The sequence below is a fragment of the Daucus carota genome, chromosome 5 (genome assembly GCF_001625215.2).
Source record: "Daucus carota subsp. sativus chromosome 5, DH1 v3.0, whole genome shotgun sequence".
Taxonomy (NCBI): domain Eukaryota; kingdom Viridiplantae; phylum Streptophyta; class Magnoliopsida; order Apiales; family Apiaceae; genus Daucus; species Daucus carota.
In genome coordinates, this window is record NC_030385.2 from 45209029 (window position 1) to 45330924 (window position 121896).

Here is a 121896-nt window from a genome sequence, read left to right on the forward strand (position 1 = left end):
CTCTCTGAAGGGAGAAATACTCATGTGAAGAAGTGGAAGGACACTTTCCTCTACACCTACAACACGACTCGTGTCACCACCCAATTCAACCCTAACCCAGGTACAACCTTCAATCATACCACAGTAAGGGCGCGCCCTCCTCCTTTGTAGGGGGCGCGACCTCGCTCCTTTTTTGTACTTAGGTATTTTTCTTCACACTTCTCCTCTTCCTTCTCTAGTTTATCACGATAAGATCTCCCTTACTGCAACGGAGGCCGCCCGCGTCGCCAAAGTGTTCGAGCTCCCGCCATTGGAACGCAACATCCCATCAGTTGTGACAGAGGAGAACCTAATAAAGGTTAAACTGTTGCCTGAAGAAGTAGGCACGAAGGTGGGATGGAAGAGATTCATCGATGGGCGCGCCGTTGGTGACAAAACCAAAGGCGTTAAAAGGAAAAGGGCTGAGTCTAGTGACTCAGACAATGGTGATGAAGAAGGTAAGCCGTGGTCGCGCCCTCAAAGACGGGTGCGGCCTCCTTTAAGTGGTGTTTATATATACTGCAGTCATGTTGTCTTTTACTCTGCATTCCCTTTATGTCTAGTACTTGCATTATCTTTATTGCTTCGCATCTAATGCATTTGTTACAAGTACTTGCTCCATTTCCCAAGTCAAGGGAGGGCGCGTCCTTTCTTACAAGGGCGCGTCTTCCCATGTCTTATCCAGTCCTAACCCTTTGCATTGGTTTCTCTTATGCAGATATGCCTCGTCCTAGCTTTCTAGGCAAGAAGGGTTCTGCTGTCCAACCGGCAGACAAGGCCGCGGCCTCGGGTCCCAAGCAGCCTCAGGAGAAGGGCGCGCCTTCGGCCCTAACCCGCACTGTTCCCGAGGTCCTCGAGATCCCTTCCTCCGACCAACAACCTGCCAAGAGGAAAAGGCATTTGGTTAAGGGCGCGTCCTCTATGAGCAAGTCGGCGCGCCACTTTGCTGACATGGGTGACACCTATGTCGAGGATGGGGAGTTGGAAAAATGGAGGGCCAAGCCTCAAGAAGAGAAGGACTCCTTCCTTCTTAATGGCGCGACCGAATTTTTGGTCCATCTTCATGACCGAGAGGAGCGCAGGCTGGAGGACGCGTCCTCACTGAAAAAGGCTGAGGAGAATCTGGCTAAGCTGAAAGAGGATCTTCAGTCCCAAAGGGAGCTTCTGAGAAAAGCTCAAGAAGGCTGGAAAAGCTCCCAGAAATTGCTCAAGGAGGAGAGGGCGCGCCTTGAACCTCTCCAGAGGGAAGTGGAGGCCCTGAAGAAGTCCAACGAGGACTTAACCTCTGCCAACCAGGCCCTGAAGGAGAATCAGACTTCCCTTACTGCCGCAGAGAGGAAGGAGATCGAGGGCGCGGCCTTCGATGATGGGGTTAACAGCTACGTGGCCACATTCGTGGCAGGCGCGCCCTCCTTCGACTGGGCCAAGCACTTTGGCTCCGGGATGGCGCAGTGGGTGGAGGAGTTCAAGGTTGAGCAGCCCAACCTCATTGCTACAAAAAAGGCTGAAATTGAGGAGGCTTTGGCTGCAGAGGCATCCACTCATCAGACCGCTGAAGAACAGGCGCGCCCTCAAGAAAACGTCACAGAGGACGCGACCAACAACCAAGCTTCTTGATTTATTTACCCTCTATTTGAACAGAATGTGAGGTGCGGGCCCTCTTTTAATGCCTCGCCAGTTGTACCTAAACATATTTTTGTCTGTGATTTTTAAACTTAACTGCGCCGGGGGGCGCGCCCTCCGGTTTTAATTGCTAATATATCATGCTTTCTTATTTATGAATGACAATCGCCCCTCATAATTATACCAATTGCCAAGTTATCCTGGTCGTACCAAAGTTAACGAGGGCGCGGCCTCTCTGTAGTTAGTACCTACTCATGTTATGATTGTCTAAAGGGTGCGGAGATTCAGTTATGTAACCTTCACCACTTTGCCCCCGAGGGCGCGCCCTTATGCCGTGTTATCTTTATAGATGCTGTTACTTTAAATCATAACACGCTTTTGCAGTTGTCAGATTTTGAGAGGGCACATCCTCCTTGTTATGAGGAGTATTTTACCTGTGACATACTTAATCTTATCCGGGGGGGGGGGGCCTTGGATGAAGGGCGCGGCCTTTGTTTGCCTTAGCATATGGTTTCAGGGTTCATCCCCTTTTATGGAAGGCGCGACCTTAACTTGCCTTAAGATATTTTTAGGGCTTGTATTTTTGTGTTATCAGCAAGGGCGCGGCTCTTGAGCCAATTCAATCAAACAGTTTAACAGCACACTGCCAACACATCTTTTTTGTGGAAAATAGACTGGCTCTAGGCCTTTATTAAGATGGCTGAAACATAACATGGCCTCTGGCCCATACCTAAATATTTCTAAGAATAATGCGCTCGAGTACGAAACCGCACCCGTCCCAGGGGGCTGTTAACCCCAAGGGGACATAAAAGACCTAGCAAAAAACCTTAGTTAGGAGAGAGCGTATACGCATCGCCACTCCCCTAGACTAGGGGTGACATTAGTGTCATGGCTAGTCTATGCAGCCGTAAGCTACTGATAGTATTTCTTTAAGTGTTCCGCGTTCCAAGGGCGCGGAACAGGCTTTCCATCTAGGTCTTCCAACCTATAGGTTCCCTTCCATAGTATCACCTTTACTCTGTAGGGGCCTTCCCAGTTAGCCCCGAAGACTCCATGCAAGGGGTTCCTGTTGTTGAGCACAACTTTTCTGAGAACGAGGTCCCCCACTTGGAATGGGTGAGCCTTTACTTTGCTGTTGTAATACCTCGCTGTTCTTTGCTGATACGCAGCTAGCCGCATCTGCGAGGTAGCTCTGATTTCTTCTATCATATCCAAGTAAAGTCTTTGGTTGACATCGTTGTCTCGCTTTTCAAAGTAATCTCGCCTGAACGATCCGGCTCCAACCTCTATTGGAACCATGGCTTCGCATCCGTAGGTCAACACAAATGGCGACTCCCCTGTCGTAGTCCTAGGAGTCGTGTTGTAAGACCATAGCACCATGGGGAGTTCCTCTGGCCAGTTTCCCTTGCTATCCTCCAGCTTTGTCTTCAAGGTGTGTTTAATGATTTTGTTTACTGCCTCCGTTTGCCCGTTGCTCTGAGGGTGGTACACCGCTGCAAAGTCCTTCTTTATTCCTAGGTCATCACAGAGGCCTCTTAGTTCCTTGCTGTCGAATTGCTTTCCGTTGTCCGAGATCAGCTTGTAAGGGATTCCAAACCTGCAAACAATAGAGTTAAAAACAAAATCCTTAATCTTTTTGGCTGTGATGGTGGCTAAGGGCGCGGCCTCCGCCCACTTGGTAAAGTAATCCACAGCTACCACTGCGTACTTCACACCTCCCTTGGCTTTAGGGAGTTCCCCAATCAAGTCTATTCCCCACATGGCAAAGGGCCAAGGACTAGTCATGCTGGTCAAGGATGTTGCTGGGTTATGGGTGAAGTTGGCAAACCGTTGGCACTTATCACATGCTCTGGCAAAATCGAAGTGTAAAGCATAATGTAATGTAACTGTAATTACGATAACTCAACACAACAAAAGACAGGAAACAATACGTAAGTATCATACAGGAATCTACAGGTTGGAGATTCGATACGAACAGACAAAGACAATCAAGATATCTGAGACGAGCATCCGTCCACTGGAAGAAGTTCATTAACATGTTCAAGCCTCAGTGAAGAATAAAGATACAATATGTTTCTGCTATCAAGATTGCCTGAAGATCAAGTATCAAAGACCAGAAGATTCCAGTATATTTGATTTGATTATTTATAATCAAATTTATCGAAGCAACATCTAACCCGGAATGACTGATCAAGTATATTATCAAGCAAAGGATTCAAAGAATTATTTCAGTTCGAGTCGTTCGTGAACCAGACCAGTGCACAGGACGTCAGGACATACGAAAGTATTCAATGGATTCGATCAACGAATTAATTGATCAAGTCAATCGAGCTGCTCCAGAATATATTGCCAAAGAATTTTGATTAGATATATATATATATATATATTAATTGTTAATTATTTGAATATATAATTCAAATAATTAATTTACCACAATTAATTATATATATATATATATATGTATATTTAATCATTATGCAAGATGAGGAGACTTGTGAAATCTGTCTAAGTAATAGACAGTATGCATCCACTGTGTGGCGCAAGGTTTGACCATAAGTCAAAACCTGCGCTCACATTGCTCTCTACACTGTGGAAGGAGTGAGGCGCCAGGTTTGACTAAAGTCAAAACCTGCGCTTCCCTTCATCACAGTGTAAATGTTGAAGAATTGCCTAAGTACCTCATACAGTGAGGTTTCCACTGCATAGGAGCGCAACCTTTGACTAAGTCAAAGGTTGCGCCTCTCATTTCTTCACTAAGCGCAAGTATGTGAGAATACATAATTTCTCTAAGTCAAAAACCAGTAGCATCAGTTGGGGCGCCAAGTTTGACTCCCCTAGCGCAACCTTTGACCACAGTGGAGAATATGTGTATGTAGAGCGCAACTTTCATATATATATACTTATATACATATATGTGTATATGAAAGTGGCGCCATCTACTATACTCACTGGAGTTAGTTTTATTTCTATAAAACGAATTCGTCCAGGACGAACTCAAGTCGTCCAGGACGAACTCGTTAACCATGGTTAGTTGTTGGAAAGCCTATAAATAGAGGTTGATGTTTTCATTTGAAAACAACTACACACTTTGTAAGTGCACACACTATACACATTCTCGAGAGTTCAATTAGAAGATCATATTTATCGAGAATTTGTAATAGAGTGATTGTAGTCTCTGCAGCCGACACTTGTGTTGGAATTTGTAGCACCCGAGGATTATTTCTAATACAAGAATATTCCCCGACTTGCTGGAGTTATTTATTTACGATTGATTTAACATGGACTGAAACAAAGATTATCCGCAATTAAATTAAATCTAAGAAAATTGGTAAGACGTATTCAACCCCCCCCCCCTTCTACGTCTGATTGGACCTAACAATTGGTATCAGAGCTTAGCTGATCGATATACAGATCTGAGATCCGTAACCAATCTGAAAAGCTAGCTGTCCGTACAATCGTAATTTTATCTGATAACAATGTCGACGCACAAGTTAGGAATCAAAGTACCTCCATTTGACAAGGATGACTACAACAACTGGAAGATGAAGATGTTGCTGTACATCAGAGTTGCTAATCCCATGTTCATTGGGATTCTGGAAAATGGTCCATTTGTGCCTATGAAGATTATTCCTGAATCTGTTGAAAATGGTGTTCGTATTCCACAGAAGTCTGTTCCCAAAGAGAAAAGTGAATACACTGACACTGATAAGGAATATGTTGCACAAGATCATAATCTGCAACTCATAATTGTTGAATCAATGACCAAGACAATGACACATCTGATACTAAGTCTGAAAACTTCAAAGCAGATGTGGGACACTATTGAGGCATTGATGGAGGGATCTGAAGAAGTCAGGGAAAACAGATACGATATGCTAATTGCCAGATATGAAGCATTTCAGGCAATACCTGGAGAGAACATTTCTCAAATCTACGAGAGGTTCATGTTGTTACTGAATGAACTCACCCTGCATGGAAAGACTTATCCACAGAAAGAGATTAACAGAAAGTTCTCATTTGTGATGCCACCCCATCTAGTTGTAAAGACAGAGACCATCCGGGAAAGAAGCGACTTCAGGACTATGACTTTGGAAAAGCTGTTTGGAAAACTGAAGACGTTTGAGATGGAACTTGAACAGAGAAAGATCATATATGGTGGTGGATCAACAGAATCCAAGAGTATGGCCTTACAGAAGACCACTGCACTGATTGCTGATCAACCATACTTTGGTTATCAACAATTAGTTGAATATGGTATCAATGATCACACTGTTGCTCAGAGTGATTGTTCATCCATCAAAGCTGACTATCCTTCTACCATTACTGAGATTGTAGAAGCTGAAGTTGATGAAGTTTCTGAAGAACCGGAGGATGAGTTCTACACTCAAGAAGAGCTGGAGCAGCTGGAAGATAAGTCAATGGCTTATATGGCTGCAAGGTTCAAGCATATCAAGTTCAGGAAGAACCCCCGGTACAAGAAAACTTCAGGGAACAAGTTTCAGGGTAAAGGAGGATACTCAGGCTCAGGGTCAAAGACTACTGGCAGTTTCAAACCAAACATGTATGACAAGAGCAAGGTCAGATGCTACAACTGCAATGACTTAGGGCACTTTGCAACGGAGTGCAGGAAACCCAAAGCAGCTCCTGTCAGAAGCAACTCATATGATAAGAAGAATTCTTATGAGGATCTGAAGAAAGAGAATGAGAAGCTAAAAGCTAAGTTGGAAGCAATGGTGGCCAAGCACAAAGGAAAGGCTTACATTGCTGAGGGAAAAAGCTGGGATGACACAGATTCTGATGATGAACCTGTCCAGAGCAATTATGCATTTGCATTAATGGCTGACACTGTCGAGGAATCTCCATCTCAGGTAACTCCTGAAATTTCTGTTGATGATATGACTACTGCTGATTATAAAAAGACTATAAATGAACTAGGTCAAGAGATGTACAACTTGCACACTAGTTTATTAGCTTCAGAATCAGATAACAGTAGTCTTTCTCTAAAGATAGCTAAACTTGAAGAAAGAGTAGATGAATTAGCTTTAGAGAAACTCATAAACACTAACCTTAAAGATAGAATTGAATATCTAGAGAATAAGGAGAAGTGTAGTGCAGAAATTGAGGAGTCCCTTAGGTCTCAGATTGCTGACCTAGAAACTAAGCTTAGGGCCTATCAGAATTCTGCCTTTCTACAGAAAGAGATCTTGGATAGTCAAAGGGTTGATAAGAAGGTTGCTATTGGCCTTGACTATAGTTCTTTGGAAAGAGCTAAAAGAAAGAAGAGAAAAGAGAATGAAGGCATATTTGTTTCAGCAGGAACTGAGAATGCTCCTGAAGGAACAAATATACCTAAAATTCTGAAGAACACCAAGACCCCTATCTTTAGAATGGCACAAACAGAACCTCTGATAGAAGAAGATCTTGTAATCAAGGAAGAGTTGAAAAATGAGGAAGTTGTTAAGCCTCAAGTAAAACAGGAATCACAAGATGTTCCTTCTACTTCCCAAGTCAGAGATGACTCAGATAAAACTGGATTAGGAAGTACTAGTTCCAACAAAAAGAAGAACAACAGGAATGGCAAGTTAGATCCTAAGAACACCAACTCTAGGAATTCTAATGCTAGAAAGGTTTGTAATAACTGCAATTCTACTAATCATCTTACTTATGCATGTAAAGTGATTAAAGTAGATAATTCTGTTTCTAGCATGCCAAACTTTGTTAACATGAATGCTGTTCATTTGCCATGTGGTAAAGTAGGTTGCATGCAATGTGCCATGAATATGATGTCTGCATGTTTTACCATGTTGAATGCATCTTTTTCTGCACCATCTACCATGAATATGAATATGCCTGCACCTTCTGTTGCCCCTGTGGCAAAGACTGCTAGTCCTTCTAAGAAGAAGGAAACTCCCAACTCCAAGTCTAAAAGCACTTCTGCTAAGACTAAAAAGGAGAAGAGTCCAGTCATTCCTGAACAAGCACATGATAAACAAGTTCCTGTTGATAATCCTGTTTCTACTAAATCACCTGGACCCAAGAACGTCTGGGTACCAAAGAAAGTTTAATCCATTTGTGAATGCAGGGCACAGGAAAGAAAAGAAAAGTTGTGTGGGTTCTTGATAGTGGTTGTTCAAGACACATGACTGGTGAAAAGTCCCTGCTCACAGATGTGGTGATGAGAACCGGCCCAATTGTAATCTTTGGAGATGACAGCAAAGGTTTTACAACGGGATATGGTAAGCTGAAAGTTGGAAATGTCATAATTGAAGACATCTCTCTGGTGGAAGGACTCAAGCATAATTTACTAAGTATCAGTCAGTTCTGTGACAAAGGATACGACGTAATCTTTCAGAAGGAAGTTTGCTTAATTCAGAACCGGAAGAACAAGGATCTTACACTCCGTGGTGTAAGAAAATCAAGTTTGTTTATAGCCGACATAGACTCAGCAAGTAAGGGGGAGGTCAAGTGTTTCTACACCAAGGCCTCTGCTGATGATAGTTGGTTATGGCATCGGAAGCTCTCACACTTGAACTTTAAGACTATGAACTCTTTAGTCAAAAGGGAACTTGTGAGAGGATTGCCACAGAAAGAATTCTGTCAAGAAGGACTCTGTGATGCATGTGAAAAAGGGAAGTCAAAGAAAGCATCACACAGGAGCAAAGGCATGACTGATATTGGTTCACCCCTTCAACTGATTCATATGGATCTGTTTGGACCAGTCAACATTCCTTCTATATCAAGGAAAAGATATGCTCTTGTGATCGTCGATGACTACTCAAAATACACATGGGTATTATTCTTACATTCAAAGGATGAAGCAGCACTCGTCATCATTGATCATATCAAGAAGATTGAAAAGGAAGCAGATCTGCCAGTAAGGGCAATCAGATCAGATAATGGAACAGAATTTCGTAATGCTGTTCTTAATGACTTCTGTACTGATAAGGGCATTTCTCGTCAGTATTCAGCTCCAAGGACTCCACAACAAAATGGTGTCGTAGAAAGGAAGAACAGAACCTTGATTGAAGCAGCAAGGACTATGATTAGTCAATCAAGACTTCCAATCTATTTCTGGGCTGAAGCTGTAAGCACTGCTTGCTACACTCAAAATCGTACCCTGATTAACAAAGATTTGGATAAGACTCCTTATGAAGTAATGGCCAACAGAAAACCATCACTGAGTTACTTTCATGTGTTTGGTGCAAAATGCTTTGTGTTAAAAGAAGAGCATTTGGGAAAGTTTGATGCCAAAGCTGAAGAAGGCATTTTTCTGGGCTATTCTTTGGAGTCTAAGGCCTACAGGGTTTATCTGATCAATGACGACAAGCTGATTGAAAGCATCAATGTAAGATTTGATGATACCAGACTCCCAAGTCTTCAAAAGGAAAATGAATCTGATTCTCTGGAATTTGAGAATTTAGAAGACATCTACTTAGGAGAAGATGAACCTGAAGCTGATATAAGAGATCCTAATGCAAATGAAGAGAATGCTGATCCTGAACCATCTGGAGGAAGTATTGGCAACAATACAAATGATCATCATGGTCACAGTGGTCAAAGTGGAGGATCATCAAATAGAATCTACATCAGCTCAGGGGGAGTAAGTCAAAGTGGATCCACTAGTCATCACACTCAACACAACTATGATTTTGGTGAATCATCAAGATTGAATCTGCCAAGACAAAGGGTATGGAGTAGAGACCATCCTGTTGAACAAATCATTGGTGATCCAGACACAGGAGTGCAGACTAGAAGAGCAACTCAGAATGAATGCAACTTTGCTGGATTCTTGTCTCAGACAGAACCAAAGAAAGTTGAAGAGGCTCTAAGTGATCCAGATTGGGTATCTGCAATGCAGGAAGAACTCAATCAATTCGAAAGGCAGAAAGTTTGGAAGCTGGTGCCAAGACCTAAAGGAAAATCTATAGTTGGCACCAGATGGGTTTTTAGAAACAAACTGGATGAAGATGGTATTGTTACGAGGAATAAGGCAAGACTGGTTGCAAAGGGTTATTCACAAGAAGAAGGAATTGATTATGATGAAACCTACGCTCCAGTTGCTAGGCTTGAAGCAATCAGGATGTTCTTAGCATTTGCTGCACACTCCAACTTCAAAGTATATCAGATGGATGTGAAAAGTGCATTCCTGAATGGTGATCTGGAAGAGGAAGTCTATGTTGAACAACCCCCTGGGTTTGAAGACAAAGAATTTGAAGACTTCGTTTACTTTCTCTTCAAAGCACTCTATGGCCTGAAGCAAGCCCCTCGAACCTGGTATGACACTCTTTCCAAGTTCTTACTTGAAAATGGTTTCACCAGAGGTATCATCGATAAAACTCTTTTCCATAAAAAGCATAAGGATGATATAATTCTTGTACAAGTATATGTCGATGACATCATATTTGGTTCTACTAATGATCTTTTGTGTGAAAGATTTGCTAAGTTAATGCAGAGCAAGTATGAGATGAGCATGATGGGAGAATTGTCCTTCTTCCTAGGACTTCAAGTCATTCAGAAGCCTGACGGTATTTTTATCTGCCAATCTAAATACATCAAGGATCTTCTGAAGAAATATGGAATGGAAGAAGCATCTACTGCCAAAACCCCTATGCCAACTGCTGTCAAACTTGATCAGGACAAATCTGGTAAGTCAGTTGACATCACGAAGTATCGAGGTATGATTGGCTCTCTCTTATACTTAACTGCTAGTAGACCAGATATCATGTTCGCAACTTGTTTATGTGCTAGATTCCAGGCTGATCCTAAAGAGTCACATCTTATAGCTGTTAAGCGTATTTTTAGGTATCTTAAGGGAACCCCCAATCTAGGGATTTGGTACCCTAAAGATACAGGGTTTAATCTAGTTGGCTATACAGATTCTGACTTTGCAGGATGTAAGATTGATAGGAAAAGTACTTCAGGAAGCTGTCAGTTTCTTGGACGAAGATTGGTGTCATGGTATAGCAAGAAGCAACACTCCGTGTCTACGTCTACAGCAGAAGCTGAATACATAGCTGCCGGGAGTTGCTGTGCTCAAATCTTGTGGATGAGGAATCAACTACAAGATTATGGACTCATGTTGGATAAAATTCCGATTCTGTGTGATAACACGAGTGCCATTGCCATTGCCAACAATCCTGTTCAACACTCCAGGACAAAGCATATTGATATCAGGTATCATTTCCTTCGCGAGCATGTCATGAATGGGACAGTAGAGTTACACTTCGTACCTACTGATCAACAAATTGCAAACATCTTCACTAAACCACTAGACGAATCCACTTTCTCTAGACTGGTTGGTGAACTTGGGATGTTAAATATGTCTAATTAATTAGACAAGAAATAACTGCAATTTGTTCGTAAGTTCACAAGTTTTAAAATGTACATATTTTCAGGACTTGTGAATTTACAAAGTGCATCCAGTATTTTACATAATCATCTGATAATTAGTTTTGATTATTTGCCATGATTTATATGATTTGCATATTTTTTATGTGATTATGTGGTTAATTGCTAAGTGGTAGATATTTAGAATTAATTTTCTTGAAATTATTTAAGTGCTTATATTCAATTAATGAATATTAGTGTTTATTTAATTCATATTTTAATTATATTTGATTAATGGATTTGAAGCAATTCAAATTATTTTAAGTTGTCCATTAATTAAACTTTAATTAAAATACTTGCAGCATAATTAATTAGATATTGTTGACTAAAATTAATTTAGTTAAACTTTATTTGATTTAATTGTGTTTTTCTTCTTATTAAATTATTAGATAATTTTGTCTTAAACAAATTTATTTAATAAAATAATAAGTGGGGTGTTTGCCGTTGAGTTTCTTTGTTAAACTCTCCAAGGCAACACTGTGAAGCGCAACGTTTGACTCAGTCAAACATTGCGCCTCAGTCGTTCTCTCCAAGGCTACACTGAGGAGCGCAACGTTTGACCCAGTCAAACATTGCGCCTCAGGCGTTTACAAGTTTTGAGTCTACTTAGAATTTTTTTTCTAAGTCCCCAAAGTTGCGCCTCCACAGTATTCACTATGGAGGGCAACATGGTCTTTCTACTTATTGCGCCCTGCGCTTTCCCTGTGTCGTCTATGGAGGGCAAGTTGGTCTTTAACCAACTTGCGCCTCGAGTTATACTCTGTGTATATATACAAAACACTTAGCTGTTTTCTTCTCATTATTCACCCATATACACACGTCTATACACACACGAACTCAAACTCTCCCACTGCCATTTAAATTTCACCGAGTCGAGTTCTTTGTTCGAACAAAACACCACCAAGTTCTTGTCCATTTGATTTTCTGAAACCAGTTTTAGAATCCCCTTGACGAGAGCTTTCATTTCATATAAATCTTTTAACGATCCGTCGTTGTTTTTCGTTAGGGCTTTTTCGAAACTTTTCACCTTCAAGGACTGTTTTGTACGTGTTTTTGGCATCGATAATTTACGAAACCGATACCATTATTCTTAGAATTTCAAGGAGTATAACATACATTAATTTCATCGAATTCTGAAATTCTTGAATTTAGGGCTTTTCGGAGCGTTATTAATTAATTATTTTCGTGACATAAAGTGAATATTTGTTCGTATTTATTCGTGAAACGAAATTTATAATCATTTTTAATTTTAATTAAAAATGGCTGCAAATTTTGATATTCCGAAAACAAATTTCACTATTGTTGAAAATAATAATTTAATTACGCAAGCGAATTATCGACGCTGGGTTAGATATATGTCAGAATATTCATTTGCTAGATTTGCTATGACAGAGTCAGTATATCTTAACAAATCTCTTCTACGAGATTTCTTGTCTTCTATTTCTGTTGTGAATGCAGGACAGGTACTTGGTATTACTTGTCAAATTCAGGGACGAACACTATCAATTACTGAAAATACCCTGAACACTGCTCTGCAACTTCCAACAGAGGACTTTGAAGCTGTTCCAGATAGGGCTGAAAGAACAAACTTTTTCTTTGCTATTCACTGCCAGAGGGAGAATGGTGATCTTCCAGGAAAGATGTACGTCAAGCATTTACCCAGAGAATGGAATTTCTTCTTTAATTCCATTTCTCATGTATTTGCACCAAAGACTGGAGGGTTCCATGGAATTACTATCTTCAACCAGGAGATAGGAATTGCAATAGCACAGAACACAAGGATAAATCTGGGACACTTAATCATGGGAGCTTTTCAGGATTCTCTAAGAAAGAACAGGAATGTACTTCTCTACCCTCGGTTCTTTCAGATTGTTCTGAATCAAATGCTGACTCCTGCTGAGAGAGCTGTCTATCCAAATATAGACAATGTCATATGCTCCTTCATGACCACAAGGGTGATATCTATGCTGGAGAGTCACCAGAACTACACTAACAATGAGGATGTGGTTCTTCCGGAGGCAATGCAAGAATTCTTAAACAACCAGAACTTGCCTCCACCACACATTCAAAATGTTGCTGATCCTGTGGTTCAGGAAGAGGAGGCCCCTGAAACACAAACTGAAGAAGTCACTGAGTCATCTCATCAAGCTGATATTCCTGAGACTCAAACTTCTCAAGTTCAAGAAGAGGTGATAGTGGAAGATGCACAGACATCCTCAGATGACAATGCTCAATCTGAAGGAGAGGATTCACTGCAAGACAACTCCACTGATTCAGAAGATGAAGTGAATACTCCTATTCAATCCACTGCAGCTGATGTAATGGTGGATGTTGATGAACTTTTCTCTAACACCTACAATCCACTGCTACAGTCAGGTATTCCTTCTGACTCTGACAACTTGTCATTTGATGCACCTGATTGGGTTCAGAATCTTTTGGATTCCAATCAGCTTTCACCACCTCTCACAAGTGCCAATGAATTTGAAATCCCCCAAGTTCATAACCAAGGCACCACTTCACAAACAATTGAAGCAGAAACTACTCTACTCCTCAGCCAACCAAGTCTTATTTCTGAGAGAGAGGGAGAAAGTGCCTTAAGTGCACCACACAAGGAGTCTGTTTCTGAAACTGCAGCTCTGTCTCCTAGTCAGGAAAGGAGAATAGAACCTGAGACAACTGCAGATATGTCTATTTCTTCACCACCTCAGCCAAATACTATTCCAATGCACAGTGAGGTTGCACACACAGTTGAAGAATTGACGGTTGCGAACACTTTGTCGTCCATGTCAGGGATAGACACTGTTGTTTCTGATCCTTTTCAGGGTCAAGTGCCTTCACAGGCTTCTGGGGGAAACTTGGATGAAATGCCACTTTCTACATCCTTGTCTACCCCCCTGGGAGGAACATTCCCAGATCCTTCAAAGGACTCTTCACCTCTCGAAGGTGAACGGCAATCTGTTTCTGAGCCCTTCGTATCAGGAAGTGTGCCAGTTATAGAGGACTTGTCACAAAGTCTTTCGCCATCAAAGGCAGTTGTGGGAAACCAGGGTGCTTCGCCAATTCAAGGATCACATCCTTCGAGCCCTGTGTCTACCCACCCTGAGATTCCAACTCAGGATCCATCAAAGGACTCACCACTTTCAAGTGGTCGGCAACTTGTCTCTTATGACTCAGATTCATCTGACGAGGAAACCGAGGACGAAGGCTTACGAACCTTCATTGCACCTTCTGTGACCTCTCTAGAAGAGGCTAAGAAGATTTCTATTGCAGGTACATCCACAGAAGCTGGAGATTCTTTGAGTGAGAGGGAAACACTTACAGAACCAGTTATACAGAAACCCTCTGCCCCACTGAGTGCTCTAGTGTTGAGTGAAATGAGAGAAACACCTGCAGAACGAACAAGTGAGAACCCATCAGCCCCACCTTCAATTGAAACTGCTATTCCAACTGTATCTGTGACAGAATTTGAAGCTCTGAAATTCAAAGTTCAACATCTTGAAGCTGAGAATCTTGTTCTACGGGAGGAGTTAGTGGAAATCAAATCAACAATGGACCAAAGGTTGGCTGCACTTGAAGCTAAATTGCTGGCATCTCAACCTTCCAGAGAGGATTACTCAACTGAGGGGGAGAGAGCAGCAGAAAAAGCAAAAGGGAAAAGGGTGATCACAGGGGTGTCTGAAGAACTGATTGATTCTGCTCTTAAACATCAATTCAGTTATAGTCATGATGAATACATCCCTGAGTTTGTTGATGACAGGGTGATTAGGATGGTTGGTGCTGAGAATGAAGATCTTGAAGAAGGAGAAATCCCAGATGCTGAAGTCTTTGCTGATGAACTTGCATATCACAATGACATCTTTCCTGCTGAAGAGTTTGAAATTGCAAATCCACAAGACATTGCTAATGTTGCTAGGGATTATGCTGAGCAAAAGAGAGCAAGGGAGAAGTTAGAAAACCAAAGACGGATTCGACGGGAAAGGAGACTTGCCAACTTACATAAAGATGGAGCTGAATGGGATGCTGCTAGATCTGTGTTTGACTTTCCAGAGGTCACTCAAGATAATGATGATGACGAAGTAAAAGATATCTTTGACTCCTTCAGGAACAACTACAAAGATTTACATGATTATCACGAGGTGTTGAATGATATCATTTCTACTGTGTCTGTTGCTGTTCTTCCCAGAAGAGGATGGATGGTTAACATATCATTTGAGCTACAAAGAGAAGGCCATGGACTCAAGCATGTGTCAAGTCAGTTTCTCAGAGATCTATCTTTAACTGAGCTGTTTGTGGTAAGAAACAAGATCATCTCTACCGGCAGAAAGCATAATGAAGTATTCAGAGATATGGTGGAAGAATGGATCACTGATATTGGAGTTGAAATTCATGACAAGCCCTCAGTTATTAAGTACTTCAAGGATGGTATGATTCAGAGTATAGGACTCACTGATGAAGCACTATCAACATACAATCCTCGTATACTGAAATATCTGGAAGCTCAAGTCAGGGAGAAGTGCTCAAGGACTAGCAAGGGAAGACTAACTGCTGAACTGCTATATGCCTATCGTCTGAACTTTGCTGCTCTGAGAGAATTAGACTTATCAGCCATCAATCGTCAACCACCATATCCACTGCCTCCACTAGACCCTGAAGTTCCTGAAAATCCAAATGCACCTGTTGTCACTTACAATCCTACATCTGTAATATTCAAGAAGAAGAAAGACTCTGAAGTCACTGCTATACCACTCACAGAAATTGGAAAACTCAATTCCAAAAGAATCACTCGTGCAGTTGCAGCTGTTAAGTGGTCAGTGGTAAAAGAAGACAAGAGTGTGCTCAAAGATTTGGTTGATCTTCTGGAGATAAGAAAAGCTGTAGAGACTGTCCACAACACTTCTAGAGTTCGTGCTCATCCATCAAGGATCATTATGAAAATTGAAGGAATGGAGATGAATGTCACTTTCAAGAAGTTGAAAAAGATGGTTCACCTGCAAACATTAGAGAAGATGAAGAAAAACCTAGAGCAACCTCCTCCTGAGAATACACTGGAGCAAGTGGCACTGAGTACCATTACAGCAAGGATTGAAGAAATTGAAAACAAGCTTACTCAGAAGAAAGTAGAGGAAGCTGCAAAGAGGAAAGCTGAGCAGAAGCTGATTAATGCAAGAGCCAAGAAACCAAGGAAAGATTAGTTCAGGCTAGAGGAACAATGGCTGCTTGTATTTATTTTTGATTTCTGGAAAATGTAAGATATAATCCAGACTGTACTTAGTATTATTTCCTGTTTAAAATAGTATGCTTTTTCATTGTGTCAGTTGAGTTATCCTCTTAAAGGATTTGCTTGTCGAACTCTAAAAATCAAATAGGGGGAGATTGTAAAGCATAATGTAATGTAACTGTAATTACGATAACTCAACACAACAAAAGACAGGAAACAATACGTAAGTATCATACAGGAATCTACAGGTTGGAGATTCGATACGAACAGACAAAGACAATCAAGATATCTGAGACGAGCATCCGTCCACTGGAAGAAGTTCATTAACATGTTCAAGCCTCAGTGAAGAATAAAGATACAATATGTTTCTGCTATCAAGATTGCCTGAAGATCAAGTATCAAAGACCAGAAGATTCCAGTATATTTGATTTGATTATTTATAATCAAATTTATCGAAGCAACATCTAACCCGGAATGACTGATCAAGTATATTATCAAGCAAAGGATTCAAAGAATTATTTCAGTTCGAGTCGTTCGTGAACCAGACCAGTGCACAGGACGTCAGGACATACGAAAGTATTCAATGGATTCGATCAACGAATTAATTGATCAAGTCAATCGAGCTGCTCCAGAATATATTGCCAAAGAATTTTGATTAGATATATATATATATATATATATATATTAATTGTTAATTATTTGAATATATAATTCAAATAATTAATTTACCACAATTAATTATATATATATATATATGTATATTTAATCATTATGCAAGATGAGGAGACTTGTGAAATCTGTCTAAGTAATAGACAGTATGCATCCACTGTGTGGCGCAAGGTTTGACCATAAGTCAAAACCTGCGCTCACATTGCTCTCTACACTGTGGAAGGAGTGAGGCGCCAGGTTTGACTAAAGTCAAAACCTGCGCTTCCCTTCATCACAGTGTAAATGTTGAAGAATTGCCTAAGTACCTCATACAGTGAGGTTTCCACTGCATAGGAGCGCAACCTTTGACTAAGTCAAAGGTTGCGCCTCTCATTTCTTCACTAAGCGCAAGTATGTGAGAATACATAATTTCTCTAAGTCAAAAACCAGTAGCATCAGTTGGGGCGCCAAGTTTGACTCCCCTAGCGCAACCTTTGACCACAGTGGAGAATATGTGTATGTAGAGCGCAACTTTCATATATATATACTTATATACATATATGTGTATATGAAAGTGGCGCCATCTACTATACTCACTGGAGTTAGTTTTATTTCTATAAAACGAATTCGTCCAGGACGAACTCAAGTCGTCCAGGACGAACTCGTTAACCATGGTTAGTTGTTGGAAAGCCTATAAATAGAGGTTGATGTTTTCATTTGAAAACAACTACACACTTTGTAAGTGCACACACTATACACATTCTCGAGAGTTCAATTAGAAGATCATATTTATCGAGAATTTGTAATAGAGTGATTGTAGTCTCTGCAGCCGACACTTGTGTTGGAATTTGTAGCACCCGAGGATTATTTCTAATACAAGAATATTCCCCGACTTGCTGGAGTTATTTATTTACGATTGATTTAACATGGACTGAAACAAAGATTATCCGCAATTAAATTAAATCTAAGAAAATTGGTAAGACGTATTCAACCCCCCCCCTTCTACGTCTGATTGGACCTAACACGAAGGCGTCACTCCTTAGGGTAGGCCAGTAGTATCCTTGCCTCAGGACCTTCATAGCTAATGAGTTGCCTCCCGAGTGGTTTCCACATATGCCTTCATGGACCTCCCTCAGTACATAGGTGCACTCATCACCGTCTATACACTTCAACAATGGCTGGTTGAAGCCCCTCTTATATAGTTTGCCATCATACTCGACATACCTGGCTGCCTTATATCTTAGCCTCCGTGCTTCAGCTTTATCTTCGGGTAGCTTTCCTTCCTTAATAAAATCCCATATCGGTGTCATCCATGTTTGATGTTCGACGCCGTCTCCTACCTTCATGACATCTAGTTCTGGGATGCTAGGCACTTCTTGAACTTCCAATCGAATTACCCCCAATAAGGAAGCTTCTTTCTGAGACCCCAATTTTGCCAAGGCGTCGGCGTCTCCGTTGAACTCCCTAGGTACCTTGTTTACTTGTACCTCCTCAAATTGATCTAGCAACCTCTGGACGCATCTGAGGTACATAGCTGTCTTAGGTCCCTTGGCTTGGTATCCCCCTTTTATATGCTCTACCACCAGCATTGAGTCCAGCTTCACCACGAGCCTTCTGACTTTCATCTCGAGGGCTAGCTTTAAGCCTCCCACTAACGCTTCATATTCTGCGTCGTTATTAGATAGTTGGAAGGTGAAGTGGATGGCGTTTAAGAGCCTGTGTCCCTCGGGACTTATCAACACTATGCCGGCACCTGCTCCATCACTATTCACTGCTCCGTCGGTGTGCACCGTCCACCATAGTTCGGGGATGTCTTCTTTCGGGGCGTCCGGTTGTGGTGGTAGGTCTGGGTCATATTTGATTAGTAGGCCAGAGTTCTCTCCATCTTCTGGGAATTCTAAAATGAAATCTGCCAGGGCCTGACCTTTGATGGCGGTTCGTGGTCTGTAGTCTATGTCGAATTGTCCCAACTCAATCGCCCACTTCATCATCCTACCTGTTACCTCTGGTTTATGCATGATTTGACGAAGGGGGTACGCGGTCCTTACCTCCACCTTATGTGCCTGGAAGTAGGGTCGTAGCTTTCGGGATGCATGTACCAAAGCGTACACCAACTTCTCCATACTTGTGTAGCGAGTCTCCGCGTCCAACAACCTTTTACTTACATAATAGACTGGGGACTGACCCTCCGCGTCCTCCTTTACCAAAACGGCACTGATGGAGTAGTCTGAGACGGCTAGGTAGAGTACGAGCGTCTCACCTTCATCTGGTTTGGCTAAGAGGGGTGGCTCGCCCAAGTGTTTTTTGATTTTTACGAAAGCGCTTTCACATTCTACCGTCCATTCGAAATCCTTGGATGCGCCCTTCACGGCTTTGAAGAACTCTTTGCATTTTTCGGAAGACTTTGACACAAACCTGTTCAAAGCGGCGATCCTCCCGGTTAAGCTTTGGACCTGTTTGATATTGGTTGGAGACTTCATTTCTAACAAAGCTTTGATTTTCGCGGGATTGGCCTCGATACCTCTGTGATTTACCATGAACCCAAGAAACTTCCCTGACTCTACTCCGAAGACACACTTTTGAGGGTTGAGCTTCATCCTGTACTTCCTTAAAATTTCGAACATGTCAGATAAGTGAGACACATGATCATTGGCTTTCTTGGATTTGACCAACATGTCATCAACGTACACCTCCATGGTCTTCCCGATTTGATCTTTGAACATCATGTTTACGAGCCTTTGGTAAGTCGCGCCTGCGTTGATGAGTCCAAATGGCATGCCAATATAACAATATAGACCTCTGTCCGTAATGAATGAGGTGTGTTCCTGGTCAGGCTCGTACATGGGGATCTGGTTGTAACCCGAGTACGCATCCATGAAACTAAGGAGAGCGTGGCCGGCCGTTGAATCTACCAGCTGATCGATCCTAGGTAGTGGGAAGCTATCTTTAGGACACGCCTTGTTAAGGTCTGTGAAGTCTATGCAGGTACGCCACTTCCCGTTGGGTTTTTTCACCAGCACAGGGTTTGCTAGCCATGTTGGGTAGAACGACTCTTTTACTAGTCCCGCTTTCATGAGACGGTCTACCTCTTCCTGGAGGGCCTCAGCTCTTTCCCCACTTATTGGTCTGCGCTTCTGTCTAATACCTTTTTTGGTGGGGTCGATGTTGAGATGGTGACACATAACAGCCGGATCAATCCCGATCATGTCTTCATGACTCCAAGCAAACACATCAAGGTTGGCCTTTAGGAACTCTGTCAGTTTGGTCCTTACCTCAGAACTTAGTTTCGACCCTATTTTGAGGACCTTGTCGTCACTCCCCGGTGTAACCTGTATCTCGACTGTGTCCTCAGCTGGTCCCGTGTTCTGCACGAGCATAGGCAACCTAGGGTCTAGATCAAAATCAAATTGTTGGGGGGTTGCCTTGTGTTCTGGGGATGCATCCTCGGGTGTTCCTTCAACTGGTACGGGATCATCCAGTTCCATCACTACCTCTGCCTTGTCTATCTTCCGGATTTTGGCGGGGGGTGTGACCTCTACCTCCGCGACTTGCTCTCCACATTCTCCCACCTTTGGCTCATGTGTGGGGGGTAGTTTATCCTCGAAGTGGATGTGTTCTTCTGATGGTAGGGGTGAGGGCGCGCCCTCCGTATCACTTTCCGGGTATTGGATGAAGTAGATAGCGTTGACTGAATGGAGTTCCTCGTGGGGTCTCACTCCTCTCTTTTCTTGGAAATTTTTGAGCGATCGGCCATAGCAGTCGCGAGACTCGTACTGAGATCCCTTTACGCACCCAACCCCTCCAGGAGTAGGAAACTTCAAAGTGAGATGATAGATGGAGGTGACTATCCTCATGTTTTTCAAGAGAGGGCGCCCCATTAGTGCATTATGAGCTGACGGGTGGTCGATGATTACGAACTCAGATATCTGTGTGGCCGCCCGTGGGGCTTCTCCCAATGTCACAGGTAGGCGGATGGTTCCTTTAGCCTTGATGGCCTCTCCTCCGAAGCCATAGATGTAGAGGTTTTCTACTGTCATGTCTTTATCTGGTAGTCCCATCTTCTTGTAGGTGTCGTAGTAGAGGATGTTAACCGAACTTCCATTATCCACGAATACCCGGTGAACGTTCATAGTGGCGATGCGCATGGCGACCACCAGGGCGTCGTTGTGGGGATGGTGTACCCATCTAGCGTCGTCCTCTGTGAAAGTGATGTCCATAGTTTCTCCGTTGAAGACTCTCGGGGCCCTGGCTGACAAATGGTTTACGTTGGTAAGAGGGTAGTCCCTTGCCTCCTTGGCGTACCTCTCCATTGCCTTTCGACTACCTCCACCTATGTACGGGCCTCCGAATATGCTTCTAATGCTACCTTCCCTCACAAACTGGGTGTCGTTCTGCTTCTCATCATCTTTATTTTCGGGTGATCTTCCGCGGGCGCGCCTTTCCGGTGGGTGATCCATTCTATATTTCTTCACCCATTCTGTTAGATAACCTGCCCTGAGCAACTCCTCAATCTCCTCCTTAAGGTGTCTACAGTCCGCGGTGTTGTGTCCAGCCGATTCGTGGAAGTCACAGTACTTCTTCTTGTCTTTGGCAACGTTATAGGGAATAGGCTGCGGCTTCCGAAAAGGGGCCTTATCTTTGCTTACCGCATAGATGTGCTCGGCTGACGCCACGAGAGGGGTGTACGTGCCTGGTTGTCTCGGGGGACTCCAATTCCTTCTATCACTAGCCATGTGTACCCTTGCTGGGGAACGTCCACGTCCTTTTGGTTCCGGACTAGGTGTGTGTTCCTTTCTCTTACCCCGCGACTTAACGATTTCTTTCTGATTCTCGGCGAGTGACTGCTCTACCTTCTTGAAGGACTCGGCTGCTGCGTACAGCTCTGACAGGTTAGACGGGTCTTTCCCCTGTAGGTGCTTCCAGAAATCGGTACCAACCTTTAAACCGGCGATGAGGAAATTTTTCAAGGTCTCATCCGACGCTCCCGTAACCCCCATAGACTCCTGGTTGAACCTTTTGAAGTATGCGGTTAAAGATTCGTTATCGCGTTGCTTGACGTTGGCTAAGGTGGTGACTGGCGGGGCATATTTGGTTGCGGCTTGAAACTGCATCATGAACATTCGCTGCATGTCTACCCAAGAAGAGATCACACCCTCCCCTAATTTCTGAAACCATTGTTGAGCGCTTTCCCTCAGACTTGCCGCGAGGAACCTACACCTGACGAGGTCTGGGATTTGATACAAGTCCATCTCAATGTTGAACCTGATTAGGAATTCCCGGGGGTCCGAATTGCCATGGTATCGAAGGTCTGCATTCACATGTCTGAATCCCGTTGGAAGTTGGGCGTCACGAACTGCAGCGGTAAATGGTGAAGGGATGTTTGGTACTGCGGTGGAGTGTCCAGCTTGCAGGAGGGCAAGCAGTTTCTTAAGGTCTTCTCCATTGATGGCTCCGAGTCCAGGGATAGTTTGCGTAGTCGTTTGGGTAGTAATGGGTGTAACCGTTGTGCCGGTATTATTAGCTAGGGTCGTGATAGGTGTGGTCACAGTATTGGTGTTGCCGCCTGGGGTTTGAATGACTGTCGTAGCAAGGGTCGTCTGCGTACCCATAGGTGTTTGTTGTTGGGTTGCAGTGGCCTGTTGGTTGGTCGTGATGGGAGTGGTTTGCTGAGTATTGCCTTGAGGGTTCGTGCCCGTATGACCGTGAGGGGTGGTTTGAGTGGTCACGCCCGTCTGGCCATTAGGTGTAGTTTGTTGAGGATTGGTTTGATGGGTTGCGCCCGTGTTACCATTGAGGGGGCGCGACCTTCTTCGACCTAACTGATTTGGCGTGTGCTGGCTAGACTCACTCTGCGAAGGGAGGTATTCAATTATGGGAGGTCCGCGACCTCTTCCTCCGACCGATGTATGGTCTCTGCCTCTACCTCTTACTCCCCGGTAGGTTCTGCCAACGCCAGTGTCGCGCCTTTGCTCCGAGGGCGCGCCTTGGGTCCCCTGGCGTTCTCGCTGTTCCTCTCCCGCCAAATGCACAATCATGGCTAAGCTGTCTTGTGTGATCCCAAGTCTTTCGGCCAAGGGTCGGGCGTTTGTGATCTGATTCCCTCTTCCTTGCCCCGACCCTCCTGTCTGAGTTGGCGGTATGGAGACGATCAGGGGCGCGCCCTGGGTGCCATGAGCCCCGTGGTTGCCGGCTGTTCCTTGGGGATGGTTAGCGCCAGGAGTTGCATCTCCATATTCCAACATCCGAGGTGTAGGGCGCCTGAATCGTCTGCGTCCCCTCCTATCATGGCTCCTAGACTGATGAGGACGTCGGGGTGCGAGTTCTTCTAGGACGGACTCCAGGGTATTCAACCTTGTGTTGTATCTTGCTTGATTTTGTTCCATTCGGTGAAGGGCACTAAGAAGCTCCGTATTACTGACCACAACCGGAGGTGGGTTGTTAGGCAAGGTGCGGGGGTCTTCAATGTGCACCGGTGAGTACGGCTCTACTGGTTCGTCTTCAACGTAGTACTCTCCTTCATACAAATCATCGTCGTGGTTGGCCATCTCTTCCTCTTTGAGATTTCACCCGGTTCCCCTCCTTCTAGCGCCAATTTGTTGATAGAGGAATTTGGTGAATCAACAAACGTGAGGTTCGTTGACGGATTTAGGTGTTTTTACGGTGATTATATGACGGAGATCCGCTGTGGGCGGTGGTTTTAGGTGTTTGAGGGTGGCTGAGATCAAGGGAATATATTTCTGCTCTCGTTCTCACAACTCTCGATATATCCCCTTGATGTGCCTACGTACCCCTTTATATAGGGGATCAAGCCGTACGTAGTTCTATAGAACCAGGAGTCCTAGTTTGATCAGGACTAGGCCTCTTGGGGATAAGACCAACCGTGGGTCGGTGACTTATCACTTAGAGTTCTACTCCAGTTAGAAGTATGCCTTGAGGCGACTACCTTAGACTCCTAGTCCAAGTACATCACGGATACGGCATCACCCCCACTACGAGAGATGACACTAACCGCTACTCTTTCGTAGCATGGAGGAGACATCGGATAGAGCCGTGACCACTTCCTTGAGGTGTAGTGACGCGTCCTTACCCCCTAGCGAAGGTTCTCACTAAGAGGTAAGACCAATGAGGAGCCAAGTTACACGATCGTCCCAGTCCCCCAATGAGGGCTAACTCACCAGAATACAGGACCCGGACATATGATCGGCCTTCGTGTCACCCCTGAGGGCCTTCTACAACCATGATCACCCCAGGCCCCCGCACGAGGACAACCCGGCAGATAGCAGGACTGGGGATTATAGATCACGCCCGGACGTAACCCGGGAACTACCAGATGAGCCTGATAACTACCAGATGAGCCCGGCACTAGTCTTCATATCCCTCGGAAGGGTAAGTCTTCGTATCCCTCGGAAGGGTCGTCATCGAGACTCACTCAACCTCACACACACATTACCTTTCTGTGGGCGCGACAATGAAGGGCGCGCCCTTGATCTTTACCTCTCTCACATTTCAGACAGGTGACACCTGTTCTTGAACAAAGGGCCGCGCCTCCCGGGATTACCCTACGGAGGGCGCGCCCTCCTCTCTCTCTCATAGCCAAAATCGGTTATAACATACATTATTCACACGTTCTTCATATATACATACAATTATAACTCTTCTCAAACTACTTTGGGGCCGTTTGGGTGAACTTAAATAAGTGCTTATTGCTTAAAGTAAAAAAGTAAAGTAGAAGTTAGAAGCAAGTTAAGACTTATAAGTGATAAAAGTGTTTGGGAAGTAAGTAGAAGCCGTGAGACAAAAGCTAGTAATCGTAGCTTTTTTTAAGTACTTCTTGACTTCTTACACAAACGTTACAAACAAGTGCTTCTAACTTATAATTCAGAAGCCGGGCTTATAAGCCCTTGCCAAACACCTGCTTTCTCTCTCAACCAAATAAGCATAACTCATTAGTTTTCAATGGAATCACAACATGGTATTAGTGGTACTGGATATGGACATGATGAAAGTGGAAGTGGATCTGACAATCAACCTCCCTTGTGAGCCTTAAATGGAGAATGAGTTGATCTCCGGTGATATTAATATTTGAGAATGTTGCATCTGTCCCATATATATTAAATTTTTAATTTTTTATTAATATATTATGTGCCGTCTCTGTACCTTTTAATTTTGAAATTATCGTTTCATGTCTCCGTCCCCGTACTTGTATTCGTGCAACTTACGGGGGTGTATTCGATTGGGATTTTGATGCATTGTTTTTAGTCTATGGATTTTAATGGATTGTATGGGATTTTGATTTTGTGCGGATTCTTGACGAAATGTCGCAGAGTTGATAGGATTTAAGTACAATGCTTCAAAATCCCATTGAATTTGGTGGGATTTCAAAAAACTTAAAATACACTGAAGAATGCCACAAAATCCATCATTTTATGAAATGAAAAAAAATTCATCAGCATTTGAATACCATCAGATTTTAATGGATTTCAAACAATCCCAATCGAATACCCTCAGATTTTAAAGCATAATTTAAAATCCCAATTGAATACCACCAGATTTTGTAGCATAATTTAAAATCCCAATTGAATACCTCAAGATTTTAATGGATTTCAAACAATCTCAATCGAATACCCTCGGATTTCATGAATGCAAAAAAATGCTTTAAAATCTCAATCCAATACACCCCTCTTAGAGACAGAGTATCGGATTTGTTACGACAATAACATATTTTATCAGGTCTACAAAGTCTTGGTGAAGAATCCAGTCCTCGTAATAAAAGCCCAAACTTGTTCTGGAAAATCCAAAGTTTTAACTTTTAAACAAACAAGTCCAAAATGTGTTGTGCACAACCAGACATAACCTGGGCTTCTCAGCCTGGCTCCCCGTTTTGGACTTTTGGTCGAGCACGTCTAGTCTCTTGTCATGATTTTTCGTCAGGAGCACCAGTAGCGATCCGAATATATGTCAAATTTTGACAAATAAATTATTTTATTGACATAAAATGTTCAACAAACAAGCATCAAAATACAGTTTACTAATTTCAGAATAAAAATTGCAGTTTACTAAAGTACAGTTGAGACAAATCTCCGAACGATGAACTATAACGCTATTGTGAAATAAAGAATCTAACATCCCAAAAATTTCAAAACTTAACATCGGATCACTGATAACTTTTATGGAAAGTACTCAAGATCTCACTGAAAAAAGATTAGATCTTGATTTTTTGTAAAAGTTGAGACATAGAAGAGAGGATGTGAGTTCAAAGATGGTTTAACGTTTAATCGGTAGAATTATGAAGTTCTAGAAGATGAAAAAGTTACGGACTAATTTTTTAAAAATATTTTTACTTCTTTTAATAAATATGTCAATAAAAACAGAAGTCGATTATGCAAAACAAACTGGCCCTGAATATTTGTCAATTGAAAATGTTATCTTTTAAGTATCTCACTGTGCGGTCAAAAGACTCAAAATATATGTACCCATAAAGCATTACTTGCAAGAGAACTATACCTTTCTCCTAAAGAAGATAATCCTTTGTGCGCGCCTAAATAAAGTAGGCTGCTTCTTTTACATTTAGAAGAATTATTCTTAAATGACATAGTGATTTAGTCAAGATTCAGTCATATTATTACTCCCCGTCTCCTTTTACATGTCTATTTTGCATTTCGAGAAGTTAAATTGATCAATTTTTGACCAAACATTATAAATCATCTACTCATTATTTTATTTTTTTGATAAAAATCTACTCATTATTTTTAAAATCTGAAGGTTGCATATTAAAATACATTAAATATACTTTCTATTGATATAATTTTTATTATTTTTCTCAATTATTTGATACATGTAAAGTTCAATCAAAATAAAGTCAATTTGACTGGTCAAAAGTCAAAATGAACATGTAAAAGGGACGGAGGGAGTAATAAATAAAATCACATGAGAAATACACTACAAGACAGTAGCGCAAGAAATTTCATGTTAAGAGTTAAACAACCATAACAACTCATTCAAGAACCATCCATCAAAAAAAAAAAAAAAAACTCATTCAAGAACTTGGTTTAAATAATCATAATAACTTATTCGAGAATATGAATTTCATTTGAAATACGGTAAATACTCTCTCTGAACCATAATTGTTGTCTTTATTTAATTCTTCAAATTCAAATTTATCTAGTTTTGACTACCAATTTAATTATATACGCATATGATTATACAAATTCGTAAATTGAACGTTAAAACAGGATATCCAAATTTAATTATGATATTTTTTAAAATTAATTATGCGATAGACTTAATTTGTCGGTTGAAATTGGTCGATTTGAGTTTCAAAAACCAACGCAATTGAAAACGAAATCCAAAGCTATTTAATGGACACGACAATAGTATATCACAAAATTTCCTAAGTTCAAATAATCTGCCTCCACCGGGAAAGCAAAAGCAGGGTTCACTTTATACTTCACTTGTGCACAATCATAGATGAAAATGTCTTTTTCTTAACATGGAAGGAACATAAGCCATTATATATTCAAGAAAACATTATTTTATGTTGCAATGTACAAAACAGAGCAACAATTTGCAGTAGTTATGTTGAATCTTCACTACAGTTTGTATTTGATGGTCTTCTTCATTCACCTCACAGCTCATCTTGCTAGTAAGTCTCATTTCATTCTTGATGCTTGATATGCACTTTGTAAACTAATGGTTTTCGATGATATTTTGAGCATAGTTCTCGTTTGAGTGAAACCTTGAGATATTTATAAAAATGTTATGTATGGTTCTCGATTCTTGATTTTCGTTTTGCAAAACTAATAAATTTTGTACTATGTTTTTGGTTTCGTAACAATTTGAATATAGTTCTCGTTTGAGTCAGACCTAGGTGTCTATTAATTAAAGTGCTCCAGAGGGTTCTCAATTCTTGATTTTCGTTTTGTAACTAACAAATCAGTCATGTGTTTTTGGTTTTCCATAACATTTTGAGTATAGTTCTTGTTTGAGTCAGACATTCGTGTTTGTTTATAAAAGTCTGCTCTGTACATGCAGAATCAGAACCGTTTATTGGAATAAACTACGGCCAAGTTGCCGATAATCTGCCGCCACCTGCTGCAGCAGCAAAGCTGTTGCAGTCCACCGCGATCGAGAAGGTGCGTTTGTACGGTGCTGATCCTGCCATAATCAGTGCATTTGCCAACACTGGAATAGGCCTCACAATCGGGTCAGCAAATGGAGACATACCAGCCATGGCAACCGATCCAAATTACGCGAAAAGTTGGCTTGATAATAATGTGCTTCCCTACTATCCAGCAAGCAACATTATTTTGATTAATGTTGGCAATGAAGTGATGATCTCTGGGGACAAGAATTTGATGACTCTGCTGCTCCCTGCCATGCAAAATGTGCAAAATGCCCTTAATTCGGCTTCTTTAGGTGGAAAAATTAAGGTCTCTACGGTCCATTCTATGAATGTGTTGAAGCAATCTGAGCCGCCCTCGTCTGGGAGATTTGATCCGGGCTTGGAGGATTTTTTGAAGGGTTTGTTGAAGTTTAACAGTGAAAATGGATCCCCGTTTATTGTTAATCCATATCCTTTTTTCGCGTATCAGAGTGATCCTAGGCCTGAGACACTGGCGTTTTGCTTGTTTCAACCTAACTCAGGGCGGTTTGATTCGGGCACCAATATAAAGTATACCAACATGTTTGATGCTCAGGTGCAAATTTCTTATGAATTTTTTTTTTTTTTTTATGAATATAGCCCTTTTAATAAAATTGGATAGGAATATATGAACCTGAGTTATTTCATTGTTGATGATACGTTTTTATCATCAAGGCGTCTCTTAATCCTTTAAGTTCAATTTACTAATAGAGTATTTCTAGTGTGTGGCTGTGTGCCCATGCAATCACTTTTTATACAGGTGGAAATTTTTATTGGTAGAGTTTTTGTGCATGCAGAAGGTCCATCATTATTAATGAGATTGTGGCCGATAGAAATCAACCAGGCACGCACTAGAAAATCCGTTTACTAATATAATGAAGTATGTGTAGGTGGATGCTGTCCGGTCTGCACTGAACGCGATGTCATTTAAAGACGTCGAGATTGTGATTGCAGAGACGGGGTGGCCTTACAAAGGAGACGTTAACGAGGTAGGTCCAAGCATTGAGAATGCCAAGGCTTACAATGGAAACTTAATAGCTCACCTGCGGTCTATGGTTGGAACTCCATTGATGCCAGGGAAATCAGTTGATACATATTTGTTTGCATTGTTCGACGAAGACTTGAAACCGGGACCTTCCTCTGAACGATCATTCGGAATTTATAAACCCGATCTTTCCATGGTCTATGACATTGAACTCTCTAAGAGTAACCAGGTCAGAATTCACTGTAAATAAAAACTGCTTTCTTTGTTTAATTGTTGCTTTGAGATCCTGGAAAACAATTTTCTTTGAAACAGATTTTCTATTAGACAGACTAACAACCACTTTTTAGTGAGGCATGATGACACGGGAGTCTTATGTACTCGTACGTGTCTGCATACTGATTTCATTTGTAATGTCTTTAGGCTCCATCCGTGCCCAAAAACCCGGCCACCCCATCTCCAACAAGAAAGCCAACAACTCCAACTCCAACTCCGACTCCGACTCTGACTCCGACTCCGATTCCGTCAGGAGGCACGAAACATGGTCCATGGTGTGTACCTAAGACAGGGGTATCACTTGCACAGCTACAAAGTAATCTGGATTATGCTTGCGCATTTGCAATAGACTGCAGTCCTATTCAACCGGGAGGATCTTGTTTCGAACCGAACATCGTGTCCTGTCACGCAGCCTATGCGATGAATCTCCTTTACCAAAATTCAGGAAGGAATCCATGGAACTGTGATTTCTCACAAACAGCCATGCTCACATCAACTAATCCTAGTAAGTGGTTTAAAAGTTTTAGGAACATAACATCTACTCTGTGGCGGTCTGGTGGACTGATGATACCTTTTTTGTTAAGTGTTTTATTTTAATAAATTTTTATTCGTTTGTAAAAAAAAATATTGTCAACTTTTTTATATCGACTAAGGCTGTCTTGATTTCGTTACTTTGTGCCTCCAATCTACTTTTTTAAGAGTGCCTTAAATTGAAATTTGTAGGTTACGGTGGATGCACTTATCCTGGTGGGAGTACATGAACTAGTCGAGAACTATATGCATAATTTTTCGGTGCTATTTTTTTCTGAAATACTGTAATTCGGCTGAGAAAAACTATATGTTACTGTTTGCAAGATCAAAGTATGTGAATTTTCATCATTTCCGCTGTTGTACTTTGTTTACATGAATATAAAAATTATGCATATTTATGCTTGCAAATGAATTTCTACAACATAAAGCGATTTTGGACCTAAAAAAGCCTCGTTTGCTCCGCTTCTAATTGCACTTACTCACAAGTCTATTTTAAGCGGTTTAGATTATTGTTTGATATTAATATTGTTTTAGACAATAATAATAGTGTTTTACTCAAAAATGGTAAAAACTGTTTATTAAATTTAAAAATAGTCATTATAAACAATAGTTTTGACTCAAAACCAATATTGTTTTTATAAAAAACAGCTCGCCTCAAATTTTATTAAAATCTCTAATCTAAAAAAACTCCTAAAAATATTTTTTTTGATTAGTTTTTTGAATTAAAACCTTTTTTTCAACTAAAAAACACATTTTGTTCATTATACATTTGAATAACATTTACTTACGATCCATTAATACTATACTATATTTTTAATATTAATTATGTAAAATTTTGATCAATATTGTTCAATTGAATTTTTAAATTTCAGGCAAAAAAAGATACTATTAGCTAAAATCCTATGGTTCAAATCTCTGTCAATAAACTATATAGGAAAATGTGATATGTCTCGTGATCATAATGTATGTGTTAGATACTACTCCCTCCGTTTCAAAATACATGTCCATTTTAGAAAAAAAAATTGTCTCAAAATACTTGTCCACTTCAACTTTGAATGTAAAGTTATACTATTTCCAAAATCAACTCTCCTCCACATATTTCAAATTTATATTTCCATGATCAACCATACACCACACATTAAATTATGTGATTTCTTTAAAATGGACATGTAATTTGAAATGGAAGGAGTAGTATACTGCCTTGTACAAAAATCAACGATTGGAAATAAAAGTTGCTGAAAGTGGCAATGAACAAAGCCCGATGATGAAAAGAGTCGACAAAAAGGGTCAGACTGAGACACTGCAATTTGTGTTGTACAGTTGCGCACTATCCTATCTTGGACCATATATCTCGATCTACTTTTAGAATTAATTTTATATGTTTACAATTCTGATCCCCATTATTTTCTATTTACTGGTTGAAAATGGATCTATGTATTATTGTTAGTTGTTAAGGTTCATGTATAAAATAATGATCATAAATTACTGAAATTCTATATTCTAATATATTTATAAAAAATGCACTGCATTACAGACTTCCCTATCACATACATTATATACTTATATATAATAAGCGTAAGGGAGATAATTTGGTCGCATGGTCCTATGATCCAAAAGCTTATCATCCGTTAGATCGTATATTGAACAAATAAACACCGTTAGAGTAGAACAAAATTAAATTCTGTTCTATAAGGAAACTGATATCTATTTGCATGTTTATAATTTTTTTTTCTGAATCCAAAACAAATTCTGTCTTTCACGTATTTTTGGTTTTTTTTAATCCTGTATAATCTAATAGGAGGAGTTGGCATCACATATTCTACTTAAAATAATTTAAAATTTTATAGAAGGAATTTAATATTTTGGCATGATATATACAATTTTAATTTATTATTGATAAATTAAATTTTTTCACACCATTTAAAATATATTTAAAAAGTTTATAAATAATTAAAAAGCTCTCGTGACTTGCACGGGCTATAAGCTAGTATTATATATACTAATATAAAATTATAGATGTAAATGTAAGACAAAAATATAAAACTAAGTGTGTGTTTGGGAAGGGAGCTTCTGGGCTTAAAAGCTCAGAAGCCCGCTTCTTTCTTTTTGTGGTGCGTTTGGCAATCAGTCTTAAAGCACTTAATCACACCAAAAGGAGCTGAAGATTAAAGCTTCAAAATACAGTTTTTTTTGATACGCAGCTTCTGCTTCTTTTCAGACGAACTCAGCGGCGCTAGTCTAAAAGTAATCCAGGCAAACAAGAAGGTAGTAATTGGCTGCATTGCATGTTTCTTTCATACTTCTTGCTAAACTATTTCATATATTAATTAATAAAAAATACCTTTGTATTTATATTAAATAAATATAAGTATTAAATAAATGATGTACCTTTTTACTTGTATTATCAGCAGTTATTAATTTTTTTTTGTTGCAGAGTTTAAAATATTGAATTTGTAAAATATTTCATGTATTAATAATAAAAGGTCTTATATTATTATAATTTATTTTTTAAAAGAAAATAAATTATTATATTATAAAATTACTAAACTATGTCAACTTATAAGTTAAGTTATCTAAACACTTAAAAAACTTATAAGTCACGGTATCCAAACACTTCTGATAACTTATAAGTCCAGACCAACTTCTGACTTCTAATCCACTTCTTTATTTTAAGCAATAAGTCACTTCTTTTAAGCACAGCCGAACGGCCCCTAAGTAATCAAGTTTTGTGTTGCTACAGCCTACATTATAGAAAATGGACTGCTTGTGTGACCATCTGATTTACAGTATTATTAAGTGTCTAAAAATCTCCATTTTATTAAAATCTCCCATTGATTTTTAAAACTTTTAATATTAATTTATCGATTATATTTCAATTTGACTAAATATTTATTTATCAAAAAATTTCTAACAAATTTCTAATAAATCCTGAATTAATAGGTTAGTCGATTAATTTTGATTTCTAATTTTATTTTTTTTAGCATAGTGTTCTAGTGAACAATTGCACATGTTTGGGTCATGTAGTCAAAATTTAGCTGGGCTTCTCCTTTGTACGCTCGGTCTTAGTTTATTAATACCAGTTTCCATGTTTGGTTTAAGTAGGTAAAAAGAGCTGCAATAAACCTTTTTGCAAATTTAGCTCAACAATAACACCGGTACTACTAGCTAGCTTACTTGCAAGTTAATTGCAAGTTCTAGCTAATATTGAGCTAGAGCTATATGTTTGTGTTGGATGGGGAAAAAGAAAGTGATTGCCAAGAGAAAAGAACTCTCAGTAGCCATTTCAGAATCATCAATGGCTGAACAAGAAGAAGGGCCACAGATTATCACCAGTCCGAGGAAACGAGGAAGACCTCGCAAAGTCGTTGAGCAAGAAACATCAGCTGAGGAGCAAGAAGATGAAACTGAAACTGATGATGACCACAAGAAACCTAAGACAAGTGACCTCGGTGCACTGAGGATTGAAGAAGAGCAAAAACAGCAGCAGCAGCCTCGGAGTAGCAGAGCTAAGCGAAAAGGCAAACCTAGAAAAAGCAGCACATGATTGTTATGTGTAATATTTGTAGTACTGGTTTTATGTTTGTGTTGTAGTGTAGATTAGTTGCTTGGCTGCATGTGAGATTACTAAAATTTTGTTCAAGAACAGATTCAAGAATCATGCCATTGTCAACTGATGAATGATTTATATCCATATTTGAGGTTTCTGGTGATGAATATGAATGGTCTTGTATGCTGTACTATTGCAGTTTCTGTTTTCAGAGAAAGCTGATTTACTTTTTTTGATAATAAAGCCCTGCATCATATCTGTTGCTTTTGTCTTTGACTAGCTGAATTTAGCTTCCTCTCGCTCATTAATCGGTTCTCCTCTCAAGTCCTGGTTCCTCACCCAAAATTTGTTTGACTGAAGTAAATTTTTTAAAAAAATTATATAACTGCGTCGTGAATAGATTTTAAATTTGTCCAAAACTAACGAATTTGTTTAATTTGAAATAAAGAGAGTATTTAGGAGTACAATTGGGTGCCCCGGGATGTTTTGCTCGACTTATTTCATAAATCTAAGGAGCTTGAGTATTAATTTCATATTTAAATATTATTTTTAAAATTAAGTATTTAAAAAATATTTAATATTTTTTAATATACTCATAAAAATAAGTATTTATCTAGAAAAAGGTAAACATTTACGTACACATTTATTTTCGAAAAATAAGGGAGCTTAAGCATCGAGCACGGTTGGTGTCAACTTTGGTTTTTCAATTTTTCTTGCCAATTGTGATTTGAGAGTTTGTTTGAATGTATTGTTGCTGACAATGCCAGCCTTTATGCCCCTACGGATGCCAACTTGGTGCTTCACGATCACGGGTACTGCCAAGTGCGAACTCATCATCTATTGTTACCAGACTTCTTTCAACTTGGGGGTTGCATGGGATGGGAGCTAATAATTTATTAATTTTGAAGGATGTTTTTAGATTTTAAATTTAACAACTGGACAAATTCATTTTTATAAAATTTTCTAGAAAAATCGAAAATTCAAAGATCACACAAACAAATATCACTAAATTAAGATAAAAAAATAAAATCGGACCTAGGCCGTCTAAAAGAAAATCAATTTACACTATGAAGAAGAATCGAAATATAAAGGTATAAAACAACTGAGTTGTATAAAATTATAAAATCCTTCAAGAATGATGTCAAAAAAAAAGAGGTAACAAATTTGTAATATTCAAAATGAAAACTGCAGGAACAAAATCAAGTATTGATATTATGACATTTGAGTCTTTGAAATAACAGAATGTGAACAAGTAATGCATAGCGGAAAAAGATCTTCCTGAAATGATATTATTTGTAAAGTTTTAATACAAACTCCATCTACTATGAATTTTTAAAATATAAAATAACAACTGAAATTTACGTACAAAATTATACAAATGATAGATTTTAGTATACTTATAAACAAAATTTTGAAAAACTCAAAAAACAAAAATTGTAAATAACTAAAAGACCTCTCCGTTGACTAAAATCATAATATTGTGATTACAAATGAATCATATATGAATTTCATAAGAATTATGAATTTAGATTAAGAGAGAAAATAAAAAAAGAAATTTTTTGTTATAATTTTCTTGTTGGGCAATTTTTTAGCATTTGTTTTTCTAAATCCCCTCTTCTTACCCAAAACTAAAAATACACATAAAAAATTGCTATAAAATTTTGTCAAAATTTGTTATTTCTTCATCCACCGTTTTTTCTCCGGCTTTCTTTAACTAAAAAAATTTAAGAACGGAATATTAACATTGAGATTGATTATTGAAGTAGAAAACGCTTTTCATATTAAAGAAATTATTCCCTCACTCATCCTCTATAAATATAGCTTCCTCCCATATTTTACAAAAAATATATTTATGGTGACAAGTATAATTTGAAATTTATGTAATGCAATAGTGTTTTTATATTTGTAAGTCACTTTTTTTGTGTGACTAAACAAGAAATGCCACCTGCATAATTCGAATTCTCGTTCATTCAAAAGCAATGCCCGTCTCTGTCTTTTGCGACAGAAATTTCAAAACCCGTTCATAAAAAAAAACTTATATGTAAAATTTAAATGAATGTCTATAGTAGGGTCATATATTATTATTAATAATGTAAATTGAATTTAAATACCATTTATATTTAGAAACATATTCAAAAATGACATATCATCCACAAATTAAGATTTGTGGATAACATTCATCTTATAAATTTTGTGCTCTCTTTGTACTGTTAAGACGGGTGATTCATCTGATAGACTGATACATTTAATGAAATCCATTTTCAAAATGAAGTACTCCCTCCGTTTCAAAATACATGTGTATTTTTGAAATAAAATTTGTTTCAAAATATTTGTCAATTTCAACTTTTAATGTAAATTTATATTTCCAAAATCGACTCTCCATCACATATTTCAAATTGGGTTTGTCCAGTGTGTGCCCATGGGCACACATTATACACTAAAATTGATGGTTTTGGTGGATTTTGATTGGTGGACTTATGTAAATGCAGGGAGACCATCTTTATTTATGATTAGGTGACCAATAAATGCACCAAACTCATAGGAGTTAGTGCTTATTGTGTACTCATGGACAAACCATAGAAAAACCGTTTCAAATTTTATATTTCCAAAATCAACCATATACCACATATTAGGTTTAATTAATGAATTAATACACCCTCTTTTTTCTCAAAATCCACTTTTGTTAAATTATGTGATTTTTTGAAAGTAGACATGTAATTTGAAACGGAGGTAGAAACAACAAAAATCTGTTCGATTTGTTGTAATCAAAATCGAAATCTGCACTCCCCAGATTGACACGCTACCTGATGTCGAATACAGGACATTTGCGATTTTAATAAGAAAGCTGCAAAAATAAAGCAAATATATTTTTTTATAATAAGTAACCTTTGCATCATTGAGGGAATTTTTATGTGCCAAATCATATAATGCTCATACAATGCAGTGTATTCTCTGCAATCTAACAACAACAAAATTTCAATATACAAAAAACTAAGATAGCTAGTATTGTTCATGTCAAGAATGATGAAAAAAATGACTTGTATGCCTCAAAAAAGACAAAACTAAGCTGTCTCCTTCTAAATACTCTAATTCTTTAAGGTGGAGAGAATATACCGTAATTTGAAGATCAGGAGATGCAAACGAACTCAACAACATGATTTCAAGGACGCCACAAGGTTTTTTGGGCGCAGAGTAAACCTTCCTTTCCCTGCGCGAAAGTCATACGGATTTCATAGTGCATACTTCTGAATATACCCTCTAGTGGTTCTAGTATTTCCATCTTGTCACGTATAATTGCCCAACCGTCGGGTCTAAGAATCCGATCCATCTCGACTACTATTCCCACAGGCTGCTTACACCTGCAAAATCGTATGGCTGTGCTTAGAAATCAGATATTTTGATTCTTGGCTCCTCCGTCAAAATATGGTTTATATTTTAACACATGAATAACAAGCATTCTAATTTTGTAGGAAATGAGATGGAAATGATATAAATTAGGAAGGCGTAATAATGAAGATGGTCCGACCTACCTATCCTTAAGTCGAGAAAAGAGATGATCTGCATGCAAAAGGTCATATGATCTTGGATATGTAGTGAACGACTCACACCAATCATGATAGACACCAACCAGCCCCCGTTCAAAGATTATTGGAAGTGTATCTGGTGCATTTACAGGGACCACGTTCATTACCCAAACCTTCTGCTGTGAAAGAGCCGCTGCAAATCTATATAAAATATAGAAGGCATCAGTCCTCTTTTGTTTTTTTGCGGCAGTTGCAAAAACTATTTATAGCAAATAAGGATGGTAAAGAACAGAAGAAGTAAGAAGTGAAGTTGCAGTGAAGCATTACGTAATTTATTTTTCTTTTTTAAACATTTCCACCAAATTTTTATCAAGTACAATGAGAGCTTATCTGCAATTAGAAATTTAGTTGGCATACCCTCCATAAATGGCCTTCATGTCCATTACATTTCTGATTTTTGACCAGTCAATACCCATTCCGATTAAATAGGACTTGGTAACAATAGATCTCCAGTGATCACTGTCAGCAATTAATTTCTCCTTGTTGTTTATCCACTCAGGAAAAGTCATAAGCCTTCTAGGCCATTCATCAGGCCACTCAGTCCCGCGTTGTTCAATTGCAGTTGGAATGGCATGTAAACAGTTCTTCATTGGGACATACCTGTAGAGCAATTAGCTATAGTTAACAACAGTGCTGTGGAATGATTTTTTTCGAACTCCGTGTACGACGGATCTTTTCGTGAAACTAATTGGTACATGAACTAAAGATGGATTATACTGCTGTAAGAATCCTGAATATAAGATCTTGGCAGACAAAGACAGGGGATATATTTCATACAAGCCCCACCACCAGTATTCAGCTTGACCCGATCACTAGTCACTACATACTGTAATATAAAGAAAGTTTTGTCAAGTCTGGTAAAGTTGAGTTTAATACTGGAATGCCTGAAGAAGACTTTGTGTTTTATAATTACCAGAGTATGCAATTTACTAATGCTAATTTGGACTGAGCTTGTAGGTTGACAGACAATATTAACGTGTACAATTAACCGTTCATTCTTCATATAGTTTTCCTCACTTCTTAGACCAAAAAAATATTAAGTAGAGATTCACTATAGGAATTGATAAATGAGCTCCATATATTACTAATAAATTGCAAATGACATGTACAGTACATAATTACCCATGATAAGAATAAAATCAATTAACCTTATTATAGAAAATTCATCGGTAGTTCACATAATTAAAATGTCTAAAATAAAATTTGGAGCTTAAATAGTGAAAACACGAGTTTATTTATACGAGGCCAATCACTTGCTGTATTCACTGATGACTTATGTAGCTTCCGATGAGGAGATAGGCCCTCAGCCCAGGAAGGTAGAGTGGCTGAGTGACAAAAAAGTCGCATGCCTGTCACAGAGGATTTTTTCTATATCTCTAGATCAACTTTCACTTGATGATTTATCCAATTATGTGTTCTTTACTTGTTTAACTTAACGAACACAAAGGGTAGTAGAGGTATCTGACTATATCCAATAACCAACAAATAAAGAATCCACAAAGGATATGATGCTAAAAAGAAAGGCAGGCAGATGTCTACTTACCAGGCAGCATCAGGGTTTTCATTTTCTTTGCACATCGGAGGAACTTTCTTCCTTCTCAGTTCATAAATATCATTCGATTCAGGCTTCTGATATATTTTAACACCAATATCGCTGACTTCATCGCTCCTATGTGCCAAGATATTCCAGCAAATACTTGCAGTAAGCTTGGACATAGCTGGACGAGTTAAAAATGTGTGTTATAATAAGAAAACTAGGTGTGTGGATAATGATGCACTGCTAAACTTAAATGGGAAGTTTCCTGCCAAAAGTTAAGGTTAACTGATGTTAAACAGGACATAATGCCAAAATTGAACAGCTTGCTCTTCTAATTTGTCTCTAACAATATACCCATGATGTCCTTTTAGAACCAGGCGTGTGTTCGTTCTGTGTAACAAAGTGTATGATAAAGTTCTAAATAATAGTATTTGATTTAACAAAATAGCTCCGAGATATGAGAGTTGAATATGATTCAGATTGATTAAAGATTAAAAGTTGATGAATATTATACACAGAAATGCATAATAACTATGAAAGCCAATTAAATATGCAAATATAATGACACGATATCTACTCTTTTAAAGCAGGCTGTTGGCCAGATATTGCTGATTTAAACTAGGGTCACTGTATAGTTGATGGGAAATATATTACATTGTTACTTATATAGAAATGTGCACTGCCAACCTTCTTCGGCTTCGATACTGTCCTGTTTACTCGACAAAATGAAGTACCCCCCTGGTCTCAAAATTCTGTTCATTTCCAGAAGGTGTCTTCCACCTGAAAGTTTATAAAATTATGAGCCTCCTAACAAATAGATGACAATGTAGAAAACGATGAATAATAAAAATTAAGGTATCCTCCGCAGCACAAACCATTAGAATGCCATGGTATAAGGCATTCCCCGCAATGAATCACATCAAAAACACCACTGGAGAATGGAAGCCTCCGAGATCCGAAGGAACTAATTACAGCAGGAAAACCACGCTCAAGAGCAACTTGTGCCAGGTCAACTAGATCATCTTTCACACCTAGTGCAAGTGCAAGCACATCCTTGTCAAGTAGAGAACTCGCCAAGCCTGAATCAGTACATCCAATGTCCAAAACTGTACGAATGTTTTTCCCCCATTCAATATCCGGTACCATCTAATAAGATTTAAGAAGCAGTCAAATAAACCAATACCAGTCTTTCTTTTCTTTTTAGTAGGTACAAACAAATTTTGATTAATTTTATTTGGAATAGCATCAACTGATTTGACTGCCAATTTATTGTTCAATTTTTTTACATATTGCTCAAGTTTTTGGAGTATGAAGTCTGATACAACAAGTTTAGCCGCCCCATGAGAAAATGGCTAAAGACTATGTCCCATAGTCCCATACATACAAAGTGACAAACCTTAAATGGAAATAAGTACATGAATAGATAAAAATTTTACCTCTTCAATGAATTCAAGATAGTGCGAGATTCCACCTTTGAGTTGAGACTCATTCTGCGGAAAAGTGAGATATTCACCAGATTCTACCACCCAGCTTTGCTTCTTAACAAATGCAGCTAGTTTCGGATGTGCCACATTCTTATACAGGATCTGGAAATATTATGGCACTACCATAAGAAACAATCTATTAATGCTCACCTATTTGACTATACCTAAAGCTAATGTCAAAACCTTTAACAAATATATACACATACCTTCAGTTTGCTTTCAGGCCAGCTAACCGGAATCCCATACCCCTCATGAGGAAGAGGAACTAAACACGTTGGAGGCAGTTTGGGACAACTCCTCTCATGATGCCGATAACTCTTTAACCTTCCTGTAGCCTTCTCAATGTCAATGCAAGGAATGTAATTATGCTTACTCCTACTACTACATAATTTCCAATTATATTTTTCCTTTGGATCAAACAACGGACCCAATTTCTTCTTAACCTTCTTTTCACCCTCCAATTCACTGCTCTCATCTTCTTCATTCACAACAACTTTTGCTTCTCCCTCTGAATCCAAAACAGCATTCACATCATCATCCCCCTGAACTTCCCCATTCACTTTCCCCTCTTCCTCCTCACTTTCTTTCCTCACCTCCTCATTCTCGGGTTCATCCGAAACCTTATGTTCCTCTTCTTCCTCGTTACCATTTTCACTTTCCTTACTACTATCTTTTTCAACTTTCACATCCCCTTCCTTCACTTCTTTACTATCTACCTTAACCAATGGCTCAGACCCATTAATTCTTTTCCTAACATCCTTCTCTAAATCAGATTCAGTGTTATCTTTTTTAAATTCATGAATCTGGGGTTTACCACGATTCTGATTTGAAGAAATGGGCTGAGAAATTTCACCAAAAGTACTTCTTTGATCAGTCACTGAAGTATAAGAAGATGAAAAAGCAGACCATACTAAAATAAAACACAAGCCCAATACAGCTACTGCACTAGTCTTTATACAAACCCCATTAAACCTCTTTGCTTGCCTACCAAATCTTGCAACTATAGCCATTCCCAACAAAAAAAAATCCAATCTTGATTTTAAAAAGAAATAAAAATTCAATCTTGATTTCAAAATAAGATAAAAATTCAATCTTTTTATACCATAGTTAAGCATCAACTTCAGAGATCTATAAGCACATACAAGACAAATAACAAAGAAACAACAACATAAATGTCTGTGTGTGTTAAGTGAAGTTATGTTGAAGTAAAATGATGTAAGAAAATAAGAGCAAGAATCATAAGCATTCACCTAGTTGGAGAAGTCATTATTAGCTTACTGAAGAATGTAAGAAAATGGCAGGGAGAATAAAAGGGTAGAATGGGATTTATGATATTCCACTTGGGTTTTTGGTAATTTTAAATGGCATGATGGCATCTTACATGTCCGACATTTTTTTTATATGAGACGAAGTTTGTTCTCTCCGTTTATGGAAAAAATTTATATTAATTTTTTAAAAATATTTTAGTAATTTATTGGTTATATTTTAATCTGACTAAAATATTTGATTTATCAAAAAAATTCATGATAGATTCTTCACGATCAACCTACTAATTTTGATTCCTGACATCTGCGGCCATGATGAGCATCAAGGAAATTGTTATATTATTATTTCAATAATTTTTTAAAATAAAATTAATAATATTTCAATTTGATTTTATATAAATATGAACACATGTGATATATTTTCTTTTTCTAAATATGCGAGATGTTCTGTATTTCAGTTAAAAGAATTATGAAAAATTGAGTGTCCTGTCAAGGACCATTCCTTCTGTCAATTTTTTTTGTTAGTTTCTATTTTAAGTAATAATAAAGAAGGTAAGAAAAAACAAACAGCATGTGTATATCATATTTATGATATAACGTGAACAGAAAAGAGAAAACTGGTGGGACTGTGACTCATGAGACCAACCAAACTTTATTGGGCCTCGTATAAGCTTACTTTCTATATTACTAATTACTTTATGGGTAAACTATTTTCTCTTTTACAGGCCCAACAAAGATTTGAGTCTTTTCAGAAAGCGGTAGTATTTACTTTGGTAAAGTAATGTATTTATTAATTTCAATCACTTTATAAAGGCTTATTTTGAACATATAGATCATCATGCTTATAACTTGCAGAGTTGTGGCAAGTTAGAGGGTATGATAATTTCATAGTTTATAATGTCTGCCCGAATAATTATACTATAAATTTCTTAAAATATAATAATAAAAATAAATTTGATGAACTATTTACTTGAATGGATGAAATTGAATTCTACTTGAGAAAATCAAAAAATTAAAATAACTCATTCACTTTTTTAGCTTCTGACAAACATGGGCTAGCAAATTAGCAAAGCATATTAGCATATATGGTTATTGACTTGTATCAAGAACCCAAATACTCTTTTTATATGATCTTTAACTAATCGATGTGAGATGTTACACATTAGCTACCTAAAATTGAATACAAGAACACAAGAGGCAAATTAAATTCTGCAACCACGGCAAAGAGTTTCAGGAGTCTGTTGTTTTAGTACATCAATATACATATAGCATATATCCGCAGTAATAAGTTTATATAGACACTAGTATTAGGCACAACATCTAGTTAAGGCTATATCGTTTTTTCCTTACTCTACGCGTAACTGAATCTTTTTCCCGAAAACTACAGTAGCAATGAAAGACTAGTAAAGTGGATGAACAATTTTCCTTTGGAGATTGAACTGTGTTTTTTTCTTCTTGTTGTGCTTTACTGGTGAGTGGAAGTTGGGGAATCCCGCTCCAGGTTTTCAGAATCTTGTTCTTGTGTAGCATGCATGTTCACTTTTATCCTGCACCCAAAGTATAAACATTTACGTTCACATGTATTTTATGTCCTGCTATGTAATTTTCGTGCATTAATCCTGGTTTAACAGATCTAGACCCTAAATGAATTTATGTTGACCGAAAGTTTGCAAAGTTTACACTTTGATCATCCTATTTTGCACAAGACAAAACCATGATGCAGTATGGAGTGGCCATTTCACTGATAATTGAAGAATACCCAATATTTTTAGGGATATTCTCCGTGGTACCACTGTACAATTGGCTTTTATTAATGCTACCATCACATTTTTGACTTTTATATGTGGTAACCCTATACGTTTGGTTTTTTCACATATAATACCCTCACGTTATGTAAAACATAAAAGAATTGATTTTAGATTGTAAAACAAATTGTATATTTAAAATCTTTACAAAATAAAATTACATGAAATACACCTTTGAATCATGTTAAGCAGAGTTAAAATAAGTGAGATATAATCAAACTTTGATAATTTATATCTCACTCAGTTTGACTCTGGTTTCGATTTATGAGAGTCTATTTCATGTATATTTTTTAAAAAGATTTCAGATTTACATATTTTTTACAATCAAAAATCAAATCTGTTACATTTTACCTAACATAAGTGTATTATATGTGAAAAACCAAATGTACAGTGTTATCATGGATAGAAACAAAAAATGTGAAGCCAATTGTACGGTGGTAGCATAGAGAATATCCCTATTTTTTAAGTCTGCAAAAAAGAAATATATCTACCGGTCCTACAAAAATTTAGATCCATATAAATTTGCTCAAAGCCACACAAAATTGCATGTAAAAAGTTACTACCTGTTATGAATGTTTACGTATTCATCCGTTTCATCAAGTATCTCCTCCTGTCAAACAAAAAAATAAGATGTTATATCAAGAGGTAAAAATTAGTATTAGTGTAGAGAAGAGTTCTGATATTAAGGATTGAAGGAGTATATTAGTGTACACAACCAACTCAATTTCCACATATCTTCATTGTTAGTGCATTTCCATATTCTCAATTTTTGTTGAATTAATCTGTGGGTGAAAGCTAGAAGCCAACAATTTGGAAAATATTTTTATGCTTAACCAGTTAAGTAATTACCTGAAGAAGCTCCTCAATGACATCCTCCATGCTTATTACACCAACTACAACTTCATTGGGCGGAAACTCTGGAATGGGAGTATTTTCTATATCAAGAATACAAAACGAGCAACCTCTATGTCTTTTTTTAAAGGCAGGAGCAGCAACAGGACTCTTCTTATTCTCATTGCCATCGGTCCTGTCAGCGACATGAGAGCGTGTTTTGCTAGTCATATTTTGTGTAGCTGCGTTATAACCACAAATCCAGAACGAGAACACAAAGATTACATAACTAGAATATCCAGAAAAACTTAACATTAGTGGATAGTTATCCAATCAGCAGCAGTCAACATAAATGTATAGACATAATTAAGCACTCATCTCTTTGAACTCTAATGGCTACTTCTATAAGAAAATAATATAATGAAAAACAGTTGATGTAATACCCTTTCCCATAAAAAGGATACTTACAAGTAAAAAAGATAATTTAAGTAATATGAACGGATTTTGTTATGTGTGTATTCATTATTCATATAAAAGAAGTGATGAAGCCAGAGAGTGTAGATGAAGGTGTGAAATACCTCATACCAGGGGACAAAGTGCTTATAATTGAAGAGATTTATCTCTGAAGTTAAAGTTTTTCCAACCAAAGAGAGTTCTCTCAGCAAGCACTGTCCCCAGGTATGAGTTCTGTTACACCTCACTTACACTCTCTAGCTTCAGGACTTCTATTTTTTGTAGTGGCTCATCATCAACTTCATCTACTGCCAATGAGACACCATGCTTCTCATGCCATAGCGGCTTTACAAAGAATGTTCTGACCAGCCACACTAGACATCGTCCCAAGTGTTAGTGTATAATGGCTAAAATTCATTTTTGAGTCTCTTTGTAAATGGAGGATGATAGTACAAGTATATCACATGCATCTACATAATGCATGTATATATCTATATAAGAACCAAATTTTTCGCCAAATGCACGCGGAAACCACTAGAACAGTTGCACACTTAAAACGTAGGTGAATATATATGCGTGTTACTTTCCTCTGTTTCCAAATACGTTACTTTCCTATATGCGTTACTTTCCTGCGTTTCCACATACGTTACTTTTCTATATGTGTTACTTTCCTACGTTTTTACATACGTTACTTTTCTCTATGCGTTACTTTCCTACGTTTTTACATACGTTACTTTTCTATATGCGTTACTTTCTTATGTTTCCACTTTCCACATATGTTACTTTTCTATATGCGTTACTTTCCTCTGTTTCCGTTACTTTTCTATATCCTCTACTTTTCTATATGTGTCATGAACACACAGAAAGTTTCATGTGTTATTTTCTATATACGTAATACACCCATAATTTTATTTATTCTATACTATAATATTATTATTACACTTGCAGGAAGTTGTGGAGTTAGAGAGGGACTGATGAATAACTTGGTGGAAAATTGGATGTTAGACAAGTTTTGTAACAAGACTTGGCCAAAGCAGAACATTATTTACCGTCATTCGTTTTCTTTGTAAACTCTTTCGTCGCATTTAAAGATTTATATACAACAGCAATGTGGCTGTGACCTTTCTGGAATTCGTTGAGAATATCATATAGAGGCATGTCTTCTGAAACCCTGGGCGAACACAAAATAAAAATTATTAGCTTGCTAATGGCACAAAAAATTACTTAGAAATCCTAACGAGAATCAACTCAGAGAAAAAAGAGAGGATAAAGGATAATTTAAAAAGGTAAACCACCATCACAGTATAACACTGATTCTTCAAGTTAACCCTTATTTATCTCTCCACTAAAATGATTATAGTTACGCAACTGTAAGTGGGGAAGAAATGAGTCACTAAACCCCAATATAAGGAACAAAATAAATGTACCCAACTTCATGGTATTTAGTTGATTGGAATGTACTGATGTATTTCTTTCAAAGAAAATACGTACATACCTAGGGTTCTTTAAAACTGACTCCAGTGACCCGCTTTTCATAGACAAACTTGGGATTTAAGATGGCTCAATAATAAGAAGAAAGTTTGTCACGAAATTGATAGATATAGAATCCATCAGAGTAATGATGTCTGATAATGCAGATAAACAAGACAGAGGTTTATCACTTTATCCTAATCATGGGAAAGCTTCTTTTGAATTTATAACCACCTCGATTCAATAAATAATAGCAAAGCCATCTTATCCATACCTAGGAACTTTTCTAATCATCATTTTTCTGAGAGGAACTGCATCAACTGGGTCAACTGTTAAGAGATTTTTTACCTGCAGAATGGTTATATAGGTGAGAACTATTGCTTCAGAAGATCAAGAATGAGTGGCTGGAAAACAAAGTACAATAATTTAGTTGACATGACAAAGGAAGGCTAAGAATTTGTTGAGAAGTGAAAAAAGAACAACAGATAATGCAAAGTAATAAGTCTTTAGAGCTTTTTGCCCCATAACCTTGTACAAAGCAAATATGAAAGACTATGGAATTTCTCATCAAGGCAAAAAGAACAGTCTCTTCCTCATTGAAAGAACAACACAGTCAACCAATAAGGCTCCATACTCCCCATAGAAAAGCAAAAACACGAATTTACCAAAGAGAATCATTGTTGCTACATTTTGAAATGATTGATATCGATGATAGCAAAAATAAAGACTTACTATTGACTGCAGACTCTTATCTGAAGGTCACAGTTTTCATGAAGAAAGAATCACTTCAAGCACAAAATCAAACATTTACATTTCTACTGCAGCTAAACACTGCGGCACACACTGACAAATTGACCCCAGTTTGATTGGTAGATCAATGGCAATGGATAAGAATGAAGCTAATCAAAATACACAGTACAGATTTTAGAACACCATTACTAACACAAATGACTTGTCAACATTAAACACTTGACAAAAATGAATCATATTGAACATGATGAAGCAAAGAGATTGCCTGAAATTAACCCAAGGCAGAAGTGATAGGATTAACTTTAATATCAGCTACTTAAATTATGGGTGCTGATTAATGAAAGACACATGTAACCTACTCAATAATAAATTCCACATGCCCAGAGCATACACCAAAATCCAAAAGACTCAACTGTCTGGTATAGTGTTACCATAAATTTCAATTTACAGGAAAACTGTATATTGCTTGTGCCTGTAGCCAAAGTATTTAACGCCATTCAGTGTCATTTTATCAAGCATACTTCTAACACGCTTCCACTTAGATATGACAAACATGCGGATCATGTCCCGCATAAGCAATGGCAGACACATCATTCATCGGTTTTGAGCTTTAGGTTTTGTGTAAATAAGATATAGGTACACTTCAGAAATTACCAGAATAATTCCGACAATATTCGTAGGCTTCCCACAATAAACAGGAACTCGACTGTGACCCATTGTCATTATGGCATTCAAGGTCTCCCTGTAAGAGAGGGAAATGGAGAAAAGAGTCAAGCATAACACAGGTGCAAGCAGTATAGAGAGTTAGAAGTGAGACATGACCCTACAAAGAAAGAGTTCCATCCAGATCAATGGAAAATGCCTTTGAAATAGGCGTCATGGCATCTTTGGCCGTCTTTTCAGTTAACTCAAGTGCTCCAGCAATTATAGTTGTCTCGTCATGTGTCAAGTCCCCTCCTTTACCAGCCTATAAAGATAGTACAAAAAGATTTTAAATAGGTAGCGTGAGATAGAGAGAGATAGATCTTGCAATCTTGCTTGTACAAAAGGTTGAAGGCTCAAATAGAATTTCTGGTATTTGGCAGATTCAACTTAAGAATTTTGACTATATAATAGAGATGGGTTACACCTAAAGTGGATTTGGACAAAGTACCTCATTTCCGTGGAAGTCCACAAATGTCTTTAGCTCTGCTCTACGCAGAAGCGCAGCATGTCCTTTACCCAACATCCAATCCAAAACCTAGACATAATTCAATGCTAAAGATGTATATCAAACACAGTAAAAGAACTAAACACAGTATAGAACAATTTTGGCATTCAATTCATCACCAGTATAAGGGGAAAAGAAAGGCAGAAATTTTGTTCAGGGAAGTTGTGTCTAGTCATCATGTACTATGATTTTTGCAGGCACAAAAATTTATATAGTTCCAGTAAAAAATGTTATTTAACAATTTACAATAATATAAACAAAAAGAATAACTCACTCTATATTTTCACATTAATTAGGTGCAGTTGGAAATTGGAATGAAGACTGGTAGGAGACATATATGTTAAGATTATTAACTACACCTTACTGATTGGGTAGGCAATTGGGAAGAACAACCATAGAAGGAGCTGGACCAAAGGTGCCACTGCTGCTCCAACAGTTAATCCATAACGGGTACAGATTGCTTGAGGCATAATCTGTTAGTGAATATTGAATACCACAAATCAAAAGATCTAAAAGGAAATGAAAACAATGTGTATCTAAACAGACTCGTAAAAAATGGCTTCTTGATGTATTATAGAGATATTCACCTCGGCAAACAAAAGGATAAGTGTCACTGAAAGCAAAATCGCTGCCCATGGAGGTAGAAGCTTGTCCAGGAATATGGGAAGAGACTGCATGACAAAAAAGAGTTAATTGTTTTTATGGCTAGAAACAGTGGCATTATCAAATAAGCAATCAGAAGCTCGTCTAACCTCCATTGCTAACGAATTTCCAATCAAAAGTGTGCAAAGCAATAGGTGCTGATTCTTTACCACCGGGTATATTTTAGCTGTCACAAGAAAAACAGTTCACGATTTTCATCAACTATCATCCTTTGAATCGTACCATTATATGAAATACGAAATGCAAACTCCGTAACATTATTCATAAATCATAAGTAAAGCTTAACAAGGTAAAAATCCACAAGCTCAAGTTCCCATTTTCATTTCAACATTTTTGTTCATACGGGTAAAGCCGTAAAGGTCAATTGAATAAATGCAAATACTGATCCTCAATCTCTCATTACAAATAGAACATAAATATACACCGGACTGCAACTCTACAAGTCTGCAATGCTGCTGATAAACTCCAACATCCACAGTACAGATTCTTAACATCACAATTCTTCACACACAATATAACAGTACAAGTATTCAATACAAAAAAACACAACCAAGCTCTTAAATTTAGGCATAATCCAAAACTTTCACCATGTTCTCATCTTTTGATCATAACAACACAAACCCAAATCAAGAAACAACACAAACCCAAATCAAGAAACAACCCAAACCAAAACCCAACAAATTTCTCAAGAAATCAACAGGAGATGATACTCACCAGCATGCTTACGATCTTGAGGCCGCCCAGACTTGATAAGAACCTCAAGGTCCACAAGACCAAGAGACATAAGGCCAAGAGTAAGGCCAGCCATAAGCCCAGCAAACAAAACCAAACCCAAACTTGCAAACACATACAACACAAACTCTGTTCCACAACAGGGTATATCAGCTCCCATCTCTTCAATTCTTCAAAAATCTTGATGTTTTGAAGAGTTTTTGTATATGGGGTTTTGTTATATTGTCTGTATCTATAATAATTATGGATATATATGTGTTTTTCTTGATTACATGAGGGAAGAAAGTACAACAAGTGTAGTTTCATTAAATAGCAAATTGAGTGACAACATGGTAGTGGAAGAACAAAAAGATTCTAAACTTGATTTGGGTCCGCTGATTTATTATTCTTGTAATAATCTAAGACTGATTAAGTAGCTTAATCTAATCATGTTTTGGAAGCCATTAAGGGACGGTTTTGGCTACAAACATTAACCTGTACCTAACTTTTAACTATAAATAGAATTATTTTTGTGTATTTTTAACTTTAAATCTCAGAAAAAAGATAGAAGTCATATATTGCAAAAATGAATATGGGATTTGTTTATATTGTTATAATCATTATGGAGAAAAATTTTTAGATAGAAATGTCAATTTTTTCGGGTGTTTTTCCCTTTTATATATAACAATTATTAAATCAACACATATAAACAAGTTGATAAATTGCGTATTTCTTTAAAAATAATTTAAATTAGGCTGTAAACATAAATTTGAGAGTTATTTGTCAAGGTTTGACTAGTAAAAAATATCATTAAAAAAAAATTCAAGTGAATCTTCTTGAGAAATGATTACATGCAAAAAGCTATTAGTAGTATAAGTTAACCACTAGTAATAAATTCGAGTATGAAACTTATAATTTACTTATTTTATTTTCAAATAATGGATTCTTGCTTGGACATTTTTATAAATTTCAATTATAATAAAAAATTGTGAATTAAATATCAATTTAATATTTTTGAAAATAAAATTTCAAATATAAAAATTCTAGCTAACCTATCCTTTGTCAAAATTAAAACTCAATAATTTCAAAACATAACAATATTTAAATAATTTTATCAATATTTTGCCACTAAAAATGGACCCATAATCACCTCCTCATTCTTATTACATGAATCACAAAGTTGCAAACACATGGAGAAAGTACTAACAATAAACCATTCTCACTAACTAGCTTCACTAACCACAAATCCACATAATTCTGCTGATCAAATATTACACATCACACTTAACAAAAGATAATCTATTAAAAATAGGATTATTGGCACTAATACTAGTATTAAACCTATTTAGTAGACAAACACATGTCTAAGATCCTCCGCCAGCTCAACGGATTATACAAAACCTGTCTTTGGCGGTGATTTTATATCATCTTAAACACATCTTATTCTCGTCATTACCAACTTACACAAATCAACATAGTACTTTACAAAACGCATATCCTTTAGCTCCTGGCATATTATCTGGTGGGTACTGCACTAGAAATGTTATGATATCCAACTGCAGACTGCAGCTGGTTCCAAATACCTTGCTAGGCTGCGACAAAGTCGCAACATTTTACATAGGGTAATATATTACCACTCTGGCGAAACTAATTTTTATCTGAAGTCTGAAGTAGAACTGATTTACTAAACGTCTCCTGACGGCTTAAAGTAATTTATCCAATCTCGAGTACTATTTTTTTTTCGTATTTTTCCCTTGTGAGATGTTCGCCCTAGTTAAATCATGTAAAACTGCATTCTAATGGCGAAAATTCATACATGACTGCATTGTAATGGCGAAAACTCATGAGGGTTGTCAAGGGTAGGGATGAAGTTCCATCGGACAGACAGTTTTTGTGTGGGTGCATGTACACGCTAGGCAGATTTATAGGATTAAAATGTTGGGACCATCAAACAAATTCTTGAAAAACACCTATATATTTTTAAATTTTGTAGGAACACTTTTATAATTTTGTAAAATTCAGAATAGTAAAAAAATTGTCAAAAAAGTTTATGAAGGACTCTTGTCGTCTAGACCTCTTACTAGATCCGCCCCTGAATATCCACCTCCAATCTTTTCTGGATAAACCAGGCAGATATGTTTACAAAATACAAGTTGAGAGGATGGGCAACTTAAGTTTAATCTGTGACAGTTTAATCAGATCATAAAAGGTGGGGACCGCCCTGAATGCTGATTTTTTGCAACTTGGTTTGGGAAAAAGGACATGTTGGAGAGGGAAAAGAGCTCCTGAGATAGGGCATACTTTATGTTTTGTACTTTCAGCCTGGGGCATGTCATTTAAAGGTGGAGAAGCTGGCTACGATTGAGTAATTTTCTGGGACGTTGGTTTTGTGTGTGGCTCTGTTTCCTTATCTCTTTCCTACAGTCTCTTCTTTCTCCTATAACACACATTTCGACATTATAAATTCCCATGCATTATCACTTCCTCTTTTCTTCTTCTATTACTACTCGAAAATCGGCAGAAATAGAAAAAGCATAGCCATGCCAGAGCAAGAGCCAGAGCCTTGCTTGCCTAATAACCTGGAATGGCCAGCGCCTGACTTACCTTATAGTGACACCATTCAGGAGCTTCATGCAGTTATTGAAAAGGACTGGGACTCGCTCAGGCGGTCCGCGTGCCAGACTGCAGCCGGGAGAGCGCTGTGGAAGCATGTGATCCATGACCCTCTGGCTGAAGTACTTGCTGGAGAAACTTACTTGAATAGCCTTTATGAGAAGATTAAGAAGGACACGAGCAACAATGCCAAGGAAATATCCGGGGTTATTCTTGCTGTACGGACGCTTTGGTTTGATAATAACCTTGAAGCTGCAGTTAATTCATTTGGAGGAGCCGCACAGGTTGTTCTTCTTGGCGCAGGTTGGTGACCATTTTTCTCTTCTTGCAATTTTCTTCCTAGCATTGTACTCGAACTGCTGACGTTAGCCACTGCAAGCATATCTTGAGATAAACAAAACAGATAATCAACTTCCTGTCTTTAGCTACTTTGTATAATACAAATTAACATGGAAAAATCCAAAGATTTATACGTATTTGTCAGTTACAGTAACAGATCACTCTCTGTTGACAAAGGGTTACTCTGCTACAGCAGACTTCTCTTTCACGACGTGACTACCTTTACATACATGGTTGTTCCGCAACCACACAATTAAGATACAATTATCATCAGCCTACATAAAGTGTAGAGGGAATGTGTATGAAAAACAATTAACAGAAATTAAGTTAAGGAAAGATAGCATAATCAACTAATGAAACATGGTTCATCTGTGGGGTTCCTGTAGTAATTGGCATTTACATATGATAATGATGTATCAAATGAAGACAAGCTAGCTTTATAATTCTGCCTACAGTCCCCTCATGAACTTAGATAAATTCCCTTCTGCCCTCACATGAGTAAACATCACTTTAAAGTACAACTGTAAACATAAGTTTAAACTCAGAAAAATATTTACCTGCAGGAATGGATGCAAGGGCTTATCGTCTTAGCTTCTTGAAAGAAAGCGATGTTTATGAAGTTGACTTTGCCGAGGTCTTGCAAATGAAGAACACAATAATACAAGCAGCAATTAATTCCACAACTGAATGTCAGCATCTAATGGTAGCAGCAAAATCACTAAACAGAGTGGCAGGTGACATAAAAGACGACAATTGGCTTGAAAAACTTCAAATATCAGGATTTGTGCCACAGAAGAAGACGGTGTGGATTCTGGAAGGTATTCTCTATTACCTTACCCACTCCCAAGCAATGAGTGTGCTGAAGACAATAGCAGAAAATTGCACTTTAACCCACACTATACTCCTAGCAGACTTTATGAACAAGCAGTCTACAGCATTGTCCAGTTCTGTCTTTCATTTCTATAGTGACTGGCCTGATCAGCTCTTGCCATCTTTAGGATTTTCTGATGTCAAGCTTTCACAAATTGGCGATCCTGATGCCAATTATGGCCTATTGCCTGATCCCTTAAATCTGTTCAACAAGCTCCGCAGCTTGCCAAGAAATCTCCAAACCCACCCAGATGATGGAACACCATGCCGTCGCTTGTATTTGGTGCAGGGCTCGGGGTCACCAAGCCAAGTAATTCCTTGAAAGACTCAACACTCTAGTGAATCTGGCCATTATACATGTCAAACTCACTAATCTGCGGCTGTATAGATTTACGCATCATACTTTTTGTGCTACCATGGTAATACAAATAGAAAAATAGCTGCATAGGGCCATTTATCTTCATGCAGCTCATGAACCAGCATGAGAAATATATCTAGATGCAAACAACTTATTACATCCATAGATGACTTTATCTTCAAAATATATTTAGAACGTTGAAATTCTAATTGTCCAGAAATCAACACAGTATGTAATAGCTTAATTTCCAACCAGGATATAGGAGGCACTCTTTAAGCTATTACTGACAAACAAAATTTATAGTGGGTTGGTTTGAGGAATTTATGTTCACCTCCTAGGCTTTAACGGTTAACTAACGCAATCCTCGCAGCCTTTAAGACAAGGCCTCAGTATTCCTGAGTTCGCCTCCAGGTCAATCTTCATCGTGGTGTAAATATAAATGTTTCAGATAAATTAATAGTATAGTGATGAATGAAAACTAAATCTAGCTTATGCATCATCATTGTATATGTCCGTCTACTAGAAACTTCACCAGAAGATTCTCATGATAAAAAAACATAGTTTTACGATTTTACTATAGATTTAATTCACACTCAATTTCATAAGAGTAAACAAATATACATATCTGCTTCATTTTAGCAATATGATCCAGCAGAGGCACAAAAGGAACAATATCATCTATCAGATGCATTGAGATATAAGATATTATACCAGATGGTAGAGGTAAAGGTGTATTTTACAGTGCATTGAAGGCACAAGCACATAAGCTGGATTGCCTCAATAAATCTAAATGTGCCAGAAATATTCATAACACTGCTGCAAATGTTTAAAGTGATAGCTAGCAAAAACATATCTTTCAATAGTGCCTTCCACTCGATACGGAAGGTGATATATTTTTTCAGTAACAATCATAACAAAGATAATATACAAAATATCGCATAAAACAAGACCTAGTTCAGAAAATATTGTAACATACTCCAAAGCCTCCATACTGAAGGATCAGCATGATCAAATTTCAAGACAATCCTTGATACCCTGCTCAAAATTGTTGAGTGAAGCTATTGTATCCATGAGTGCATCTGCCATCTTCTGTCTGCAAGTGAACCAAGCTTTAAACATAGTACTATAACATGGGTTCTCAGACAAGTCTGTGCTTCAGCAAGACAGGTCTTTAAATAGAGATGTAGGTCATGTAGCTATACGCTGAGATAGACCCTTCTTTATTAAATAATAATGAAATTTTAAGTTGAAATTTTGAGCAGCAAATAGTTAACTACCTAATTTTGTAGGCCAACAAGAGGAACCAAGCTGGTAATTAGGGTACTTGATTTAAGAAATTTATTTTTAACGGAAAACACTGCTTAGCACCAAACCCCTGAAAATTAGTCTGTATTTAATTGGGTCAGGGGTACCAAATTAATATTTTTCAAGAACATATGAACAAGAAACAATAATTTACTGGCTCAAAAGGAATATCTTGGCTGACGTCAAATCTGTGACAAGAGTAAGCTTCACTTGCAAAGGCTGATCAAATTATTTATATAAGAGAACATCTCAATAAATACACAAGTATACTTGCCGATGTTTTAGACCACCTATTCTCCTCGAACATCAAAAAATTTAATGTTGTGATATTTTCTAACATTATGAGCCAATCTTTGATTTTATAATTAACTCCCACTTACCACCATCTGCTTTGAATATTTATAGTAGTAAAAACAATATCTGAAACCCAGAGTTATGTACAAATTTAAAGGGAATGCTTAACAGAGCTATTCAATTGATATTGAATTTTATGATAGCAATGACCCAAGAATCAATCTCAAATTTTCAATCATCTAAATTTACTAGAAGAAAGGTTAAGTGGAGACCCCCGAGTTTCTCAAGACAAAATATCAAACTGATAGATACCATACAAGTCGCAACCAATCATTAAAAGCAAACAGACAGCGTCAAAAAAAACAAACTTAACATCATATTCCTAAACCAAGATCTTTGTTTGGAAGAATGATTTAAGTTGTATGGAACACTATTTGTCTATCCTATATAGCAGAATTCACGGAAATATTACTAAAAACAAAAGGAACATAAATCACTATTATGATGAGTACCTGTTTGAGGCAAGCTGAATATCAACAGCATTTGCCACGCCACTAAGTGAGGTGAAAGATCTGAAATTTTAGATTAAATATTCAGTAATCTGATATTTTCCACAAGAATATATCATCTTGAAACTTGCATCTAAAATATCTGTAATCCAATAGCAAACAAGGGATTTCACATCAGATTTAGCATCTTCAATCTACTCCAATATATCAAATTACTTGCAAAAAGCAAAAACAAAACACTGCAGAAGCTGTTTTACAACTAAACTACCTTACGAGGTCACTGAGTTTAGCTTCAGCTTCCAACTTCACTGGATCTTTATCGTCAAGTAATGATGCTGCATTGTTCACAACCAACTTAAATGTGCACACCTATAGTTTAAAAAACAAATTAATGCTAAATTGTCTTTGAATCCAAACATAGTTCACATTCGGTTAAAATACTGAAATCCCTTGTAATTAATTAATACCAGTAGCCGTGTATATCCTATATAAGGATCAGAAATAATTAGTCATCCACATTCAAGCTAGTAATGAAAAATAACTCTGACCTAAATATCTCCGTGACACACACATACACAATAGGATTCTTCATCTCATGTAAGAGCAATTGTTTTTTATTTACACTTATTTTGATTTCTTTCTAGGTTAATGTCCATGTTACTCAGAACAAATTATCTACGTCGAGTTGCTGTAAACACACAAACGAAATGTTTAATACTGCACGAAAATTGACATTACTTCAACTCCAGTATTAGCTTGAAAAGTAATCAACGAATCACGATCTTCAAGGATACAATCCCTGGCAGCTGATTTAAGCAGCCTCTGAACATCTTCCAAGTCCTTAGTAGTGTAATCTAATTTGCCATTCGCTATCAAATTCAACCAAAAAAAAAACTATTAACCAGTTAATACTGAATATCAAACATATACATATCACTATAGCAAATTAACAAGGAAGAAGAGAGAAATTTAATTTAACTGAGAGACTGATAAGCAAACTGAAGGCTGTTGCGAGATGCATCGATAGGTGCTAACACGAATTTAGACGCCTTCTTCTTTTGCTCTCTCAGCCAATCCTTTGGTCCTGCTGCATTTCAATAAATGTTCATACATTATAATCCAAGTGATTACACATTTTCTGTAAATTAAAAGGCTCAGGAAGATAATTTTATTAAGTAATCGAGACCACAGGATAGTTTATGTAATTGAAGTAATTAACTATCAAAATATCCAGAGAGAGGGAGAGAGAGAGAGAGAGAGGTACAAATGCCGAAGGAGTTTATGTAATCGAAGTAATTAACTATCAAAATATCCAGGGAGGGAGAGAGAGAGAGAGAGAGGTACAAATGCCGAAGGAGAGTGCAGCAGCTTTGGGAGGTTGATTGAGAGAAGGAAAGAGGGAGAAGACGGAGAGTAAAACGGCGGCGGCGTCTCGGCGACGGAGATGAAGTTGTTGATGAGGAGGAAGTGGCGGTGAAGTGATGGTGGTGTGAAGTGGCGGAGGAGATGCGGTGGAAGAGGATGATGATTGGATAAGGTGGCTCATTATTGGCGCGCTCATGCTCAAAGTGAAATTGGACTTGTTGCTCTCAAAATCAAGCTTCTGAAAAAGAATAAAGATAGTGAAAAACTGGAGATGCGGGGGATCGAACCCCGTGCCTCTCGCATGCAAAGCGAGCGCTCTACCATTTGAGCTACATCCCCGTCGTTTAAATGTTATTACTCAAAATTAAATTACCTCATAATTTTCCATACAAAAATGGAAAAATTTATCAGAGCGAGGTTTCGATCCTCGGACCTGTGGGTTATGGGCCCACCACGCTTCCGCTGCGCCACTCTGATTTTGTTAAATATAGTCTATCTATATAATTATATAACAACTTAAAGGGAGGAATCTTTTCCTTGTTCGGCCTAGTTCAAATTTGCATAATTGCTGCTTCTTTCTTATTTATTCACCTTGTGGTAGTTTCTTCAATCATGCAATCGTAATAGTTTGATTCATTGAGCTGAAGTGAAGTACTATTTAATTTATCATCGAAATCTTATCTGTGCAATAGTATTGAAAAATTTCTCATATGTGAAATAACATCTTCTGTGTACTGAGGAACAAACTTAAACACGAGACAGGACACCAAGGTCCTAATTCAGACAAGGTTATATTTTCTTCCGGCAAATAACTGGAAATGCCAAAGAGATTCCGAGTAACACATGCCTGAATGCTGATTTTCATTTATTCGGAAAAAAATACTTGTGTTTTGGATCTTGTCATGTGAAGATATCAAAAATTATGTACACATAAACCTGACATGACCACAGGATCAGTTCACTATAAGAAAATTACAGAAATGAGATCATCGGAAAGACAACTGAATTTCCTCTAAAGTTTTGCCTTTGGTTTCGGGGACCAGAGTGGCTGCAAATGCCAATGTGAGAGCACACATAAGCATGTAAAGAGTAAAGGTTCCTGCAAAACACGCAGAAAGTGCAAATTAGTACGAAAAATCAAACATATCAGATTTGTTTGCATTCTGTTAAAATGATGTTATATAGGAAGAGGAGGAATAGGGGGAACCTCCACTACTCCAAGACAGCAACAGAGGCGCAGTCATAGTAACAATCCAGGCGATGAACCAGTTTGCTAGTGTTGCAACACTTCCGGCAAGGCCTTTGATTTTGATGGGAAGAATCTGAGAATAATAAATAATTAAAAGGAAATACAGATAGAAAAAGAAAGAAAGAACAATTAAAACACATTAAGGACAGTGAACTTCAGGGCATAGTTATAAACAAATTTTGCTGCATAACAGGCAAGATAGGAAATAGGAATCGGATGACAATAACATCCAAAAATCAGAGGATTACTAGAAAAACTACGATACTTAAACAAAATATATATCAGTCACCAGGTGTAACAGTTGACTGTAGATCTACAAGACTCAATATGTTGAAGGACGGACGTATACAGCTATGCACAACCACCAAACTATCGGACATCAAGAAATACATCAGCTATTCAATACCTAAATATGAATGAGAAAAAAAAGAGGCACTATCCAATTCTAATCACTGATAAATAGTTAAGACACCCAACAGTTATAACATACCGAAGATAAGCCATAAGGTCACCAGCAAATTTTAAACTATCAGATTCAAAAAAACTATCCTGCAGTTGACTCTAATAACCAATATAAACGATGGTGAACGACCTGACAGAAGAAGAGGCTAGGCAAAGGATTAACCACTAAACGATTGTTGAGAAGTCACATAAGATAACTGACATGATGCATAGAAATATAGTATCATTACCTCGGACATTATAACCCATGGAATAGGCCCCATTCCAAGAGAGAAAGCGATGATCATTCCCTGAGAAGTGATGTTTAAACAAACTAAAAAAACTTACATGAAACTAACATAACTAGAAGGAAACATTGGTAAACTTACCACGACCCCAACTAATGATAGGATGCCCAATATGCTATAGCATGTGGAATTTTGAGACACGAAATCCTGCAATCACTTGCAATAATAAGATCTTTTTAGTATCTGAGCTGACATGCAAAAACATGCACAAGCACGTCATAATTATTTTTTTAGTAATTCTAGTCTCAAGATTTATTTGTTTAAAATTTAAAAAAAATCATGGTAGCACTACCTTTCCGAAGAAAGAAAAAGCAACAATAAAGAGACTGATAGTCATCCCGGAGGACGAGATCTGCAACAAACAATTATTTTCCATTGGATCAATTGTTTAAGAACTACTAGATTATTTAGTAAAGTAATATTTGACTCACTATGAGTAAAATGCGTCGGCCTGTTTTATCCACCAACCATGTAGCAATTGCAGTGGCTATCACCTTAATAGTAGAAAAAATGATTACAGATTGCATGATGGTGTGCAGAGATGAATGTGACAAAAAGATATATCTTAAAAAACATCAACTTGCAGTCGATGCTTCAGATTGTACCTGAACAGCCCCAAGACCGAAAGTAGCAGCATTGCTTGATGAAATACCTACTCAATCAAGGAAATCTCTGTAACTAATAGTCAATATACTTTAAAATTAATCTATTCCTTTCCATGATCAGTTTAAGAACAGGTAACAAAGGATCACACTCAGGGAAAGCAAGCTAAGTTACACACAACCATATTTTCGACCACATTTAAACTAATAGTATAGGTTTATGCTGCTGAAAGATTCAATATGAAAAACGCACGTTTTCTCATAACATGTAACTTGCTGCAAGAATATATTTCTACAAGTCTACAACCCACACCATTTATTAAACGATACCAACATCAAATATCAAACTTCGAGTAGTATAAACCATCTAATTAATCATTAAAAAACAAACAAACAAATTCATTCTCCTAAGATAGTCTATCGGCGTGACATCTCACCAGCAGATTCAAAAATGGTAGTCGAATAGAAAAGAACGCCATTAGTTCCAGATAGCTGTTGAAGGACAAGCAACCCAATTCCTATCTGCAGGTTACAAGTATGGGAAGTTACAGTGCGTTATCTGTTTAATCAGTACTTAGTTTACATACGAGCAAGGAGCGCACTAAAAAATAATTGATCCTAAGCACTGTAACCTAGTAAAACCCCTATTCTTTTGGTAATAGGAGGTTGAGGATTCAACCCTTGGTAGAGGTATTTGTGCATTGGTATCTAGATTTCTACGATTGATCTTAATTGCTTGAAAAAAGAATGAGAGAAGAAAAAATAGTATCTCTAATATTACCATCAGAGGAAACCAATATCTTCTTTGTTTCAGGTCCCCAAAACGGATGGCAGTTCTTCTACTTGATGATGCCACAGACCTCTAAACAGTAAATAAGACAAGAAAATATGAATCAATAACAAAAAGATACCAGTTCTGAAGTTGAATTTGCTAATACTAAGTTCTTCCTCCCAAATTAGTTAAATTGCGGAAACTACTCTGGGGATGCTTAGTTCTAACTACAACATGATACAACAGTCTAGGTGCGCACAGAATGCTGGGTACCTTGATTTCATTAACTTCAACGGAAATATCGGTTTCAAATCCACGAAGAACTTGCAAAGAAATTTCAAAATCTTCAGTCATGCCCATTTTTGCCTAGGTTAAACCAAGAACTTAAATCAATCAATGTGATCATATATAACAAGCATGGAATAGAGACTCTTTTTACAAAACATACCAACCAACGAGGAGATTCTGGGATGAAAAAGAGGCCAGGAATCAACACCAGACAAGGCAATGTTCCTGTCAGCAGAAGACAAAGTTAAAGACCTGTCTGACACACTAACTAATAAGTAATAACTAAACATGTGCATGCCGAAGATACTTTTATGCATATAGGAAAAATGAGTAGGTATTGCGAGTGAGATAATCCAGTTAGTTCAGTGGTTCCTGCCATACAGAGGTTTTCCTTGTTCAGTTTATACCTCTGTATTGGCCTAGTAGAGGGACATGGACCTCTTCCCATTATTTTCAATTAAGTTCAATGCATCATATGTTATCCAGTGTTTTCCTTTTTGTATATATCAGACCTCCCTACCAGTAATTACATACTCAAACAACGGAGCAGGAATTTGGCATATTTACGTTATATTTATTACTTTGTGAAACCCTCTCGTAAAATATAATATAGAATTTTGCACGCCAGTTTAAGTAACTACAGAACAATGCTTTTTTAAAGATTGCATACTACTGGCACTTTCATCACAGAAATGTTGGCATCTAGTCTCCAGGGCGTTAAAGATTGCATACTACTGGCACTTTCATCACAGAAATGTTGGCATCTAGTCTCCAGGGCGAAAAACTAAAAAATATGGTGCATATAATAGTAAAAAAAAATATAAACATGGGGAAAATACAAAACATACCTAAAATTGCTAGTACTCTCCAAGTAACAAACAGCCCCAGAAAGTAGGCCAGCATTATTCCAACTGTGACCCCGAGCTAACATAACAAAAAATACAAAGAATAATCAGAATTCAGGTTCACAAGTAATACCATGTGTAAGATTAAATATATAATTAAGTTCATGCTACCTGATTTACCGAACCAAGTCCTCCTCGCATATTCTGAGGTGCTATCTCAGCTATATATACAGGAACCTGTGATCAAAATAAAAGCATTGTACTAAGCGGCCATATGCTGCAGATCAGGCTCATAATACAATTTTACATTATAATACCGTGTAAGATATAATTCCAACGCCGAAGCCTTCCAATAGCCTACCCATATATAAAAATGAAGAATCCTAAAGAAACAAGATTAGAACTATTAGATACTCTACATAAAGATGCATATTGTAGTAATTTATTGGACTATTGGCCAATTTGCAGTTTTGCACAGATTTTACCCTGCATTTATGTTTAGCCGCTACAGGTATCTCATGGATTAATTCCCAATAAGTTTTTATTGCATTTCTATGGGAATAATTATACCTTCGAACTGGTGGGACTAACTTCCCCCAAAATTAACTACAAAGTGATGAAGAATAGTCAATGAGACTATACTTTATCATAAAATCAGTGCAAAACTGTAAATAATCTGGGAATTATAATTCTTGTCAATAAACAAACATAGCCAGAATGACTACAGGAGAATCTCACTTTTGCAATTGATATGAGAAGCCAACCAATGATATTAGGAATTGCTGCTATCATCAAAGACTGCACGTAAAAAGCTAAAAATTATTATAGAGAAAGCGAAGATAAATTAATACTCCTATCTAGAGGGCAAAGAGTAAGAACTTCAGTTAACACATTACACATGTTTGATTGTTTCTAAGAAAATAAAGAAGGAAAGTACCCCTTTCCGTCCCATGTACTCAGAAATCTGTCCACTAGCTATTGCCCCGACCATGGCACCTACATTTGACAAAGACCCAAACAAAGAAAACTGTGGACATACATGTAATTAGTAATTATTTTCAAAAAAATTAAGGAGGATTTTACAAGGCATCAAAGATATATGAATTTTAACCTCGGACACAGTAAGTTTGAGGTCCATAGAGAGTTCATCTTGAGTAGGAGAAGAATAACCACACTGCAATGAGTACAAAAGGGTTACCAATAATATATAGCCAGGAAAAAAATAGTATTCCAACATTCTCTTCTCAGGTAGCTGACTCAAGCCAATAAAATTAGATGACAACATTAACTTCTAATCTGCCATAGTCTTTATCATTCTTCGAAAATGGGGTCTCAATGTTACAACTTACACACCCAGAACCTGCCTGACTCCAATGTACATTGATACAGATCAATAAAGCAAATTTAATTCAAAAATCACATGAAACGAATGTTAGCAAATTTAATTCAAAAATCACATGAAACGACTACTTGAGTGAAATTGTTTTCCTCTAATGGCACTTCAATTATCGCCCAAATTCATATTTTCTAATTGGGAACAATGTTTTACCTATAGAATATCTTCATTTTTGTAAAACAGAATGACCATTTTTGCATAACAAGGTCCTCCATCTAGATATCTAATAATAAAATTCTCTGCAGAACCTTACTCAGATATATTCAATTTTATCCAATTCAAACAAATTCTATCACGACATAAAACATAAGACCCCTGGCCCTGTTCCCCTACTCAAAAACATAAACACACAGCACAAACAAAATTTTCATAGATAAAAATATATACATGAATTGGGATTTGTATACATAAAGTAGGGGGCAGTCTCTGGCAAACACTTGTGGTTATTTACAATGATTTCTAGTATAAAACAAGTCCTAAATATGATGTGACAAGCGACGTGAAGCTGGAGTCATAAAATATATGTGTTTGTAAATTGATTTATAACAGGCATTTCTAATGTGAACATCTAGGATTTTGTGAAATTGAACCCATAAATTATATATGTGTATATCAATTTATAACAAAGATTTGTAGTGTGAACACAAGCGCAGTCCAGGTATGATGTGGCAAGTGACGTGAAGTCGGAGTCATAAAATATAAAACATGTGTGTTAATCAATTTACAACAGGGATCTCTAGCATGAACAGGCGTCCAATAAGCTGTGACAAACAATTATTGTGAAACTGAACCCATAAAATATATGTAAGTATATCAATTTACAACAACAATTTCTAGTGTGAGCAATTTAGTCAAAAAAAAAAAAAAGAAATAAAGTAAACACAAGCTCTAGGTATGTTGTGATCAACGATTTTTGTGAAACTGGACCCATAAATTATACGTGTGTATGTCAATTTATAACAACAAAAGTGCAGAGTAGGTATGATATGTAGCTGGAGTCATAAACTGTGTGTACATTAATTTATAAGAATTTCTGGTGTAAACTCATGCGTATGGTATATTGTGACAAACCATTGTCGTGAAACTGAGACCCATAAAATATACGTAAGCAGGCTGTGACAAACAATTGCTGCAAAACTCGAGCCATAAAAGATACGTGTAACGTGCATAGTGATAAAAATGTGTAACAAACATACAGTGAAACCAAATTGGATAGGACCAAGAGCAACGATAAGCACACATGCAAGAATAGAAACGGAGCTGTCACGAATAGCTTGAGAAGACCCCATCATGCTGGACTGCCTGGAACTCATCCGATACCAGCTCCCCGTGTGCAACAATGGCTTACGTAGATCTTTCGGGAACCCATCTTCACTCTCCATGCTTTCTTGATCCCAACCACCTCGTTCGATCTAAATTATTTTACGTAGCAATGAGATGAACAAACTGGCTCCACGAGGATTCGATCGAGTTTTTCATGGAGGTCTACACTACGGTTTCTGTTCGGTTGTTTGGGTGCATGATCGTATTATTATGGAAAATATTTTTTAAATCTGGATTTTACGAGAATTTAAAAGAAAAATAAAGCAGATGTAAATGCGCAGTACAATGAAGAGAGGAGTGTATATATTTAGATAAAATTTATCAGAAGCGCATGAAACAGAAAACAGAAAAAGAAAAAAGGATTGTCCGACCTGCCGGATTCGAACCAGCGACCTAAGGATTACTATTGTTACACAACTACAGTCCTCCGCTCTACCAACTGAGCTAAGGTCGGAATGTGTAAAGCCTGCAAAATAATGTAATTTAATGTCTGTTTACTTTTCACATATTCGCATTCAGTGAGGCCAGGGACTCGCTACATTTTGTGTGTGTTTGGCATTGAGAAGCAGAGCTTCTTTTCCATGAAAAAACAACTTCTACATTTTGATGACTGTTTGGATAAAAAGGCAAGGCCAACTTTTCTTGAGCTTTTGCAGAAGAATTGAGAAGTTAGGAAGTCTAACTTCTCTTCCCCGGCTTTCAGCTTCTTTTTTTAACTTGTATGTAAAACAAAAACTTACCTACTTGCATGTAAAACAAAACTCACCTATCTTTTCGTTAGTAATTTAGTTTTTGATATGTATTTTTAATAATGATTTTTATATTAATAATAGTTTGATATTTTTAAATAGAAAAAAATTTATGTTTAAAATTATCATATTCACTATTTATTATAAGTCAAGTTATCCAAACACCTAAATACTTAAAATTCACGGCATCCAAACACCTCTAATCTGAACCAACTTCTCACTTCTCTTCCACTTCTTTACTTTTAAGTAGAAGTCACTTCTTTTAAGTTTAGCCAAACGGCCCCTTTATATGACGGAATTTTTTGTTAATTTCAAAAATTCTATGAATGTGCTTTCAAAAAAAATTAAAATTTCTATGAATGTAACTAACAAATGAACCAAGACAAAAGTTTCAATGACCAAAATTATTGATACGAAGGTTGTTATATTCCTCTCTCGATATAATTATTATCCAGAATGTCCGTGAAAAATGATAATTTTAATCTTTCATTAAACAACCTTTAAACTTATACATTAAAAAATATATTTTGATAAATTTTACTGTGAATAAGAGACACTTAACTACTCACCGCACCAAAAAAGATGACATGCTCTTTGGTTAAGAAAAGGTTATTTTACCTCAATTTCATCATATATGAGACTTTCATATTCAAGTAGTGAGGTGGGTTTCATGTATGGATATGATAAATTTTTTTTTTTTTATTATTACCTAATCTATATTTATACAATTATATATATATTTTTTGTACAAAACTAAGTCAAAAGTTCAAAGATATATAAAGATACCAATTAAAATAATATTTGAATTAATTAAAATCAATTATTAAAAATATACATTTCTCGGTTGGACTAACACGTTGATATGAAAAATGACATCTCAATCTCATACCATATTGATCTGATTCTTTATTCCAACATGATACTCCCTCTGTCACATTTTAACTGATGTTTGACTTTCTAGCACGTATATTGATATGTAAAAAAATAATATCTACACTCAATGAAATAATTCAATTCTTATATCAAATAAAAGTTTAGGTTCTAAACTTTTATTTGATATAAATTTTATAAAGAATTATTATGTTTAGATGTGATTTTTTTAACATCTTAAAATACGTGTAAAAAAGTCAAAAGCAGTTAAAATGGGACGGAGGGAGTATCTGTCTATTGAAGCAAGCAACTCCTAATCAATCTACACAAGTAATGAAGCACCGGAAAGGGGAGGAAATGAAACCCAAAACAAAAGAATATTTTTAAATAACTAGTTTTTTAATTTTTCACAACACTGGGGGATGTAGCTCAGATGGTAGAGCGCTCGCTTAGCATGCGAGAGGTACGGGGATCCATACCCCGCATCTCCATTTTATTTTTTGCTTGTGCTCCGAGAGACTAAACAGAGAAACCTTAACAATCTCTTATCGGCGATGTCTCGTTATTTCAAATCCACGATCTCATTCGGGGATGTAGCTCAGATGGTAGAGCGCTCGCTTAGCATGCGAGAGGTACGGGGATCGATACCCCGCATCTCCATTTCGTTTTTCCTTGTACTACGAAAAGCCAAATACAGAGAAACATACACAATTTCTTATTGCCACTCAGTTACCACAAATCTACGATCATCATATAAGCCTCTTCTATTCTTATGTAGATCTCTGTAAATGTCACGTTACATACTTCAACCATTTTTTATAGCCTTCACAAATATGATCCATCCTAGAATTGAAGGTAATATTATCGGATTACATCCTTAGACTCGTGTTTCACTATATACTGGGTATGCTTGGTTTGGTTATATAACTAAATTTGTTCGATTTTTGGCTTGTTTCATTCATTATAATATCTAGAGTGTTTGCATGTCTGCTAGTTCCTACCTGGATAAAAAGTTAATGGCACTTTCAGTTTCTATAATTAGCTTTTTATTGATCTCTGATAATCTATATTAGTTTAAGCCTCTGATAAGCTATACTAATTTAAGCGACATCAAGGATATAAAATCTTATTGCACATGAGGTATTCGAAGATTTACATACTACAAAGTGACATTAAGACAGAAAACAGGTCACATGTATGTTGCATACATTAGACCATGGAACATATCGACACAAACACAACTGAATTAAGAGCATGACATAAGTATAAGTAGTTTTGATCCAAGCATTCTTTGTTTTTGCATGCCCCGGTTCCACTACAGCCTTAGGTTCTTGAAAAGCCTGTCACAGAAGAACAAGGGCATCAGAATATTACAAAAAGCGTCGTAGTTTAGACTGTTTAGTTTCTGTATTTCTCAAACCTTAATGCATATCCAGTCTGCCTTAAACTAAGATTCCTAGACCATATGAATTGCACATTTCCATTTTTTTTTCTAAAAAAAGTTGGGGGCCTTCACGGAAACAATACATATCTGTTGACCTTTTTAACATTATGATGTAAACACTTTTGTGATCCGACTGGGGTTGTCGTGAGCATATGGTTGGGATTACCGAAAGAAGTACAAAGGAATGTGAGAATCTGAATTTAATAAGGGCGACCACATGTGTTAGGCTTATCAGGACAAGTAGCACCGGCTAAAGTATTTTAACTTATATGTGACGGTTGGATACTTGTTTTTAATTCCATGTGCATGTTATTGTTATCTAAAACTAGCAAGATTAGATTTCATGTGTGTCTTTTAGGTATTTGAAATGATTTGTGTAGTATTATAATCAGGTTCACACTTTCTACAAATACATTTTGTTTCTATCCTGGGATGGATCTGCAACTGGTAAAAATATGACACATCAGGCTATGGTAGTGTTAGTGTATTTACCGTAGCTCCTCCACAGAACTTCTGCAATGCACTCAAATTTTGTAAAAATACCAGGCATTTCTAAAGGAATAATGAATTTGTGTTAGGCCTAATTGCAAACTACGTTAAAAATCATACTTGTTTTGCTGGACTCGACAAGTCACAGTGACAGGGAGTGTAATACAGGCAATTCAGTTTGACCTATAGATGGTTATATACTATTTAAGATAGTTATTTGAAAGAAAAAGATACCTCTGTTCATTGTTGAATCCTCTGCCATTGCCTCCAGTGTTTTTGTAGTTGGGTAATGGTACCTGATCAGATTCTATCTGCATGATATCCTTGACAAGGATATCATAATGCCTTTTCACTTCCTCTGTGGACTTCCCGCCCACTGCTCTGGCTATGTTATGCCAGCGGTCAGGGGTGTCCCGATCATATGTTGCCAAGGCTTCTTCAAACTGCTTGTTTTGCCTTTGTGTCCAGGTAGAGCCACAGTTGCGTGAAGAGGTGATCGAGTTTGATGCCATTGCTGTGAGGTGTAAGGCTCGAAAGTAATAACAAGGTAATTTTGTTAAAAGTGTAATGCAACTAGTGTAGATCAAAGGAAAAAGATAAGAGAAGATTGTAGATATTGATCAGCATGTTTCTTTCTTGAAGCATTTTGGACCCTGGATATTGCTAATATGAGCCCTGCTTATGCTTTTGACTAGACAGAGTACCAGCCGTAAAAAAATGTCCTCTTTGCTATCCGATGCCCTTGTAAGTGACATAATAAGATTAATTTCCATATGATTATGTATGCTCTGCTGTTTTGAATGATGGCTTTCTCTTCTAGGAGTCAACTACGGGGCCGAGTTCAGGAATCCAGCCTCTCAGCCAAGTCATTTAGTCAGGTACGGACATGCCTAGTTGCATATTTCCTTGCAAAAATGTTGCTATACTTATATTCATCTAGTGATGCACATCTAAAAAATTAAGAAGGAAAAAAGATTTGTCTCAAACTAGCAAACTCTCTGAGACCTCTTTCTCTAACCTTAAAGAGTTATCTCAGCCTTGTTACCATGAATAGTGTGAGTAACAGGCATATAATCTAAATACTATGTTTATAGAATCTCACTTAATATAAATACATAGCAAATTCGGAACAACTAAAGAAGTAAAGGAAGTTTAGAGAATCCTATATTTTTGTTTCTTAAGTACCAGATTTGCTTCTATAATTGTAATAGTCAACTCTGCACTCATTTTTTATTTAAAATATATTGGCTTTTGTATTTATTTTATGAATGTACTTAAGTTTCCACTCATGCAAGGCAATATTATATACTCAACAAATATATATAATTAAGTTAGGGAACCACTGTTTGGATTAACAATTTGTCTATAGTTGGTGGCTTTGTTCATGAGCACACCTTGTGAAGCTTGATTACTAATGTTTGCAATTTGGTCCTATATCATTTCCTGTTTACCACATTATGCTGATATTAAATATGTTTATGATTACAGGAATATACAGACAGGGGGATGTTGGTCAGGGCACATGTTCCCCTGCGGTTTACAAGCCTCCGCACCCCAGTGAGGCAAATGTGTGTACATTTGAATATATATTTGAGGGGGACACAATGGAAGAAGTTTGTGAGAGATCTTTTATAATCAAATTGTATAGAAATTTTTGATCGACATGCTTTGAATATATGTTCTATGCATGTTTTTGTTGGAGATTTTTTAAATCAATGTAGTTTTGATATTGGATGGTTTGGATTATGTAGTTGGTTTTTTTATTTGATGAATTAGATAATATACTTGACTGGTTGAATGCATGTTTTGTTTTGATTTTCATTTTTGTTATATTGCTTTTTCAGTTTTGGTATTTTGGTTTGGTAATATGAGTGTTTTAGTTTTGGAATTTTGGCAGAATACAAAGCAGGTGATTCATGGCTTAAAAATTAATATACATATATACATCGGTTATTTAAAGAAAATGAATTAAAAGACAAACATAGACACCAACCAATATAAAGTAGCTGATGTAAGGTAAGTAAATATACATCAGTTGTTAATAAAGCTGATGTAAAGTATAACTATAGATACCGGTTAAAATAAAGTAACTGATGCTAAAAATGCAATACCACATCAGGTTCTTAATTAGAACCGTTGTGAAAGGTGGTTATAGACATCGGTTAAAAACCGATGTCTAAGACCCCTACCTTTTACATCACATGCGAAGACATCGGTCCTATTTTCAATAGACATCGGTTTTTAGCCGATGTCTAAGCCAGTTTTTGTAGTAGTGGGTAAGAAATGCCTCAGTCAAGGGAGAAGACTTAAGTCAAGGGATGTTATGGACAACAGGTTGCCATGCTAGCTCCTTATAAACTGGAGGAAGAAGTGGTCGATTGAACAAGTGGGTGAATATTTTATCACTATGGGAGGTGCAACAAGATGCGATTTGTTTTCTTATGAGCCACTACATTAAACAATACTGAGGACGCAGGAGGTGGAGGAGATTCTTTGAAGTGAGTCTCAAAGGACAAGCCCTTTATGAATTCTGCAGAAAGTCGTTTTCTTGTCTTTTATTATATCATCAGCAAGTGGATAAATTTCCTTGAGAATTTACCCAGCTGGTGGGATTAGATTCTTAATTCAAAGCCTACTTATCAAGATAGATGCGCCAACAATTTGAATTCTTATGCCCACAGATATAACACACTTAGATATTCTGACAGCTTTTGGGGATATAGTTGCTTCAATTTTACACCAACTTGTTGAAGTTCTGAACCACACTCTCTAATTTGTAAGGTACTAGTTCAGAAACATCAATTTGATGAACTCATATATCTGTATGCTAATCCTCTTTTCATGTTTATCTTCAAATACTCAAGATGTTCAAACGACATGATCTACCCCATAAGGCACTGCTAACACTTGTAGCACTGAAGTTTTACTTCTGACTTTCTATGTAATAGGTAGATGAAATCTGAAATCTCCATACTGAACAATGCGTAAATGCCTACTTTCAGTCATTAGCAATTTCTTAGATTTTACATAATCGGAAGTTTTACATGGCAAAGATGCCAAGACCGACATGTCTGGTCAAAATTAGGTCACAAATATTCTCCCCTACCCTAATCTTCTTATTATCTATTTATAATATCTGTCTTGCAGTAGAATATATTCTTGAGGTATGCACGTCATTATACTTGGAAATGATGCCTTGCTATGCTTTTATCTCTAAATAGCATTATAAAAGGTTTATTTTGGCGGTTAAAGCAACTGTGTTATCTGTGGTTGGATCCTGTTTGTCTCTGATTCAGTACAGCCAACTAGTTTCCTGATTTTATGGAGATACATTGTTAGTTCATTTGGTAGTTAAAGTAGCTGGAGTTGCAACCCTTTTTTGAGTTATTCTGTAGCAACTTTTTAGTCTGAAGTGTTGGGTCTTTTTATTTATGCACTTAATTAGTTGACTTTGAAATCCTCTTACACAACTGAGACTGGTAAGAATTGCAGTCATCGACGTTTTAACTCTCTGATCAAAGTATAGTATCATCCATTGTTATAATTTTCTGCCCAACTGTTTTAGCGGAGCTTTAATGCACTTTAGATCCCTGTCTTGTTAAAATTAATGCTGTTTGTGTACTCTAATTACATGATGACCGAGTTCACTTAAACATTGCAATCAAAACTTTAAAGCCTTGCCCCGCAATTTGGAAGACTGGCCATGTAAAATCTACTTGCTGTATCTGAATATAGTTGTATCAGAAAGTATATAAAAGAATACTGTCATTGTACAAAAGTCTGCATCACATGACTCAGCAATGTTATTATAGATCATCAAGAATACATGTTTTTCATAGTTCTGCAGAGTCCACAACCTACTGGGGTCCTTGGCTTTTAATATACTTGCAGCATACACTTGGAGCCGGAGGGCCATGGTTACAAGTTACAGGTGATGTATTGATAATTTAATATGCAGGTGATGGTTCTAGAGTCTCAAGTCTGTACAGCAATTTAGTCTTGTCTCTGATATGTAGAATCCTTCAGTGCCATGGACCTCACTTTAAATCCAAAAACAACCATTGATCAAACATCTGATTCTGGAAACAACATTGCGCTGTTGGACAGCACTTATCTGTTAGATAACTGGATATTGGTTTTAAGCTCTATTATCCCGACTCTTCATTTTGCCTCAAGTTTACGCTATGTTACCCAGACTCGGTTGAAAATATCCAAACTCGATATGTGTCCAAGTTTTGGACTCGGCAACATTTTGAAAATTTGACATGTTTTTGGCCTAAAATAAGAGTCGAACGGTCGATACTCATGTCCGAGTGTCGAGTGTCGGACTTAGATACTCGAGACAAAATGAATAGTCGGGATAACATAGAGTACACGTGTCGGATTACATGTATAAACATTCTTGCACTTATTTTAGGCCAAAAACATCTAAAAGTTTCAAAATTTGACGAGTCTACACCTGGACACATACTCATGTCTGACACTTTTATCCGAGACCAGGTACGGTAAGTTTTAAGCACTGAGGTGAGTCTGGTGACCATGTCAAACAGTCTAGGTGGTTAGGCTCTTTACTATGGTGGATAAGTGAACCTAAGAAACTGACTTCTAGCAACTTACATGGTCCACTCCACTACTGGAATAAGCCAGAGAACCCCACATCTGAATAAAGTGAAGATTGAGATACTGCAAGGATCTCAATTCTTTATATCTGAATGCAAAAAGTAGTAAAAGGTTCTTTCAGTGATGGATTCTTCTAGCTGATAAGTGGATACATGAACAACCAATAAGAATGGCATAATTTCAGTTGAGAATTATATGATTAAACAATGAAAAAAAATAAATTGCATCAATAATTTCTTTACCATCTATAGTAGAAAAGGAGTAGATATTTATGTTATTCTTGCTCCTAGTGAAAAGAGTGAATAAAAGCTCAGGTCCCATGTATGTTTATTCTCTTTACTAGATTAGACATGGCCTGTGTCTCCCGGTTATTATTATGATTTTGATTTCATATTCAAAGAGATTAGATTTGTTTAAGCTTTTCTAGTCATGGAATAACATGAAAGTTAGTTAGCTTTTGTCTGGACTGTAGCAACAGATTGATTGTGAGTTTGGAGTTTGTGAGGGAGTGAAGTTCATTCCAGAAAATAGTTATTACAAAAATATAATAATTTGAGATTTTTCTAATATTTACATTTTCATTGGCAAGAATAAATTGTTGCAATCAAATAACTGTTTTATAACAATTTTAATATATACATATTTTGAGGTATAATATAATGAAATCATATTTTGATGATATTCAATAATAAATTTATAATAACTTCCGGTAAAATTTTAAAAACAATTCTAATCTAACAATTTTAAACAAACCCAAGCTTTAAAAGTTTACGTATGTTATCGGAAAAATAATAGAAAACAAAACCAGTCCCAAGCCCAGTGAGCATAATTGCATAAGCATACCCCCCCTTGGCCCCTTTGTTTGTTAGGGTATACAGCATGTTCTGACCGCCTTAAGTAGGAACATTATTTATAAATATTTTTATATTTTGCTCAAAAATATGAAAATAAATATTTTTCTATCAGTTTAATTAAAAAAAAATGAACAAATATTTTCAGTTATATAATCGATTAGTTATCAAAAGGATGAATATTTAATAGCTGGAAAAAATATAGCATCCTATTTTTATTTTCATTCTAATAAAATAAAAATTTACAATATTTCTAATTGGGGAGAGATATCATTAAATTAAATTATTATTATAATTTCATTTCATATTTTCTTGTAAAATTATATACATATACATACACATATATATATATATATATATATATATATATATATATATATTAAGAACATATAAATTTCAAATTTAGCTTTTACTTTCCGCACTTTTATATGACAATCAATTATATGTTATAAATATAATCGTCGACTTATCATAATGATTTTTAAGTTGCATAAGAAATCTATAATTTTATGATCGGGAAAATAAAGATATAAAACAAGGATGCTAATTTAAACAAAATAAATATATAAAAAGCACATATTAGAGTACTGAATAGCTTATGTATTATAAGAATGTTTTTTTTCTATCAAATGTATTATAAGAATGTTGTTATATAAATAATAATATATATTTAAATTTTTTATTATATTTTAAATGAAGTAGTTCAAAATATGCTTTTTATCAATAAATCTAAAAAGTAAAATAAAAATGTCATGGGTGTAAACCCTACTTCTTTTTCAGCTTCTCCACTTGCCCCTGCTCTCTACGTGCTGCTAAACAAAAACCCAATTAATTTCTCGTTTGTCAGGTAAAGATTTAGACATTATTCACTGGATTTAATTGGGTCTTCTTAAAGTTTTGATTTTACTTTATATTTGCGCATAATCTCTGTTTTCTTGATTTATATTGTGATGAATATATATAGATTATGTTCTAGGCAAACTGTTAGCAATTTGTCAAGATTGAGTAGTAGAATTGTATCTAAGAATGGCCATTTATGTGTAACTGCATCACCCATTAGTTCTTTGTCAGTTGATATTTATGGGGGGTTTGTTTCGAAAAACCCGGTTAGGCCAAACGGGTCAGAACCCATTTGGTTTGGGAGGAGGTTTTATCAGTCTGTTCAAGAATTAGGATTGGGGGAGGTGGAGAGTGATGGGGAAGACCCGGAGGATGATGGGAGTATGAATGAGTTTTTGTCGAGAATGGTGTGGATTATGCGGGGGAAGTTGTCGGAGGTTTATGTTGATTCGGATAGGCAGACAATTGATGCAATGCTGATGATTATTGCGTCGAAGGTTGTGGCGGAGATTGAAAAGAGTGGTCTTGAGAAGATGCTTAGTTCGGTGGCTATGGTCCCGTCGGATGATTTTAGTGAGGATTTGTGGAGGATGGTTTGGGAGGTTTGTACCATGGTTTTGGAGGATATGGAGAAGGCGGGGAAGAAGGAGAAGATGAAGAAGTTTCTTCAAGATGATGAAGTTAGGGAGATGTATAAGTTTGCTGGTGAGATAGGTGTTCGAGGGGAGATGTTGAGGGAGTTGAGGTTTAAGTGGGCTCGGGAGAAGCTTGAGGAGAGTGAATTTTATGAAAGTTTGGAGCGTCTTCGAGAGGAGGAAAAGCAAGCTCAAGAAGCGGAGGAATCTGGAACTGTGAGGGAAGGAGAGACTGCTGAAAGTGGTACAGAGATGGGAAGTGAAAAGAAAGATAAGGTTTTTGCACTTCCGAAGAGACATGGGAAGATAAAATACAAGATTTATGGCCTTGATCTCTCTGATCCTAAGTGGGCCGAAGTGGCGAAGAAAATTCACGAGACTGGAGAAATCATCTGGCCTCAGGAAGCAAAGCCAATATCAGGGAAATGCAAACTTATTACTGAGAAAATTCTTACATTACAAGCTGATGATGACGTTTCTCCTCTATTAGCTGAATGGGTGGAACTTCTCAGTCCCCGCAGGATTGACTGGATTGCTTTGCTTGATAAGTTAAAAGAACAGAATGAACCCATATATTTTAAGGTAATACTCTAAATTTTCCTTTTTACCTATTGATCTCATGTATGCAATTGTATACTCCATTTTTTTCTGCAGTGTTATGTTTGCTCTCTAAGGTCTGCCGTGTGTGAATTTCATGGCGTGGTACTAAATGATAGATTAGTTAGCGTCATCGGCTTAAATATATATGTTTCAATTTCCCATGGTTATATGGACAATAAAATGGAACTGTACTTTGCTAAGGTGATACACTTCTTGGCGTTTTTTCTCAATTTCTAATTTGAATGCGTCCAAAATGGTACTTTAGTTTGGTGTGCAGCCCTCCTACGAGACTTTTTTTTTTTTGTTATGGCTCTATCATTCTCTTAGTTGTGCTATTGGTACTTATTTTGTAACTTGCTGATTTTGTTCAGACATCAGAAGTTAAATTAATGAAATACTGAATATTGGTTCAGCACTTTACCTTAATTTAATTTATTATGTCCGTTACCAAAAACCTAATCAGTTGACTTTTGACATTAAACTCTTATTTTTTTTTATCTAGGTTTTCTGTTAAACATGTTTATTAACATCTCGTTTGTAGACATTCTAAAAATATGATATTGTGTAATGGACTAGATAACTTTTACTCACTTGTTACTGAAAATCAACACTACAACGTACTTAGCAGCACTTAAACAGAAATACAAACCCAGACTTTCGAGTAGCTGGAACTCCAAATCCTCAGAGAGGTTTACTTAACACATAATCGATAACCCTAATTCTCCCTGCCATTCCCCCTTATCGCTGCCCTTTCTTGCTGCATTTACCTTTCTGCCCTTGTGTCTTTCGGGCCTTCTCCTGTGCGCTTTGGGCCTCTTCTAGTAAACGTTATTAATGGTTTGGGCTTCTGTGTGGGCCTCTCTTGATCCATTGCATTACCCCCCGCCCAAAGACGCACCTTGTCCTCAAGGTGAAAATCTGGAAACTGTTCTGTGATCACATCTGCGTCCTCCCAGGTTGCTTCAAACTCAGGCATATTGCACCACTTCAGTAAGACCTCTGTCGTGACTGACTGTTCGTGTGAACGAGAACGCACATCCAGCACTGCCTCGGGTATAGTAATCAATTCCAGATCTGGGGAAACTTATTAGGCAGAGTAGGGGATGATGGAATCGGACCAATCGCCCGTCTCAACTGTGAGACATGAAACACAGGGTGGATGTGACTGTGGACCGGTAATTCTAACTTGTAGGCCACCGCACCAACTCTTGCAACAATAGTAAATGGCCCATAGTATCGAGCTGCTAACTTTTCAAAATGGCGTTTTGCCAAAGATTTTTGACGATATGGTTGCAGCTTAAGGTATACTGAGTCACCCACCTGAAAAACTTCTTCCCGCCTATGCTCATCAGCTGCATTCCGCATGATTTGTTGAGCCCTCAATAAATTAACTCGCAGTTCATCTAATACGGCATCACGTAACTGCAGTTCTTCTTCCAAGTTCCCCACTGGGGTCTGGCCAGTACCCACACGTAAGAGATGGGGAGGAGCTCGCCCATACAGGGCCTGAAAGGGTGATACCTTGAGAGATGAATGTGGGGACGTATTGTAAGAGAATTCAGCCCAAGGGATCCATTTAGCCCATGTCCTTGGCTGTGAAGATGCGAAGCAGCGTAAGTAAGTTTCCAGACACTTATTAACCACCTCGGATTGTCCATCCGTTTGTGGGTGATACGCTGTACTCCGAGTCAGTGTGGTGCCCTGAAGACGGAACAATTCACGCCAAAATCCGCTGAGAAATATTCGATCTCTGTCTGATACTATCGAGGTTGGAAACCCGTGCAAACGGATCACTTCTTTGACAAACAGATCGGCCACTGTCACTGCTGAAAAAGGATGCTTCAGCAACAAAAAATGAGCATACTTTGTGAGCCTGTCAACCACCACTAGCACCGTGTCATACCCTCGAGATGGAGGTAAGCCCTCAATGAAATCCATGGAGATCTGATCCCAGACCTGTGATGGAATCGGCAAGGGTTGCAACAGCCCGGCCGGACTTCTGTTGGAGCCCTTATTCTGTTGGCAAATCAGACACTGGCGTACATATTCAGACACGTCCTTCCGCATCCCAACCCAAAACCAGTCAGTTGCTAAACGTAAATACGTTTTTACTTCACCTGAATGCCCGCCAACCGGAGAATCGTGGTGTTCTCGGAGCAACTGGGCAATAAATCCTGACTTCTGTGGTACCACCACCCGCTTTTTATACAACAATCTGCCTTGTACTACTTCAAAATCCAAGTGCTCACGTATTCCCCCTACTAAGTCTGCCTTCAACTTGCTCAAAAAACTATCTCGATTCACCTCCTGATCTAGCTTCTGCCAGTCCAACACACATGTGGAAAGTAACATGTTCAAGATGATTTCCCCTGTATTCTTTCTGGACAGTGCATCCGCAACCTTATTTGCGGGGCCTGGTTTATAGTGCACATCAAAATCAAAACCCATAAGTTTACTGATCCATTTCTGGTAGTTTGCCCCCACTTCCCTTTGCTGCATAATAAAACGGAGACTTTGCTGGTCCGTATGAATGATAAAATGGCGCCCCATTAAGTAATGTTTCCATCTCTGTACAGCTAAACAGATTGCAATTAATTCTTTTTCATACACACACTTGGATCGTGCCTGGACTCCCAAGAGTTTGCTAAAAAATGCAACCGGCTTCCCTTGTTGTAACAACACAGCACCTATGCCATATCCCGAAGCATCAGTTTCCAATGTAAAAGGTACGGTGAAGTCAGGCATCGACAACACCGGAGCGGAACTCATGGCTTGTTTCAGCAGGTTAAATGCAGTTGTGGCATCCTGAGACCATCCAAATTGGTCCTTTTTTAACTGCTCAGTCAATGGCTGCGCAATTTGTGCATAATGAGCCACAAATTTTCTGTAGTATCCGGTGAGTCCCAAGAACCCACGCAACTCCCGAAGATTTTGCGGGACTGGCCAATCAAGCATCGCTTGGATCTTACTGCGGTCTGCAGCTACCCTTCCGGCAGATATAACATGTCCCAAGTAAGCAATTTCAGCCCTTCCAAACTCACACTTTTTTAAATTTGCTACCAGTTGCTGTTCAATCAGTGTGTCTAGGACTGATGCCACGTGCCCCCGGTGCTCCTCCTCATTCCGACTGTATATCAAAATGTCATCAAAAAAAACTAAAACAAACTTGCGGAGGAAAGGCTGGAAAACCACATTCATGAGGGACTGAAATGTAGAGGGCCCATTCATTAATCCGAAGGGCATAACCAGAAACTCATAATGCCCTTCGTGTGTTCGGAATGCAGTCTTATGCACATCCTCTGCCCGCATTCGAATCTGATGGTAGCCTGCTTTGAGATCCAATTTGCTGAATAGTTTCGCCCCATGTAACTCATCAAGCAGCTCTTCGATTACTGGAATAGGGTACTTGTCCGGCACGGTTTCTTTATTTAAAGCTCGGTAATCCACACAAAACCTCCACGAGCCGTCTTTCTTTTTCACCAACAAAACCGGGCTGGAGAAAGGACTAACAGATGGTTGAATAATTTTCGCTGCTAACATTTCTCGAACCAACTTCTCAATCTCATCTTTTTGTGAATGCGGGTACCGGTACGGGCGTACACTAACCGGGTTACTGCCTTGTTTCAACACAATAGCATGGTCATGGCTGCGTTGGGGAGGTAATCCTTCCACTTCCTGGAAAGCTTGGCCTCGGCTATTCACCACTTCTGCCAAGAATGGTGGCACTGCTTTGCTTGGGTGGACTTCTGTAACCTTCTGATCAGCCTCTAATTTCGTTAATTCCACCAGAATTCCTCCTCCTGTTTTTCTAACTGTTCGCAACATCGCTTTAAGAGATATTCGGGAGCAGTCTAAGGTGGCATCTCCCTGTATTGTTACTGATCGCTGCCCCACCTTGAATTTCATTAGCTGAGACTTCCAATTTGTAGTTACAGCCCCAAACTTTTCTAACCACTGAACCCCCAATATGACATCTGAATTCCCTAATTCAAATGGCAAGAAATCTTCCACGACATCCACACTTTCCAACTGCAACAAAATGCCACGACACTCACCCGTACCCCGTACTTCTTCCCCATTCCCCAGTGCTACGCCGAATCCCTTGGTTTCATCTACGGGCAGCCCCAATTTCTGTATTGTTGCTCGAGACAAGAAATTGTGGGTTGCCCCGGGATCGATCATCACAATCACCTCCTGTCCTACAATTTTTCCTTTTTTTCCTTTCACTTTCATAGTCTTAGGAGATGTCAAACCCACCACAGAATTCAACGATACAGCTGAGTTGATCAGACTCGGCTCCTCCTCCCCCGGCCCTGGTTCTTCAATCAGTGGTTCTTCCTCGTCCTCCTGTGTTAACAATACATTCAACTCCCGCTTCTTACACCGATGTCCGGCCATCCATTTATCATCACACCTAAAGCAAAGACCCCGTTCCCGCTTGTACTGCAACTCTTTATCAGACAACCGTCGCACTTCCCCAACTGGTTTGGCGGTTGGTAACACACCCTTATTAGGTGTCACACCAGAGTTCACAGAGTTTGACTGGGAACCAATACTGGGGGAAGAAGACCCCGATCCAGAAGTAGAACCCCATGAGACAGATTTAGACCCATTAAACCCCCCCCCCCAATTACTAGTTGGAGGGTTAGCAGTTGAAAATGAAAACTGACTATATGAATTGGAACGATGAGTACGAGCCAGGGACTTACCTTCGTCCGCCTGTAGCCCTCGAATTCTATTCTTCTCCTCTATTTTGAGTGCAAGGTCCATGGCCTGTTCCAGATTATAAAGGCCCATTACCCGAACCTCTGCCCTGATTTCTTCCTTTAACCCATTCACAAAGTGCCCCAACAAGATGTTCTCTGGTATGTTCTCGAGAGGTGCAGCCATTTCAATAAAAGTGCGGCGAAACTCTGCAACTGTGCCGGTTTGTTTGACAGCCAACCACTGTTCACATAAGGACCCCGAATGCAGTGGACGGAATTGTTGAAGGATCAAACGGCGCAGTTCACTCCAGTGACGAATCGGCCGTCTACTATTTTCCCACTGGTACCATAACAACGCATCGCCATCAAAACCCACCACCGCTGCTTCCAGTTTCTCTGCATCACCGAGGCGATAAAAAGCAAAATATCGCTCTGCGCGAAGGATCCACCCATCTGGGTTGCTACCATCAAAAACTGGAAGGTCCAGTTTCCTGTATTTCCAATTACTCCCTGGATTAGTGCCACCCCCCCAATCCCGGTGATCCTCCGGTATCTCATCATCTTTGTTTCGGTTGGAGCTACCAGCAAAACCCACTCCAGACCCACCGAAACTACCTCCAACAGCTCCCCGGCGCAGTGCTGCGACAGTAGCTCTCATTTCCGCTTGAAACTCATCCTGTTTCTTCGTGACGTCTGAAATGAGGGTCTCATTGTTTTCGCGGGCCCGATCTATACGGATCTGCAGCTTTTGAGTGACCTGGTCCAAGCTGGATGTGATTTGAGAGATTAGGGTTTTTTGCAAATCGGCGGCAACTAGATTCACAGCACCTGTAATGTCCTCTGACATGGTACGACGGAGTTCTGTGATCGTTTCTTCCATTTGGTCCAACCGTTGATTGTTTCTTGTTTCGGGCGGCGGCACCATGATCGTAGAATGCTCTGATACCAATTTGTAATGGACTAGATAACTTTTACTCACTTGTTACTGAAAATCAACACTACAACGTACTTAGCAGCACTTAAACAGAAATACAAACCCAGACTTTCGAGTAGCTGGAACTCCAAATCCTCAGAGAGGTTTACTTAACACATAATCGATAACCCTAATTCTCCCTGCCATTCCCCCTTATCGCTGCCCTTTCTTGCTGCATTTACCTTTCTGCCCTTGTGTCTTTCGGGCCTTCTCCTGTGCGCTTTGGGCCTCTTCTAGTAAACGTTATTAATGGTTTGGGCTTCTGTGTGGGCCTCTCTTGATCCATTGCATATTGCTTCTGTAAATTCTTATGGCGGACTGACGTTGTTTAAGAGAGTGGCTATTGCTTCATTATGACTTTCCATACCTATGCTTATCTGGTGTGTCTCTATTTTAGTCCAGGTGATTTATAAAATCCTAAAAACTGGATAACAAGAATATATTACTCTTGCACGTTCTATTTTCACGGAACTATATGACAAAGCAAATTTGCTTTGGGGAGGTTTTAATTTCAATTGATTACTTTATGGACTCTGTCAGACCTTTAATTGTTATCTTGCGGTCTCAATTATTTGTGGTTCTGCGCAGTTAATCTATTCAATAAGCTATCTGTTTGAAATTTGAATTTATTCAGCCATGTTCCTTGAATACAATTTTGAAAAGCATAAGACCTAATACTATTTTTGCTTATCTGTTAGTTCTTAAAGTATCATTTCTTTAGTTTATGTTTATTTTCTGAACGGGAATGAGTATGTTTATTTTCTGAACGGGAATGAGTATCTTTGTTTGTTCCTTGGCTTGGTAGAATTTTTTGGCATTACTTTGTCCAACGAGGCAACTAAAGCAGTAGCACTTCATTCATTAGGGAAAAATTGATGCATATAAAAACAGAGGGAAAACATTCGAGAGTTCATACATACATACATACAAGTTTATGTACATGAAGTAAATATTTTTAGAAAAAAACAACAAATGTAGCTCTAAATTCAATTCTCATATTTATCATAATCCATTTATTATAATTTCATGTCATAAATCTATCTGGCCATGATAAAAATATCTAATCTAGATCAATGGCTGGAAATGCACTCTGGTCTGTCAGGGAACTTGACTGGGTTGGTGGTTTGCTAGGTGAATCTTAGATGGACTTCATGCTGCATTATCTTCCAATTAGCGTATTTTAATACAAAAAGATTACAGTGAAATCATGTTAATTTTTTGATCGTCAGTGTGTAGAAACAATTTGGTAGTGATATTTGTATATGGCTACAGATCAACAGTGAAACCTAATTATGCTCTTTGGTCAGTGTTAAATTTTAATTGATCACCATTCACTCTTAGTCAGCCAGGAAAAAATTCCTGCAGTGAGGCACTTCATTGTTTTGCAACACCAGGAAAGTAATCCTTCCCCATCCCCTTTTCTGTAGACAGCATCTTATGAAGTATTTTGTAAATCGTAATGGATTCGAAGTCAAGTCATAGACAGCTAAAACACTTTTACCCATGATAATGAAAATTAGCTTTTTCGCTTTATATTCTTAAATACTTCTAAAGATAGTGTCCAAATAAAGCCAGGAGTGCTCTTCACCATTTAATTTAATTTAAAATATAAGATATGTACATGCAATATGCATGCTGTCCATGCCTTTTACGTGTACTCGTTCTATATTTATATATCATTATACACGTTCTGCTCGATTAATTCAAACAGTTATGTATATATATCTGTCAACTATATGTGGATTTCTTTTGCATCTCATTATATATGTTCACAAGCGTTGCCTAGAAGTTTGGTGTAAGTGCTTTTATAATATTAATACAGCAACCTAATTTTTAGTTAATGACGAGATTGTCTATGTATTACAAGGGCCCTAAAAGGCTAAGACTTACAAGTTGATTTGTGAAGATGCTGCTGCTATATATGAACTTCAATAAATCCCTCTACTATGTATTAGCATCTTTCCCTGTCTTTTACAATTTTGCATAGGAGTTGCTAATACTGACAAGATTTTACTAATGTATTAGCATCTTTCCTTATGCTGTTACTAATATTTTACATACAAATATGCTGTAATTTTTATCTGGTTATTATTTGTTTACTAGGTTGCAGAGCTTATACTGAACGAAGAATCTTTTCAAACAAACATTCGAGATTACTCAAAGCTTATTGACAATCATGCAAAAGAGAATAGATTAGAAGACGCAGAGAGAATTCTGAAGAAAATGAATGAAGCTGGAATCATACCAGATATATTGACGTTAAGTATTATGGTTCACATGTACAGCAAAGCAGGCAACCTTGATAGAACAAAAGAGGCATTTGATAGCTTAAGGAGCCAAGGTTTTATCCCTGATGTGAATGTCTATTATGCCTATATCAGGGCCTGTGTAAATGCTGGGAAGCCGAAATTGGCGGAGTCGCTTGTAACTGAGATGGAGACCAGGGATATTAAACCCACTGAGGAAATATATATGGCCTTGCTTCGGTCATTTGTTCAGACTTGTGATATTATCGGAACACAGAGGATTGCTACTACTATGCAGTTTGCAGGTTTCCAGCCGACCAAGGAGTTTTGTCGGTTGCTTGTTGAGGCTTATGGGCAAACTGGGGATCCAGATCAAGCAAGGCACCAGTTTGACCATATGCTAAGTATGGGTCACAAGGCAGATGACAAGTGTACAGCTAGCATGATTGCAGCGTATGAGACTAAAAATTTATTGGACAAGGCCTTGGATCTTTTGCTGCAGCTTGAGAAGGATGGCTTTGAGCCTGGTGTGGCTACTTACAGTGTCCTGGTCGACTGGTTTGGCCAATTACAGCTGATTGAGGAGGCCGAGGAATTGTTGGGTAAGATTACTGAGCTAGGTGAGGCTCCTCCTCTAAAGCTTCACATAAGCCTTTGTGATATGTACTTGAAGGCCGGGGTTGAAAAGAAGGCTCTTCAAGCCTTAGGAGTTCTAGAGAGTAAGAAGGAGCAGCTGAGTCATGAAGAGTTTGAGAGGGTTATCAGATCACTGATAAATGGTGGATTTGCCCAAGATGCTAAAAGGGTACAAGGATTGATGGAAACCAGGGGTTTTGCTGCTACAGATCAACTTAAAGTGCACCTAATGGCGATTGAGACTTTAAACAATACCAAGAGACCAACTTGGTCCAAACCAATGTCACAGGTAAAACGCTAAATGGAGTTAGATTTAGCTCTCCATATGTTAGTATGCAGAGTAAACTTTAGAATGGTTCACGGTTATTCTGATGTAATGTAATGCATTTCCCCTGTTTTGCAAACAGCTAATGAATCCGTAGTTGTAAACCATAGCTGTAACTAGAAAGTGACCTTCCTAGGATGGAAGTTTACTTCGTATTTCAAAATAATGTAAAACATGGTCATTATTTTTACCCTTTTTGCAGTAAGCTGTTGCGTCTCATTTGTTTGGTTCATAGGGTTTGATACACAGTGGATGCATTCATGAGTGCAATCTTTTGCTTGTCCCAAATATAATTTTGTACTTTTCTTGAGAATACTTAAATTTTGCTTGGGGTTTACCTCTTTGGTGAGAATTTTTATCAGGCAGAGTTACGTGTTTTACGGAGTTAAACCAAGGCAGAATAACCTGAAACGTGAAAAGGTAAGAAGGAGATTCTGGACATCAGGGAGATGATCAACAAAGGAATTTGTGCCTCTCAAAGAAGAGTGCAAAGAAATAAAAAGATATACAAAGATTGATGTGTCAAGCTAGGTATCCAATTCATTCATATTTATCATCCATTCTGTCTAACGTGGTTTACATCAACATCACCAGATTCACTCTAATTTGGTTCTATACAACATCAACAAACCCTTCCTGTCATCACTCTAACCAAAGAAATGGGGGAACAAAGGCCAATGTTCCGTTTCCGTCTCCCATGGATGATGTCTGCACCAGCCCCTCCTCCGGCTGTAACTCCGAGCCCTCCCCGAGCTGTAGCCCCTTCAACTACATCTCAACCTCAAACCAGAGTCGAGCCTAATGTAAACCCCACGACGCCTGCTAGAAGACCATTTAGGCTTTCGGGTATGGCCCCGGCACCACCACCACCTCCTCCCATTCAACCTATTGTTGAAAGCCAAAGCCGAAGTGAGCCTATTACGATCACTTCTACCCCCCAAACTTTGCCTCAGGCGTCGCCAATATGGTCTCCAAAAATATCCGCAAGACAAGATCCTCGTCCCTTGGCTGAAGTACCACCAGAAACCAAATCTCAGTCTGAAAATTCTTTTCAGGCAGCATTACCACCTCCACTGTCACCTCAACTCAGTGTCGTATCTCGCCCCCCATCTCCACGGCAATTGCCTTCTCAGCTCCCATCACCAAAATCCAGCCCTCAGCCCTCGTCACCAGGGCCTATATCTTCTAAATCAAGAGATGCCTCTCGACCCTCATCACCAGTTCATGCCCAACAGCCTCATTCTCCACGACAGTTTCAGTCTTCTGGCCGGAAATCTCCAGTCACCTCCTCTCCGTCTCTCACAGCCCCAATTGTACAACAAACAGAAGGAACAGCAACTAAAAGCCCTCCCCGTGCTGAATCCCCAAACATTGAGCCTAATATCAACCCTACTACGCCTGTTCGAAGACCATTTAGGCTTCCGGGTATAGCCCCAGCACAACCACCTCCTTCCATTCAACCTACTGTTCAACGCGAAAGCCAAACTGAGCCCCTTGCCGTTCCTTCTGGGCCAGCATTTCCACTGCAGGCGCCACCACTGTGGTCTCCAAAGACATCTGCAGTGGTAGATTCAGACCCTATTCCCCAACCTGAAGTATCAGTAGAAACCAAGTCCCAGTCCCAGGATCCTTCTAAACCAGCATTACCATCTGAAACTCATTCCCAAACTACATCTCAACACCCATCACCATCATCATCACCGACATCAGCTCAGCCTGGTGCCACTCCTCAGCTCCCATCTCAACTGAGTGCCACTCCCCAGCCCCCATCACCATGGCGAATACTTTCTAAAGAACGAGACACGTCTCAGCTCCCATCATCAAAATCCAGCCCTCAGCCCTCATCACCAAACCGCCAGCAATTCCAAAAATCATCACAAGCTGAAACAGTCCAACAGCCTCGATCTCCATCACAGCTGGACTTTCTGCCTCCGAAAAAAACATCTCCAATCACCTCCTCTCCATCCCTCACAGCAACTGATGCACAACAAACAGAAAGAACAACAAGGCTCCCTTCTCCACCAATGATGTCGACTCACTTGAAGAGCCCACAGCCTTCTGCCACTTCCGATAAGCCTCTGTCACCAGTATCCGTAAAACCACATGTAGCTGTCTCTCCACCACAATCACCAGAGGATCAATCCAAGACAAAACTTACATCCACTGTAACCTTCAAATCCCCAACAAAGGTTGCAAAGTCTCCAAAAGGAGACATAGAAATGGTCGAAAACACTTCTTTGGTGGCACAAGAACCCAAGGAGAGGCCAAAGACTGTGCATTTTCCTGGGGCATCAGGGTTATCACCGAATAGCAAAGAGAAGCTAAAGGTTTCATCTCAGACGGAACAGAAGCAGCTGAAGGATCAGCATATGGTTTCTGGAAAGGAGGCGAAAATCCCCAAAGCCACCAGCTTCGAAGAAAAACAAACTTATACCATGCCTTCACAACAAACAGACATCAAAAGCACTGTCAGTGAGTCTCGTAAAAAGCCTGTGATATCAAATAAAGATCAAATTCCCTTCCAGAATTCGCTCAGAAACGACATTTCTATGTTTGCTCAAAAGATGGCTATGGCACATACAGAGAATTCCAAGGTTGAACAGCTAGCAAGCGTCGTGGCCTTGGTAGGAAAAAACAAAGGAGCATCCATGAAACTTGGTTTCGAGTCACCAAAAGATGAAGGATCGCTCAAAACTGAACCTGTTGACGGTACTAAAGAGAAGGAGAGAAACAAAAGAGCCAAGCGCAAGAGATCAAGCAATGAAAATGATCAAGAAAACCAAATAACAAAAGCATTTATAAACAACAATGTCCAGGACATCAATAACTCCATTCTGATGAACAGCTTCATTACTGAAAGGAATCCCGGTGTCCACGTAACTCTCATTTACGATCCAACAGAGCCCATCTTGCTGTATGATGGTAAAGGGTCATCCGAGGCACGCAAGGACACCATCTGAAGGAGATACCTAGAGGCCCCTTCCTGAAACCAAGCGATTCTGATCCAGACCATTGTAAAAAGTTCAGTGTCATAGACATCGACGATAGCTACATTGATGAGAGCAAAAATAACCAGCCTCTACTGAGTACCAGAGGCTGATGCATAAACAAAGAGTACAAAATAAGGATGCTGCACCATCCACAAAACTGCTTTTTTATTTTATTTTGGAATTGCGATGCTTCAGATTTGCTAAATATGAATAACAATGTCATGTAATGTAAAGTTTATTCAAGTTTGATGATTACATATAGTACACAGAACAACTAACAAGAAATCATAAAGAAATGCAACTGACATTACAAACAATTCCGATTCTATGATCAGATACTTCTGGTTAGATATTATCTCCAGAAATAACATCACATGGTTCTGCAGAGCTTCGTAGGATCGTATCTACAATCAAGTCCTATAAACATTGTTATTCGCAGGCGGGTTTAGTGTCAAAACTGCTTAAGCATATAGCAAAGGCTTGGAAGGCAGACAGAGGGTAGCGATAATCCATAGTGAAAATGTCCTTCCCAATCTTTCCAAATTGCAGTATCACTTTCTCTTGTTCTGCGGATGGAATGTCTTGTGATATATCGACAGCTGCCACGAGCTGGAAGTTCTTGACTGATGCAACAGTGACACGACCTTTGAAATTCAGACACCAACACTGTAATTGCTCGTGCCATCTAGGAGATTTATTTTTCAAAATTAATGGAGCTCTTGTACCATGAGCCAGTTCTGATATTTCTGAGAGGTCTGTACAGGGACAATATTTTTCATCAGTGCTATGCCCAAACGTCGATGGAGTAGGAGCAGTCCCGCCTTCCTGGATTGAAGCAAACGGTATGGCATGCATAGTACATTGCATTCTTCTTGGCCCTCTTGTGCGCAGAACATTAAGCTCGTATTTTATGGTTGCTGGTTTATGATTACCAACTGCTACACTTGGAGAAACCTTCTTTTTACATACTTTCTGACATGAATGGAGATCAGGTTCTGCTGGAGTTTCACATGGGGGCGGACTATTGTACACCACGAATTTGGTTCCAAGAAAATTAGATCTGTTGCATAAAATTTAATATGTGTGAGTGCTCACGAATGCGGAGCTTGAGATGAAAGGAGGGAATTACGTTATCAAAGCTCACCTCAACTTCCCAACATAAGCATCACTGGCTTGAGAAAAGTCATTAGCAAGCAAGGATATTACAAATTCGGTTTTTGTGGCCTTTCTGATCTTCTTTGCTGTCAGCAACAATTTACTAGCTTCCCCTGCCAGAGCTGTAATTTAACAGAGAAGTCTTAGCATTGAAAGTGATTCTCAACATTGAAAACTGAGATTAATTGCATATAGAATAAACATGGTCACTGATTCTATCGCCTTTTTAATCAATTTCATAAAGATTTATACGTGTTCTGAGTTACAGATTAACTGCTCGTTACCTGGACTAAGCCCAAGAAATAACCGATATGTTGATGTTCCCCTTTCCCTCTTTATATAGCATTGAAGTGGTGAATCCCTTGGTCCAGGCTTATAAAGGGGGAAAAAATCAACCATGAGAGAGTAAAGATGAGCAAGAACATAATTTAAAAGCTTTACATGTTAAGTCAGAAAAAAATTTAAAGAGGGCAAAAAACCGAAGCTACCTGCTTCAACGACATGGGGAATGTGAGCAAGCCACATTGTTCCGGTGTCCTAACAATCTCTTTAGTTGTATCTCTCCATGACTTGCAAACTGCAGCACAACAAACCACATCTCTCCGTGCAGGCCACTTCTCACGGACCTCTATTTTGCGTATTATGTCAAGAAGCAACTCAGGAGGTAAATTAGCCCACCTGCTTTGCTGAACCGTTGTTGAGGGACATGGAAACCTTTCAGGGGCTACATAAGACCGCCCACGATTAGTCCCACACTTCCGGTCAGCTGGCCTATTCGACGATCTCTCTGAACCCCCTTGACATTTGCCCAGTAAACATCTAAAAGGCATTTTGCAGAAGAATTCCTCTTCACCTGAAACCAAAATTAAAATGTCTTAAACACCTAGTTCTGACAATTGCATGATTCTATCATAGATAACATTCATGAATCATGTATACGAATTTTCATAACAGCACAACAAATTGTTCAATTTTCATAACACAAAATAGAAATTGAATCGCTGAGAATTATTTTGAATAAAAAATCAAATACAACAACAAGAAGCACATTCACAAATGAATGAAAAAAGTTAAAATTGTTTTTCATGTATTAATTCTCCCATTTCAACAATAGGCACCCGTGGAACCAGAGGAGGCTAACCTAAGCTACAATCCTGACTGAACTTCGGAAATCACACACTGACACACACACATAAGAAAAAAAAACGGAAACTCCATTCAGCTCCATACCTTGTTGTATTATATTGTAATGAGAAAGTTGAAAGCATTTGCAACTGAGAGAGACTTATTGAGATCCACTAGAGTAGACAAGAGGCAAAGCTTCTGCTCATTTCGAGTTTTCGATACTCAAAACCAAGCTGCTAACACAATATCAGATTGGAAAGTGCACCCTGAGTCACTTGGACAAATTCAATGAACTACGACTTTAGGTTACGTGTAAAAAATCAAAACGACTATTGTTTTGGAACGGAGAGAATACTAGAACCGATATAAATGTATAAAATATCAAGTAAGGATAAGTGTTTGTGTAATGAATAAGTTTGTTCCAATGTCTTGGACACAACAAAGAGAGTTTAGTGCAGTGTCTCTTCTCCTAACACCTTGTTTTCTTTTGACTAATGCAGAACACTAGGTGAACATGCTGGCTGTGTCCACCGCGGCCACCACCGCACCGCGCGACCGGAGAATTTTTCGAGAAAATAAATGGGTGGAATTAAATTAAATTAATTTTTTTTGGGCAATTTTAACGAGGGGAGTGGGGTGCAGTGTGAGAAAGAGAGGTGAAAGCTTTATGCATGATCGGGGTGACACGTGGAGGACTGTGAGTGGGTGGCGCAAAGGCCAAATGGCCAATTCACTGCAGATTGGGGTAACGTTAGATGGACTCAAACCTTTTCTACTCGAGTATGGGTCCCCAGGCATGCAACCGAAAGTTAGACGCTAATCTTGTGAATTAACAACACACTTTTAAATCAGGATATCCTTCTCATAATTCTCGAACTCGTGAAAATTCCATATAAATATCATGGTATCGTGGCGGTTTGGTTAGCAGAAGCACGGCTGCTAATGGCTTCTGCTTTTTTAACTATTATCGTGACCGTTTGGTCAACAGAAGCACCAGCTGCTTCTGGCTTCTGTTTTTTTTATTGTTCATATAGATAAAAACTTCTTCTTTTCTAAACACTTATATATCTTTCACTTCTGCTTCAACTTTTAAATTCAAACAATTTAAAATTAGAAACAAATAAAAAGATTTAAAATTAAGAGTTAGGAGGATTATATTTTTATCAACTTAAGTTTTTCTTTATAAATAATTTATTAGGGCTTATTTTTTAATTATTATTTTAATAACTCTTAAAATTTTTAATAATATAAAATTATTTAAATAAATAATTTAAACTCAACACTTATTATATTAAATCACCCTGATAAATAAACAATAGGTCATAATTCAAAATCTACCGGGCTCCTAATCACAAAAAGCTTTTAACTCACTATTTTCATCGTACCTTTGGAATAAGATACATGTGTTTGATAATTTTTTACAGTTCCACGCAATTATCCGATTGCAAACATTTTACGTTTTTCGTGATTAAAACATTGGATAGAAAAAGACCCGTTGGAGGGTAATAAAATCCGATGATTCCTTTTATAATAAATAATCGAATTACAAAGTAACAAATATTAATATGTATAACTTACAATTTCGTATCAATATGAATAGCTTACAATTTCAGTCATTAATATGTATAATATCTATTATAGAAAAAGATTACTTACTTAATATTTTTTTTGTAATTTTCTTTTTGCCTTGACACACTCATGTAACCATGCTTTTTAACTATTTATAGTCATCAGTATATTTTTTCCAAATGCGTGAGCTATAAGCCTGTTGTGTTATATTATGCAAAATCATGAAACAAGATGCATGCTTTTTGGGTTATAATTATTGTCTTACAAGTTACAATGTGCTTTTATATAAGCCTCTTGTCGTTTAATATATTACAATATTCCTTTTCACTCTTTTACTTTGACAATGAAACATCTACGTAACATGAAGTAAATTCATACACCATTCATATAACGAGATTTGAATTCAATTAACAAGAATAACAATAATAATATCGGAATTAAGAAAAAACATTCTTGTGTTTGTGGATGGCTATACGGTTTAGAGGGGTCCGATTTCTCTTTTGTTTGTGGTTTGTTTTCTGGATCTTAAGTTTGCTTTTATTTTGTAATTTTAATTTAATTTGCAATTTCAGTTTCGTTGTAGTCTCTCTTTAGTGAGAGTTTTGGTATTTCTTTCCTTTGTTTGTGAGAGTATGGTGTTTGATTTAGTGATAAGAGTTTTTATGGGATCACAATTATGGTCGATAGCTCAAACCGGACTAGTTCCAACTGAATATGGTGAAACGAGTACATGTAAATATATCATCTTCAACAAATGACGTGATTGTATCAAAAAGAATGAGTTAATCAGCTATTGTTTCTATTTTATGGTTAGTTCGACACGACGCTATTGTTTCTATTTTATGGTTAGTTCGACACGACATTTTTTAGATACCGTATGACTTTTTATTATTGAATTGATACTTACTCAAAGAAAAACAGAAAAAACAATCTTTTACTAAGTTTATAAGTTTACCGAAAATAAAATACCAACATTATATTGTGCAAGAAATATATTATTTTAATGAGATGATTATTTAATCAAGGTTCACTGTACATAATTTTAAAATGATTTGAAATTGTTCATCGTGACATAGTTAAACTTCTTTAAATTAATAATATTTAGGAAAAAATTTATTACGTTATCGAGCGTAAAAATACATTATCTGTTATCTATGTTATATATTATATTGGGGGCGTAAGAGAATATTATTTTAACGAGGTTATTATTCTTTTGATTATTATTTAATTGGGAGATTCCAATGTATATAAATATTTTTAAATTTTAACAGAATAATATAAAATAATCAAACTATAATTATGCAAGCACCTAATATAATGTTGGGCCGTTTTTGTCATGTGCAAAGGCTGGCCCTTAGCCGGGCCTGTGTGCTATTTCATGTCCCCGGACCATCTCACACACGCACGTGTGCAACTCTCTCTCCTCGCTAGAAGCTTTAAATTTTAATTTTTTGTTTGTTTAATGTGTCAATTAATTTTTTGAATTAGAATTAAAAGTATCATGGAACATAGTTAGTATATATCATAATCAAGACACTAACTGATGACAGGATATAAGTTGCATTAATTTTAATAATTTAGAGCACTTCCGATAGTGATAGAAAGTTGTGTGTTTAACGATTACCATTCAATGTGCTAGACAGGAGATATAGATGGGGACTCGCAAATTAGATAAGAAATCGATCAGCATCTTCCTCGACATTGAAATATCTGGTACCAATTCCGGAACAACTTTCGTTATGTAGGGGACGTTTAAATCACAAGTCTCAGAAAAATTGTAAAGAATGATTTACACTCCAAATAAAATTAGAATTCGCATTCATATCACAAAATTACTAATCTAAAATCACTAATGGGTTTGAGTATCTAATTCTTGTTAAACGGACACATTAAATATGAATTAAATGTCTTTATAATTATAATCAATTTAAGTTTCTACTAATTGTAAAATATATCAAAATGCGACCTTTGGTGTTTTTTTTTTTTTTTTACAGAGAATGCGGCCTTTGGTTAAAATCATCAAATTATATAAATTTATTGGTATACACAATATGACGGATTTAGAATTTTGAAGAAGCCATAGCTTCTAACACTTTTCTAAACAGGTTAGGATGTGGCGTTGTTTGGAAGTTAGATGTTTGAGCAAAAATTAGAGGTTTGACCACTAGAATCCGCTAATTTTAGTGTTTGGTAATTATCGGATTGAAATAGAGGTTTGGGTCCAAAAAGCTAATTTTGAAAAAGCTACTTCGAGGAGCGTTTTGGATTAGAGGTTTTGGTTTGTGTCAGAAAAAGCTAATCAATCAGCTATTTACCAAACAGTTTTACGAGAAACAGCTAATCCAATCCGCTAGTCAAAACATCAAATTCAATCAGCTAGTCAGAACATCTAGTTCAATCCGCTAACCGCTGACCATTAATCCCCAAACAGAACCTGTTTCTTTTTTAAAAAATTTTAAAGGTCAGTCGATACTAGAAGTGAGCTACTTCGTTAACTTTTGAGCTCCGTATGTTTGTCGGAATACCCTGGTCCGAGCTCTGTATAAGCGGAAGGAGAACTCGCATGTTTGCAACTATGTTGGAAGTGATTAGGAGTGGACTTGGATCCTATGGATGCATAGTTAGGTCATAGGTGGCATTTGGAAGCAGCTATCTGTTTGCTGTTATTACGTTTCATTTTGGGACATTGAAAGGGACAACTCTCTTATCCTAGATCACACTTCGTTTCTATCTTGCATTTTTGGTAACTTGCGATTTAAGGAGTAAAGTGGACGAGGTCTTGATTTAGGCGTGTATTTAACAGGATTTTAATAGATTAATGATAATTCAATTTTCTTTTTCTCTCTTCTCTCCAGCCGCCTCCTATTTTCATCTCCGACGGGGCTTTCCACCGGAAACATCGGTTTCCGGTGGAAAGCCCCAAATCTTTTCGTTTGATTGCTAGTTTTTGATTGTTCTTGCTTTTTCATTGAGTTTCTTAATAAATCTCCATATTCGGAGAAAGTTTTCTTAGATCTATATCACCGAAACTTTCGATTTTCGTTCTTATTCGCTTCCAGAAGCCTTTTTGGATTTGTGAGTGGATCGATTATCTCCTGAGCGTCGTAGTGCAGATCTAATTGTTTTAGTTTGTTTTGATTATAGTTTGATTTCTCTCCCTGGTGAGAGTGTGTGATTTTTCTCTCCTTTTGTGAGAGTGGTTTGGATTCATCGATAAAACCTTTCGGGAATTGCATTTGTGGTCGATAGCTCAAACGGAGTTTTTGGAAAAGATGGTGAACATAGAGCAAAAATTTATACATGTACCATCGTCAATTTCAACATTGCTTATTTGTCTCATCTTAGGTATGAAGACAGGCATGTTAATTTTTTCTATGTTTGTTCAACTCGATCATTCTTGTAGATGCCGTATGGCCATTATTTATTGAATTATCTCCTTTTCTTAAAAAAAAAAATAGATTAATGATAATTCATAAATTTTGATTATTGATATCTGGTTTTGATTTAATGTGAATTTCTGATAAAATGTCACAGAATTGAGATAAAATTTTGGAATTTAGTTGTAATGTTTTAAAATTTCATAATTATAGTAGGATTTCAGAAAACATCAAATTAACTGAACAATCTCGCATGATCCATTATTTTATGAATTCAAAATTCATCAGAATTTGAATATCACTAGTTGAGAAACCGCGCGTTGCGGCGGCCTATAAAAATTATATTAATGATTTAATATTAATATTTGCAAAATAAAATAATTTTGTGGCTGTCTATAAAAAGTATATTCATGTTTCAAAATTAATATTTGTAGGATAAAATAAATTTATATTATAAAAATCTTGATGTAATACCAATACTAATATATAAAATTACAAAATTGTACTATAATTCATGGTGGAAAATGAAAATACTTATACACGTAATTAACAATTTAAAGCATGACAAATCTTTATTTTATTTATTTTATTTTTTTTGAAAAGTAATCATGTTCTTACATTGTCACCTTCCTCCAATTTTTTTTTTTCCTGTATACAAAATAAAATATATAAAAATTAACAACAACATGTCAGATGAACAAAACAAATATTATAAAAGAATAACCAACATACATCACTAATAGTTAATTTATTGATATCAACCATCAATATCATATGAAGACTATATTCTTTTCCCGTGTTTGGATTTGTCGACTCCAATATAACGGTCTATAACTACCTTTGTTTGCAACAATCTTTATTTTTTTAATATTGTATAAACAGCCTTCACTTGGCACCTCGAGTTAGAAATCGAGCAACAGAACTATCACCAGAGAGAAGTAGGGTTGTGGTATTGAGAGAGAGGAGGTTGTATTTATATGATCCAAAACCCTACCATCTATAGAAGTATTTATAGGTGCAGAGAGACTTGTGTGCTGCTCTTTCCCATAATTGAATAATCCGAACAAAATCAGATTAAAACTTTCAAGTTACTATATTCCATAAATAATATGTCTTTCCCATAATTAAATAATTTGAAACAAAATCAGATTAAAATTTTCAAAATACTATATTCCATAAATAATCTGAAAATATGTATTTCCCATAATTAAATAATTTGAAACAAAATCAGATTAAAATTTTCAAGATACTATATTCCATAAATAATCTGAAACAAAATCAGATTCTGAAACTTGCTTCTAATATTCCTGAAACTTAAAAAGGTAGTTTTAATTTTTGATATTTTTCATCCAAAAATTCCAGAAAATTAGAAAAATAAAACGGAGCGATGTGAGAGGCGCCACCTACACGCCCCACGCTTCTCCTTTATATAAGTATATTGAATATTGATTGTATTTTAATGGATCTTAAGTAATTTCAATTGAATACCATTATATTTTTAAATATATTTTAAAATCCTGATTGATCATCATCAGTTTTTATAGGATAATTTGAAATCTTAATTAAATCCGAGTCAAATACATGTGATTACGCTCAACAAAAATTGAGTTCTTAATATAAAAGAGATCTATCATATCATAATCTTTTTCCATTGTAATTTATACCGGTCTTCTCAGCGGCATAAAGACAATTCACATAGTTCAAATTACATGTACTTCAACCAATATGAATATTAATTAAAAGAATAATAATAATGTTGATAAAAACAAAGTGGAAGAAATCAAAGTAATAAAGACAAGGAGGATAAATTGGGTGGAGATATTGGTTCTTTTGTTTGTCATTTACCAAATCCTATTTTGTTGCCTCCTTTTGCCTTTAAAGATTCATACATACATCTGTGTGTATAAGAACTGGTCCATACTTTAAAAAGAAAAGAAGCCATCATGTAACAAATACTCCTACCTGAGTTTCTATATGGATCATTAGTTGTACATACATGATATATATGTGAATACAAAGCAAGGTTTGGTGAAAAAAAAAAGATAAAAATTGACACAATTTTATTTTGAAAAAAATGACAATTAAAATGGCAGTTTCTCGATGGTTACAAAAAATCTCAATGCTTAACAATACCAGCTAAAATATATGCCATTGACTAAATTTTAATACACAAATTTGTACATCTTTTTCAATAGTTATATAATAAGAAAATCCCAGTATTTAATAATATCAATTGAAATATTCATCACTTACTCCTACTTTAGGGCACAATTTTGTACATATGAATCTTAAAAAGAGTTCATCAATGAAACTTAGGTACGAATTTTGTTACTACTTGAATTTTAGAAATTAAAACATCAATATTGACCGATGAGGAGACTTTTTTTTTTTTTTTTACGAAAGAGGAGTCTGTTCAGTTTAGTGGAAGCTTGTAAAAAAATTTGATTATTGGGTTCATTTGCTATTGGGCCAATTGTTTCTTGGCTTTGAATAGTTGAGTAAAAAGAATAGAAAGTATTGAAGTTCACTGTGCTCCTAGGAAACTGCCGCCACAAAGAAGAAGAGTGTTTAATGTTTTGGGCTAAATCTGTATTGACCAGTCCACTTTGTACACCAGGCCCAACCCATCAATGTCCGCTACAAGGATAGCTTTGCTCCTTTTTATTTGCATGGCAAGACTCCTGACTTTTTAATCTTATTATAAAAACGTTTTTTTTTATGCTTAAAAAAAAATAACGATTTTTTTTTATGATGGTCCGGGCATACTAAGCACCAAAATTTTTAAATTTGAATGATTTCGACTTGAGCATCTTCAAGAGACTCTTCATTTAGGCTCCTAACTTGAGATTTGAGGAGAGAGAGGAAAAATGTTGCTCGAAGAGTGGCTCTTAAATCACTAAGAGCCTCTTGTTTCTCTTTCCTCTCTCCTCAAAGTTAGGAGCCACCACATGGCTCCTAACTTATTTTTTCACAATAAAAATATCTTTCCCTCCAATTCACCTCTATTTTTCCTTCTCCTTTGTTATAGTGGAGCCCAATATATGAATAAAATATGAAATAGAGAAGAGATGTAGAGAGTATTGTTGGAGTTTACACTCTTAACTTTGTCCTAAATTACTAAGAGCCACATTTTTTATATTATATTTAGGAGCCAACAAGGAGGCTCTTGGAGATGCTCTATTCCTAATAATGGTGGACCGCCTACATTTACAACAACCAAACCAATCAAAACCCTTCAATTTTATAAATGTTAGTGCTTAGCATATGCACATGAGCACACACTACAAACCCTTATAATAATATTATTATTATGTCATCTCATCTGCACATAAATAATGTAATATTAATTTAATAAATTTTATAATATTGTAATAAACATGTTAATATTTTTCTGTAAATATTGTATATAAACGCAACGAACTCAGATTTATATATCACTAAAACTAAAATATTATTATGGCAAAAAAAAACTAAAATATTAATATTTTTAATTGATCGGTATTTAGACTGTTTTAATAATATTTTAATACAATTAAATATATTTAAAAGTTTTAACCGTTTTTTTTAAGACCTATTTATTTATAGATAGATCTTGACTGATTTGAGTACTAAAGAATTATTTGACGTGGCACCAATTTTTTGTTTCATCCGGGTAATGTCGATGTCGTAGTCACGGATAACTACTATCTTCATGCTACATAAATCCTGTGGGTTTTAGCAGAATAAAATATGTCACGCCCACAGATAAATCACATACGACTTTCATATCATACTCATCAACAAGCTACCACTAGCGAGTATATTTATTATACTCAGCTCCGTCCTCGTAGTGTGATATATTTGGTACCGGCAGTTAGGGCTGTACATTCAATCCGCTCAACCGCATCAACCGCAACAACCACCCGCAACCGATCCGTGTATTATGGATAACCGCACAATGTGGACGATCGCGGATGGATTTTTTAATAACCATTAATTTGCGGTTTGGTTGCGGATTCATTTTTTTTAAAACCGCAAAAAACCAACCGCAACCGCCAACCGCACATTATATAAATTTAAATATTTTTATTATATATGTTTATATATTTACATATAGATATTCACATAAATTAAAAAAAGTTACTAAATTAATGAAATTTGGACTCTTTGAGCAAGGCCCAGTATAAATTAGTCAATGTGTCCATGATTGTAATTTATTTCATGCTCCAAATGGAAACTTATATCAGAGTGTATGATAGAACTTCTTTGTCTAACTATTTTAGCGGTTGAACCGCAACTCAAACCGCAACCAACCGCAATTACGTGGGTGGATTTGGTTGGTTTTTTTTAACCAACGGTTTGGTCGCGGTTTGAGATTTTAGAAAACCGCAAGTTGCGGTTTGATTCGGTTATTACCCTCCAACCGAACCAATCCGAACCGCGTACAGGCCTACCGGCAGTGTTCTAAAAATCCCCGATTTAACCGATAAATCCCCGATTAATCCCCTGCAAGGTCGCCCACCGATTCGATTTTTGAAATCCGATTAATCCTTATATATATTTCATAATCGAAGTATATGTGATAAATTATTAAAATTAAAATACTATATTACTTTAAATATGAATAATTATAGAGTTTATAAATCTAGTAAATATATTAGTTACTAAATAACTAATATAATAATGACTAAATATTAAATAATATTTTAATATTAAAATAAACCCGATTTTAACTCCGATTAATCCTTCCGATTAATCCCCGATTTCCGATTAATCCTTAAATCAGTAGCTCAACCGATTATGTCCGATTCCCGATTTCTGTAACACTGGGTGTCATGTATTTTAATGTTTTTATAAAATATGATTAATAATATATTAAAATTACTTTTTTAAATGAAAATTTAGATAAAATCTAACCTAAAATTTTGTTTTGGTAATTTTTTAAAAAAAATTGAAAAATTATATTTTATAAAAATATTTAAATACGTATCGAATAGCAAAAATTATGAATAAAATTAAACAGGATAAGGAGAGTATATTTTACATCAGTTCCTATCTTATCTTTCACAATTTTCTACACTCCACTTTGTAAGTTATCAACATAGAACTATGCAAAAATTCATATAAAAACCTAGCAGATAAGATCAACATTAATACTTAACAGGCCCCGTCCGCTATATAAGATATCAAATGTCATATTTTTACAGCAAGACAAACTCGACATCAATATTCATTATTCACATCACATTAGCTTATGGGTTCTCTTATGGCTGGCTGGGACTCTAACGTTCCAGATCCCAAAACTGGTTCGTAATATATTTACTTCATTTTCGTAATATTTATCGTATTAATATTTAGTATACAGACTTTTATCACGTTAAATAAATATATTTTTGCGAAATAATTTCAGTTAAGCATCAGAGGAATCGTTCACTCACGAGGGAAGAAATCGATACTTACTGGAAGTCGAAGAAGCACGAAGAAGAAGAACATACTCAACTTGTTTCTAAGGTATAAATTTTCGAGTTCCTGGAAATTTATTTTTGAATATTTCGGTTTTAATAATATTGCTCGAGTTTCGTTAAACTGATTAGTTGTTATCTCGATAGGAAGCGGGAGTTGTAAAAAATTCAAAGAGAAGTTATCAAAGATCAAGCTCTGTTCCGCTCTCAAGAGGCAAAGAAAGATTGGTGGACATGGAAAGCAAGGATGAAAATGAAGTTAGCTTGCAGAACTTGATACTTAAAAATGGCTGGTAAGTATATACGGTCACTTATCACGAATAATTATTTTTATATTACCAATTTTAGTAAGAACATGTTGTCTATTCTTTAAGTTAGAGATTTAAAACTGTTTCTTTTATCTATGTGATAGATAAATTGATTTAAAATCAGAAATAAATTAAAAATTGATTTAAAAACTTAGAATAAGAAGTTAGCTAAAGTACTTTTCTCAATTATCTAATCTTTTTAATCTTAACAATTAATCATAAATCATAAATAAATTATTTTTTCTTTTATTATTAATAACTCATTAATCAGTCAAATAATCTGAAAACAAATAATTTAAATTTCATATTATCATATTAAGTCATATTAAATACTAAGTCATAATTTTAAATTTAAGGTAAAAAATTTTAAATTGCTTAACACCCGAACTCAGATTATAAATTTTTTTCAATAGATTGGGAAATTAATTGTCATCTTGAAGTAACTTTTTTTTGGGTGGTGTTTGATGGTTGCAGGTGGAGAAGGAGCAGTTCAGCGTTTTTGAACGAGCCTCCAGTGATTTCAGAAGAAGGCGAAAATAGACATAACAAGTATGCATCGCAGTTCCACGTGGCGGATATCGATGCCTCCAAGCCTCATCTTGCTCCAAGTGGCATTAGCACCTGATGATAATAATGTACTACTCCCTCCGTCCCACTAGGTTCTTTACGGTACTTTTTGGCACGCATTTTGAGAACCCTATAAAGTATGATTCCATAATGTCTTTTTTTTTGAAAAAAATTCTGAAAAAAAGTTTGATGTTTAAACTTTTATTCAAAAGAAAAAAATTTAAAAAGAAAATTATTAAACTATACTTTAAAAGAGCCTCAAAATGCGTGCAAACAGTGAGCGTAAGCTTCCTGTTGGGACGGAGGGAGTAGTAAACTGCACCCACCCATGCCTGTCCAAAAATAATTTGTGTATATATGGGTCACTGGGTGCACTTGTGTCACGTATGACTCTCGAGGGCTGCAGTAAAATATAATGGCAATGTATAGAGGTTCGGCTGAGTGTAAACGGTAAAATAACGTAATTTAATATGATAAGTTGGAGTTTAAAATATTTGTTTAAATAATTTTAATTTATTAATAATTTATTGATTATTAAAATTATAATAATCTAATAAAAGTGATTCATGGATAATTTATAAATTATTATTGATAATTTTTATCAAATTTTTTTTCCAGAAAATTAAGTCAAAAGGACACAGTTTACTACTACGATACCTACATGGAACTCAACCATCTAAAGTCCTAAAGAAAACTAAGAGGCTTAACAAACCATATGTTTTAGAATCTGCTGTGTAAGGTCATAACAGGATCTTTTCCTAAACCGAGCTTTTTTTAACTCTGTTTCAGACAGACAACGTAGAAAGAAAACCAGAAGAGCAAGAAAATTAAGAGGAGCCTCAGAGGTGAGTTTTTAATTACACATAGCCCTGCTAGAGTACCACGTACCTCGATATCATTATAGCGATCGAGAACGAATCTGTTATGGGAGCTTCGATGCTAGTCATGTTACTCAGAATTAGAAATTGTTGATTTTCATTTATCATTATTCATGACCAGTGTTGTAGAAAACGAGAATCAAATTTAATCGGTAAAAACATACTCCCTCTGTCTCTCTCATTTCTTTACCGTTATTATTTTGGGATGTACTTCTCATTTCTTTACGTTATTATAAATAGTAAGTTTTTCCCTCATTACACCAACTATCTTCCCCTACTATATATTTAACAATAAAAACTACTATTACACCCACTACTTTCCTCCACTATCTCAAATCTATTATTAAATATTGATAGGTCCCACCACTTTACCCAATTTTCATTTAACTTTACTCATTTTTTATACATTGTTTTGGTCTCCGTGTCCACCTCCAATGTAAACAATTGAGGGGGACGGAAGGAGTAATATAAGATTAATTGAAAAATCAAAGATTTAATCATCGAGCTAAAAGTATGAATTAATCAGTAATTAATCACCGACTTTTAACTATCGCCACGGACGTCCTAGCCAGGACTTAGCTGTCAGGGATCAGCTTCCGTATATCAAAAACAACCCTTAACAAATGTTGTTAAGTTCTTCACAAATCAAATTTAATTAGTCCGAAAACCAGAAAGCTATCTGTGAACATACCCGTACCTTAATCAATAATGGCGGTGGGTGGGTGTCTCCTCCTCTCCTATTGAGAGGTGCAGTTGCTACATTCATCTGCCTTCATGGCTCCCACGTGAACGCCTTAGTTAGATACTCCACGTTTATGTACACAGTTAAATCTCGATGAATGAATACCTTTATATATATATTTGTTAAAAATTATGAATTTATTCAAGTCAGATATACACCGTCTTTGTCATGCTGGGATCGAGAAAAATATTAATTTATCGAGAAATAGCAAAATACAGTACTGATATCTTCAGATACCAGTACTAGTCCGGATTATATAGAAGATTACATATGAAATTGTGATACTCCTAGTTTAGTTTATAAAAGCATAAGTCCTGTTTCAAAATTCGGCACTTACCTGATTTTAGAAAAGGACTCGGTATTTGACCTGGGTTGTGCCATCAACTCACTGGGTGAATTGTATACTACACCAAACCAAGGTAATTTTTAGTGTCGGCATCTACTTACTAGATTCTAAATCTGGATCTTTCTGTAGAAAGAACAATCTTAAATACATATAGTTGTTCTGGTTCTTCATTAGGCCATTGCTGAATTTTTGTATGCATTCAGTTATGAACTCGAGAACTCGTCTTGATTATGCAGTCTTTCGGCTTACCCCTACCAGAACCAGGTTAGCCGCCCATGCACCAGCTGCTTCATATTGCATGCTCATATCAATTTTTCTACTCTGATTAACAATTTTGTTATGTTCTGAATATTGGCTACACAAGGTGCGATCTGATCATTTTCGGAGGCAATGCAAGCGAAAAATTAGCTTCTGGATTGCTGGAACCATTCGTCTCTCATCTCAGCTTCGCTAAACATCAGATTTCTAGAGGTGGTTACTCCATTAGTCTCCAACCTTCTCAAATTTCTCCTTGGTTCACAAAAGCAACTTTAGAAAGGTGACTATTAGCCTCATTTCTATACAACGCATAATGCTACATGCATAAAATTGGGTACAAAATTTTGCACAAATTGATATGACAATTGAGGTGGAATGTTTAAATTGGTGCTGTTTATGTGAATACCGGGGCTCATTCCAATCAAAATGTAACACATGTCATTTTGTGAAATATTTTGTGCATGAAGCATTTTCCAGTACTAACCGGGAAGATCTTTCAAATTTATACTCACTTCTTTGCGGATCAGGTTTGTGAAATTCGTTGGCACGCCTGAAGTTCTTGAGAGATTCGTTTCGTTAGAGCAAGAGCTTGCTCAGATTAAAACTTCTGCTGTATCAAATGAATCTAAAAAGGTATCTTTTTTATTATTGTTGCATATAAACATTACAACATAAGTAATTGTGTCAAAAAATCTGAAAGCTTACAAAAGTTTGTCGATGTTTTTTAATATGATTCAGTCTAATGGCGGTTCATATGGAGCTGATAATGCTATGCAAGATGAAAATTCCAAGTAAGATCATCTTTCTGTTTATCCTATTGCATATGATAGCTATAGTTTCTTCTAGAGCAACTATTTTTCTTGCTGATGACAGGGATCATCTTAAGCATGTTCTGGAATCTCGAAAAGCTGTACTCCAGAAAGAAGAGGCAATGGCTTATGCACGAGCTTTAGTAGCAGGATTTGAGATGGATCATATCGACGACCTCATCTTTTTTGCTGATGCTTTTGGAGCTTCGCGTTTAAGGTTGCAATTACCAGTGTTTTAGTTATTTGATTTTGAATTTTCAAGCACAGCCTGTTCACCTAAGTGAATTTGTTCATTTGAGTTTAGATTACAAGATTACACCAAGGTCAGTGCTAATTTCTTAGCCTTCTGAAGTATGATTACCACTGCCACTTTTCCTACTCAGGGTAGCATGTCTAAACTTCAAGGCATTATGCAATAAAAAGAATGGTGATGGCTTGTGGAGGAACGACGTACCAACAAAGGATGATGAATCTAGCCCAGCATTCATGATTAATGCTCAGGAGGGTAGGCTCTTTACAAGGAAACCGACTGAACCAATTGATGTATCAGCACCAAAATCAACTGCAAGTCATGCTAATGTTGACAATAACCAAGGTAATTGAAAATTTTCTGAGTCTGTAATCTGATTTCACCTTGTGAGTTGGGACTGCTAAAACAGATGGACCAGTGAAAAAAAGTTATGTTATGTTAGAAAGAGATATTTTGCTCATGCTCTTATAAAAAAAAACTAATTCTCCTTATTAGCATTCTGTTTTTTTGCGAAAATGAAGTACAATGAAATGGTTGTCTGCAACAGATGCAAAGTTGCAAATACTACGGACAGATCAACTTCTGCAGTACATGCACAGTTTTCAGTACCCTGCATTTTCTCATATGCCTCGGTATCCTGGAGATCAGTACCCTGGTATTCAGGCCTCTAGGTATTATGCAGGACATATGTCTGGGACCCGGGACATTGGAAATGATATCCTGGGTCTTGATGAAGGCCACAATCATAAATATTCTTCTAGGACAAGAGTAAGGTATTTACGTGGTAAATCATCACGGGCTGCAGAACAAGAGGGTAACTGTGTTACCAGTGATTCCAGTTCTGGGAGTGGTTCTTTAGACAAGTATGAGAAGTATGGGAAAAGCTACCCTTCAACTAAGAAAATTCATATGAGAAAATATAGGAAGAAGTCTTTAAGAAAGGTCATTATTAGAAACGTCAAGTATAGTACATCTACGAATGACAGGGAGGGGGGCACTTCCTTGATTTCATCCGATGAGGATGAATCCATCAACGTAAATTCCCTTAAAGAAAAGGAGCAGGAAGCTGCTGGATCATCTACGAGACACATTGGATCAAGTCAAAGTCTTGAAAGAACAGAAGGAAGCAAGAGTAATAAACATGTACATGGACAAGATGATGTTTCAGCACAAGAAACTGGCAGTGCAGGTTTTAAAGTTTCTGAAGGGGAGAAAAGCAATGTGAACTGGGATACCTTTCAGAATCTTTTGATGAAGCAAGCAACTTCGAGGTCTAATGTTATGGATCCTCAGTCTCTGCAGAAAAAATATCTTACAACGAAAAGGCCAGGTGAAAAATTGTCATTTGCTTCTAGATTGGAGCCTCACGAAAGGTTAAAACATGGTGGGAGGGACAAAGTTTCTGAGTATGATACGAAAGCTTGGAATCCTGAGATGGATCATGGAAATAGTAATCTACTTACTAAAGCCGTTAAAAACCACACCCTTGGTAAGCCAATTAGGTCTGTTGATGCTAACCTGGCATCTCATGGTAAGCAAGCCACAAGACCAGCCAGTGGAGCTCATGAAAGAAACTACACTAACAAGGAGACAAAATCTAATATGTTAACCTCTTCTTTTAGGAAAAGAATGTCTGAGATTATAACGAGAAGAGAAAACCCTGGTGGAAGCAGAACTTTTGTTCATAAGAGCAAGCTGGACCAGGTATTCTATGATTATTCACAGATGTTGATTGGTATTTTATAGTTGCATACTTGCAAGTCAATTTGCTTTTCTGATTCCTCTTTCTTGTTTCCTAATCACAGGAAGAAGAAAAAAGAAGGAGAATGGAAGAATTAGTGACTCGTCGCCAAAACAGAATTGCTGAAAGAAGCTCGAGCAAAGGTATGATCACTTCTAAGTCAACAAAGGAGATTTTACAAGAGAGAAAGAAAACAGGCACTGAGTCCATGATGAAACAAAAGGTAAATGTCCGAGGTTCCTCTTCTGGTATTGATAAACCGCAAAAACCAATCTTTAGGAGTTCTACCATTGATCGTCTGGCTGCTTCACGGATAACTCATGAACTCTCTTCTGGCAAACATGGAAGGAACAACACAAAAGGAAGTGATGGTGAGATTTTTCCATCTGATAAGACACCTAGAGTTGGAAATAAAAAATTAAGTAATGCCACAAAGAATTCAGAAAAAAATAGAGGCCAAGATGCATCAAGTACTTTATCTTATCCCGCATCTAAAACCCTGGAAAAGAAGGATAGCATGACAACATTGCCACAAGACTTCAGTACTTTGGGTAAAACTCAACCTTTTAATAATTTTAGGAAATCTGATAACTCTGCAGAGTTGTGCATTAAATTGTCGGTCGAGAAGAGTATTAGCATAAGTTCACAAGGCAATGCTTTTGACGAGAATGGAGGCACTGGCACATCAAGAATTGGAAACTTCAAAGTGCTGACTGATAGCCAATCTGAAAAATCAGATCATATGAAAGGTGACAATAAGATAACACCAAAGGCACTTGATGTTCATGAAAAGAAGAGAGCTTCTAGCAACTTTGGCCAAGAAAGTTTTGTTGAACCTATAATTCCTCATGAACAGATATATACTACAGGTGAAGCAGAATTTTCAGTGATGGAAACGTCAACCCCCTCATCAGAGATTTATTCGAGGGCAGAGCCACCTCCCTCTAGAAAGAAATGGGAGACTGCTGAAGATTCTGTCAAGGCTAAACAAGGGTTCAGAAAACTTTTGTTGTTTGGTTTGACAAGTTGAAACTATCCTTTGAATTTTATGCATACAGTTAATTTGTTATGTGAGCGCCTGAGCCAAATCTTCCATTACTTAAGGACATATTGAAAAGAGTCTTTATTAATCAACTAAAATGTCATATTCTACTAAATTTCAAGGAAATAACTAAAACCATCTGGCAATGTTTTATGCAAACAGAAAATGCAGCACAAACAAAAGGCAGTTTGTTGAATGCGCACACTAATGTCCTCATAAGCTAGTAATGTCTCGCGATCAGCCTTTCTATCATGTTTCTGTTTGAATATTTCTGCGCAGATTTTTTTTTCATATCTGTGAATTTCACAACCAAGTCATCATAGTCAGGAAGCTTTGGGTGGACATGGCTAAAGCTAGGCTTTCGATCACTGGCTTTCTTTTGAGTTTCAGCTACAATTTCTGATGAACTCTGCCACCCACGGTTTTTGGTAACTGATATATCTTCAGACTCCAATTCATTTCTGAATGTAGCACCTTGTTGTCTCCTGTTCGTCTTGCTATATCTCGCCCTTTGAGATTCTGGAACAATGTCCTGGCCACTTTTGAATGATATTCGCAAGCAAGCTATGTTCTCTTCATTCACTACATCATTCATCAGTTGATGCTTCACATCCTCTGGCACGACGAGTTTTCTGCTTAAATATTGCTTTATTTGAGGATAGACATTGTTTCCAGGTCCCAATTCAACACAATTCCTTTCAAACCCCTGGCCTAGATGTTTCTTAAACATGTTTCTCATACTATGAAGCTCCGGGACATCACCACATCTTGAAGCAGCATATATTAAACTCGACACTGCTTCATGAACATCATCTGACAATTCACTGTGCTCAAAATGATATCAATATACAGCCACTTTAAACTAACAATCATTAATTGATGAACTCGTTCTTTATTGTAATTACCTGCTACAACTGCTCATCGGATCATAGTTGAGGTAAACGCAGTCACAAAATTGATAAAGTTGGGCATATGCTGAGACCATAAACTGCTCTTTACATATTCGTTCAACCTGCAGATCATTCATCTGTCAGTGTGGACTTAAACATAAACTAGCGCTAAAATAAATCAAAAATCTTTTCTTTACATATTCGTTCAACCTGGAGATTATTCATCTGTCAGTGTGGACTTAAACATAAACTAGCACGAAAATAAATTACAAATCTTTTCTTTACCTATTCGTTCAACCTGCAGATTATTCATCTGTCAGTGTGGACTTAAACATAAACCAGCACGAAAATAAATTAAAAGTCTTTTCTAGTGAAACATTAACCTTCGACCATGCCTCTTCGTGTAGGCCAATCCGCAGAAGCTGAGCAACATCAGACCGCCAGATTCTTATATTGGCCTTTCTCCTGCTCATGTTCGCGATCAAACTACATTTGGCTTGGTTAATCAAACTTTTCCTGCAGTCATGTTTATTTTCAATGTCATCACAAGCATACCAGAACTCGAATTTATTTCAACTCAGAATACCATGAGGCTAAGGAAAAAATTGCTTAGGGGTGCTTAATAAAATTTTTTAGCTCCTTCTGGTTCCGCCACTGCTGGACCTATTGTATCACCAATAGGAGTGATTATTATAATAGACATTCGTATCTTTTTGCTAAGGGCGCAAAATAACTGAAAAATAACCAACAAAGTACAATTTTTTTTATTAAGAGTAAAGTATATATTTAGAGCAAGTCCAAGAGATGCCCTATCTCATGTCCTAAGTTATAATTTAGGGCAATTGATGAAAAAACTTGATCCAACAATGTCCTAGTGATGCCCTATATCACTAGGACAACCTCCCCAAGCCCTATTTTTGGGGCACATCTCTCCTTGCCCTATTCTATATTTTATTATAAATTCTCATCAACACTCTCTTTCTCTCTCTACTTTTATATTATGCTTTAATGATGAAAGAGAGTTTTTAATAATAAAATATTAGGCATATTGTGAGAATAAGGCACATTGTTGGAGTTCAAATTACTAAAGTATGTCCTAAATTACTAGGACATGATATTTTATATTATATTTGGGGCTTGAACTAGACACTCTTGGACTTGCTCTTAGTTATGTATTTTAGTAGTTGTTTCTTTCAGGATCCTAGTTCCGCCACTGAAGAAATATCCGGAGAAAAAGGTAAATCAGCGTTCGAAAAAATATTGCAGAATGTTACCGCTGGGCAGCATTTTTCCATCTGGAACCTTGTAGCAATGCGCTAGCAAGCTGTGCCAAAGTAAACCCCATTGTTGTCTCTGGTCTGTCTAGTAATGTATCAGTGTATCAGCTTTGTAGTTTTTTGCAGTAAATTGTTACAAGATGAAGGTATTTTATATACAGTAAAAAAAGTCGTGGGTATGGTAATTAATAACAATCGCGGAAAGTTGAAAATTGACTGAGCATTGCTTTCCTTGTTTATGTTTGTTTAGTCTGTTTAGACACTGCAAGTCTGCAACATTAGTAGTAAGGCAAGTAGTGAGTAAATATCAGAAAGTTGAAGGGATATATTTTTGGTACAAGAGCGAAGTACAATTTTAATCAATACAATGAATATCTTCTTTATATTTTATTTTTGAAATTCAAATATTTATTTATTTAAAAATATATAAACAAAAAAATTTAATGCACATATCAAATTATAATATTAACACGAATAAGTCGTCATCATTTTAAATATGTTTCTTAATATAAACTCTTAATCAAATAAAAAAATAATTGTTTGAAATCGTTCGGTTACGCTTAATATGTAAAAATCGACCCGATAATTCAATAAAGGTTTTATCAATAAATTTTTTTCTCAATTAAATATACATCACGTAAGTTACCTTTTTAAATTTTACTCTGCGGGATTTGTTTTATTATAAAAGTTTTTTAAATATATTTTTATATGTTTATATATGGAAATTGCACGTTCTTTATTCAAAGAAATGTAGTATCCATTTGTTTTAGACTTTTAGTGACATCATCAATAATTTTTCAATTTTAAAATACGCACATATTTCAATAGGAAGAAATATAGTCTCCATTTTTTTTTTAAACCAGTCTCCATTTGATTCAGATCATAAATAATTTTTAAATTTTAAAATATGCACTTCAATGGGACAAAGTCGGCCCAAAGCAGAAAAAAGTTCTCCTGAACAATGCAAAATCAGCCTAGCAACCAAAATAAAGAAAAATACTCTCTGTTTTGATATATAGGTGGCTTGATATTTTAGCACGTATTTGTAAGTGCTTTGACCGTAGAGTTAAAATTATTATTTATAAATTTTTTTTAATAAAAATGTAAAATTAATATTACAATTTATAAAAGAAAATTTTAAAAATAACAGTTTTAATTAAGCGGTCAAAAGACATAGAAGTGTGTGCCAAAAAGTCAAGCGGTCTATATTAAAAGGAGTAAGTAAAACGTGAAAGGGGTCGAAAAGGCAAACTGCTCCGCGACTTTCCAAAAATCCACATAATGCAAAAATCTAAACCCCGAAAATCAAGAAATCTCTTCAAAAAAATAGGACCGAATCAGATTCGCAGTACGAGGTTGCGTAAAGTGCAGGCATAACTCGTTAGTACGTGGCACATAGGCCAGAAGCCCAGAATGTAAAAATCTTGACTTACACGACTGATATTAAATTGTAAGGAGAAATATATCCATCATTACACGATCCATATCGCTATCCATCGTCCGTTTTTAACTTTAATTGTTCTTCTGTCTCGATCGACCTATTTTCGGTGTAGATAAATATCGGTATATTTATTTATCGTTCTGCATTAAATATTTCAACTCTTCTTTATTTTTCTGAGCGTGCTGATTGTTGAAGCTTCTGCATTGAAGTGATGGCGTCTAAATTGGTTTCGATAATCGTCTTCGTTTTCGATGTTATTGCTTTTGGCTTGGCTGTGGCTGCTGAACAACGGAGAAGCACTGTATGTTTTCGCTAGTTTTATCTCCTTGTCTGTTTTGTTTGGTTATAATATATGTGACGGAACAAGGATTTTGAAATAGTCGGGATTCGGAGATATGGTTAATTCTTGAAGATCAATCCGAGCTTTAAATAAATTTTGTACTAAATTTTAATTAAGAGCCGAGATATCAAAATTCTATCGAATTTGAAGTTGAGAGGGGTCCTTGTGTAGGATATGTTTGTTTGGAAGCACCAGTGTTCAGTGGTTGAACAGGGCTAGGGTTAGTTTAGTAGCTCACAATACAAATTTCCTGGGATAATGGTCCACAATAATCGATTATAAACAACAATCGATTATAAGCAACATACGTTCAGAATGGTAGAATGAGTGATTTTTCCGCCAGAAAAAAACCGTTGATAGTATGTTGCATCATACGTATGTCAGGGATCCGGACCCAATTTTTTGATTCTCTGGTGTTTGTATTTATAATTTTAAAATTATGATCATTATACAGTTTCATTGTGGAATTATGTAATTGTTCCCTCACTTACTAAAATCTTGATCGAAATTTATCAATGAACTAAATTCTAAGGAATGTTCTTGTTCATTGAGTAAGTTAAGAATGCTATGCACTAGAAATTATGAGTTAATAAACTAACAATCCGCTTATTCCCATTATACACATAACTACTGAGGTTGGATTTGGTCTGCAGACTGCAATTGTAGTGTTATTGAGGATGAATGTATACTTGTAACTTCGAAGTAACAATGCTGATGCTCATGTTCCTTATTTGTTTAAAATTTTGATAATATTCCCGGTATAATGTTATATGCATATTTTAGCCTGAAATTCAGATCGCCTGTTTATTAGTCCTGAAATAGTGTTGGACCCGAAATCCTTTCTGGTAATGAGTATATGCTTGTTAGTGTCAGATGTCTAGGAGAAGATAATAATCTTCTTCCTCTGCAGGCCACGACAACACAGGATTCAGAACAGAACTACAATTACTGTGTCTATGACTCGGACATTTCAACTGGATTCGGTGTTGGTGCTTTCTTGTTCCTCATGGCCAGTCAAGCTATCATAATGGTGGCAAGCCGTTGTTTCTGTTTTGGAAAGGCTTCAAGGACTGGAGGCTCCCGGTCTTTTGCACTTCTACTTTTCATATTATGCTGGTATGATTCAAATTCTTTCTTCAACACTATCAATTCATCAAGCTGCTTCTCGTCTTCAATATTTGGACTATTGCCAATTAATCTGTTACACCGACTTATTTGAAAATATTCTATGTCGGACTTAATTAGGGTGACCTTTATCATTGCCGAGGCATGCTTGTTAGCTGGTTCAGTGAGAAACGCCTATCACACCAAGTATGTCACAATTTTCAGCCAAAACCCTCCTTCTTGCCAGACTGTACGAAAGGGTGTCTTTGCAGCAGGTGCAGCGTTCACTTTCTTCACTTGCATACTATCTCAGTTCTACTACATTTATTATTCCAGTTCGCGAGAAGCTTTTGCACCATACGGCGGAGAAGCTGGTGTGGGACTTGGAACCTTCAAGTGAGGCATGTCAGTATGCCACTGCTAAAAGCCTTATTCTAGGAATTCTTTATTTGAACTGAAGATATATATAGTTAAAAATAGTTTCAAGCTTTTGTTCAAGTACAATAGTATCCAGATGCATATAATCTTGTTATTATTTTTCAGCACAACAGTCAGCACCATAAATCAGAAAGATTCAGTTCATAAAAACATGGTTTAGTAAGTACCCCCTGTCTTTTGAAATACAGGCGGTTTGACTTTTTGGCACACATTTCTAAGTCTTTTAACCGTTTAGATAAAATTGTTATTTTTAAAATCTTCTTTCTCCGAATTATAATATCAATCATATATTTTTATTCAAAAAAATAAAATTTCAAAAATAATAATTTTAACTATACAGTCAAAGGACTTCAAAATGTGTGCCAAAAAGTCAAACGACTTATATTTTAAAACAGAGGGAGTAGCAAGTCAAATAATAATAGTAGTAGCAATGAACGAACACGATTGGATTGTCCGAGTGCGGGTCTATCCTCAGTTGTCTAGCACATCCGGGTTCGATCAATGCATAATCAATTTAATTTTGAATTTTTTTCCTGTAATTGGAAAATTAAGAATAAAATATTTATTTATAATAAAAAAATTAAAGGTAAATTACAAAAATGAACTGACAACACATTTTACATTACGAGTCCAAAATAAACGTACTCATCTAATTCGGGATATAAGGATCCTTTATAAATAACTGGTACAAAAAAGAATAACAAAATTAGATTACTAAAAATTTATCTCAAACTAACTTCTAATTATAAGTCTTTATTATAAAAAAATATAATTCACTTTAAAATCCAACACAGATTTTAACTCGTGACTTAAAAGCGGTGCCAAACAAGCTCAAAAAAGTTGTACCCGATTACACATATACCAGCCCACATCTTAACGGGCCCAAAACCTGACGCTGTTTCTCTAACCCATTACTACACACGCCCACCCTCACCGTCCCCTCTGTTCTCTTGCTCTAAACCCTAGCATCTCTCTTAAACCCTAAACGCCAATCTCTCTCTCGATCTCTCCCAATCTCTCCAATTCACAAAGATGAAGAAAATTGGAAAGAAGAGAAAGCACGCAGAGACAATCCCAGAGCCAAAAAAAGAGCTCGTCGCTGAAGAAAGGCCCAAAAGAACACTTCTTGGTTGGAAAGACAAGCCTGTCGTTAACAATGAAAATGAAGCCACTTTCAAAAACAAGGAGAAGGTCCTCATTACTTGTACTCGTCGCATCAATTATAGGTACCCCTTTCTGTTATTACCCTTGGAACGGAAAAAATTATTAATTTATCGAGCTTAAAAATATATTGTTTTTGAGATTTTTTAATTTATCGTGGGGTTGTTGTGATTGTGATGATTAGGTATAGGCAATTGATGTTGAATGTGGTATCACTATTGCCTCATTGTAAGAAAGATAGCAAAGTTGAATCGAAGTCGACTAAAGGAGCTACTTTGAATGAGCTTGTTGAGCTCAAAAGCTGCTCTTCTTGTCTATTTTTTGAGGTCAGTGTTCAAAGATTGTTTCCTTTTGCTGTGTGTAGTTACTGGTTAAGCGATGGGAGGGGTGTTAATTTTAACATGATGGAGGCAAAATCACAAAAACCAAGAATGACATGGGCACTGTGTTGTTAAACTTAATATAATCGGAAATGTTTTGTTATCAAAGTTTTACTCCTTTAAGCATATTTTGTTCCTTAATATAGCTTGAAAGAAATGAATCTGTGATGTTTATAAATATGAATACGGACCGAAACCTGAGATTGTGACTCCTAACTAGAGGGTACCCGGCCGGAACTGGTTTTGAAGATTTTCTTATGCAGTTATGCTTACAGTGTTATACTTGTGTTCACTTTCTTGATTCTCAGTGTCGGAAACACAAGGATCTTTATCTATGGATGACAAAGTCTCCCAGTGGTCCATCTATCAAGTTCTTGGTTAATGCAGGTAAAAAAGAAAATTTACCCTAGACTGAATTTGTAACTCTTTTACTGTTCTCGAGAGGGGGGGGGGGTTCAGTTTGATGCTTTTATATATGTATCTATTACCTGAATATATTGATGATATTCTCTGCTTTTCTTAAGTTCAAACTATGGAAGAATTTAAGCTTACTGGAAATCATCTTAATGGGTCACGTCCCCTTTTGTCCTTCACAACAAATTTTGAGAAAGACGCGCACTGGAAACTCATAAAAGAAATGATCACACAGGTACCATGTAGTCTGTTTCTATAGACAATTAAGTTAGTTCTTTCTGTTGGGGTACAATAATTAATTCATTCTGTGTGCCAACTTGTTTTTACTTTTTACATATCGGTGAATGGATGACCCGTCAAATTTAAAGAATGGGTGAGAGTCTGGTCTTCCCTAAAATTAATATATGCAAGGAGGTTTTAGTAATTTCTTAGTTTGTAATGTAGTAATCCACATTGTATGATGGCTCAGGATCCCTTTTCGTCTTAGATTGTTTGGATTTTTTCAAAACTGTATGTACATTTGTATCTGTGCACATACTGATATATTGTATATATGAACTATGATGTCAAAATATTAGGATCTTGCTATCATTTTTCATTTTTCTTGTAGTTTGGAGGCCAAACTGATTGTTCATATTTCATACACACTATACGAAAGACAAATGTTAAGGCATATATAGTAATACAACTTTTAGGCAGTTTATGGTGCTGCAAAGTTTAGATAGTATGTCAATTATAGCATATATCGTTGTCAGCATTTCTATTTATTATATAAAAATGTTTGTTTTGCATTTTCCCAACTTACTGTCAATGTTGTACATTATGGATTGCTTAAAGGTAGCCACATTTAAGCTGTGGAATTGTGTGCTTTTAAAGATATTAAATAAATAAAACTTTTTGTTATGACATAACATTTCTTGTACGCATAAAAGTTTGATAGTAAAACTGGATGACTAAATTTGAAATTTTTGTTTCTCCTTTTCTATATTCAGATATTTGGAACTCCCAAGGATCACAGGAAATCCAAGCCATACTATGACCATGTATTTGTCTTCTCAATTGTTGATGGACACGTATGGTTCCGGAATTATCAGGTTGGCATTAAAGAAAATGTGGTGTTATCTGATACAATAATAAACCAGAGATGGTTTTTTTTTTACGTGATTAAAAATTGTTAGCCATGACTGTATCTCTAGTTGACAAGTTAGTAGACTCACTTTTTGAATGCTAGAGGTATTACCTTCCTAGTCCCATACTATGACCATGTATTTGTACTCTCATATTTTTACATCCCTCCCCCATACAATCCTTCTCTACCAGCTTTAGTTTTGTTCACAATTTAGTAATCCCATTCTTTCAAACCAATCGGAGCTTAAGTGTGCATGTTTCTGAGCAAGTAATTATCAGTTACAAATGTTCTTCATGCTACAAAGTTAGTTATCAACTGTTATCTAGTATTATTTGTTTATTATGCGGTTCAGTTACATATATGTTCTCTTTATATATGAACCAGATTTCCTGCCCTCATACTGGAGCAGATAAAATAGACCGAGGAGGGCTAGATAAATTGACCCTTATTGAGGTATGCTGCACACTTCATCAGTAAACACAGTAAGGGTCTTGTAATTCATTATCACATTTTATTAATACGTGAACAGGTTGGTCCAAGATTTTGCTTAAATCCAATCAAGATATTTGGTGGAAGTTTTGGAGGCCCAACACTGTACGAGAATCCATTATATATTTCTCCAAACCAGGTCAGAATACATTGTTTTATAAGTTTCACAAATAATTTGATTTTCTAAGTTTTGAAAGGGATTGTGAACCTGATTTTTTCATTACATTAGTCTTATTAATGTGTGTGTGTTTTTCACTGAAGATAGCTTAACGCATGATTATATGACTAAAAATAGAGAAGAATGTGTTTCCACTTTCCATATGATTTGTTTTTCCTTGTTGCTTCATTTATTTAAAGTACTGCATCATAGTTCCACTTTCAATTTTGTCCGACTCATCTGCATTATATTCTTCATCTCAGATTCGTGCGTTAGAGAAAAAGAAAAAGTCAGGAAAGTTTGCACAGAAAGTTAAAGCTAAGACAAGGAGGAGGATGCATGAGATGTCGAATCCATTGGAGCAAGATGAATTTGCGGACATGTGGAAGGCTTGAGGTTGTGCTGGAGCGAAGATACAGTTTTAGCACCTCAAAGTTTCAAGTTCTCCTGATCATTGGACCTCTATGTAATCGGAATTTTGACTAGTGTTGTTTCCATCCTTTTTTTTTTCCTTTATTGTATTTACTATATATGTTGATGCATAAGTATTGAATTTAATATTGGCTAATGCGTGAATCGCTGTACCCGGTGACTTTGTGCAATACTATCAGGTGACTGCACAATTCTGTTGCTTCGTACCCCTTCAACCTCGAAAGTGTTCATTGTAACACGATATGGGCAAGATAAATTCCCAGTAATGTTAATGTTTCTACGTAGAACAGTATATATAATTATGCATACCCCCATGACCCTGTGATAATACCGCGGCTCGATCGACTCGTTAAGATCGGCTCAAAAATGGATTATTTAGCTAAATGAGCCGGATTGACTCGACTTGTAAAATTAAACGAGTCAACTTTGGTCAGAGGTTTTGGTTTATACAAGCTGATTGACCCGACTCGATTATTTTTGGTCGAATTGCGCCTGATTCGAAATTACAGACCTATTTGCGTTGAAATTACAGACCTATTTGCGTGGGAGAATTAGAGTTTTCAGTTCTCTCAAGTTAGCTTATGAATTTGGATTTCACTATAGCGCGTTTTTAATAAATTGTATCTTGTATCTAAACTTCGATTATTCAAACTACCATATTATTGCAAATCTGTGGTACAGATCACTCCTTTACAAAAGTACCAAAGATGAAAGCACAAGTGAAACAACCAACTGAAAGCAAGAATCCATCAGCACTGAGTACTCCATTCAGTCCAGTTGGTCTGGCTTCCGACGCGAGGAATGCTGTTAACCCTAGAGTATACATCCAGCTTGAAGTTGGAACCGCAAACCACCCCTTCACTGTCAACCCTCGGCATTGCCCTCATCTTGTGCATCGGGTGCTCGAAATTCATCAGCCCTCCCTCGCTGTGGAACATACACCCTTTCGGAAATGGAGCAAATGATTTTGCACACCCTGCTTTTATAACCTCCAGATCATCAGAGATCACAACTGAGCCATCAGCAGCAATTCCCCAATACAGCTTAACCCCGCCATCCGATCCCTGTCATTGCAAGATCATACAAAATTTCAATTACTTGATACACAACATTTCTACTAGATATCTGCCTGTTTAGTGCTACCGTGATCTTACCAGTGCAGTAAAAACTTTTCCGGCTTTGCTGTCGTAGACAACAAAGGCAAAACTCCCTTCCAGGTCCTTTAGAACCTGATCAGCCGGGTATGGACCGCGGTCACGAAGCGTCCTGTAAGCTTCTATCACAAACATGGCCTCATTGGCTCCCTTGGCCAATCCATATTGCTTAATTTGGGAATAGAGGTTGTTCAAGCTTCCCAGAAAAAGACAATATATATCATCAAACCCGCAGAACAACCTGCAAATAGACAAACATAAATTTGATAAGTTTAGTTTATTTTGATTGACTTCTGCTTCTTAATAACGATCGACCCGTTATATATAAAAACTACACCAATCAAAATTGAGCCAACTAATATTTCTGACAACAATTAAATCTTGATTAAATAATAATTTTATAAAGTAATTTTTTTTCCTTGGATAGTGTAATTTTACTCCCGATAACATAATAAACTCGGAAAAAGTAATATTTTTTCCTGGTCCCGAGAATATTACCTCTGATGGCGGAGGCCGGAAGGCTGATCAGGTTTAACATAAGCCAGAACAGCAGACTGAGCAAAACTCATGGAGAAAGTGTTTTCAGGATGAGCCGACAGAAACTCCTGGAGAGTCTCCTCAGGGAGCCTCGGTTGTTCAGAGCCTGTCTTGTGAGAAGCAGGGCTGTTCAGCTCCTCAGGGGGGTTAGCAAAGGCCTTGTGAAATATAGCCAACATGCTGAATCACTGAATTCCACTAAAATTTATCGAAAAAGATTGTATTTGTATGTTGTGTAACACCAAATGAATGTAGGGATTAAGAAAGAAGGGTGTGCTTATTTATATTGAAGTGGAATGGGGTGTGGGCCCTGGAGTTTGAATAGTAGGATGGGCAGTTTTATCATTTGTTGGGAGCAATGCATATACATCCATATAATGATGACAATTATAGGATAAGGATTCTTTCGTACTTTTATAATTTTGTCTTCATGTCTTAATATTCTGGATCTGTGTCTCAACAGCTTACGTGGGAGTTGGTCTTCGATAATGTAACATATCTCAAAAAATTTCATCAATTTTTTTTAAATAAACTAATACATGATATTTTATCATGATTGATTTTAGTTGGGTATTTTATGTGTATAAAAAATCTCATTATTATTAATTATGGATGGAACCAATCACATATTCATAATAGGGGAATTATCTTGTATATTGTTTTTTCAATCTTATTTTCAAAAATACTACCTTATCCAATCTTATTTTCAAATCTCTAAAATATTTTCAAAAATACTACCTTTTTGAAAATATTTTTCAAAAATACGGTGGTTGCATATGCAACCATATATGCAACTACAAATCCTGATTTTCAGTTTCAGTTTTCAAATGTCATTTTCGACCTCATCTTTGGAGTCGATATATATATATATATATATATATATATATATATATATATATATATATATATATATATATACATTTGAAAACTGGAACTCGAAATTAGGAATTCAGTTGCATATGGTTGTATTCAGTTGCATATGGTTGCATTCAGTTGATTCTATTGCAATCTAATGGCCCCGCCAGGGGCGCACACCATACATCCGTTGCAACTTACAGTTTTCAGTTGCATTTAGTTGTATATGAGGTTGCATTTAGTTGCCTATGAGGTTGCATTCAGTTGATTCTATTGCAATCTAATGGCCCCGCCAGGGGCACCCATACTTCAGTTGGAACTTACAGTTTTCAGTTGCATTTAGTTGCATATGAGGTTGCATTTAGTTGCATATGAGGTTGCATTCAGTTGATTCTATTGCAATCTAATGGCCCCGCCAGGGGCACCCATACTTCAGTTGGAACTTACAGTTTTCAGTTGCATTTAGTTGCATATGATGTTGCATATGAGGTTGCGTGCAACCTCATATGCAACGGAAAACTGTAAGTTGCAACTGATGTATGGGTGCCCCTGGCGGGGCCATTGGATTACAATAGAATCAACTGAATACAACCTCATATGCAACCATATATGCAACTGAATTCCTGATTTCAAGTTTCAGAATATATATATATATATATATATATATATATATATATATATATATATATATATATATATCGATTCCAATGATGAGGTCGAAAATGACATTTGAAAACTGGAACTTAAAATCAGGATTTGTAGTTGCATATATGGTTGCATATGCAACCACAGTATTTTTGAAAATATTTTAGAGAAGGTAGTATCATTGAAAATAAGATTGGATAAGGTAGTATTTTTGGAAATAAGATTGAAATCGTGGTTATGAATAAAAAAAGCCCTTGATAATATGTTTTAAAAAAAAAATATCTTGTTATCTAGGATTTTCCACATATGATTGATGTGAAATAATAATAATAAAAAAAAGTATTTGGAATCTCATAAATTTACTAATTATGAATATGATGTTGATAATTATGTTGGCCTTATATTTTTTATCTCAATATATTAAAAAATAATATAAATTTAATCTCAGCAAAAATATAAAATCTTATAGCAAATAAAAAATTAAAATTTGTGGGTATCGAAAATTATTTTACTCCTAATAACCGGAAATTTAGGTCAATGTTATAAAAAAAGAATCACATTTAATTTATGAAAAACAGAAAAAATATTAATCAAAAATTAATCAAATCGATTGGCGATTAATCAAATAATTAATTAAATAATCAAAAATTTAACCAATTCAATAAATTATAAAATCAAAATTAATTATTAATTAATCTCAATTAATCCTCAACTTTTAAATTAAAATGATTTCGGTATGACCCCAGGGAGAAGGCGACAAAAAACACGAGTCCAGTAGTCACAACTCACACCTAAAACCAGCAACGGTAGGAAAACAAGAGCCCATTGAAATGCAGAGGAGAATAGACAATCTATACAAACTGTGGTCAAGCCCACAGATAAGCAGAGAAACAACCGACCCAAACCGGCCCTATTTTCGGCCGAACCAAACCGAAAATTTTAAACCGTTTTTTAATTGGGTTGAATCGGCTCCAACCCGATTTTAATGGGTTGGGCATGGTTTTAGATTTTATTTGGCCAACCCAACCCAACCCGAGCGTATATTTTAATAAAAATACATTATATATATATAATATATATCTAACAAAATTGTATATATATAAAATATAGCTACTCTATTGAAATTATAACATTGGTGTGATAAAATTGAATTATAACATTGGTATCTTTCCTCGAGTTTCTTTTAAAATATCTTCCTTGCACATTTGTCATTCGTCTACTTGCCTTTGAGAGTTCGATAGTGAAGCTACTATTCTTTAAAAGTCCGAACTTGTTTTAATACTCTATAATTTATAGGTTGTGTAGCAATTTTAAAACTACGTTTAGTACTTAGTAACCCGTCAAACCGACCCAAACCAACCCAACCCGAAGTATGACAAATTGGGTTGGGTTATAAATTAATTTTAATGGGTTGGCTTCGAAAATTAGCAAACCGAATTTAATGGATTGGGTCGATAAAAAACCTAAACCGGGCCAACCCGACCCGCGTACACCCCTACCGTGCACAATCCTTCGTCTTGTCTCAAATTATTACCATATCCCTATTGCTTTTTCTTTTATCGATTAAGTCTTGATAAATGAATAATTTAAGGTGAAAATTATATATATCGTACAGTTTCAACTAATTTATTAAAAAAAATATCAACTTTGTCATGTAAATTCGACAATATCAGTAATCTTCAAAAATATTTGATTGAGAAGTTTAACTATCTTGATGATGTAAAAGTTGTGAAAGCTGATAATGAAAGTGGGCAACTAATTCAAATATTTTTAGAAACATATATTTAATTGAAATGATTGTATTATTTTTTATTTTTAACCGTTGTCGAAATCGAAGAGAATTACCAAAGTTCTAAGATTAGGCCAAATCAACCATTTTCGTTAACCATTTCTCATTTTTAAATATTAATAAATTTATCTTAAATTTAAGCCTCTATATAAATTAAATTATTGATCAACTCTGTTTGTATGATTTCCTTCGGAAAAAAACTCTGTTTGTGTGAATTTATTTTGACCTCCTATAAATTCTTAAATTAATAAATTTATTTACTTTTATGTCTTGATAATACAAGACTTGAATTAAATATGTATCATTTTTATATCATGTATTTGGTTGACTAGTGGAATAAATGTCGGTAATTTAAAATTTTGTAAACAATTAATATTAATTATTTTGAAAAATTATTTAACTAATATTGCAATATAGTTTGGAGTTGTTGATTTAGTTTTGTATTGAAATATATATATATATAGATGAAATAAAAAAATTGATTTCTCATATTCATGCAAGAAACTCACTTCTCGTCTAGGTATGAAAAACTCGTACTCCCTCTATCCCCTTCAGTTGTTTACATTGAATTTAGGCACGGAGGTTAAGAAATATGTATAAAATAATAGAAAAGAGAAAGAAAAGTGAGTGATGTGGTGGGATCCATTGATAATATATAAAAGAGAGATAGTA

The 121896-nt window shown here is 36.8% G+C and overlaps 15 protein-coding genes, 1 long non-coding RNA gene and 4 other non-coding genes across 25 annotated transcripts; 10 read left to right on the top strand and 10 right to left on the bottom strand.

Moving 5' to 3' along the window:
• Window positions 1-27367: 27367 nt before the first annotated feature.
• Window positions 27368-30231, top strand: LOC108220522 (glucan endo-1,3-beta-D-glucosidase). Its single transcript, XM_017394315.2, has 5 exons — window positions 27368-27536; window positions 27926-28590; window positions 28925-29248; window positions 29440-29797; window positions 30016-30231. The coding sequence occupies exons 1-5, from the start codon at window positions 27437-27439 to the stop codon at window positions 30051-30053; spliced, it is 1485 nt and encodes a 494-aa protein (XP_017249804.1). The 5' UTR covers window positions 27368-27436; the 3' UTR covers window positions 30054-30231.
• A 5985-nt stretch (window positions 30232-36216) lies between these two features.
• Window positions 36217-41271, bottom strand: LOC108219683 (probable methyltransferase PMT28). Its single transcript, XM_017393180.2, has 8 exons — window positions 40182-41271; window positions 39928-40077; window positions 39367-39637; window positions 39179-39271; window positions 38498-38672; window positions 37312-37554; window positions 36901-37095; window positions 36217-36729 (listed from the first exon to the last, which is right to left on the bottom strand). Exons 1-8 carry the CDS (start codon window positions 41088-41090, stop codon window positions 36531-36533), a joined length of 2235 nt encoding a protein of 744 aa, XP_017248669.1. The 5' UTR covers window positions 41091-41271; the 3' UTR covers window positions 36217-36530.
• Window positions 41272-42421: 1150 nt separating this feature from the next.
• On the bottom strand, window positions 42422-49615 carry LOC108224049 (DUF21 domain-containing protein At1g47330). Of its 2 annotated transcripts, XM_017398595.2 has the most exons (12): window positions 49137-49615; window positions 48512-48588; window positions 48347-48430; window positions 48119-48232; window positions 47703-47789; window positions 47377-47516; window positions 47204-47291; window positions 46074-46147; window positions 45379-45500; window positions 43895-44118; window positions 43609-43655; window positions 42422-42787 (listed from the first exon to the last, which is right to left on the bottom strand). In XM_017398595.2, exons 1-12 carry the CDS (start codon window positions 49312-49314, stop codon window positions 42706-42708), a joined length of 1317 nt encoding a protein of 438 aa, XP_017254084.1. In that variant the 5' UTR covers window positions 49315-49615; the 3' UTR covers window positions 42422-42705. The 2 variants fall into 2 exon arrangements, 1 of the variants encoding a protein (XP_017254084.1); XR_010292208.1 differs by lacking the exon at window positions 42422-42787 and having other exon boundaries at window positions 43608-43655; window positions 43895-44072; window positions 49137-49454.
• Window positions 49616-51355: 1740 nt separating this feature from the next.
• Window positions 51356-53613, top strand: LOC108223633 (uncharacterized). 2 transcript variants are annotated; one of them, XM_017397980.2, is made up of 3 exons: window positions 51356-52049; window positions 52649-52903; window positions 53084-53613. In XM_017397980.2, the coding sequence occupies exons 1-3, from the start codon at window positions 51674-51676 to the stop codon at window positions 53275-53277; spliced, it is 825 nt and encodes a 274-aa protein (XP_017253469.1). In that variant the 5' UTR covers window positions 51356-51673; the 3' UTR covers window positions 53278-53613. The 2 variants fall into 2 exon arrangements, with proteins under 2 accessions (XP_017253469.1, XP_017253468.1); XM_017397979.2 differs by having other exon boundaries at window positions 51357-52049; window positions 52649-53613.
• Window positions 53614-53979: 366 nt separating this feature from the next.
• LOC108223634 (uncharacterized) lies at window positions 53980-57099 on the bottom strand. The gene is made up of 6 exons (XM_017397981.2): window positions 56766-57099; window positions 56401-56508; window positions 56160-56290; window positions 55690-55790; window positions 55425-55484; window positions 53980-54406 (listed from the first exon to the last, which is right to left on the bottom strand). The coding sequence occupies exons 1-6, from the start codon at window positions 56980-56982 to the stop codon at window positions 54322-54324; spliced, it is 702 nt and encodes a 233-aa protein (XP_017253470.1). The 5' UTR covers window positions 56983-57099; the 3' UTR covers window positions 53980-54321.
• On the bottom strand, window positions 57053-57125 carry TRNAA-UGC (transfer RNA alanine (anticodon UGC)). Its single transcript has one exon. It is a non-coding gene; the product is annotated as a tRNA-Ala (tRNA).
• Window positions 57126-57637: 512 nt separating this feature from the next.
• LOC108221841 (sugar transporter ERD6-like 6) lies at window positions 57638-62540 on the bottom strand. Its single transcript, XM_017395694.2, has 17 exons — window positions 62403-62540; window positions 62229-62318; window positions 62030-62089; window positions 61609-61674; window positions 61463-61528; window positions 61295-61370; window positions 60607-60671; window positions 60432-60524; window positions 60168-60248; window positions 59824-59908; window positions 59390-59436; window positions 59216-59278; window positions 59077-59136; window positions 58866-58931; window positions 58728-58787; window positions 57994-58108; window positions 57638-57885 (listed from the first exon to the last, which is right to left on the bottom strand). The coding sequence occupies exons 1-17, from the start codon at window positions 62526-62528 to the stop codon at window positions 57773-57775; spliced, it is 1332 nt and encodes a 443-aa protein (XP_017251183.2). The 5' UTR covers window positions 62529-62540; the 3' UTR covers window positions 57638-57772.
• Window positions 62541-64375: 1835 nt separating this feature from the next.
• On the bottom strand, window positions 64376-64464 carry TRNAY-GUA (transfer RNA tyrosine (anticodon GUA)). Its single transcript is given in 2 exon segments — window positions 64376-64411; window positions 64428-64464. It is a non-coding gene; the product is annotated as a tRNA-Tyr (tRNA).
• Window positions 64465-66047: 1583 nt separating this feature from the next.
• Window positions 66048-66120, top strand: TRNAA-AGC (transfer RNA alanine (anticodon AGC)). The gene has a single exon. It is a non-coding gene; the product is annotated as a tRNA-Ala (tRNA).
• A 96-nt stretch (window positions 66121-66216) lies between these two features.
• TRNAA-AGC (transfer RNA alanine (anticodon AGC)) lies at window positions 66217-66289 on the top strand. The gene has a single exon. It is a non-coding gene; the product is annotated as a tRNA-Ala (tRNA).
• Window positions 66290-66739: 450 nt separating this feature from the next.
• LOC108222262 (protein RADIALIS-like 3) lies at window positions 66740-68186 on the bottom strand. The gene is made up of 2 exons (XM_017396188.2): window positions 67797-68186; window positions 66740-66969 (listed from the first exon to the last, which is right to left on the bottom strand). The coding sequence occupies exons 1-2, from the start codon at window positions 68072-68074 to the stop codon at window positions 66945-66947; spliced, it is 303 nt and encodes a 100-aa protein (XP_017251677.1). The 5' UTR covers window positions 68075-68186; the 3' UTR covers window positions 66740-66944.
• Window positions 68171-69342, top strand: LOC108222263 (uncharacterized). The gene is made up of 3 exons (XR_001806931.2): window positions 68171-68306; window positions 68383-68440; window positions 69051-69342. It is a non-coding gene; the product is annotated as an uncharacterized LOC108222263 (long non-coding RNA).
• Window positions 69343-73785: 4443 nt separating this feature from the next.
• On the top strand, window positions 73786-84199 carry LOC108223038 (uncharacterized). Its single transcript, XM_017397086.2, has 2 exons — window positions 73786-75090; window positions 82891-84199. Exons 1-2 carry the CDS (start codon window positions 73984-73986, stop codon window positions 83968-83970), a joined length of 2187 nt encoding a protein of 728 aa, XP_017252575.1. The 5' UTR covers window positions 73786-73983; the 3' UTR covers window positions 83971-84199.
• Window positions 84200-84653: 454 nt separating this feature from the next.
• Window positions 84654-86954, top strand: LOC108221842 (uncharacterized). Its single transcript, XM_017395695.1, has one exon. It carries the CDS (start codon window positions 84654-84656, stop codon window positions 86952-86954), a length of 2301 nt encoding a protein of 766 aa, XP_017251184.1.
• Window positions 86955-87203: 249 nt separating this feature from the next.
• On the bottom strand, window positions 87204-89903 carry LOC108223427 (tubby-like F-box protein 5). The gene is made up of 5 exons (XM_017397689.2): window positions 89370-89903; window positions 88628-88992; window positions 88424-88511; window positions 88129-88261; window positions 87204-88044 (listed from the first exon to the last, which is right to left on the bottom strand). The coding sequence occupies exons 2-5, from the start codon at window positions 88967-88969 to the stop codon at window positions 87414-87416; spliced, it is 1194 nt and encodes a 397-aa protein (XP_017253178.1). The 5' UTR covers window positions 88970-88992; window positions 89370-89903; the 3' UTR covers window positions 87204-87413.
• Window positions 89904-99804: 9901 nt separating this feature from the next.
• Window positions 99805-106624, top strand: LOC108222901 (COP1-interacting protein 7). Of its 4 annotated transcripts, none has more exons than XM_064094809.1 (10): window positions 99805-99944; window positions 102696-102756; window positions 102857-103030; window positions 103278-103383; window positions 103489-103541; window positions 103624-103776; window positions 103943-104154; window positions 104357-105513; window positions 105615-105921; window positions 106150-106624. In XM_064094809.1, the coding sequence occupies exons 1-10, from the start codon at window positions 99938-99940 to the stop codon at window positions 106578-106580; spliced, it is 2661 nt and encodes an 886-aa protein (XP_063950879.1). In that variant the 5' UTR covers window positions 99805-99937; the 3' UTR covers window positions 106581-106624. The 4 variants fall into 4 exon arrangements, with proteins under 4 accessions (XP_063950879.1, XP_063950878.1, XP_017252355.1 ...); XM_017396866.2 differs by lacking the exon at window positions 99805-99944 and adding exons at window positions 100453-100594; window positions 101316-101371 and having other exon boundaries at window positions 105615-106624; XM_064094808.1 differs by having other exon boundaries at window positions 105615-106624.
• Window positions 106625-106768: 144 nt separating this feature from the next.
• Window positions 106769-108827, bottom strand: LOC108221844 (uncharacterized). Its single transcript, XM_017395698.2, has 4 exons — window positions 108757-108827; window positions 107866-107998; window positions 107498-107604; window positions 106769-107416 (listed from the first exon to the last, which is right to left on the bottom strand). Exons 1-4 carry the CDS (start codon window positions 108825-108827, stop codon window positions 106813-106815), a joined length of 915 nt encoding a protein of 304 aa, XP_017251187.1. The 3' UTR covers window positions 106769-106812.
• Window positions 108828-110248: 1421 nt separating this feature from the next.
• Window positions 110249-112232, top strand: LOC108222394 (uncharacterized). The gene is made up of 3 exons (XM_064094322.1): window positions 110249-110501; window positions 111451-111656; window positions 111786-112232. The coding sequence occupies exons 1-3, from the start codon at window positions 110412-110414 to the stop codon at window positions 112042-112044; spliced, it is 555 nt and encodes a 184-aa protein (XP_063950392.1). The 5' UTR covers window positions 110249-110411; the 3' UTR covers window positions 112045-112232.
• A 746-nt stretch (window positions 112233-112978) lies between these two features.
• Window positions 112979-116444, top strand: LOC108219660 (ribosome biogenesis protein BRX1 homolog 2). Its single transcript, XM_017393147.2, has 8 exons — window positions 112979-113308; window positions 113428-113569; window positions 113932-114010; window positions 114148-114272; window positions 115030-115131; window positions 115551-115619; window positions 115696-115794; window positions 116076-116444. The coding sequence occupies exons 1-8, from the start codon at window positions 113115-113117 to the stop codon at window positions 116205-116207; spliced, it is 942 nt and encodes a 313-aa protein (XP_017248636.1). The 5' UTR covers window positions 112979-113114; the 3' UTR covers window positions 116208-116444.
• Window positions 116445-116886: 442 nt separating this feature from the next.
• LOC108220341 (stem-specific protein TSJT1) lies at window positions 116887-118195 on the bottom strand. Its single transcript, XM_017394080.2, has 3 exons — window positions 117897-118195; window positions 117399-117639; window positions 116887-117308 (listed from the first exon to the last, which is right to left on the bottom strand). The coding sequence occupies exons 1-3, from the start codon at window positions 118112-118114 to the stop codon at window positions 116994-116996; spliced, it is 774 nt and encodes a 257-aa protein (XP_017249569.1). The 5' UTR covers window positions 118115-118195; the 3' UTR covers window positions 116887-116993.
• Between the last annotated feature and the right edge of the window lie 3701 nt (window positions 118196-121896).

Coding starts and splice junctions, on each gene's coding strand:
- LOC108220522 (XM_017394315.2), top strand. CDS start 27,437: ATGTACAAAACAGAGCAACAATTTGCAGTAGTTATGTTGAATCTTCAC. Junction 29,249..29,439: donor AACTCTCTAAGAGTAACCAG/GTCAGAATTCAC, acceptor TAATGTCTTTAG/GCTCCATCCGTGCCCAAAAA. Junction 29,798..30,015: donor GCTCACATCAACTAATCCTA/GTAAGTGGTTTA, acceptor TGAAATTTGTAG/GTTACGGTGGATGCACTTAT.
- LOC108219683 (XM_017393180.2), bottom strand. CDS start 41,090: ATGCTTAACTATGGTATAAAAAGATTGAATTTTTATCTTATTTTGAAA. Junction 39,638..39,927: donor ATCTTGAATTCATTGAAGAG/GTAAAATTTTTA, acceptor AAATCTTATTAG/ATGGTACCGGATATTGAATG. Junction 39,272..39,366: donor TATACCATGGCATTCTAATG/GTTTGTGCTGCG, acceptor ATAAACTTTCAG/GTGGAAGACACCTTCTGGAA.
- LOC108224049 (XM_017398595.2), bottom strand. CDS start 49,314: ATGGGAGCTGATATACCCTGTTGTGGAACAGAGTTTGTGTTGTATGTG. Junction 47,790..48,118: donor TTGCCTACCCAATCAGTAAG/GTGTAGTTAATA, acceptor AATTATGTCTAG/GTTTTGGATTGGATGTTGGG. Junction 45,501..46,073: donor ATGATTAGAAAAGTTCCTAG/GTATGGATAAGA, acceptor GTGTTCGCCCAG/GGTTTCAGAAGACATGCCTC.
- LOC108223633 (XM_017397979.2), top strand. CDS start 51,674: ATGCCAGAGCAAGAGCCAGAGCCTTGCTTGCCTAATAACCTGGAATGG. Junction 52,050..52,648: donor GGTTGTTCTTCTTGGCGCAG/GTTGGTGACCAT, acceptor ATTTACCTGCAG/GAATGGATGCAAGGGCTTAT.
- LOC108223634 (XM_017397981.2), bottom strand. CDS start 56,982: ATGAGCGCGCCAATAATGAGCCACCTTATCCAATCATCATCCTCTTCC. Junction 56,509..56,765: donor TGCACTCTCCTTCGGCATTT/GTACCTCTCTCT, acceptor ATTGAAATGCAG/CAGGACCAAAGGATTGGCTG. Junction 56,291..56,400: donor GTTTGCTTATCAGTCTCTCA/GTTAAATTAAAT, acceptor TGAATTTGATAG/CGAATGGCAAATTAGATTAC.
- LOC108221841 (XM_017395694.2), bottom strand. CDS start 62,528: ATGTTGGAATACTATTTTTTTCCTGGCTATATATTATTGGTAACCCTT. Junction 62,319..62,402: donor TCAAACTTACTGTGTCCGAG/GTTAAAATTCAT, acceptor GTATGTCCACAG/TTTTCTTTGTTTGGGTCTTT. Junction 61,371..61,462: donor GACTTGGTTCGGTAAATCAG/GTAGCATGAACT, acceptor TTGTTATGTTAG/CTCGGGGTCACAGTTGGAAT.
- LOC108222262 (XM_017396188.2), bottom strand. CDS start 68,074: ATGGCATCAAACTCGATCACCTCTTCACGCAACTGTGGCTCTACCTGG. Junction 66,970..67,796: donor GGATTCAACAATGAACAGAG/GTATCTTTTTCT, acceptor CTTCTGTGACAG/GCTTTTCAAGAACCTAAGGC.
- LOC108223038 (XM_017397086.2), top strand. CDS start 73,984: ATGAATATATATAGATTATGTTCTAGGCAAACTGTTAGCAATTTGTCA. Junction 75,091..82,890: donor ATGAACCCATATATTTTAAG/GTAATACTCTAA, acceptor TTTGTTTACTAG/GTTGCAGAGCTTATACTGAA.
- LOC108221842 (XM_017395695.1), top strand. CDS start 84,654: ATGGGGGAACAAAGGCCAATGTTCCGTTTCCGTCTCCCATGGATGATG.
- LOC108223427 (XM_017397689.2), bottom strand. CDS start 88,969: ATGCCTTTTAGATGTTTACTGGGCAAATGTCAAGGGGGTTCAGAGAGA. Junction 88,512..88,627: donor TCCCCATGTCGTTGAAGCAG/GTAGCTTCGGTT, acceptor CCCCTTTATAAG/CCTGGACCAAGGGATTCACC. Junction 88,045..88,128: donor GCTTATGTTGGGAAGTTGAG/GTGAGCTTTGAT, acceptor TTTATGCAACAG/ATCTAATTTTCTTGGAACCA.
- LOC108222901 (XM_064094808.1), top strand. Junction 102,757..102,856: donor CTTACCCCTACCAGAACCAG/GTTAGCCGCCCA, acceptor TGGCTACACAAG/GTGCGATCTGATCATTTTCG. Junction 104,155..104,356: donor TAATGTTGACAATAACCAAG/GTAATTGAAAAT, acceptor TGTCTGCAACAG/ATGCAAAGTTGCAAATACTA.
- LOC108221844 (XM_017395698.2), bottom strand. CDS start 108,827: ATGGGGTTTACTTTGGCACAGCTTGCTAGCGCATTGCTACAAGGTTCC. Junction 107,999..108,756: donor TGGAAAAATGCTGCCCAGCG/GTAACATTCTGC, acceptor ACATGACTGCAG/GAAAAGTTTGATTAACCAAG. Junction 107,417..107,497: donor CCGATGAGCAGTTGTAGCAG/GTAATTACAATA, acceptor TTTTGAGCACAG/TGAATTGTCAGATGATGTTC.
- LOC108222394 (XM_064094322.1), top strand. CDS start 110,412: ATGGCGTCTAAATTGGTTTCGATAATCGTCTTCGTTTTCGATGTTATT. Junction 110,502..111,450: donor CTGAACAACGGAGAAGCACT/GTATGTTTTCGC, acceptor CTTCCTCTGCAG/GCCACGACAACACAGGATTC. Junction 111,657..111,785: donor CTACTTTTCATATTATGCTG/GTATGATTCAAA, acceptor GGACTTAATTAG/GGTGACCTTTATCATTGCCG.
- LOC108219660 (XM_017393147.2), top strand. CDS start 113,115: ATGAAGAAAATTGGAAAGAAGAGAAAGCACGCAGAGACAATCCCAGAG. Junction 113,570..113,931: donor CTTCTTGTCTATTTTTTGAG/GTCAGTGTTCAA, acceptor CTTGATTCTCAG/TGTCGGAAACACAAGGATCT. Junction 115,795..116,075: donor TATATATTTCTCCAAACCAG/GTCAGAATACAT, acceptor TCTTCATCTCAG/ATTCGTGCGTTAGAGAAAAA.
- LOC108220341 (XM_017394080.2), bottom strand. CDS start 118,114: ATGTTGGCTATATTTCACAAGGCCTTTGCTAACCCCCCTGAGGAGCTG. Junction 117,640..117,896: donor TCCGGCCTCCGCCATCAGAG/GTAATATTCTCG, acceptor GTCTATTTGCAG/GTTGTTCTGCGGGTTTGATG. Junction 117,309..117,398: donor GAAAAGTTTTTACTGCACTG/GTAAGATCACGG, acceptor TTGCAATGACAG/GGATCGGATGGCGGGGTTAA.